This window comes from Centropristis striata, chromosome 16 (assembly GCF_030273125.1).
Source record: "Centropristis striata isolate RG_2023a ecotype Rhode Island chromosome 16, C.striata_1.0, whole genome shotgun sequence".
NCBI lineage: Eukaryota > Metazoa > Chordata > Actinopteri > Perciformes > Serranidae > Centropristis > Centropristis striata.
The window spans coordinates 31,304,531-31,448,709 of NC_081532.1; the positions used below are offsets into that span (position 1 = coordinate 31,304,531).

The window sequence follows — 144,179 nt, forward strand, 5'->3', positions numbered from 1 at the left end:
TTAATATTGTTGTATTTCAAATTTAAGCTCCCACTGACCAACTGCAGGAAAGTAGAATTGTCTGTCCTGTAGGATATTAACCACAGGAAAGCTTAGAAAATAGACATTAGCTGAGCATGATGGACTAAGATTGAATTGGTGGGTTATAATGTTAAGATTAGAGGGTAAAACTAATAACTAATATAGAACTATGGAACAGGGTGTGGACTTTGAGAACTGATGTAATAAATCAAAGGTCTTTAGGGTTGTCCAACAACAAATGTGTGTGTGTGTGCAGTGGGAGGGAGAGAGGAGAAGCAGAAAGCACCCAGAGGACGCTGTGAGGGGTGGATCGGCCCCCGCCGGGCCCGGGCCTCAGGACGGATGGATGGAGGGATTGTGTTGACAAGGGGGAAAGACGAAGAGGAGGAGGAGGAAGAGAGGCAGCCACACATTCAGCAGGGAGGCTGAGAGCAGTGGCCAGAAACTCATCAAAGCGGTGGAAACACCTCCAACAGCCCAGCAACAGCAGGAGCCATGTCTATGAGTGTGTGTGTGTGTGTGTGTGTGTGTGTGTGTGTGTGAGGTGGATGTGTATGTTTTAGGGAGCCAGCAGTGTGTGAGTGTGTGTGTGTGAGAGAGAGCTTGGAGAAGTCGAGGATGTTTTTGGGTGATGGATGGGAGCATTGAAGGAGGCTTCGTTCAACCATTGTTCATTAGTAAAGTACACAACTGTCCTGCCTAATTGCTCAGCCATAATGTCAGACTGCGATGACTGATTACAACCAGCACTGACCCATTCCTTCCATCAGTGCTGAGCAAAACTTCACCTCATCATCCCACTGTGTGCATTCTTCAACAGCCTAGTCTGCGTCTTTCTGCTTAATATTTTGAAACACTATCTTATTCACATATAATGGGGCGGATTAGCTGAACAATCGTTCACTTTGTGATAAAAGCATGAAATTTGGTAGATGTGTTGGTGAATATGTTTCAAACAAATCTGGATATTGGGCCACCTCAAAAGCGCCCCCTAGTGGCCGTGGCAGGCATTTGTTATACGAATAAATCAATGATGAATAAAAACTGCCCTTTTAATAATACCAACTGGTGATGAATTGTATATTGTTGGAAAGCCTGATTAGTCACCTTTACAACGAGGTACAGCTTGTAAGGATCGTGCATTCATGGAATGAGCAACGGGGCTAAACGTGTGGGTAGCACCCCCCAAAAATGTGCATCCCCTGTGTATATGAATTATTAGATCTTTAAAGTGACCCTTGTGCCATTAGTCCTGTTTTGCTTTTATCATGCTGAATGATATTCTGTGTTATCCTTTTTGTTGCTGATAATGAATCAAGAAAAATGCACATCAAGGCTACTTGTATTGAAATTTAGTTTTGTGTTTTGAAATCCAAGACATCTACACTTTTTAGATGACCGTGGATCCAACCAGTGCTTGAACTGAGCCAGTACTCAGTGGTACAGAGAATTTCAAAACAAGCAAAAAAGTGGGTACCATTTCTGTATTGGCTGAAGCCTAGAAGACCTTGTATTCACACAGTTCTGTTAAATGTTCTTACAAGACTGTTCTACGTCAATTTCTCCTCATCAATAACTAGGGTAAGGAAACCATGTGGCTCGGTCATTCATTGAGCCTTAACTTATGGAATTCACTTCAAAGCCATTTCATGGCCCAAAACAACAAGTTCTCCCACATAAACAGCAGCGAGGTTGTGCTTCAATACCACAAATTACAGGAAGTAGGTACGTATCACAGCTCGCGTTTCACAGCACATATGTACATATCGCGGCTCGTGGTACAACGCTGCATTCTCAAAATAGCACACACGTCCTGTCTGTGGTTGTAAAAAGGGCTGTTGTTTCTGTGCGTTTATGTTGTAAAACCACTGACCTAGGTTAAGGGCAAAAGACGACCTGGTAATGCGTTATAACAGACAGTTTAAACAGTAAATTAATGTATGTTAATGCCAGAAATTAAGTAGTTACAAGGGTCATGTGACTACCACAAGTTACGTAAAAAAACGTATATTACGTAAAAAAAACGCACTTCACGTAGCTTAGGTTAAAAATGGTTTACTTTTGTTTTTGTTGCGATCCCACTCTCCTGGGTGAAAGTCTGCCAGTTGTTCGATCCATCCACCACCCCAACCTCCAACCAAAGTTCGATTTTCCGTCAATCGCTACTAGGTCAGCAAGATGGCGGTGGACACACTGCAGCGGTCAGTGAAATACATCAATATCGCTCGTTTTTCGCTACATGAAAACACGACCTATATTGACATTTTTGTCGAGAGAACAGGCTGCCCAAGCGTCTCTGAAAGTACACAGTGCCTTACTGCTCAAAACAAAAGCGACAATAAAAATGACATTCAAATTGCGTTCTGACATGAACACACTGTATATAAATAATGGACGTAGTCACTGTGACGTCACCCATTGGTTTGTGGCCCGTTGGAAGCCTTGAGTTCAGCGTTACACTTGTCGCCATCTTGCGTCGCCATCTTGTTTCCGATACGCGGAGCAGACCATAATTGGAATGTGGCGGAGCGCGAGGGATCTGATCACTGACTACAGCCTCTCTACACCGGCAACCCGACTGAGAGAAGCCGCTGCTAATTCATGTTAGCATTAATTGGAGCATTAACTGGGATGTTAGTTTTAGCTAGCAAAAAAACAAAAAAAAAGTATGTTACTGACCTCAGAAAACTGAGCAGCGACTCCTTGAAGTGCCTGTTAGTCCAACCAAACGCTGAACAAGACATTTTTACTGAACAAAACGTTCAAATAAACTGTCATTAAGTGAAAATACAGTGTGAAATGGTCAAAGTTATCAGACCAAATCGGTAAACGTCCTCTTATCTATCTATATAACGTTATATATAACTTTATTGACACGTTGCCGTGGATACGCATTGCTCTGCTTCTCTCCTGGTGACGGCTCGCCTTGTCAGTGACCTGTAGCCACGCCCCAAATCATACGATTCTTTATCTTCTATTTTCTTCTAAATGGGGCCATTATTAGAACTACTGACATCAAATTGTCTTGAAGATGATTTTTAACAAGCGATTGAGACCATAATGTTGTCCTGAAAATTTTCTGAGGTAATAAATCAAGTGAGAAGTTTTCAAATTTTGCACTGAAATGAATGGGCAGATTTTTTTTGCAGCCAAACTTAGCACCCCCTGCTGGAATTTTCGGTGAATTGCAGGCTTAATGCACTTCCTGGTTGGCCTCCATGCTCAGACACGGATATTGCCGCCTGCATGAACATGAATAACATCTTCAACAAATTTTGATTTTAACTTAACTGAACCTGTTCTTATTTATTAACTTGTACTTGTAAATGTAACTAGCTCTCATAATTTCTAATTCCTTATTACCACCACTTTCTACTGACTGTAAAGTCATGTTGTACTTTTTGCATGTGTGTGTGTGTGTACTGTATATGTGTGTATGTTGATATTCATGCCTTGCCTTCACTCCTTTCTAACTATGATAAAGTAGGCCTGGTCCTGTCATGGACGCTGCCCTACTCCCACTGCCCAGGCATCTGCCTCCTCTGCCTCTGCCATCAGGACTGGATCAGGTTCAGATCGCCTGGGCTTTAGGGGGTTGGAGGGGGGATCCACTGAGTGGGCTCGGTAGTGGCTTGAAACCAGTCCTGGGGCCGCTTTGGCTAGAGGAGAGGGAGGTTGGGAGGCCGCCATGCCCACATGGGTTATGATGGAGGAGGTCGAGCACGGAGGAGGAGGAGGTGGATGAAGGCAAGGAGTTAAGACATCAGGTGAAGTTGGGGATGGAGGGGGGTGGAGGGGTGAGGGGGTTGAGTCATGTTGGCGGCCACATGCTGCTGTCAGTCTGTTTCCACACCCACACACTCACAGGAAAATCATATCCACGTCCCATTCTGGCTTGGGGGCAGTGGAGTGTCATCTGGGAGGATGTGTGAGTGTGTGTGTTGGGGGGTGTAAATATCAGATCCCACAGAGGAAAGGCAGAGATCTCCCCTGTTAAATCCACCCGTCTGATCTCATCTGTCAATCATTGGATCTTCACAAGTGATGTGTTGGTGGCAAGGAGGTGGAGCAGGTTGCTATGGATGTGTTAGTCATGAGGGTGATGAAGCTCATATTGTTACGTCCAGCACACAGGATGACTTTTTCTGCTCAAAACTTAGTTTCATGCTCTCTGTTTTCCTGTGGATCGTCCTTGAAGGTTGATCCTGTATTCCTTTGTTAAACCCTTTAACATAAATACAATCAGGGTATATAAATCTTTGTATTTTCTTGAAATGAAAGTGGAATAAGCAACATGCTACTGTGGGCCTGGAGAGGACCTGAGCCAAACCCACACCTTCTATTTATGCTCCATTACTATATGATAATAATGAAGCATAGCCTGTAAGCAAGTTCAGGCAGTCGACTATAGTCTGCAGCTACACTCACATAAGATACTCTTTGTGGTTTACTTCAGCAAACATTGCTCTCTCTTTGGCTGCAAGCTTGCTAACACACAGCCAAAATTGTCACTTTCCACTGCAGAGCACAGACTGTATATAAAGATGTCTGACATGACCGCACGTCAAAAGTGAAGCCAAAACATATTGATCGCCCCCTGGTGACAGGCTGCAGTATTGGTGATAAACCCCGCCAAACAAAAACTCAGAGTAGAGGTTAAATACTTTTTTCCTAAAGAAAGTAGTTTTTATCACACTATTGTTTGTCCAAGAGTTCATTTATATGATCAGTTTGGTTTTAATTATGTATTTGGTTCTCTAAAACGAGGATGTAAGGTCATGATTGACAGCTGTAATTGACTCATGATTGGCCGGGAACTTGATTTTGTTGTACAGTGGGAGGAAGTGAAGACATGTTGTCCATTCTTTATACCTCTACCACCTCCACTCCAGCATCCATCTGTGGGCTCTGACTCCACCGTCCTGTAGGAGGGAAGTTATTATCACTAAAGTTTGGTGTGTAGGGTCTAAAGTCATTATTCCCCACATGGAAAAAACAAGTTAGGCAACGAGGGGAGTGAGGAGTTTTGAGGTCAGAGCCTAGATGCTAAATATTCTGCACTGACATAATAATCTATCCTGGTGAGCTGGTTTATAAATCATCAGTTCTTATAAGTGGTTGAATTTCTAGAATAAACCAAACCTAAATTTTGGGACCTGTCACAGATGGGTTGGTCATCAAGTTTTCTGAGTAAGCCCTTTAGTCATTTAGTGACAGTTATTGTTTTTTTATTCTATGTTTAGTGACACTGATGTCACTTTAGTATCTAAAACATCAAGTAATTCCTTTGGACAACAGACATCAGTTCAGAGTTTCTCATCTTGTCATCGTTGTTTAGCTGAACATAAAGTTAAGATTCATGCTTGTTTTTTATTTTTATTTTTATTAATCAGTTGTCTCCTTAATTAGCTCCTTTATGTACTGACCTTAACATGCACATGCAACCTAATATACACAGATATATACTATAAATGGACAGAGGCAGTGTAGTGTATTATATGAGATTTAATGTCATCACAAGCATAAATTACAGGGAAGATAACAGGTGTGTTGAAGTATAATCTCTCTGAGCCTGAGGAAGAACGACGTGTCCTTCTTCTCAAATCCAGTTTGAACTCTAAAGTTTCCTAGATGGACAACATTAAGCAGCAAACCACTGTAAATAAATGAAAACAGCCCATAATACATCTTGTATGTGTGGGCCCAGCACCTGCAGACAACCCAGCCTTTATAGCAGTTTGTACAGCTATGCAGACCTGCTGACAGACCTACTGTCTACTGAAGCTGTATGCACTGAGCTCCATTGTTTCACATTGTATTGCTGTTGAACGTCTGCCTGCCTGTGCTTTGCAGCTGATTAATGCAGATAGAACTTGGCTGAGTTCATGGCTGCTACCTCTGTCAGAGTAATGACACTACATCCAGACACACATACACGCACACACACACACACACACACGCACACACACGCACCTCTGAGGAGTGTCCCGTAATGCATCACTGTGAACATTAAGTGATGATGGAACACAAGCAAACAGGGATTTGTGACACAGACACACACACACGGAGCTCCAGTGTGAGTGTTGTAGGGAGGAGAGAGGGAGGGGGTGATGGTGGGGGAGTTCAGAGGGGTGGGGGTGGGGAGGGCAGTTCTCTTCATTTCTAGGTGATTCACGTCTGAAGTGGGCTTGCAAAATTGCTTTATGGAAAGTGGCGAGCGGCTCGGCGGGAACATTAGGCGGGAAGCAGCAGGGAGGCCGCCGTTTCATTAGGGAGCTCTACTCCGCCTTTATTACCCGGATTTGGAGTTTTATGGTTATCATTATTTGCGATAGAATTATTATTCACATATACCTGCTAGTCAGCTGTTTGGGTTTGGGACACTGGGACACAGCGTCTGTATGACTGAATCCATGAGTGGTTTCTGAGGTGATCTGTACAAGGTTAGCCATTTTTCCTCCTGTGTGCCTGTGTGTGTGTGTGTGTGAGCTCAGTCTGAAGTCGTGCTGTCAGCGTGTCCATCAGCCCCGGTGGATAATGTCTCAGAGGTGTCCATGGTGAGGTGGGAGCGGCTGGCGTTGGTGAGGCAGCGCTGGGTGATCTCTGACTGAAGCCTCGTCTGAGTCTCCACAAGAAACTCATCCTGTTGATCATCAACACAAATAAAACCATCAAAACCATGCCAGATAACTGAGACATTAGCCATTAATTTGGTATCCCTCAGATTTCAAATGTCCTTTTCTTTGTTCGTTTTTTTATTACAAATGATTCTCCGAACTCTCTGTGAGCACTCTATGCTGCTGTAGGACAACATCAGCATGGAAGTCACACTCAGTGAGAAAGCAAAAATTGTATGTAACACTTCATCCACTTCATCCAAGATGATGTGGCAGTAGCTTCTACTATGACTCACTAAATGGGATGAATTAAAAATGAATTGTTGTTATTTACCTAGTGTGACTCTTTATGTGAATGTGTGAATCAGATGATATTCTTGAAAATCGGGAACTTCTTGCCAATTTATTTTCATAACAATATTTACAGCTGTATTTCTGTCAGTTATGATAATATTGGACTCACAAACGTCAACTGCAGAGATCTGGGAACACAGCTACATTGCTACAATGTAGCCGATTATCCTGGATACCGACTTAAAAAGGATCCCAACGAGCTCTATGTGGTGTAGTGTATAGATGTGAATTGTGTTGTTTGGAAAATGATGTGTTATACCAGTACCCTGAATTAAGATACTGGAGGATTGTGTCTAAAAACGAAATAATTCCAACTTCATGGGCGACCGTGTATTTCTTGTGCTACTGTGGAGTTTTCATCTGATGGTGCCACGAGAGAAAAGACCATAGAATCACTAAAAGATTATTAGAATTCATCCTCTGGGGAGCATGAATGTCAGACAGATCCTCGGACAGGGAAAAACTCTCCCCTGTGAGTTTAAGAGACTGATGACCTCAGACGTCATTAATCTGCAGCTCTCCTTTAACTCCTACCTTTGCGACTGAAATTACTCCACTACAAGTAAAAGTCCTGCATTAAAAACTTACTCAAGTAAAAGTAAAAAGTATCAGCATCAAAATATATTTAAAGTATCAAAAGTAAAAGTACTAGTTACACAGAATGGACCTACTCAGATTGTCAAATATATTATTAGATTATTATTATTGATGCAATCATGTAAGCAACATTTAATTTAATCAACATAGGGCTCATTTAACTACTTATTATACTGTTATGAGGTTTTATTTAAAAAAAACAACAAGTCAAATTACTATAAATTTAAATTTTATGTTAAATCTCAGCCTTAAAAAGTAGCTAAAGCTGCCAGCTAAGTGTAGTGGAGTAAAAAGTACAATATTTACCTCTAAATGTAGTGGAGTAGAAGTATAAAGTTACATAAAATGGAAATACTCAAGTAAAGTACAAATACCTCAAAGTTGTACTTAAGTACAGTACTTGACTAAATGTAGTTAGTTACATTCCACCACTGGTCATATGCATTCATTATCATATGTTATCATACCTATAATTTGAGAATGATTCATTTAATAAAATACGGTCAACATCCATCACATATTATTGAACCAAAAAAATAGTCAGTTAGTGATTTGCTATGTTTGGAAAAAGGTTGACAGAATGTGTCTCATGGCACCTTACATGTGTATTCCCAGTTATTCACTCACAAGACATAAAGGACCTCCAAATTGCAAATAACAGAAGGTCGCTGCACAAATTTGACAAACTAAATGTGGTTGGGAGGACAAGAAGAAGAAGTGGAGAAGTGACGGAAAGAAAAATCCGAAAGGGTGGAGAATAAAAGGACAGAGCAGAGGACAGGCAGTGTGACTCCTGGCTTGCTGCTGGTCGCCAGAATCACTGATGCACTTTCCCGCCTCATAAATTATCGCTATGATGACGGGTGTGATGCTGTCAGGAAAGCCCAGCATCCCAAAAAACCAACAGCAGCAGCAGCAGGTCTGGAAGGCAGCTCAAGCCAGCCTCTCTTACTCCTGTCATCACTCTCTGCTTTGTCTTTTCATACACATGGAAATAGATTATGACGCCAAGAGCAGCGATTTTGAAAAGAATCATTTATGGTAGTCAAAAACGCTGGCGTAGCAGAGGGAAAGAAGCCTGAGTGGACCTGAGGTGTGATAAACAAGTGCCACCACCAGTGAAACACCTGTCAATCAAGCAAACACCCTGAAACATATTCCTCTTTAAATATTTTCTATATAATAATATTTATTATCATATTTTCTACAATTAGAAGGGATTAAGAATTGGTACATCATCATCCTATGCCAGAGCCAGAAAAATGGCAACCAATAGACCTCTCATCAGAACATATAGCGTCAAACACTAAGTCCTTAAATACACAGAAAACTTTTGTCACAGGAAGAGTTGTAATCTGTTTCGAACATGTGGTGTTCTGCCCTGGGCTGCCAAAACTAAAAAGCTGCTAATAAAAGTCTTCATTTGTATATATATACATTACAGTATTATTTTATACATGTACAGATACATTTTTTATACTGGCCTGTCCCTGAGAAATGAATTGTTGTAATATGGAGACAGCATTTTAATGGTAAAATTTTTAAAAAGTCCTGTGAGAAAGTGGTCTTTTTTTGTCAGTTTGTTGTCTTCGCAATCACAGTGTTCTTATTGGTGGTGAGTTTTTTTGCAACTAGCTAGTTTGTATACAAATCCTTGGTCTAAATAGTGTGAACTGTGTATGGAATCAATGTAGCTGTTAAGTTCAAAACTTCAAACTGCATATTCCTTTCAATATTGAAGAAAACAATACTACTATAGATTCAATTTCAACTTGAAATTATGTTGGTGGGACAAATATGTCACTTATTATTTAAAACTGGAGGTGCTTCCTGGCTCCAGATGTGCAAGATAGCAGCTACCATATCTAATATATTAAAGCTTCATTTTTGTACATTGGGATGAAGTGGATTCCTGTCATCCATCTTTATATACAGTGTATGAACTACAGGTGTGAATCAGCAGAGGCCCCACAATATGATTTTATCCCAATACTTGTGTCACGATACGATTTATTTCAAAGTGAGCCCACTACGTTCTCCGGAAATAAGACAAAAACGGCGAAAATACTGATGGCCCGTTGGGGCCAAGGGATGACATCGTTGCAATACCTGCTGGGAATTAACCAAGCCATCAATCCACCAGAGATAAAAACAAAAACAAAACCCTACATAACAAAACAAAGACATGGAGTTAAAAGAAAAAAAAGCTAAAATACTGCATATACACAGAAGTAAAAGCTAATCTGAGCTGCATTTGATTATCAAGGAAACAACTAATGATCCCAATAAATAAACTTTGATTCCAGATCTCAGTGGCTCACACATTTTTGGTTTGTGTACACTGAAATAAAACAATGTCTATAAAAAAATCATCCTGTGACCCCTCCAATTTATTCTGCGACCTCTTTGGGGGTCCCGACCCCCATGTTGGAAAACACTACCTTTCTATCATTCTATAAATAAATAATAATAATTTACAATTTCTTGCCAGTCATGAAACCACTCCAACCGCCTTTAAAATGAACCTTTTCCTTAGCATAAAAAACAAACTCTCAACTTTCAAGCGACAGTGTGCTCTTTTCTTTTCTCCTCTCTCCTCTCTTTCTGTTCACCTCCTCCCCCTCCTCCTCCTCCTCCTCCCCTCTCTCCCTCCCTCCTCCCCTCAGTGGTGGCGGTCTGCAGCAGAGCAGTTAATAAAGAGATTGATTATCGGCCTGTCAGGAAGTGACAGTTGGACAGGGCTGCTCTGCGTGAATGACAGAGGGCACGCTCACCACGCAGCAGCCCGCCTGACACACACACACACTCTCACACACCCAGATACCTTTGCCAACACCGGGGGTAGGTGAGGTGGTGGAGGAGGAGGAGGAGGAGGAGGTGGAGGAGGTGGAGGAGGAGGATGTGGAGGACTGGATGGGTGAGAGGCAAGCATGTGGAGAACAGCAACGCAACCTTCTGCTGGGGAAGTTGGGAGATTGGTCTGTGTGTGTGTGTGTGTTTGTGTGTGTGTGTTGGTGGTGGGAGGTCAAAGTTCACAGACACTACCTTCTGGAGAGAGAGGAAGAGGGATGCCAATGATGCCATACACAGGAGCCAAAGGGGTCAAAAGAGACACACACACACACACACACACACACACACGCTGCTGCATATCTGTTATTGACTGTACAATAACACACGGGGTATGTAATATTATATTCACATACACACGTACACTGCTTAATGCCAGTGGTTGACCAAAACACTTCAAAAACACAAATTAAAATTGTTGGAATGTATGTTAGATTTCAGTCTCTGTACAACAAAATACCAATACAAACGTTGAATTTGCTGATCATGTGACCTGCTGGGGATCAAAAGGATGTTTTCCTTCACACAATCATTATTTTAAAAAGTGTCTGTAGAACAAATGATCTTATTTCGGAGCATCACTAATACCCAGTGGTGGAGGAAGTATTCAGATCCCTTACTAAAGTACTAATACCACACTGTGAAATTACTCCACTACAAGTAAAAGGTACAGAAGCCTTAAATGCAGAATTAGCAGGACGAAAAACAGCTTCTTTCCCTGGGCTGTCAGAACTCTTAACACCCACACAGGATAAATTAATTAAAATGCGCAATAAAACGGACATGTGCAATGCAATTGATATGTGCAAGACATACTATCTACCTCATCTATAAATTTGTAGCATTTTCAGTCGTCATTTATTTATTTTTATACTATTTATTACATCACATGTCCTTGTTCTTGTTTCTGTCCTTGTTTAGCTTGGTATTTTTAAATGTTTTACTCATGTTGTTTGTGTTATCATTGTCTTAACTATGCACCGTATGCAGTGGCACTTTCAATTTTGTTGTATAGTTGCCTATATAATGACAATAAAGGCTATTTGATTTTATTTCATTTGAAAGTCCTGCACTCAAAACTTACTGAAGTAAAAGAAGAAAAGTATCAGCTAGAAATATATGTAAGTATCAAAAGTAAAAGTACTCTTTAAGCAGAATAACTCAACTCAGATTGTAATATTTATTCATTATCCTTAATAGCTTATCCGCACTCGGGTTGTTGGGGTCTGGAGCCGATCCCAGCTGACACTGGGCGAGAGGCGGGGTCCACCCTGGACAGGTCTACAGACTATCACAGGGCTGACACAGTCACACTCTCATTCACACCTACGGGCAATTTAGAGTCACCAATTAAACCTAACTGCATGTTTTTGGACTGTGGGAGGAAGCCGGAGTACACAATGAACAGTTAATGATTAAATAAAATGTAATACCTTTTTACTCTTCGTTTGGTATCTTCTTTAAGAGGGAGCTGGGCCTTGGACTCATGGCCTCAGTACTTCTAAAATCCTGCCTGTGGGCCTGAAAGTAGTCCCGACGGAAACTGTTCACAGTCAATTCAGTGGATTATCCCAAATCACAGGAACACTGTTTCTGGAAACTGATTTTACTTTTGAATCATTTTTAAGTTTTTAAAAACATATTTAATCCTGCAAGGACCACAAATGAAACCCCAGTAAATCCTATTACACTGTATATGGGGGAGCACCAATAGTCATTATCAATGTATTGTACCATCCGGTGAACCTGGTCTCACAGGAATCCGTGAAATAGCCACGGATTCGCTTAACTCAAAATCCGTGGAATAGCCACGGAATAACTCAAATTTCCGTGAAACTGACACGGATTTCGCAACAATGCAAGTTAATATTTTTTCCTATTGGTTTGTTCCAAGTCACGTGACTTTTAAGATCCCGGCGGTCAGAACAAAAAACATGGCGGACAGTTCTCTCATTTTTAGTGAAAAAAATCAATATTTTGACTTAGTTTCTGCATAAAAATGGATTTTGATCACATTTCTAGCGAGAAATATATGTTTTATTTTCTAAATATTCACTTAGTGAATGTACATAATCACTTTGTATCTCGGAATAGCCACGGGATATATAATATATAAAAAAATATATATATATATAAAATATTGATTTTTTCACAAAAAATGAGAGAACTGTCCGCCATGTTTTTTGTTCTGACTGCCGGGATCTTAAAAGTCACGTGACTTGGAACAAACCAATAGGAAAAAATATTAACTTGCATTGTAGCGAAATCCGTGTCAGTTTCACGGAAATTTGAGTGATTCCGTGGCTATTCCATGGATTTTGAATTAAGCAAATCCGTGGCTATTTCATGGATTCCTGTGAGACCATGTTGGATCCAGTTGGGTCCATCAAACTGTGGGAGAACATGCAAACTCAACACAGAAGAGCCACAGGCCGGAGTCGAACCAGCGACCCTCTTGCTGTGAGGCAAGAGTGCTAAACACCACCATGTAGCCCAGATTGTAATATATATTCCAAATATAATACTGTATTAATGAGCTTAAAGATTTAGTCCTGTGTAAGAGCAATGGGCTTGAAGCACAGAGACACGGACTAACGCAGGCTCATAAACTTTTATGTCTGTGACCCTTTAAGATAATGACCCCTCACACAGATTACTGACTGTAGTTTGGTTGGGAAACAGTTAACTACAACTTTTTTTTTTCTACAGGATTTGTTGGCAATATTAATTATTCTTATATTCATTTTGTCAATTTGAGTGTTCCCTTATCAGCAAATTGTTTTTTTGTGAAGAGAGAGAAAAACAACAACAATCCTACAATATTTTAAGAACTGGGTTAAGTGAATCTGCTGAGATCGTGAGATATGATTGAAAACTGTGGAACAGCTGCTGTGGACGTCGGAGTGAGACGCTTTCAGCTGCTGTTTCTAAGGTCAATAAACTTTGAGCCTCAGCATGTGATCACTGACAAAATAATCAAGGGAAGCGAGTAAGTAGAGAGCTAAGATTCTCTTTTTCTACTACTTTTCCCAAAGGAACGACTGATGTAATAAATATTCATTGAAGTAAAAAAGTGTGGACATATCTGGTCAGTGGGACCAGAATTAAACAGAACATACTGTATATGTGTTTATTCTGTCTAGTATCTCTTGTTATACATTTTTTTTAAATGTTCTTAATATTGACTTGCTTGCTCTTTCAGTGTCACTGCCTTTTTGATGCATTTCCCCCCTTGTCCCCAGCTGTGCTTCATGCCATAAAAAACCCCATCAGTTTTTGCATGAAGCAGCATCTTTGACACTTTCTAGTCATTGTGTATGTGCAGAACGTTCCACTTTCCCATTTTCTTAAATATTTGACTTGCTATCAATAATACTTCAGCGTCTGATTCCTTCTCGTACATTCTGATGTGTAAAATCGCTGTACATCTCACGGGAATGTCATGCTGTAATATGTTACTGCAAAGGATAGAGGTGCCAGACTTTCTGCAAAGCAAAACTAATTTACTGATTTCACAAACACACACACTCCGTCCCCTAATCCACACTACATTTTTTTGCACTTGATCAGCAAGTGGAACAATCAATACCTCTAGACTGAGTAAGTGGACTGCTGAGCCTTGTATCAAGATGCCCCCCTCCCCATCTTTCACACCCAGAGAGAAGGAATAAGAGTGGGGGAGGAGGAGGAGGGAAGGAGGAGGAGACGCAGATGGACAAGTGCTTTTACGGCTGAGTCTTCCTCTGGCTCGGTGCCACGGCCACAGACTCTCTTTGTTTGCCCGGCTACTAAACTAATAGAGATAAAGGCAGGTTCCTGCTGGCCCTGAATTAGAAAATCATTAAGGAATATAAACACACATGGGAGAGCGTGCACACACACACACACACACACACACACATACACACACACACACAGACTTTTCCACATTTACATGCACACATGTAAATATTTCAATTGCTGCTTCTGCAATATCAGTACAGAATACAACCCCTCTCTCTCTCTCTCTCTCTCTCTCTCACACACACACACACACACACACACACACACACACACACACACACACACACACACACAACTTCCACCACCCAACTTGTTTCCCGTGTCAGGTTGAACCCACACAATTACTTCTTTCTTCACATTGTCCTTTTTTTGCCATGTCAAAATTATACTGTGTGTGTCGTGGGCTCCTTTTGACTCATTGGTGTGTGTGTGTGTGTGTGTGTGTGTGTTTTCCATTATTATGGTACAATGAGGTACACTTAAGGTTAGGGTTAAAAAGATGAGATTTATTGTTTCCGAAACTGGCATTAAAGCTCTTATCTATGATTTTCTACAAATATCAATTTGAGGTATATTCACTTATATTTACATGGTCGCCCATAAAGTTGGAATAAAATATTTTTTTACCTCTTTCCATGAAATGATTGTCACAATGTGATAGTGTATATCTTCTCTAAACATTACTAATCAATCACTTCCGAACATATCACAATGAAAATGAATTAACAGAGGATCGTGTCATGAAAATAAAATTATTCCAACTTTATGGGCGGCCGTGTTTGTTATAAAAACATAGAGATAGATAGAATATATATAGAATAATTCTTTAAAAAAAATATGTAACATCACAAACAATAAATAAATGGCTGTTTGTCACTGATTTAAAGCAGCACTGAGAGACTCCAAGGATCTGCTGCTTCTAGTTTAGAGGTCACCAGTAAAATCTGTGTTTTAAAGGATAAATCTGGAAACACTTTCCAGGCCCAATGGTTTCTACTGCAGCCATACAGCTGTAAAAGAGGTCTGCTGAGTCCCTCTCAATCTTTAAGAAAAGACTAAAGACCCAGCACTTTATTGACACCTTCAAACATACACTCAAAAAAATGATTCAAGCCCTTCTTAGATGTGACACATTAATGTATTGTTTGTCTAATGAAAATATATCAATTAAAATCAAATCAAAAGTAGTTTAAGAAGTGTAACCTAAAATGTATTAATTGACTCCCCTGTCCTTCCCTTCAACCCAAAAAGAATGAGTTTCAGTTTTCCAATTCTATGTTTTTAGGTTGAACGAACACAATTTCTTTATTTTAGCTCTCCTCGACATAAATGAGTTGAGGTAACAATACATACATGTTTTTAATTTGAGTTCGACCAAATGTAAAAAAGTGAGCTACATTAACTCAAATACATTATATTGCATCGATGCACTTGTTTTGAGTTTGGGCTACATATATTTGTTGGATGGAAATTCTGCCCACAATTTAATTGAGTTAATCCAATGAGTTATTTTTTTGAGTGTAATCTACACAAATACAAACAAAAAAAAGCACTATTTGCACTGTCCGTATACACTTGTGTCCCAGTGGACTCAGACTTAGCCCATGGCACTTACTCGTGTGTTGGCTTTTGACTTCATCTTTGCTTGTGTTGCATTAACTCTCGAATGAACGTCGCTTTGGATAAAAGTGTCTGCTAAATTATATTATAGAATTGTAGAATTGTAGGTCATAAATAAATAGTTTCTTTAAGATTAAGATTAAGATTTCCTTTATTAGTCTGACAACGGGGAAATTTCAAGAGTCACAGCAACAAAGTGGATAGCAAAATAACTAATAAATAGTAAACAGTAGTATAAAGTAGAAATATAAGAGAGGTATTAGCAAATACACAAGTTAAAAATATAATAAAGTATAAACAATTTACAATATAAACAAGTAGAAATATATAAAGTTTTAACAATTAAAACAAAAATAAAAACTTCAGGAACATTATATACAATGTAGATAGAGTAGCAGTTGGATATGGACCATGCATATGGAATATTGCTCATATACATTAAATTATAGAAATATTGTTCAGTGTGCAGTGTCTGGTTTGTGTGGTCTACTGGGAGCAATGCCCTAAAGGTTTTTAAGCAGCCTTTCATCAAGAATAATAATTATTATTTTTCTGTTTGGTTTTTGGAGGACTTTTTAATGGTAGTGAATATTATTATAATTATAATTATTAATATTATCACTGGAGTATCATTACTGATGTCATATTTTAGGAGGTTTTTTTTATGTCTCACAATGCATGTACATTTTAAATGTGCAAAGTAACTAAAACTGACAAAGAAATCTAGTGAAGTACAAAGTGCAATATTTTTCTCTGAAATGAAGGGAAACATAAAAGCAGCACAAACTGGAAAGTGTAAAGTACAAGTACATGAAAACTGTGTTGAAGCACAATACTTGAATAAATGTAAAATCATTCCACAGATATTTTTTTATTATATTATATGATATTCAGCCACAATTCATAGTGAACAAGGACTTGTTCACTATGAAATAAGAATAAGAAAAGAAAAGTAAAAGAGAAAAGACAATTCAAGGAAAAGAACAGTGAGGACTGATCAAGACAGACAACAAGATGGCAGCAGAAGACAACTAAAATCCTAATGTTCACGTGTATGAATATTAATAATAAGCTAGTGCATGTCAGGAATGCCAGGCCTTGTTTTCTGCAGCTGTGGTCAATATTGAACTCTAATTACAACAACAACACATCTGGGACGTTCTGATTTGGAAAATTCTGCCCCTTTCCACCTCGACTGATGTTCCAACGTGAGATCAGCCGTTTCCTCCCTCTCTCTCTCTCTCTCTCTCTCTCTCTCTCTCTCTCTCTCTCTCTCTCTCTCGACATTAGTTAAGATGGCTGCACAGTGGCTGCCAGGAACGAGCATTTAAAGCTCTCCGAGGTGCAGGCAGCTTATTCTAGCTCATTTGTTACCTCTGCATTCCCAAAGACAACTCCACAAACAGAGCCACTCACCAATTATTATTATTATTAGCAGGGAGGAAAAGAAACAATGCCTCCAGTTTTTTAACCTGACTCAGGACTGACCGGGACACTCTGAGGGGTCAACGGGGGTCAGACCAAAGCTCCTACATGAGGAGTGAATGTGTTTTCAATAGGCTAAATGTTGAATGGAGTCTTCGAAAATCAGCGTAGAGATAAAGCGGTAGAGAGGGAAATAGATGAGTCTTTGTCAAATGTGAACATGTTCAGGCTCAGAGGCGGAGCATTTTAACATTTATACACACACACACATACACAAACACACATCTACACACACGCGGGTAAGCTTAACAATACCTGTGCCTAAACCAGAGCTCACCGAGCATTAAAATGTGTTCATAAAAAATAAAAAAAAGGAGAAGAAAACAGCATATGGAAGCCCCAGCCGAGGCATTCTTATTTCTATCTGTGAAAATTCATTACGGATTCTCACAATGAGTGTGTGTGAGAATTCACCGTTTGTTCTTGTCTCGGGCTAAACAAAGGCACATGTGCTCATTTTCAGAGCGGGATGCGCCGCGGCCTGATTTCAAAGGCACAAGTTGAAAGACGACAGACAGCTATTTACAATATTTATACATTTAGGATGCTGATACTATGCATATTACATGTCTGTCTTCCGCTATGTATGTGTGTGTGCATGCGTGTGTGTATGTGTGTGTGAGAAAACAACAGTGGGGAAGGGAACGGCTGATGAAAAAAGGTTACTTTGGAAATTCTCTGATAATTGGTGCCTTAAAAGGAGCTCATTTTTAACTATGTCACCACGACTGCTCGATGACAATTAATCTGTTTGCGGCTGCTTCCTTGGCATCTGTGCCAATTACTTTATATGCTAATATATGTAAATGACATCTCAGATGCCAGTTTCAAGTGTTATGCGAGTGGCGTATTGTGTCTTTTTTTAAAGTCATATTGTTGAGGCTGATCAACAATGCGAGTGCTTTAAATTTGGAGGTGTGTAAGTTATTGATTTTCCTCCCTAGCTCAGTGTTTCCTCATAAACATTGCAAGCAACACATTTACTGACTCACATATGATACATTTTCAATGGATTTTCCCCTGAATTTGTCAGGGAGGAAAAGTCTTTAAATAAAATATTAATTTACACAAAAGATAATTGCAAAGCTTGTACGTATTAAATAAAAGAACTTTGTTTGGTCAGGTTTTATGTCTGCATGGTCTGAGAAACTCATCGTTTTTAAATCTTATTCTAGACAAAAAGGTGATTTTACTTTTTTTTTTGTTCTTGTGAAATATTGAAAAAAAACACTCTGATTTTGTTTAGGTTGAGATCTGGTCACTTACTTTAATAAGAAGAGAACAACTTGGGTTAGTCTGAGCAACCAAGGATTTATTTGTATTAAAGAATAATATAATCATTAATTTATTTACCTTTGAGATCACACTGCTTGATGGTCCTATTTTAACCCCCATATTTATCATTTAAAAGCAGTATGCAAGCATGCAACACGTTTTACCACAATATATTTCTTTTTATTCATGATTGTTAATGATTATAACATAATAGAGCTTGGTATCACTACCTGAACCATGTGCTATAAAGCATTTATTCAACATTCAAATTATTCACAGCAAAGTTTCAAACTTTATAAGCGTGTTCAGTATACGAAGACATTTGTATATGATCATAATTACTAATTATTCATACTAGACTATATTATGTTCTGCAGCATTTTGTTTATGCAGTAGATAAATATGCTTCATAGGGAAATGGAAGTTCTGCCAAATACATTAATAGTCATAAACAGCGACGTGTAATAAAGCATTTAGAGAGTTTACATACTGCATATTAATGCTAAATAGGGGAGGTTAAAATAAAGTGAGGGTTTATTTGCCTAACAGTGCAACATACAGACGCAAAATCCTATTTGATTAAATTAAACAAAATATTTATTTATATGTTTGGGCTGCAGGATTCCTTAATGCTTAAGTTTGTCTGTTACCTTTGATCTTTCAGTGGAAGTCTGTTATTAGGATATGAAAATAATACATTTTCTGAACAGATAAGAACAGAATAAGATTTTTGTGCTTCTTCTTTTCATCACCACTGTGATACAATTTGCATACCACTTATTTAAATCACATTTCAGTTAAAAATAAACACAGAAATCATACATTGGGTGGAGGTTTGGGTGGTAAGAGAAATTATTTGAATTTACAGTAAATATATTTGTTTTCCTACTGAAAACCAAGAAAGAAAACAATACATTATTAACAAGTCGTATGTCTAATGTCTAAATATATTAAATAAAAATATCTTAATGATTCACACATTTAAAAACTAAAGGTTTAAAAGCCAGGTAACAGGCGTCTGATGTCTGGTGACATGACAGACAGATTTCAGCCAGTATCAAAAAGTATTAAGCTGAAATATATTTCCCCCCCAACAAATCTCAATTAGACCCAGGGGTTAGGTGTTCAGCTCCCTGTGTGATGTTGTTAAATGCTTTCAGTTATGGCCTCCTCCCTGTACATAACAGCAGTAAGTCAATCAGCTTCGTTTCTACATCAGGAAACACGAGCAGCTCTGCAAAGTTCAACAAACTGAGGATTCACTTTATTGCTTTATTACCCATTATTCAGTGCAAGTGGAATAACGCTGAGTAAGTGTTAATGAATGCACTTTGAACATATTCAGAGCCCTTTTCTCTTTCTATAGGTGGCGGTAATTACCAATTTCCTCCATCGACAGACACACAGAGCCGCTTTAAGATGCTTTTCTATTGTTCCTGCTCTTCCACGTCTCTGTTCGCTGACTCTCTGTCTTTAAAGCCTTCCATCACTCCAACTGAAGATGTCACTGTTGTATACCAAATATCTGCTCCTGAAGTTGTTTCTGTGTGTGTGTGTGTGTGTGTGTGTGTCAGATGAGAGAATGCGTTTTCATGTTCATCAGTAAGAAACAAAGCTATGTTGTATTTAAGGCATTTGACTGTGAAGTTTTGACAATGCAGGGGGTACAACAGACAAAGAAGGAAATCTATTAGAATGAATCCAGCTGGGTAATCTTTAAATAAGAGATAAACACATGAATGTAAACTCGATAGAACTAAATTACATATCTGGATTTGATTGTTGAGCAAATAAAAATAAATTGGGTTAAAAGTGCAATTTTGACTAATGAAAACTGTCACTTCTCTTGTTATTTCCTTGTTATTTTTGCACCTTGTTTAGCCTGAAAATCCCCAAAAAAAGGACTTTTATTTCGCAAGTGCAGTACACACACATTTAACATGGCCTATGAAAATGCAAAAATAATTATTGTAGTATTATTCCAGTGCTGAAGTATTCATTACAACAATCATGAAAATGACTCCTGGTGTTTAAGAGTGGGAGGTGGTGCCACGTTCTGTTTCAACATACACACGCTTTGTTATCCGGCTTTACTACATTCTTCTACTATACATGTCGGGGTGTTTTATGGTAATTACATCATCGACTTATTTGGGGAGTTACGATTAGATAATTATATTGTGATGATTCAAAGAAAATGTAAAATAAAAGTCACAGGAATGAAATCAAGAGGCTGCACAAAAAAAACAAACACCAAAATTGATGCGTGAATAAAACCTATGACTCTGTATGCATAAACACACACACACACACACACACACACACACACACACACAGTAAATTACTTTTAGTCTTGTCAGTGCATTTTTTGTAGATTTTATATGTTTTGTGAGGTAGCAGATTCAACAGGCTTTTTATGAGCACGAGAGACAGATTTTGTGCTTTGTCTTTGGTTAAATTGTTCTGTTTTCATGCAGTTTGCTTGATGGCTTTCTACATAAACTTGACTTTATCTGTGGATGTTCAGAAAATAGGTTAAACCAGTCCAGCATTTAAATTTAGCCACAGCAACTTGGCTGGTAGCTGGAATGTTGATGTCGAGCTTTTGCAAAGGGAATATTGAGAAATTGAGAAACCAGGACAATATTATTGATAACTATTATTTTTAAATGAAAATCATTGTATTAATTTAACAGAGAAGTGTTCCTCGGTGACACAAGCTCGCCACTGACCAGTGTGCAGAATTGAAAAAATGATATTAATGTTTAAATCACAGAGTGACTATAATTGTTTTCATGTCATATGACACAAAATACCGAGTTATTATTTTCATCAATGAACCAGAGAATAAACCGCTCTGGGCAGTGAATTGAAATCCATTTAAAATGCTTTGATTTGGCTGCTGGGGAAAATATTTTTCCCACTAGTGCACTTTATTCTCCTGTTGGTTTGATAAAAAGCCACACTGACCAGCTGTTTTAGGAAATTAAAGTGTTAGTGTTGATCAAAAATGAAACTACATATTTGTGAGCTGTTTCTTTTTTAAGATGTACGTCTCCAGTGGCAAGCAGTGGGTTGGAGCCGAGAGCCACAGACAGGATGTCAGAAGAGAGATTTGCTGACAATATCAGAAATTTAAAAACAACAACAACAGTCTTATCCTTTTAAATAAATTGTTGTGTTTCCATATGAATATAGTGCATGAGAGGATAATATCAAAACTAATCCTTGACACATGTCCCTTCTACATTATGGAGAAATCATGCTAAATATGCTTCTTTGATCTCAGTTTATATTGTAATTAAGATGTCAAAATCATATTAAATCTAAATACAAGCCATACACACAGTGATCCTGAAGCTTTTGGGCCTTCTTAGGATCTGCCTTTAAATGCCTTTAAGAATGCAAAAGAACCGGTGGAAAACTTTTTCGAAACCTAACACACATAACTATATCAGCACAGTCAGACCCACACAGAAACAACAACAACAAGCAAAGTAAAAAAAAAGAGGAGCCATACCTGTTATTTTCCCCGCACACACACCCTATCTAGATAAAAAAAACAAAAACAAAAAAAAAGCACCTACAGCAGTGAGTCAGTGTGCTCTGCTGCACTCAGGTGTTAGACATATTAAAGGACAAGTCCAAGACCTGCAGCACTACACTGGGAACAGTGGTGGAATGTAACTAATTACATTTACTCAAGTACTTTTTGTTCACTTTTTTATTTCCATTTTATGTAACTTTATACTTCTACTCCACTACATTTTTGAGGCAAATATCGTACTTTTTACTCCACTATATTTAGCTTTAGTGACTTTTCAGGTTGAGATTTAAGAGAAAAAATATGATACATTTAAAGGGATTATACATTTTTTTTATTTTTATTTTAGTTCAAATGAGCCATAAGATGCTGCTTACATAAATGCATCAATAGAAATAATCTCATAATATATTTAGTATATATATATCAATGTGAGAGGGGCCATGTTGCATAACAAGTACTTTTACTTTTGATACTTTTATTCCATTTTGCTGCTGGTACTTTTGTACTTTTACTAAAGTAAGTTTTGAATGCAGGACATTTACTTGTAGTGGAGTTATTTCACAGTGTGGTACTAGTACTTTTACTTAAGTAAGGGATGTGAATACTTCTTCCACCACTGACTTGGACCATTCCCATCCTGATTCAGTTTTATTTCGATGTGTGAGTTTGGACACAGGTCTGGTTCTCAGAAATCAAATGGAGACATGAACAGTTGGAGGCAGTAGCTGACTTTTCTCGGGTGGTAATCCAGCCTTGGTCCTGTGGTTGTAATTTGGCCTAATAGGTGGATAAAAGCTAAACTCAATGACTTAGTGATTCTGTTTCAATGTGGATTTCACAATCATGCATCTCCTCCATTGTCATTGTTTAGCGCTACATGGGAATGTATATCTGCTATAACTATTACCTTTCAAATGTCTTATTTTTTAACTTGCATAGTTGAGTTTCTTTGCAACAACAGACAAGTGCTCCATCACTTCCTGACCTTAAACTGCCCCACCTACCAGCTCTCTCTTTCTCTCACTCCTCTCTCCATCCTACCCTGTATTTATCAGGCTGTGTGACTTTCTAATCCCTCTCTTTAGCAGCGGTGTGTGAAAGCTAACACTCCTCCGTGTGATTATGGAGGGCCCTGGGCTGCTGGTTATCTGGAGAGACCACCGCAGAGACCCCCGGCCATGCTCTCCCAAGCCAGCTCCACTCTAATTCTACCTAATTGATCTTCACACTTTAATAACTTTTCCTCCCTAAATCAACACAGGTAGAAGTCTGTTGCATTGTTGTGGCTGCAGGAGATTACACTTCATCCTGATGTTGACAAATACCAAATTATTATAATAACCACACATCATTTAGATTTTTTTCTCATGCGAGTGCGAGTGGTGCATCAACTTTAATCCAGTCTGTAATATTTAAAGAAATTGTTGAATATATTTGCCAGGGTAATGTCCATATATTCATAGTCCCCTGATGATGAAGCCGACTGATGTGGTGATCCAGTCAAAGGCCGTTTAGATGGAGACGATGTGGACAGAAAACGATGAAGTGGCGTTGTTTTCTAACTTTTTATTCCACGTTTAGATGAGCGTGGTTAGGGGAAATCTGCGTACATATGGTGACGCAAAAGTCTGAAATTCAATGTAGTATGCACCAAGGTTATAATAGTTTTGGATTTTTCATTTCGTTGTGAATTTTTGTTTTCAAATTCAGTTAGTTTTAGTTAGTTTTTAGAGTGAGTTTTCTAGTTTTAGTTTAGTTTTTATTTTTTGGAAATGCTTAGTTTTAGTTTAGTTTTTATTAGTTTTAGTGTTAGTTTTAGTTTTTTTGTAATGGGTATGTGCCTTAATTTCCTTTGGTTTATCCATCTTAGCCCCAATAAAGTTATTAACTTAACAGTTCGGGGTGTTTTCTATTTTGGTTGGAGTGTAGACATCCCAGTCTCAGTAAACATATTTACCATGTGTTCCTGCATGTTGAAATAGAAACACTGAATTATGTATGAAAAAAGTTGACAAAGACGAAAACTAAGGACATTTTCATGATCATTTTAGTTAGTTTTGTAACCATACAATACAGTTTCAGTTAGTTATCGTTTTTGAAAAAACTCTTGTTTTTATTTTTATTTCAGTTAATGAAAATGTTTTTTCAATTTTAGTTTTCGTTATTTTGTTAGTTTTCGTTAACTATAATAACCTTGGTATGCACGCCAGGTGGCACTGTGAAGCACTGCCACACGACACCACCAAGAGCTCACGCATGCATAGACACTTCTCTTCTCTCCTACTTCTCCGAGTAGTGCGATATAGAAATAGAAAAAATTGCCCTAGGTAATTAATGCCTTCTCTGTTCTGTTATATTATCTGTGATAATTCTGCTTAACTGCTGAATAGTTATCAGAGCTGCTAGGGCAACTTGAATGTCTGACTGATAGAAATAGTCCGACATGTTTGTTGTTGTTTGCCTGGACTGAACATGGATGTTACATAAAGCAACGAGAGCCAGCGTGAGCTGATCAGAGGCACTTTTGCGTTCTTAACCCTTTAGACAGAGACACAATGGTGGAGCGTTTTTAAGATTTCCACTCAGGAGGATGGTTTCATTTTATGCGTTTTTAAGCCCCAAAAATGCTGTCGCCACCTAAACGGACGGCACATCTGATAGAATATTTTGTTGTTTTCACCCGAAAGGATTTGTGTACACAGGCCCAAAAAAGTTTTAGAGGCAGTTTGATTACATATGACAGTGCACAGGGCAATGCAAACTGAGGCAAAGATGTGTCCAATTTGAAAATGTTTCAACATGATTGTAATATTTGCACTTTTCGAGAGGTTTCATAAATGTATTGTTACATGGAAGAGAGGAGACAGACGAGAGTCTCGAGTGAAATGACACAAAGAACTGGAGTTCCTAAACACAGACAGACAAACTCTCAAACACTTTCTAGTGTTACTGTGTAACTGGCTACTGTGTGTACAGTTTGCACATAGGCTGTTGAAAACACACAAATGATGAGAGGTGAATTTGCTTCACTATCTGTCTGAACTTATCTAGAGATAGTAACAATGATCAACATTATACATGCTAAACATCAGCATTTAGCTTTAAGTACCACTGTGCAGCCACACAGAAAGTAATTACGTATTTACTTTCATTACTTCCATTAAAAACAATTGAACTTGAATTGAATTGAAGACTAAATATAGTGCAACTGTAATTTGCTGTTCTTTTATACTTTTTAGAGTTTTTTTTCCCCTTCACCATCACTCCCGAAGCAGTTTCGCCTCCTCTTCAGCTTTTTCAGCGTTCCTCAATGCCACCTCTCTGAGGCATTTAATGACTTTGGGTGAGTCGACAGCAGCCGTGGCGCTACCTGTGATTGGGTCTTTACACAGGTGAATATGCAATCCAGGGCTCAGTAAAAAGCCTCCATGTCTGTGACATTTCCCAAATGGACTCCCTGAGGGCGAACCCTACCGACTGCTTCGCCATTAGTTTGGTCTCTCTGTTGTCTATAAGAGGCTGAATTACAGACTGTTTAAGAAGTCAGACTTCTCACACAAAACAGAGCACCACCCCCCAAGTCTTGTTAACTGTGGCATTTAGTTTCACGCTCAAATATCTGACGAACGTAGAAGGTGGAAATTAAAGGTTGACTTTTCAAATGTATGTTTTCTATTGTTTGGACGGAGACAGACGAGATGACAAGTGAAGAATCTGTATCATCAGCTGATGGCAGCTGCTGTTCATCAGCACACAGCAATTATCTGATGAAGTCATTAGTAAATATATGCAAATACTTTCCATATGTGTACATGCGGCTTATATGAGTTTATATAGTACATAAGGGTGTGCATGTATACAAATGTATTTAACCCTCCTGTTATGTTGCGATCAAATCGACCTTTTTCAAAGTTTTAAAATCCCTCCCAAAAAATAGTTAAATGTATTCTATTCCATAAAAAGAAAAAAAAGAAAAATGTAAAATAACATTATCAAAAACTCAATGTCATGTAAAACTACTGTATTTTATATGTAGGTCTTTCCAATATACAGTACAGGCCAAAAGTTTGGATACGCCTTCTCATTCAATGCGTTTCCTTTATTTTCATGACTATTGACATTGTAAATTCATCAAAACTATGAATGAACACATGTGGAATTATGTACTTAACAAAAAAGTGTGAAATAACTGAAAACATGTCTTATATTCTAGTAAGCAAAGGGTGGTTACTTTGAGGAATCTAAAATACAAGACATGTTTTCAGTTATTTCACACTTTTTTGTTAAGTACATAATTCCATATGTGTTCATTCATAGTTTTGATGCCTTCAGTGAGAATCTACAATGTAAATAGTCGTGAAAATAAAGAAAACGCATTGAATGAGAAGGTGTGTGTCCAAACTTTTGGCCTGTACTGTATATATATATATATATATATATATATATATAAAGTTTTAAAGTTTTAACATGTATTGATCTGATCTGAATACTGATCTGTGAGAGGTAATGAACACCATTGCAAAAATTGATTGAAATGGTAATGGAGTTATTAATGAAATATAAACAATGTTTACTGGAATTTTTCAGTTTCTGACACTTTTGGATAATTAAACATGCCCCTTGTCAAATTGACCATTGAACAATATTGCTGGGAAACAAACCTAACAGGAGGGTTAAAGGGAAAGCAGCCCGTGTGAAGGGAGCGTTCCTGCAGCTTCTGCGTGAGCTGAGCGCCATATGTACGGAAATGTTTCAGGTGACAGCAGTCACCCCGACATGTTCTCAGAGGTTACAGTGTTTGTGTGTGTGGATGGAATATAGGTCACCTACACCTTAGTCATGCCAGGTCACCTGTCAGAGAGCATCTTAATCACCGTTAATAACCACCAAGCCATCTGTCGTGATCTGTTCTCTCGCTAACTGGTAGAACGAGCCTTAAAATAGTGGTGTGTGTGTGATACATTTCATGTGTAATGTACATTTGAGAAGGGGAGCACAAGCTTAATCTGCATCTGGAGACTCTCCCTGCTTCCTGACTGTGTTCTCTGCAGCTCCGCCAGAGCAGCCAACCAGTGTTCACAAGGAAATATGCAGTGGTGGAATGTAACTAAGTACATTTACTCAAGTACTGTACTTAAGTACAATTTTGTGGTACCTGTACTTTCCTTGAGTATTTCCATATTTCTAACTTTATACTTCTACTTCACTACATTTTAGAGGCAAATATTGTACTTTTTACTCCACTACACTGTAAAAAATGTTTGTAGAAATTACAGTAAAACACAGTCAAATTGCATCAGAAATAGGTCGTAAAATTAAACATTGTACATCACCGTAGTAGATACTTTTAATTACTGTCAATCAAAGAATAGTATAAAACTTTAAATTCTACCGCCATAAACTGTAGAAAACACACAGTTTTGCTATAAAAATATAAAATTTTCATGTAAGGTTAATGGAGAAATACCATAATGAAACAATTATCCTAAAAATAATGGGATTATTCTGTATAAATTACAGTTTTTGCTGATATTTACATTTACATACGCTCAATTTATTTTTTACGGTGATGTTCTGGCAACCACAGCTGCCGGAATTTTACCGTTAATTAAACAGATTTTTTTTTACAGTGTACATTTAGCTGCCAGCTTTAGTTACTTTTCAGGTCGAGATTTAACATAAAAAAACATGATCAATTTAAAGTGAATATGCACGTTTTATAAATAAATCCACATAAAAATATGTTAAATAGTTAAATTAGCCCTAACAGGACAACAGTAAAAAGCTGCTTACATAAATGCATCAATACAAATAATCTAATAATATATTTAGAAGATATAAAACAATCTGAGTGGGTTCATTCTGCATAACGAGTACTTTTACTTTTAATACTTATGTACTTTTACTTAAGTAAGTTTAGAATGCAGGACTTTTACTTGTAGTGGAGTAAATTCACAGTGTGGCATTAGTACTTTTACTCAAGTAAGGGATCTGAATACTTCTGACACCACTGGAAATATGAAAAATGAATATGTTCTATTTTACAATGACCAAAACTATGGGGTGAAACCTATGGTCCTGTGTAGTTGGATGCTGTCTGATCTCTGACTTCTTCCCAGTGGATGCTGTGGGTTTTAAATGGTGTTCACTAACAGCTCATGTCTGTTTTTTCTATTCATTTAGGTGACGTGTCCAGTGTCTTTTTACTGATGTGGAGTTTCTCAGAACTGTTGCATGTGATGTCATCCACCACTCCAGTTGAAAGCTTTGGAATAACTTTGATGGTACATTTAAATTAATGTTAGGATAATGTTAACTTAGCTGTAATCCTGTTTACAATACCAACCTTGTTTGATAGCTGTCAAAAATATTCACGTTAATTAGATATTTCTAGCTCCTCAGTGGGTTCCCAACTACCAGAAATATCATTGTCAGTATTTCTAGATCTGTATTATTGTACAATTCATATGGAAATGGCATTGCATTTATATATTGCATTATCATGTTGTGTTGTTGAACAGCAATCAGCTTGAGATGGACAGAGACTGACAACCAGCAATTGCAGAGGGAAGTTTCTTTGTTTGTTTGTTCTTTTTCTTTCTTTTTTACTTCTTTAGACCATGTACTCACAACTGAGCATCTAATAAAGCAGCTATAGCATTTAATGAACAGCAGCCTTTCCTAAGCTTTATAAAAAGTGAAATACGTTAAAATGTCTCCTCCATATTAATCATATTTAAATGTATAGTACAAACAACAGTAATGCATGCAGCAGATAAAGAAATAATGACATACTACTCTGCACTTTTCCTTCAGGGCATGTGCATTGTGTATGCAGCAGCATTCATACAGTTGTCATGTATATTTTGTTCATTTCTATTCCCATATTGGTCATTTAAGTCTTCATAGGTGTTTTCAAAGGATTGGTAATTCACATGTGAGAAGAGATGGATTAGATAAACTGTAAATGACTTGCATGCAGCGAATTTCTTGGATATAGACTGGAGTTCATGTAATGGTTTAGCAAGGGGTTACACTAACTGCATATTGTACATGATCAAGCATGTTTGCACCAAGTTTTAAAGCTCTGAGTGCAGCATGTCCTGTCCCAGAGCACTAACACCCATTTCAGCCACTCGCTAATGTGGTAGATTATTATTGGTTGATTTGCTGAAGCAGTCTCAAACTGAAAAATCCATTTAACCTGGTCACATGGAGGGGAAATACATACATGCAGTGGTGGAAAAAGTATTCAGATCCTTTACTTAATTAAAGTACTAACACCACACTGTGAAATTACTCCACTACAAGTAGAAGTCCTGCATTCAAATCTCACTAAAGTAAAAGTACAAAAGTATCAAAATGTACTTAAAGTATCAAAAGTAAAAGTACTTGTTATGCACAATGACCAAACTCAGTCTGTTTAATACATTCTAAATATATTATTATATGATTGCATTATTGGTGTAGATGCATTTATGTAAGCAGTGTTTGAATTTTGACAGGGCTCATTTTAACTACCTAATATACTGTTATGAGGTTTAATTTAAAAACACATTTCTAATCACTTAAAATTCATTTTAAACTAGTAACTTAAGCTGTCAGCTAAATGTAGTGATGTAAAAAGTACAATATTTGCCTCAGAATGTAGTGGAGTAGAAGAATAAAGTCACATAAAATGTAAATACTCAAGAAAAGTGCAAGTACCTCACAATTGTACTTAAGTACAGTACTTGAGTAAATGTACTTAGTGACATTCCACCAATGAAAACATGAATGTGTGTGATATCAATCTCAAGTCACAACACTAAGTGTGCGCATCACCTTTCATTCAGCCCAATGTACATTAGGCCTCTCAGGGTACAGTGCGTATTGTCTTTGTATTTACATGAAAAATCCAAATGACGGCAAAGGAATAAAAACTTTAAAAAAAATCAATCTTATGTTTGGAGCATGCTTTGTTGCAATATGAAGAATGCATGGTTTGTAAAAAGAAAAGAATAAAAGCCATAGCATCAGTACCGACATGCTGCTTCTGCCCTCACACCCATCATGACAACCACACCATCACCACTGTCTTAACTTCAGTCATCACTGCCATCACATAATTAGTGCGCACCATACACTGTGCCAGCTCATCCACTACACTCATTCAAGCTTTCAAACTGCTATGCACAAACACCGACTTGGTTACATTCTATTAACTTTCTATTTTGTACTTCAAATCGACTCTATTTTCCATTGGACCTAGGCCACCCTACACATCCATTTTTATGAGCCGCAAGATCAAAATATTTCCCATCTCTGTATCTAAGCCATACTAATTCTCAAAACAGGACAAGCATCTGTAGGAAGATCAACTAGAATTTATTTTTGCATTCATTAGTAGACTGTTTAAAGACAGCATGTTTTGCAGGACACTGAGGACATAACTCATTGATCCCTGATGGGGTGAACTAGGGGACAACTGCAGTGAAGCCTAAACTACAGACCTTGACTTTGGCTAGCCTCCTGTCAGTGTTTTAATAAGATGCCGAGCGACACAGTACGTAACAGGGGATGCCAGGACACTGGTGCCGTGTGCCAGCATTGCCCGGAACCACAGAGGAGTGTTTGGGGAGTGTTTCTCTGACCTCTCCAATAGAGCGAAGGGGGGACTGGCATCTGCCTTAATAAGGTTGCCCACTCTTCATTCACCATGTCACCCCCCAACTCCCCAAGCTGTGGAATGGGCACCAGCACTGGAGGAGAGGTGGCAGAGGTAACAGCTGGCTGCAGCCATGGCGGCATGGCCGTGGCATGACCACAGCTTTATTAGTGGCGTCCAGGACACCAGCTGATCCTCTCCCAGGGTCCCTGTCACACTGATGTCTTCATCACTAAGCTGAGCAGACAGGCCGAGCCTGCCAGCTAGTGGAGGTGACAACAAATCCAATTACCTCCCCTCCATGGTGCCCGGACCAGACTTGGGGGGGCCAATGGCACAGTGGAGGATGTTGCTAGGACAGAGGATAAGGGACATGCAAGACAGGACGCCAGGACAAGAGGTGGTATTCTGTCACCAGACTGATGGAAGGGCTTTCATTTTTGATAAACCTGGGTTTTTTTCACATTACATTCAAGACAAAAAAAATTGACTTGCTACATTAAAGCCTTTCAGCTACAGTCCCAACTTGTGGTGGAACACCATGTCCCTGACAGCAAAACGCTAGAGACTCTCACACAGAGCTAACGTGCACATAAATAGGGTAAATAACATAAAAGAAATCTTATACTGCGTGGCCCACGCTGTGTGATACCGGCACACATGGAACCCCTTTGCTTTGGTTCTGGACATGTCTTGGACATGTCTTTGATCAACCCCAATACATGTTTCACACTTGACAGCCCTGTTCCATACACATGCATGGATTATTACTAGGCTTTTTTAATGCAGTATAGTCGCTATCAAAGATCTTCTACTTTGGTCATACGCAAACCTGAATTAGTGACATAAAGCAGATACCTGAAAGAACAATAAGAAACGCAGGAGATAAACACTCCCAATTCGTCACAACTGACCTTGTGTATAGGAAGCACTGACCCTGATTTACGGTATGTTACAATCATAGGCTGAATGCTTTTGCCCCCTGGCTGCGTGCACACCCATCTCTGTTTGTACATAAGAAACGTGTCTATACGCAATACACTGATGATATAATGTAGCACACAAACTACACATGCTGTGGTAAAAGTTAGCAAGCTACCAAAATAAGCTTATCAACACAACATGATATTTAGCCAGGCAGAAAGCCCATTAATCTCTATACATCTCTCTTGTGTCACCCTCCTCAAGGCCACCTCTACCATCACCCACCGCCACTCGGTCTGTGGTATGACTCATTGATTGATTGACAGCAGATGGGCCCAAGGAGGAGGGGGCCTTGCCTTGTTGACCATTGGCCAATCAGTCAACCAAAAAAAGAGGTTGTTCAGCCACAAAGACCTGTCCGGCCATGGCGTACCAGACCAGAGGGGTCCTTGGGGTTCTTCGTAGGTTGGCCGCAGTCGGCAAGACGACCCCACTGCCAGCTTGGAGGAAGGCAGGGTCCGCTTGGGCCCTACTCCTGAGATAGTCCATTTCAAGCACGGCATGGCGCAGTATGGCACAACACGTCAGGCTAAAACTGGTAATGGAAACGCAAATCAGTGCAGCATGGTTAAACTCAGTGCCAACAGAAAATCCCTAGATTATCAAATAAATACGAAAAATAGAGTTTACATCGTGTCATACAGTTGCGTACCAATAGAACTGTTTTATATTTGGTAACTACTAATTTACTTTGATTTTGTTTTGTTTTAACAACTAGACTAGCAATGCCCCTCACACACAAAAAGAACACAAACAGCACACACCATCATGTTACAAAGCTGTATTGCACAGGAGCTACTGCGTTGATTTTGTTCATCGCACAGACTTGAAAGCTAAATTCTAGATTATTATACAGGACTCCGGCATCAAACAAATGCATTGAATATCACTGCTAAGACACTGTTAAATAAAAGCATTTCTGGCTTTAAGGATGTATTAGGTGAGGCTCGCTGGCCCAAAGCATAAAAATGTGCTTTGACCGTGGCCTCGAACGTGCCCAAACTTGTTTCCCCCCATTTAGGTCCTTCTTTTATTTCCATACCAAGCAGGGGGGATGTGGAGATTGACAAAACACAAACCCAATGAGCTGATACAGCCCTAGTGTTCAAATCCTGCTTTTAAACAGTAACTTAATTAAATCTCCATAAACAAATTGGTTCCTACTAATGGTCTGGGACAAAACATGTTAAGTGCTGATCATCACAGGCCGGTATTGATCTGCAACGGCCACAGTTGTCTCCTGTGTGGATTAAGGTGAAGGAGAGGGGAAACTTGGCAGTGAGGATGTAGGGAGGGCCTTGAATGGAGAGAAAAGTAAAAGGGAGGCAATTCGCCAAAGCAGAACTCCTCAGCCGTTCTGTTTTCCCTCACTCTGTCAGTCTCCTCTTTCCTCCAGAACCCTGCGCTGTGTTGAAGGAGCCTCACCTTATCATCCACAGAGCTTTAGTGTCGGGAGTTTCGCCTTCAATCGGTGACTTTGGTGCCCAACCGGAAAAGATCATTCACCACTTCCTCTCCTGACATCCCTCCATACAGGGATGGGATGATCGATCTATGAGTGCAAAAAAAAGGGGGTACTGGGGAGGGTGTGCATATGCAGAGAGTTGGAGGGGTTCGCACTTTTGAAGGTGGTTGAAGTCTTGCCAGGATATTTCATATTCATAGTTGAATATTCAGTGCGCATGGTGGACAGGGGCAATTTCTGCAGTCAGCCCGCCATTCAAAAGTGAAAGGGATGTGGCTTGTGGATGAAGGGAGCGAGAGAGATAGACACGCATGGGGCTTCATGGTAGTCAGATGAGAGGCTGCCAGCTGCTGATGGGTGACTGTTTGAGCGTGGCGCCTCAGGACATGCCCGTTGAAAGGCGATGCGATCCGATACCCCCACTTATGCGGGAGCTTATATACATATGCCCCCTTATGCAGAGAAGGCCCATATCAATTGCAGAACTTCCAGTGTTTTGGTCATTATGCCAAGTTGTTTGAGCGATCTTCTCGCATGTCTGAATGGGGAATGTGGATTTACTGGGCTATGACCACTGAGAAAAGCCTCTTCTGCATAAAACCACCTTGCGTCTCCTAAAAAATGTTGTATCACAGTGTGCGGAGTGTCGCCAAAGCTGCGAAGTGAGTAAAGTTTTGATAAACCAACTTGGTGTAGGCCTGTGTCAGCAGGGCTCACTCTATGGATGAGAGATATAATAAACAATATTAATATGCAAACAGACTGACTCTTCTTAATGGTATCTTACCACACGGATACTTTGGTCAGGTTTAAAGATATGTGTCTAGGTCATTTCTGGTTCAACACACAATCAAATTCACAATGTGGAATTCTGTACTATAGGGAGTGTTACTTCGACTGAAAATAGTTTCAATGAAAACTGTTCACAACTAGATCTGTGGATTATAATCACTGGGCATTGTTTCTGGAAAACGATGTTCTTATTTGTCAATGCTGTGAGTGCCACAGCTAGATGTAACCAACACTCATTTTTCCCCTTTCTAAGTAGATATACATATATAGAGTATATATGTATTTATAGAGTATGCGGTGTGAACCGACCCTTTAATTAAGCCGGGAGTGTCAGTGGTAAACCAGTCTTTCAGTTTATACCCATCAGAGGTAATTAACACCTTGGATTTAGAGGTGTGCACTAAAGGCATGAAGGTGGTTGGACACATTAACATGAACAATTGTACAATATAAATTATTCTAAAAACACAGAGCAACAATGAATACTATCTATTTGAAGAGTATACTATTCATATTATATATTATGCAATTCAAATTGTTGTTTTTAAATTCCTGTGAGCAGGGTTAACCACATTAGCTTGATATACTGTTTGAGATTAATACCAATCTTGTTGTGTCTACCTCAAAAAGAAGGCTAATCAGTATATTTCCCAAAATGTTTAACTGTAAACCTTACTGTATGACCGAAACCTACACAACTGTATTTTGATTCTATTCAAATCAAGATTCTACGTCGGCGTATTAGGGCCAAGTATGAAAAAATAAATAAATACAGACCGGGGGATATTTTGAGAAAAGGTTGCAAATTTATGAGATTAAAGTGGCAATTCTGCAAGAAAAAAAGTAGCAGATTTATGAGAAAAAAAGTCAGAAAATTGTGTTTTGTATGGGAAAATGGGAGACATCTCACTGGTAGAAAAGATTGAAATGTGGTACCTTGAGAAACAAAACAGTAGCCTATTATTCCAACTTTTTTCTCATAAATTTTCTACTTTTTTCTCGTAGATTTGCCACTTTTAATCTCTTAAATCTTTTACTTTTTTCTCGTAGATTTACAACTTTAATCTCATAATGTTGCGACTTTTTTCTTCTCGAAATATTACCCGCCTTCCCCGGGTCTGTATTTATTTATTTTTTTCATAATTGGCCCTAATATGCCGTTGTAAAATTCAGATCAAGTACATTACAGGAAAATCCAGAATTTGTCATTTGCAGCTTTAGGTTCATAATTGAACTTGCAATAGTGGATCAGAGCAGAATATACAGTGTATTGTTAATATATTGTTTTTTTATACCGGTGTGCAGAAATGTTTTTGTGACTTAGAAGCTACTTAAGGAGAAAATTGAGGGACAATCATGTTTCAAGAGGTTTCCAATCAACACTTGTTAACACTATGTGGTAAGTGTGGATATGCAAAAGTTCTGTTACAGTTTTGCTGTAACAATGATAACACTTGAGTGTAGTGTTTCCTTGTTCCCACCTACCCTCCTGACTGTCAGTTTCCCATCACCTCCACTTACTGAGAAAAAAAACATACCTTCTTCCCGTGATAGCGCGGGTCACACCTCTTGGTTTGGGAGAGTGGGAGTGATTAAAAATGACAAGGAGACATGTCGAGTGTTATTCATCAAAGAGCTCCACCTCGCTCCATATCAGAACCAGCCAGGTCCACAGGGGGAACCGGGCGGGAAGTGAATCTGCTCCCCTCCGGCCCCAATCCAGACCCTGAAATGCTGATCACCCCCCTTCTCCTTCCCCTGACTACACGTCCAAGTGATTACACTACACACCCCCAACCCCTTAGTCACACACAAACACACACACAGGCACACACACACACACGCTCAGAGGGGCTAATTAAGGCTTTAATATGCAAATGAGAGCCGCAGTAAATTACACAGCTGGCAAATATGCCTGTTTTTGCCTGAAAATACATCAGGAGTGCAGCGAGGAGTGTGTTGCTGCTGTTGTTGTTGTGTTTGCAGAGAGACAGGGGATTGCCCCCCACCCCAGCCCCCCACCAACTCCCCCTAAGCAACCCAAAGCCCCCACCCCCCCAAACCCCCCCCACCCCCCATCTGCTGGAGTGACTCATCCAGCTTTGTCCCTTTCAGTGGTATCAGGAGGAAAAGTCAACTCTCTGCTCAGGGATGCACCGATCTGAATTTTTCAATCGTGATACCGATACGGATACCTGGGCTTTGGATATCGGCCAATCTGATACCAGCGTTTAAATAATAAGCTGTATGGCTCACTGTGTGGAATTGACTGGGATCATTCTGTAATAGCCCTTTTCAGACAGCATTTTTTCGCAAAAGTGCAACAAAAGTGCTGAAATGAGCTCTGCCGTAATTTCACCTTGAGACATTCATATTGATTGTGCAATGGTGTAATATTGCCGTCCATTCATACTGCAAACCGGCATCGCAGAACGAAGTGGAAGGAGACAGTAGTGCCGTGTAACAGAGCAGCGACAGTACGTAAACAATACAGTAAGTGACGGCAGTGGCGAGTGCATTGAAAACTCTCTGGACTCAAGTGAGAGGATCACTTATTCCACCAATTACGCCTCTCCGATGTTCAGACTGAAGTTAAAACGTCACAGAGGCGTAAATAACGCGGCTTGAAATGGCAATTTAAAAGGGGCTATTGCTTTCCTAACTTGGTAAAAACAAAATGTTCGAAAATGGTTTCCATAAATGTATTCTTTCTTGCGACACTATAGTCACGTGATTACTGGTTAGGTGGATGAATCACATGGCAATAAAGAATAAAATAAAAAATACAAATTACTGAAAAATATGAGTTTCTTTTCATAAACAAGCATCCTGGTTATTTTGGATAATCCATAGACCTCCCTGTCAACAGTCCCAAAGTGACTGTGTCTTTAGTATATATATAAGTAATCAGTATTTGGGGAAATGTTCCTCATATACATTTTTTTGGAATTGGTTTTATAATCTCTAGAGGCCACAATGGATAGAAAAATCTGGCAAATCCGGATAGCAATAGCCTCCAGGCATGTGAGAGGACACATAAAGCCAGTATTTATGCTAGTTATGGATGAGACTAGTAATAGTCTCTTATCTCTCTTATATCAAATAATTTAGCCTTGAATTGGCCAAAGTCTGACGTCACAAGCTAGATTTCCCGAAAGCCTGAAAACAGAGCCAAGTTGAGGTGCAGAACTCTAGTTTTCTCTCTAGATTATTATGGAACTGTTCAGTGATGCTCAGTGATGCCAAAAATAAACTGACTACCCCACATGTATATTTAGTCCCTTTAAACTATACGTACCAGCCATGATTACACTCCTGTCAGTGATGAGAAGGCTTTAGAACAGCATTTAATTTTATGTTGGGAAATACAATTTACACACAACGAACATTCATTCATTATCCTTAACCGCTTATCCGCACTCTGGTCGCGGGGGGTTGGACCCGATCCCAGCTGACATTGGGCGAGAGGCGGGGTACACCCTGGACAGGTCGCCAGACCCAGACTAATGATTAAACAAAATGTAATACCTTTTTACTCTTCATTTGGTATCTTCTTTAAGAGGGAGCTGGGCCTTGGACTCATGGCCTCAGTACTTCTAAAATCCTGCCTGTAGGCCTGAAATAGTCCTGACGGAAACTGTTCAGTCAATTCAGTGGATTATCCCAAATCACAGGAACACTGTTTCTGGAAACTGATGTTACTTTTGAATCATTTTAATGTTTTTAAAAACATATCTAATCCTGCAAGGACCACAAATGAAACCCCAGTAAATCCTATTACACTGTATATGGGGGAGCACCAATAGTCATTATCAATGTATTGTACCATCCAGTTGGGGCCTTTTCCATGACTTAACTGGCTAGCTTTGACTCTGGACGACAGAAGTTAACACTAGGATGCACAGAGCTCAGTTTGTATTTGTAGGTGTTTTTTAATCACCATAAGAGCAATACGTAAATTCAGTGAAAACTCTTTACTTTGTGAGATCATGCTGTATGATGATCGCATGGTTTAATAGTTGTTTTAAACACTCTTTCTTTTCTGCTCTCTGAACTCCATGAGCTGTACTGTGTGGTGTGGTTCCAGTAGGTGATTGACTGATCTGGGAGCAGTGTGAACCCTGGTCCCCCCTGCTCGGAGCCATTCCCCGCTGCCCTCTGAGGCGTTGCTGGGAGGTTTGTTCTGCCTGGTTGCTGTTGTCTGCCTACGTACTCTGTTCCCCAGAGCACCAGTGTCATCATGATGCAACTGAAACCTGAGTGCCGACTACATGCATGGTCAGGCCGTCCCGTCACCTAACCACCCTACTGGGACTGACCGTGACAGGAAGGGTGCCCGAAAACATACCCAGAGACCTCTTTGTTTCACGCTGTTCCTAAAATAAGACTCCACACTCCTTCAAATGGTGCCCTCTGTGCAGCACATTTCCCACAGCAATCTCTCCACAGACCCATTCAAACACATGTATCTGTTCTCAGATGTCACTCCCATAACTCACACACTCACAGAAATGTGATCTAAGGCCAGTAAACTAACTGAGGCATGAACTAGGTTGTTGGATGAAATAAAGAATAGCCACAACAGATCTCAGTGATATCTACAGATATTAGACATTTACGGACTGATTTCCCAAACCAGTTGACAGAATAAAATGTTGGCGTTGTCTGTTTCTGCAGATACTTTGAATCGTGACGTCTAATCACATACCAATGCTTTGTCAGGACCCCTTGGCATCTGTGTTGAGGCTCTGTTCATGTTTTCAACAGGTAGTTAACATTGTGAATTTCACACAAACTACTTGGTTAGGTTTAGGAAAAGATTATGGACTGGTTGAGTCAAAATAACTATGTTTGTTACATAACTCAAGTTTTATTTCATACGGGATATGAACAGGGAACAAACAGCGGCCCATTGGAGGGAAATCCAGTGTACGACCCACCCGTCCACCCACAACCTCCATTGATACGATTTTATCCCGATACTTCATGATCATGATATGAAATGATTGCGATTTTAAACATTTTGCGATATGGTGAGCATTGCTTGAGAATTGTTTTGTCAAATAAGACAAAATTCTCAGTCTATTCATCTCATTTCAGTTTTTTTTATTTCTCCACAATGAGAGTCAAACCCACAGACTGACCAACAAAGTCAAAGTCAAAGTGGGAAATTCAGTCAAACTGAACTGAACTGATATCAAACATGTATGGACAACAACCACTGCAGTATTTTCTCACATTTTTCCCCAACCTCCTCAACCAACCATCCTTTGCAGCGTCGACAACTTCCTGACACGATAACCAGACACAAATGGTGCCTATAGATTCCTCAGATCTTAGAGTTTCATATGATACCAATATCTCCAGTATAGTCCTAAAGTAAGCCCGCTACGGCGAAATATTGAAAGCCCGCCAGCCATCAGAACGCTAAATATTGATACTTGGCAGCCATGAATCAATATTATATTGCCACGCAAAATATTGCGACATACGCTGTATCGATTTTTCTCCCACTTCTACCTGCTACCTATGTGCAGCGTGACACTCACCATACTCAACAATTGACTTTTGGGGCACTCGCTCTGAGCATCTAATATTGACAATTTTAAATCAGAGTTATTTGAAAGCCCAGTGTGTCTCATGAAGATGCTAAAAGGTGCCAAATACATTTCATATCAACATATCTGTACTTTGCAGAAAAGTACAATGGACTGGATTCCCATGGCAATGATTCATTATAACTCTATCCATCCATCCATCCATCCATTTTCCTCCGCTTATCCGGGGCCGGGTCGCGGGGGCAGCAGGCTAAGCAGGGCATTCCAGACGTCCCTCTCCCATCCACAATGTCCAGCTCCTCCTGGGGGACCCCGAGGCGTTCCCAGGCCAGGAGAGAGATGTAATCCCTCCACCATGTTCTAGGTCTTCCCCGGGGCCTCCTACCAGTTGGACGTGCCCTGGACCGTGGAATAATAACTCTATGTTACATCAAATTAGCACAAGTTGGCTGATTGTAACGAAGCTGGCGCAGAGTTGGTTTCTAGGGCTCCAGGTACACTGTGCATGATAGGCACTTTAAGGCAACAGGAACATGGGGATCAATCTGGATTGGGCATATTCTTCATATAAATGAGACCAGGCATTTTAAAGATGACAAATTAATGTGTTTACGGGTGACATGAGATGAGTTTGATACGTTGTTTCTAAGTGTTCGAAGGCATCAAAATCAAGCACTTTTGGAATTTGGAATAAAAAATATAAAAATTGTCATATACACAGTATGTAAGGCTTTATTTAACAACAAGTTGTCCTTTTGGCTTCCTCTCAAAGAACCACAACTGCTCCTGTCGCCCCCCTCCACTGGACCACAGAAACAAACTACTGAACCTCCTTCCTGTTGCCTCTCCTTCCTGCACACACACACACACACACACACACACACACACACACACACACGCTCCATGCTGCTGTAATTATCACTCAGTGAGACAACCTCTAACAGCTACACCTCGCTGACATGCGACATTCAGGAGAGGACACTCTCAGCGTTATCACTGAACTCCTCTGCTGGGGAACAGCTGACAGGACGCTCACGTTGGCTAAATCCAAAGCCAAATATTTAAGCATCAAACAGGTAAACAGGCTGCCGAGGCTCCCTCCTCCGACCTGCGATTAAGAGAGCGTTGGGCAGGGGAAGTTTAGTGCATTAGCCGGGTTGACAGAGTCCCCTGATAAGGATGTATAAACAGCTCCACCTTTCAATGGCTACAGAGAGAACTTGCCCCACAGAAAAGACTGCTTTCCACCAGGGCCAGGGTGCATGAATATTTTAGATGGGTAAATAATTAATAATTAACAGCAAACAGGCCAGTGATCAAATGGAGCAGCGTGGCAACAGACATGAAAAATCAGACTCTTGTAAACAAAGACAAGAGGACCCAGATTTCCTCCCCTCTTGCCACCTTCTTTTCTCGCCTTTTAAATATGCGCATCTTCAATTGCCCCCCGCATCGTCGTAAAACCACACACATACAAAAGGCACATGTATGAACACACAAACTCCATATCAGCGACTCTGTCAAACACACACAAAGTGCTGCCATAACCTCTCCGTCACTCACTCACATTCATACCCACACTTATTTTCCTTCAGAAGAATGAAATTTTCACGTATTCCTTGGCGACCCAGGGAATGTGACTGAGCGAGAACACTTGATCTGGCCACCCGCTGTTTTCTGATGGAAAGATTTGCTTTTTAATACAATCGTCACTCCTCCCACCTGGATATGCCACGCCAAGACAAATCCCAGCTGTGTGACTCCAAAACCTGACAGAGCTTAAAAATTCCCTTATTACCATTCCCTTAAAATATCCAGGCACACTAACTCCCAACAATGGTGGAAATGCTAATCACGTCTCTCGGCGGCTTAGAGGAGCATGAAAACACAGCCGCCAATATGGAGGCTTTGGTGCATGTGCAAGACTGAGGAAGAAGAAGGAGACGAAGAAGAAGTCCCAGCTTTAATGACACACATTCACAGAAGCGTCATGGCTCTTAAAAGCTGCTTCTCCAAAATCTGGCGCATCTTGCCGCTTGACTTTAGCCAGAGGAGACATTTCATAAAAATCAGACTTAATCGTGTAAACAACACGCAGACAAACAGAAAACCACTGCAAACAAAAATAAAACAACTTTGGAAGCTGTGCACGGATCGCCTTCAGAGTTAATTTTAAAGTAAGCATTCCGTTCCTTAGAGATTTTAATTAATGCTTTAATATGCAAATAAGTTAGCAGAGATAAAATCATGACAAACAGATGGCAAGTGTGGGTAATTATTTTGTGAATCCAGCAGGGGCATGTATTAAAGTTATGGCATCGTTTTCCTCAGGCCTCTGCAGCCATGGATGGTAGAGGGGGAAAAAAACAAGTATCACTGATGAACTGAGACACAAATGACTTACTGGTGTCTCCAAATGACAAATGTGACCACAGTGAGTCTGAATATATCACAAAAGGCGAGACGTTAGGGATAAATAACCCTCAGTCACCAGTGCCCATTCATTTGGAATTAGGAAGGGGAATTTAAATGAGAGTACAAATAGCCATTTTAAGGACAGTTCACCTCAAAATCAAAAATAAAATTTTTCCTCTTAACTGTGGTTTATCAATCTAGATTGCGTTGGTATAAGAAGCCCAGTTTTAGAGATACTGAAATAAAATAAAGAAAGAATACAGATCCTACACTCTCAATTACAAAGTGTAGTGTATTGTATTTACAAAAAGTTTGAGCATAAAATATACTGCCTTTGTACAGTTTTTAACTGAATGTAGAACTTTGTCACAAAGGATGAGAAAATTATTCCGTTCTGTTTTATTTATAACATAAACAGTGTCTGATTATTATAAAGGGATTATCTTGATTAACCGGGTTATGATTTCTGGATAGAGACACTGCAGTTTTAATTTTTGAAATTTATTTTTGCCACTATGAGCACCACAAACGGAAGAGCGATGATTAGCACTAAAAGTAAGAGAAAATTAAAAGGTACACTCTCACACACTGGGGAACATTCTGTTATCAGTCTGTTAAATGCTTCAAATGTCGGGACTTCATGGTGCATTCACGTGCACCACAGAAAATAACCCGTTTTGAATGATATGTGCCGACTGACTGACTGACTGACTGACTGCTACAACTGCTGGCAGGTACAGTCGGTATTTACAAGCCCATTCAGTGGTCGCTGGCTGCAAAAGATTACGTTTTATTAAAAAGCTGCAGTCAGATAGATAGATAGATGGATGGTAGACGGACGGACGGACGGACAGACATACAGACAGATACTTTATTCATCCCGAGGGAAATTCCAGTTTAATGCCTAATTTTTAAAACATCAAAGGGCACTGCCTGTACTGTTTACACCAGGTAGGCTGGACGTCATTGAACAGTCGAGTAGCAGCAAAAATCACAATTAACAACACGTAATGGGGCTTTTTATGCCTTAAATAACCCAGTGGACCTAAGAATCACAAAACAAGGTCTAATTTGTACAATAAATGTTCCAGAGTTTTCTGTTTATCACATGCAACAGATGGAGTTGTCATGGATGTCACAGATGTACAAATGTACATTTTGAGCCCTTCAAGGACTTCCCTTACATGCTGTTTTGAAAGTTGATATTAGAAGTTCATCCTTGAGTTTGAAAACAGCGTCTATGACGAGGTAGAACTGCAGGGTGGGCACAAGCAAGACACTAAACCCCTAGCTACTACCAAAGGACAGGACGTAAGCGTGTGTGTGTGTGTGTGTGTGTGTGGGAATGAGAGAAAAGCACTTTGTCCGTTATGGTAAAAAAGTGCTATAAAGTGCAGTCCATTTTGAATAATAATACAAATATTTTTATTCTTATTTTCTATAATTTATGTGCACTCATTTCATTTCAGCTCAGTAGGAGAGAGTCTTTCTAGGACTGTACCGAAGCTTCAAAAGCTGACATTCATATTCTAAATCAACAGTGGAATGCTGCACAAATGCTTTTTTTGTTGTTTTTCTGCACATCTATTCATTCTGTTAACGTAATTGGGTGTCCGTGGTCCGATATTCACTTACGTTACTGCTAATGCAAATAAACATTTCCTACTGCTGCAGCTCCACATTAAAAGCATTTTACTGTCGAAACAGGTGCTGACTTTTATTGTGAATGGGTCACAGGACATGCAATGTGTTTTTCAGTCAGTTTGACACTGACCGCGATCCTTCATAAAATAATTGCACAAACAGTCATTTTTTACTTGCACTGTAACTACAATGATAGCTGCACCTACCTGCTCCTGTGGGGATATGTGGTCCAAATCTAGACTAGACAGAGATTGGTTGATCCTCAGGGCCAGACACAAGGCCATCAGGCCTCCAACCTTCACCCCATTCTGACGGAGGTCCAGACGTTGAATCTGACGACTCTCTGCAAGGAACTCTGCCAACGCCACAGCACCTTCACCAGAGAAAGGTGAAGAGAGTGTAACTGGGGATTTCCACCAGACGCGTTACAGCAGCAGCATGTCTCCACAGCGTTTTTGCTGCGTCTGTCATTTCACACCGGGCGCGTTACAGCAGCAGCACGTCAGTTTAGCGAGCCGGCCGTATACACGCGAGATAACGAGATCACGCGATAATCCTGACCATACGGGAGACCGCAAGATACCGTGACAAACTTTAAACTCCATTTATACAGTCTATGGATAAACTGTGTGTATAAAGTAAACAACAACAACAAAAACCAACTTACTTTGCTTCTCTGAGGTGAAAGATATGTTGATCTGACCATCTATCCTTATAAAAACAATATGTTATGTCATAAATGATTGTATGATGTTCCACTTCAACAATCAGTCTTGTGTCGTCCGTGCCACCGATCCTCTGAGACCCTTTGATTGATTGATTGCCGATCTGGTGCCCGCCCCCGGTCATAACATAATGTTGATGTGAAGTAGTTTTAGGCTGCATGAACTGCGTATTGTGTTTTATTTTGAAAGGGGCGGAAGAGTTTTACGCTGATTCTGAGTCGGACTTCCTGTCTGGTGCGATCTGCTCTGTTGAGATTCACGCGATTTGGCAGCGTCTTGCGGAGAAATAGAAGTCCTACCTAATGCTCGCGTAGAGACGCTGACGCGACGCTGCAGTAACGTTACGCTACGCGCCCGGTGGAAATGCTCTCATTGATTAGAGTGTTACCTATTTGCAACGTCATACGCGACGCTGACGTGACGCTGCAGTAACGCGCCCGGTGGAAATCAGGCTTAAGAGAAAGCCATCTGAGTAGCTTATCTTGGTAGATGCTTGTCTCTTGTTTCTATAGGCTAGGTAGCCTAAATATGCCACTTTGCAAGACCGCAGTTTTAGACAAAGTATGACTCTGTCTAATCTCTTTCACTGTGCTTTAGGTTCACTGATACAGAATATATATGGTTTGGCTTCAGACATTCAAGCATGTATTTAGCATCAAGAGTAGCTCTACTTCTAGAAATGTTTCTCGAATCAAAGACATGTCTCTCTAATGTAGTTTAGCTAAGAATGAGATCATTATGGGTCATAAAGTTTAGATGATTGATCATCATAGGATATAGTATTTGTGGGTTTCTTTTGTTTCCTGCTGACAAACCTTTACTTTTAAAACTATCTTCAGCACGTTGAGGCTTGCACTTAATCTATATGTAACTCAGTAGACAAAATGGTTTTGTTTGAAATCATAAATTGGTTAGTCAAACTACAGAAAACTTGGAAGTTCTATGGTTGAGAAAAAGTGGTGCCAAATGAAACAGCTATAGATAGCAACAACAACAAAAAAATCAATGGATATATCGTTAATATAGCGTATACATAAATGGGTATAACATTTTAAGGTTAGCCCTTTGTTGAGGTGGTTAAAATGTATTCTGTGAATAGCCCTGTCTGCAGTCTGTTTACTGCCTGGAGCGTCTGGTTCTCCAAACTGGGAACACACAGACCATCATGTACTGCAGCTAATACATTGCCTGTGGGTAATTAGCTCATACAACCTCACTTCGGAAAATCTGACCTATCCCTTTAAATTAAAGTCCTTTTACAAGTCAATAAAAGGATATTTATGTGTCTTCTACAGTTGTAAATTAAAATACAATCAAAAAACACGGTGCTGCATGTTAGAGACTTACGGCATACATATTGTCGTACCTTCACATGTGATGTCGGCTTGTGCCAGGCCGAGCTGCAGCACTGAGCTGTTCATCATTAGCGGCTCCCTGATAACCTGGATCCCCTCATTTCCCAGGAGGTTCTCACCCAAATCCAGGACCTGCAGGACCTTCAGCACGGGCTGAAAAACAGAATTCATCTCAGGTTTAATCTCGGACTTAACACTGTTCGAACTGGATCCAGGGACTTGGTAGTAACAAACACTGAAGAGCTTTAATGACTGTTTTTAAAAGCAAAATATGTCACTCTAAGTGACTCTACCCAACAACGAAGCTTTGCTTTAGACTCTGTGCAGTGTGCTACTTTCAGCATGGAAGGGCTGAGAAGTTTTAATCATCATTATTATTATGCGGTGATTATTATTCCTTTTCAAAATGTTTCTTCTCATGTTAAATGCTCAGAACTTCTGTTTCCATTCTCCAGAGCCACATTAGCATTGAAGGTTGATTAGCTGGCGCATAAAGCTGGGGGTGTCTGGGGCACAAGAGGCCCATGTTGCCCAACAGCTTGAAGAGGAACGCGCCACCCACTCCTCGGTTGCCCCCTCGCCTCGCCACCCTTGTTAAACTCCTCTGGTCACTGCTCTGAAGAGAGAGGGAGCGCGGGGGTGGAAAGGAAGCCAGGAAGGCAACAGACAGAGCCGGAGAGCGTCTTCTACTGAGTTAATTTGCACCACGATGACAACAAACACACTTGAGAGGGTCCCCCCCTTTTTCCTCGCTGTGTCGCGGCACACAGAGGCACTGCCACATCCAACGCGTGGCGAGAAACTTCTCCAGTGAAGAGGGGAGGAGGAGAGGGAGGAAGAGCATCTCGAATGGATATGCACGAGGGATAATACCAGACAATTAAAGAGGCGACTGCGTGGTTGAGAGTGTGTGAGAGTCGAGCATGGTTGAAGCCTGTCAAACGTAAACCACAGGAGGGTTGGAGTGAGAAGTTTGAGGGGGGTAAGAGTGTGAAACCACCAAAAACACAGTATGCTTTCACACATGACATGCTGGCTTTAAACAGAAAAACAGCGGAACACACAAAGTAGAAAAAAAACAAGAGACATGCATGGCATATTCACCTCCGAATTTTTTTGTTTGCTTTTAAAAAACAAAGAGTACATTTAGACATCATTAGCCAAATGCTAGAACTGGAAGTCAAGTACATTTTGGCCCACATTTGCTCCTCTTGTCTAGTCCTTCAAAAGACAAGCCAACAAGCCAAGAGGACAGAGAAGAAAAGCACATACACCAACCAGAAAGGTTAATAACAGCTCTCCTCGTCATCATATTCGACACGACCAGCTACGGGTCTAATTATCATCATTATGGCCTGCAAGGACATCTACTTATCCCTGTGACTGGCAGGCCACATGAGCACCCCTCCTTAACACACATCTATTATTTAATCAAACTGTTCCTTCTTTTGGTAGCACTGGAGGAGACAGGGGAAGTGTATGTGAGTGTGTGTGGCAGGCCTTTAATTTCTAGCCTTTTGACTTCCCAATCGCCACTCACATGACAGGAAGGTACAGTTTATGCTGCCAATCAGGCGAAAGGAATGCATGTTATTAGGAGTGTACAGTGAAACGTGTGGAGGAGGGACTTTTTCACAGCGGAAATTCTCTGGATGAGGCCAACGCTCTTCATTTTCTCAACAGCAGATAAAGGAAAGCAGGTATCAGTTGGACAGTTAAACTCAGTTAATCAAAGTTAATAGGGCTGCTCTGATGACTTCATGGGCAAAGATAGAATTAAGTGGATATTTTACCAAGTTATAGTATTTTCAGCATGAAATTCATGTCTTCCTTCCTTGCAATGGTGGAAAAAGTATTCAGATCCTTTACATCAGTAAAAGTACTAATACCACACTGTGACATTACTCCACTACAAGTAAAAGTCCTGTGTATGAAACTTACTGAGGTAAAAGTATAAAAATATCAGCATCAAAAGTAAAATCATATTGCTCATTATGCAGAGGGCACTCATACTGTTTTATATGTTCTAAATGTATTATTAGATTATTGTTTTTGAGGCATTTATGTTAGCAGCATTTTACTGCTGTCAATGTAGGGCTCATTTTAACTATTTAATATACTTTTATGTGGTTTAATTTATAAACATGCGAAATCACTTTAAATGTATCATGTTTTTTATGTTAAATCTCAACCTAAAAAGTATCTAAAGCTGTCAGCTAAATGTAGTGAAGTAAAAAGTATAATACATGCCCTTAAAATGTAGTGAAGTAGAAGTATAAAGTTACAAGTGTAAAAATACTCAAGTAAAGTACAAACACCTCAAAATTGTACTTAAGTACAGTACCTGAATAAAAGTACTTTTAAAGTACTTTTTGAAGTAGTTACATTCCACCACTGCTTCCTTGATTGTGTTTTTGTCCTGAGCTGCGGTGAAGGTACAGTAACACAAAGAGGGAATTCCATACCAAAAAAGTAACTCTGTTAATAACCAGTTGACTTGCATGGCTTAGACTGTCGACGCCTTATGTTAGCTTCAGAAAAACTTTGAATGAAATTACCATGAAATGAAGTCTTTGTCCCACACCACGTACATTAGAATAGCAGTAGGAACAACACTTTAACCATTTACCAGTTCAAAACAAAAGTTATGTAACAAATTATTTGTCCTTAGAATAACAAGTAACAAGAGGTTTTATTGTACCTGTGGCAGCTTCTCTGTAGAGGTGTGAATCAGCAGAGGCCCCACGATACGATTTCATCCCGATACTTGTCACGATTTGATATTATTGCGATTTTAAGCATTTTGCGATATGGTGCGTATTGCGATACAATATAATGCGATTTTACCTGCATTTTGTGTCCACAAAATTTAATTCAATCAAGAATTGTTTTGTCAAATAAGAGAAAATTCCTCATTCTATTCATCTCACTTCAGTCTATTTATTTTGCCACAATGAGAGATAAAACCCACAGACTGACCAACAAAGTATTCGGTCAAACAGCAAACAACTGCAGCATTTTATCAAACTTTCCTCGACTTTAAGATTCACTGCTCTGAATGAATTTGAATGAAACATTAAAAAAAAGCCTTTGCAGCGTTATTTCAACAACTTCCCAACACGATATCCTGACACACATGGTGCCTATAGATTCCTTTGATCTTCTAGTTTCATATGATACCAGTATCTCCAGTATATTCCTTAAAGAGAGCCCACTACGGAACGCTACTTGGCGGCCATGAATCAAAATAATTAATAAATAATAATTGCCAAAATATTGCGATACTACGCTGTATCAATTTTTCCCCCCACCTCTACTTCTGTGTCTGCTATAGGATGTTCTGTATCTGATGTGCGCTTCAGCTTTGCAGAAATCAAACAGGGACTGCACTTTGATTTGTCAGCACAGTCTGCTTGTGTTTTCTTCTGCACGTTTCTGATCCTAATTGAAAAAAATGTCTGTTCTTTTCCAATCGGAATATATGTATATGTAAACGTTGCCTGTATGCATTAACTGATTTTGCTCTAAACTAAAAGCTGGTGCTCTGTTCCTCACCAGAGCCTTGGCCAGATGGACCATGCCATTTGCAGTGATTTGGTTGTTCCTCAGCAGTAAGACCCTCACACCTGCCGTCTGCCACCTCAGACCATCACACAGCTCCTCCAAACCTTCATAATAATAAAAAGAAAGAAGAGAAAACAAACAAACATTAAATTATGGTAATTAGCTAAATGTGTCAAACTCAACTGCTTTCTATTTGTGAGCTAAATGGCACTGACAGATGTTTAGTGGGAGTGAGCTCTACTAAGTATGTTGCTATTATTTTTTTTCACATACAGTATCTATATCAATTAGATAATATTTAAGCTGGACTGTGCCAGTTTGCACAGTGACAGTGTGAGGACCCCTCCTGCTGTATTTACCTATCCTGTTGCTTTGCTGTTTTCTCTTGTAAGCTGCTGGCAAGCAAGATTAGGTGGGTCAGTCTTTCATTAGCGAAAAAATTAAACAAGGACTGCCAAAGTGTTACTAATAACCAATAAGATTTTGTGTTAACATTGTAAACAACTTCTGCGAAACATTTGCTCTGCCTCTCGTTCACACGATGTAAATTATGAAATAATGAAAATGCATTCTGCAGCAAAACAATTTTGCCTCAAGTTTAAAGGAAAACTGAAATATTCTGGGAACTACATTTATTTGCTTTCTTTCACGGAGTGAGATGTGAAAATTATCAAGAAATAGTTCTAGAATATAACTTCTTCTCAAACCACAACATGGCATTAACTTAACCCAAACACATTTCACCAATATTTCTGTAAAAATGTTGACTTAATCCTTTAAAACAATCAAATAGGGCTTTACTCTAAATTAGTTGATTGCACTATACACATTTGAGTCAATATCACTATAAAGTGCCTTTGGTGTCCTCATCAGAATCGCTCAGTTATTATGAAAATGTAACAAAATAATGAAACATTTACATATCAGTACAATGATAAGTCTCCTAAAATGTCTTTCCTTCATTTTATACTGTTTTTTCATTGAATGTATGTGATTTTGGCATGCCCCACACACTGCTTCACTTATTACAGTGTGTGTAATAAGTGGTTAAATGATTCTGATAAAAAAAAAATACATGTTTTTATTGTCCACAACAAGTTATTTGATAAAACCACCCATTTTGATCATGTATATTCTATTTTCATCATCATATCAAACATTTTCCATGTGTCCCTGAAATTGCAGCCCTGCCGTTGCCCTAGCCACCCTGTCATTATGAGGTAACTGCCCCTTTAAGAAACCCTCTGACGCTCTAAGTGACATTTTTCCCGCCAATTTGTCTTTCTTCAATAGAGGCTGAAACAGTGGCTAGTTGCAGAGTGTTTTTGCTTATATTTCCTCATTTTCATGATATTGTGTGTGTAGTTGAATGCTGTCAAGCTCAACATAATGTGTGTGTGTGTGTGTGTGTGTGTGTGTGTGTCTATGTGACATATTAGAAAAGTTGTTATTCTGAACGTAAAACAAAAAAAACCCAATGTGAACAGAAAATTTGCAGCTTAAATGAATAGTTGGCCATGATAAGAAGAATGATATAAATTCCATATCTGTGCATTAAGTACAGAGCTAGAGACAGGACATGGTTAGCTTAGCTTAGCTTCAAGACTGGAAACAGGGTGAAACAGCGACCTAACCTGGCTCTGTGCAAGGTAAAAAAAAAAAAAAAGAAGAAGCTTACAACACCTCAGAGCCAGGCGGTAATAACCTCCGGGGCTGTAAAGTGAAGCCAATGCAGAAGTGCCAAAAACTACAATTCTCAGACTGGCTACTTAAGGCTGGCTCGGCTCACCCCTGCTTTTAATCTTTTTTAGATAAACCAGGATTTAAAAGGAGTCAGACACTGCCAAAATGGCAATGACCAGAGCCAAGGGACCCATCCACTTCATTTAGGCTATTTGGAAACCTTTGGGTGATGTCAAGGAGAGTATGTCCATATTTTATACAGTCAGTGCTATAAACAGTCAGTTTTGCCCTGTGCAACTTTGAATAAATACATGCAGTATTGTTTTTGCTCTTTAAAAAAGAACATCCTACCAGCATCTGCTACACAATTGCTGCTGAGCTCCAGTGTCTGTAAGGTGGTGTTGTAGCGTAGCATGTCTCCTAGCTGCAGGGCGTCCTGGTAGCTGTTCAGCAGGTTGTTGGTGAGGTGGAGCTCTTGCAAAGCCTTGTTTGTCTTCAGTGCACCAGCTACAAGCAGCAACACAATAAAAGATCAGACACAGGATCGCAGAATTTTCATTACAACCTTAAATGAATTAGTCCTAAAAGTTTTGAATTTGAATTTGTTGGAAAATTCAAAAATGTTAGCATGTAGCATTACTTTGTTGCTTCCTTTCAGAAAATTCATATTCAGTGAAGATTCAGGAATCTAACTGTGCCCACCTTAACCATTGGGTTGATTGTGAAATTTTACTGTTAACATGGCCACAATTGTGAGATAAGACACAGGTTGACAGATACGAAAATCTATCAAATGTAATTTTCTTTCCCTCAGAATAAGAGACTAGTGGCTTGCTTAACTAAGTGAGTATCCTGAGTTGTAAGCTTCTCCCACTGATTTAATTAAGATACAACAGGCAGTGGTTATTGGTGGGAAGCCAGTTGGGGACCAAGTCCTTGTCAGAGGGATAATGTGAGGGTCCCTACACACAACTGTTGAAGTTCTGGCTATAAATATTTGTAAATACATGGCCAAAATTAACAAATCTATTTCATCAACTAATCATCTAGTGATATTCTCAATAGCTTTAAATGATTCCTTGACCCAGAAAATGTATATTTTGACACCAAGATTGACCTTCTAAGTGGCTTGGAAGATATATTGGTTCTCATAGATTTTATATGGCTGCCATCTCCAATCCACAATCTTGATGAAGTGGTTCCCATCAAAAATGGAAACTTATGGTGATGGAGAGCATGTGGGAAATATTTGGTGCTTTTGTGTGGCATGTCCCCTTTATTTTGCTAAGCCGCCTGACTACTAGAAGGTAAAATATTCAAGGCATACGGCTGTCTGTAACCTCAGAACAACTCAGGAGTCAGCAGTAAGTGTACGGGAATTTTCTCTTCTAACTTTGGATAGCAACCCAGCTCCACACCTCCAGATTAGGACGTATAGATTTAAAAAAATTGATATTAGATATGATACGTTGTACAAGTGCTAAACACGGGGCCTGCAGGTTGTAGCTGTGATAGACTGATTAATGGCGAGTGAACTTGAGCATGAAAACGAGAGCACAGCGGGACTCATCGCCTCCTGCAATTACTGCGGTAAAGATCAAGTGGCACTCCTTCACCATTCTAACACGAATAAGCCATTGTTGGAGCCAGAGTTGTGACTCCTCAGCACAGGGGATCTTACAAAACACCTGTCAACTTTCTTCAAAATGTCAGTGTATGTATACACTACTGTAAGGATATGTTTCCTAAGGTACTTCATCAAATCTTTGATGGTGTTTTGTAGAGATATCTTGCATTTATGTGTGTGTCGCGGGCATTCCCTGTATATTTGTGTACTGTACCGCGGCACACATGTGTCCGTGCTGCCTGGGTCCTCACTGCCCTTGCATCCAGATCGATGCTGCAGATTTGATCAAGCCTGTAGGGCTGCATGTGGAATGCCAACATTGTCATCAGGCACAGTGGGAACCAAATGTTGGAATCGGTGGGATTGATCCGGTTGAGTCCACCACGAGCACCCAATCCCGCAATCAGAGGCCCCTCCGATCGAAGGCAATGATCCTCAGCCGGGACCACCCGCCGGGAGGGAAGAAGGAGGCAGCGGTGGGCTCAGTTAAAGCAGAGAGGACGGGGCAGGAGGAGAGATGAGCATGGGAGGGAGGAGGAGGGTTGTGAGACCCTAAAAAGATCCAGGAAATGGCTGAAAATGTTGGAGGAACAAGTTGCTGCCAGGAAGAGTAGGCAGCACACAGCGTCCATTTGGTTCCTTCTCTTCTCCCAGCTGAGAGGAGATGAGAGGCTGAGTTCACTGATTTCTTTTTTTTGTCCTTACGAAACGTCAGAAACAGGGATTCTTGATTCTTGCAATGAGAGAAATAATCAAATACTCTAAATTAAAAATAAAATCTATGTTTTTTTCTGCATTATAATGATTATTAAATGTGATTTCAGTTCATCTCTGTGTAACTCAGCACATGAAGCCTAACATGTGACTGTACATATTTGTGGTGTCCATCAGCACAGCCAGTACAGCACTCAAGCCCCCTCTGAGTGTTGTGCTCACCCGTGGTGAGTGTATTTATACGTGTGTATACACATCCAGTAATTGTGTATGTGTGTGTTGGTGGGAGTGGGGGGGCGGGCGGGGGTGGTACCCTTCCAATATCCCATTCACCCTTTCACCACAGATACTGTTCAGAGATAGAACAGCAACCCATCAATGAAGGTCAGAGAGGACAGAACCCGCCAAAGTCACTGCACTTTGTTTTTGTTTACTTCAAATTACACTTTTAATAATTTGTGGTTAACAAATAAAATAGTGTGTGCATTGCATGTGTGTGAAGAGTTCAAATGTACTATGACAAAAAAAAGAATATGTGCTGGTCAGTTTATATTTTTGTTCCAAGACTATACAAAGTGTAGTGTGTGTGTGTGTGTGTGTGTGTGTGTGTGTGTGTGTGTGTGTGTGTCCGTCCTGGCTGCCAGAACCTTAATCGATGTGTGCAGCGGTGTGTAAAGTGACAGGTAAGGGATTAGGCCTGTAATCTGGGTCCAGACCTGCAGAGAGGGTCACAGGTCAAAATCTGGTCCTGCTGGCCTCAGGACACACCCACCCACACACACACACACACACACACACACACACACACATGCATGCAGTGCTCCAGTCCACACTTGCAAAAATATAACAATAACAACACCACAAAGGAGTGGGTTTTTAGAAGCTAAACCTCAGAAACCTCATTCATTCAGTGGGGGAAAATTGCTTGTGTGTGTGTGTGTGTGTGTGTGTGTGTGTGCACACGTCATACCCAGTGTGTATAGCGGCATGCCACTGAGCTGGGCATTGTGAAGGTGCAGCACTGTGAGCCGGCTGGTCAGCAGAGCTTTAGATAGAGACTGGGCCGGGTAGTCAACCAAGGGCACGTTACACACGTCCAGTCTGGACAGACGCACACTCTGAAACACACACACACACATGGAGAAGATATAGAATGCGTAGGGCTGCACCATTATCTAATTGCAAAAAAATTTGACTGATATTGCAGTCGTGGTATGATTCACAATATTGGGAATAATGAGCATCATTATTATTTTCTTTATAAAATATAATAAAATGATCATGGTGTGTTTTTGCCGTGTTTCCATCCACAAATTTGCGCATTTTGAAGATTTACATGAGAAGAGCTTGATGGAAACACCAAAATTTGGAAAAAGGTGAAAATGCACATAAAAGCTTTTAGTCTCGTTTGAGGTGCTTTTTGTCTTTTTCGAAAAATAATGAATGCACTAAACGGGAGATGGAATCGATTTTTCCGAATAAGTTCTGACATAGCGAACATTTAACTTAACTGCCAGTCAAGACGAGCTTACATGAAAGAACAATTATAAGTTGCCCAATTGAACCTAATTCCTGAAGACATATTTTCTCTTGTGGGTGGCAACAGTTGTTTGATTAGCAACCTCTTTTTCTTCATTATTTTTAATCTTTTGCTCAATCTCTTCTTCTACTACTGTTTACTGACGGATTAGCCTACAGAAATACATTACACTGCCATCTTCTGACCAAAGTATGTTTATGCAGCTTTGTTTATTCGCTCTAAACCTAAAGCTCTAAAGTTGATGGAAACATCCTTAATTCTCATTTTATTTAATGCAACATTTCAAAATTTTGCCTAAAAAATTGGATTCAATTTAAATGGAAACGAGACCTGAGTGTGCTGCCCTCTATAGATGCATTTTTTCCTTGGTAATTTACATTTACAAGGTCAAACAGCACATCATGCTGCAACCCCAAAGTATTTTCCAGATTGAACAAAGAGGATGTCAGTTCTCTTTACAAGCATCATATTACAATGCCAAACTAGTGGAAGTGAAAACTGTTTAAAAGTAAGTTTACTTTAAGAACTCCACAGCGGTTGGTGCGGAGAAAATCCGTCACATTTTTTGACAAAATAGTCTTAACTCAAAGTCATGCTCAGAGTCCTTACATTGTGTTCTCCCACCCTGTCCCGCTTTGATCACACAGACACGGAAGTCAGACAGTGGTAACATTTGGGCCGATTGTTTTTCACCCCACAGCTAATCAGTTATGCCTGCTAATGCTGCCTGTGATACTGCGGTAATGCTGCTCGTGTGTGTTTTGATGTGTTTATGCTCATGTTCGCAGTGGGAAAACTTCTTACCCCGTTTGCTCTGCCCTGCATCTTCAAACCATGTAATGTGCAACAAACTCACTTTCCAGGATGTACATTATCCCCCAGAGAAAGCCTACAAGAAAAGATTACTATTCCACTGCGTCAGCCAACCTGCTTTATCAAATGAGCGAGGGCCCTCCAACACAATGTTCCCATACTGCTGTTGTCAGAAATGTCAAGATGGGTTGTAGATTCATAGTACAAAATCATATCCAGCAAGGACGATGCTCCCTGGAAGAGAAAAAATAGTGAAGAAGAAAAAATGAAGAAAGCAAGGCCCCAAATTTGACAGGAATGTTATGAAGTTCTTTTGGAAGGAAAAAAATAGCCTCTAATCTGATACAGGGGAAGGCCTGAATATGAAACTGTATTGGAAGAGCGAAGATGAGGAAAATAAGTTTTGCTCATAAAACTCACATTTTCTTCCAGTTGGGCTGCCTGCAGATTGATGAAATCAAAGTGCAGCGATTTCAGAACGACTTCCAGAGCTTCACAGGAGCGGTGGTCTAATCGCTCACCTTGATAGAGGCAAGCAATCAAACGGAAGATAATTGGGAGGCTGTTTGCTAACAGGCAAAATTGCACGGCTCTAAATGCGCTTTATCCTTTTTTCTGAAATGAGCATTTCAGCAAAAATCACGACAAAACAACTTCCTTTATGGGCAAAGTTTATCCGTGTACGTGTGTATGTTTTCTTTTAATAAAGTTCTGAGACTTAATGAGAAACAGAGAAGGAGAAATAATGACAGCTCCAGAGGAACACGGAGCAGTTTTGATTCTTGATTGGACTTCCAAGATGAAAATGCCTGAGTGTCCATTGATTACTGACTGCCTGCATTTTAATCAATAAAATCACATTCAGAGACTGAACTTCTATAATCTCAAAATGTAGTCTCGTTACTAACTTCGTCTCTTAATATGTCTCATGCTGTTAAGGAAATTATTATATATATGGAATGAAATTTTGAGAATATGGATCCTGAGAATATATATATATAGAAACTTGAGAATATATACTAATATGGATTTCAATCCATATTCTCAAACTTTCATTCCATATGTATATAAATTTCCTTAACGGCATTCCATATTATATATACGTATATAATAAATATATATAGCTGGACAGTTTTCAGGTTAGCTCCTGAATAATGTTGCTGTTACTGTGTGCACACATTTGAAAAAAAAAATCAACAATTGAGTACAGAATGGTTACCGTAAAATATGACAAATGTTGCATGATTTAATATGTGTATTTTTCAAAAATATAAGACAAAAATGTTATTTAACTGGTCTTCTTTGCTATACTGTAAACACACCAACACATGAGGCAAATGTGTAGCATTAAACCCCAACAAAAAAATAAATAAATATTTATTTATTGATATGCAGAGAACTTTGGGCACAGAAATATCCTTTTGGATAAAGTTCTGATGTTTTGTACTTTTACTCACCGCTGCCACAATGTGAACAACTTTCATCTGTACAAATATGAAATGAACCTTTTCCTTTTTAAGCAATCTTGTTTCTCCTGATTCTCTTTCACATTGTTTATATTTTTTGTTATCTTAATATTTTATATATCTAATCCAACCAGTTATTCTATTGTTTCTAAGTTGTTAATGTGTCTTTATTGTGATTATTGGGGATCGCTGTTACCATTTTGTAATCTGATTACTGTGATGTGTCTTTCCTCATTCCCCATATCTTATTAAAGTAATCCTATATTCGCTGTTAACGCATTTAACAGTTAAGATGTTGTAATCTGATTACTCTTGCTCCCAGCTCTGATCTGGAGTCACACTCAAAATCAAACTGTGACCGATCAAACAAATCCATGTGACTCTCCCTCTCTCTCTCTCTCTCTCTCTCTCTCTCTCTCTCTCTCTCTCTCTCTCTCTCTCTCTCTCTGCTGGGTTAATTCTTATCTCCCCGGCCAAGAAGGGGGAAATGATAATTACTATCATAATTATTTCCAAAATGATTTTTTCCCTGTGTTTTAACAATAATCACTTAACTGAGCGATGGAAGAGGGAGTGTGGGGTGGAAGGGTAGAGCCATCTGAAATCCCATTTTTCTAATCCGCCCTGCGTCAGGAAGATAATAAGGCAGCGACACCCGCAGTCAGATGTCATCAGTGCGTGACGACAGTGACGCCCATCATGGCATCGCACACAACTTTACACCACGGCTGTATGCAGATGTGTCTGCTGCTGCTGTACTTCTATACTAGTGATAACTGGCGGAGTTCTGAGACCTTCAAAGAGGACGTTCTATTCACTTGGAAAGGAAACTACTCTGGATCTGAGCTGGGATTAGGGTTAGTTTAGTTTACGTTACAGATTGGTACTAAAATTAGGTTTAGTTTGTAGTATTTGGGTTTAGTGATACAATTTAACCCTTGTGTTGTCTTAGGGGTCAAAAATGACCCGCCACTATGTTTAACAGCAGAAGAAAAAAACCCTTAATGATCTTTTTTTCAACTTGAAATTCGACTTTTCCCTAGAATGACCCCAACATGAGAAAAAGTCAAACATTGCCTTTGTTCATATTTCCATGAAAGCTGTTCACCAACAGGGTACAAGTCTTGTCTTAGGGGTCATTTTTGACCAGGCAGCTATAAAATAATTTTCATACCAGAAAAACCATGCATGCATGCACGCACGTACACATGCATGCGTGCTAAAAAATATATGTTTACTCCTGTGTAGTACCTTTAGCAATAAAAATACTTACAAAACAAACCCTTACTTTAGTAAAAGAGTAAACCAATTATGATGCATTGTAATAAAAACAAGTGGATTCCACTGATCAAATCCAGTTTTTCTGGACTGTAAGAGGGGAAATCTAAATATTCATAAAGTTTATGATGAATGACAGGTTGTTTCTTCATGCAAGATAGATTCAAGTTTTAAAATGTAATCAAGCTGCTTTATTTTAGGGGTTAAGTGAAGGTGGGTCATTTTTAACCCTTAGGACAAGTGGTGTATACAGAAAATTAAGACAACACAAGGGTTAAACCAGGATTAGGTTAACCCCAATGTGAAGATATAATCAATTGTAGTTTAGGATAGTGTTGATTAAAGTTTGTATTTGAACTAGAATAAGGTTTAGTTTAATGTAAGGGCTGCAATTAAATTTATTTTTAAATAGGTATTTCAGAGAAAAAGGTACAGGTTTTACACTTGGAATTAGGGTTACAATGTAAAGACTACAATCAGATTTAGTTTGGGTTCAAGGTTAGTATTTGAAATGGTATCAGATTTGAGTATAGGGTGATGATTATCTGTAGTTAAAGAGAAGATTAGGCATTGATTCAGGTTACAGTTAGTGCTCGGGTTAAGATTAATACAGGATTATTGTAAATAAGGATAAGGTTTACGATCTGGGTTAGAAAACTAGTTTGGAGGATTTTGTTGGTGTAAATTTTGTGACTAGTGATCTGCCTAATTCTGTGTTGTTTCATATATTATCGTAAAATCCATAATCGTTAGAAAATTCCCTTAAATTTGAAACAGCAGCAGGAATAAGTAGAATGATCCCAAACCATAGAGTCCCAGCAGTTATTCCACTCTGTTTTTATGGAAGATTTTCAATGGAATTTCTGCTTTTTGATAAATACATAAAAATAACACATACACACTCATTTCAACAAATCAACACACTTTGTCTTGAAGACTGAATTAAAGACACTGTGTGTGTGTGTGTGTGTGTGTGTGTGTGTGTGTGTGTGTGTGTGTGTGTGTGTGTGTGTGAAATATATTGAGATAATGTATCAAACATGTACATTTATATACAAAAAATTCAGTCACTTTTATCATTTTCAAGTATCAAGTATTTTTTTGTTCAGTGCACAATTGTCTCATATATTGTTGGTCTGTCATTCCATATTTTTATAATTACACTTTTGATTGAATATGTAAAAAGATTACAAAATCATTCAGTGTATCATGAATGTCGCATAAAGTCCTCAATCATATTTAATAATGACGGAGTGAGGCGTTCAGCTTACCTTTGAGATCCAGACATTTCACACTGCCACCTACACACACACCCTGCTGAGAGAGAGACAGAAAGAGGGGTAGAAGCAGGAGGTGTGAGGGAGAGGCGCGAACACACACACACACACACACACACACACACACAGATATTTGGCAACAGCATTGCACCATCCACCCTCCCCAGTCTCTTTCCGCACGGCCTCTCCATCCATGCCACACTGTACCGGTTTGATCAGGGAGGCTTATTGGACGCCAGAGCATGAATTATGAATTTCACACAGTTTACCGCCGCCGTTGATGGTGACACGGCGTCCTAATTAACCAGTGTATAATAATTAGAAACAGCTGGTCATCAGTTGATGTGTTCATTTGCCAGAGCCAGTGTTCCACATACATCTAATTTGACTGCATCAATCACCGGAGGTGGCAGATTTGTGCGGATGGTGGAAAACACAGATTTTTTTTTAAACTGACAAGCAAAACAGGGAAAGAGATCAGGGATTTTTTTTTAAAAAAGCCTCCTTTTATAGATGAGCCTGTGGCGTGGAATCTTTGTGAGAAGGGTCGTGCTCTTGGGCCTTTAAAAATATCAGTTTTACCTCTGAGCTGATAGAGGTTCCTCTACATCAGCCGAGATGGAGAAAAGGTTACTTGTTGATATTATTCTGCCCAATCATTTATTAGGACAGGTTGGGGTCAGCTGAGACAAAACTGTAACCAGTCCGGATCTGTTGCTTGATAATCAAGTGTTATTTCAAAGAAGTGGCCCACAGGAACAGAGACAGTGCTTAGAGATACGTGGATGACCTGGAAGGCATGGTAACTGTCAAATGTGAGCAAATTAGATACTATTTAAAATATCACTTAGTAGAAGCATCAATTACAGGCCACACACAACCACCAGGGGGCCCCAAAAGTGAGCAAATTAAAAATGATGAAGTCTCCTCTGTTCATCTGTGTTTTTCACAGCAAGGAAATTATAGTAAATATAATGTTTAAATATCTTTATTGAGTTTATTTATCTTTTTATTTGAATTTAAATGTAGTAAATTACACATTGCAACACACATTTAAAGAAGTGATATCTTTCTTCTGTAGGGTAAACATATGTTTACTATGAAAAATATATTTAAAAAAAACAGAATGCAATGATTTGCAGGTCCATTGTGACCTACTGTACACTCACTTACAGAGACAATGCATCTAAAACAGCTTCAGTTTCTGTATTAATATAAATTAGAGATTTTTGTGTTTTCTCTGTTTCTGTACATCTCTGCGCACCACTAAGGATTATGAAATATGTTAATCAAAATCTATCTGATGACCGTTGTGAGGTTGTTTGCTTCTGTTGCCAGGCAGCTGTCAATCAAATCTGATCAAACAACAAACATAAATATGGGTCGTAATAAGCTGCTGTACAAACGGCCCATGGGGTGGATCTTCTGGGGGGGAGGACAGTCTCTGAGGGGGTCATGGAGTCAGGATGAAGCAGATTAGCTGAGTTTATGATAGTTTCACTCTTAGTGATTCATAGGGGAGTCTCCAAATCCATAATTTGATTTGATTATTCAATTCAATTTTCGATTTAAACATTTTGATTTTCAGCACTAAAGTTCAGTGCCATGTTGATTTGAATATTTTCTGCCACATCTGTGGTGGAGTAATGTAGTACAAACTGTTTATATATTAGGGATGGGAATAATGAATCGATGATTGATTAATGGTTGTTAAGAATTTGGTCGATCACATGGAATTTTTAATCGATCTGTGTATTTTTTAAGTTTAATTTGATCTATTTTATTGTATCAGTACTCACTGAACGGAAACACGCTGACCATTCAGTTCTGCGGTTTATACAATTATAAAACACACAGAAATACAAGAGTATTAATTTGAGCAAAACTAGCTTACTGTATCAAACCTTGCTAGCATGAATTACTAAGTTTAAACACAACGCTTATTTAAACACAAAACACACTTAAATATGAAGATTACTGTGAAAACTAACCTCATGGCTCTTCGGGGGCTAAAACATAAGACATTGAACTCCTTGAAGTTATCTTTACAGTAAAATCTCACTTAGTTAGTTTTACGATCGACAGGAAGTCTCTTTTTGTCCTTTCAAAATAAAAGCGTCTTTTGCATAGTACTGTATATATACTTTTATTTTGTCCATGTAAGAATGTTTAATACATACTCTAGTTTGTATAAAAACATATCGATAAATCAATTAATTGATCATTAACATTATAAATGCTTGAGTTGACAGGTTTCCTCCAAACATTTTTGATAACGGTTTTGGTTATTATCAAGAAAACCATGTAAAATGTCTAGATATCAGCTCTTAAATTAAACTCTCATGAGCTATTTTTGTTGTACCAGGCATTAAAATGAAGCAGAAATTGAAGAAAAGGTGTGGGCTTTTAATTTTTTCCATGACTTTATATATATATAATAGAATTTTTGTTTCTTCAACAAAAAGCTAGTGGGGTGTGGGGTGCCCATTTCTGCTCTGGGCCCCCAAAAGTCTGGTTTCAGCCCTGTCACCACCTTCCTGCCAGTCAAACCCTCTCCAGCTCTCTGACTGCCTTCCCTGCGACTGACTTATCTTGGCTGGCTCACTGAATTGCTGCCTTCTTATTTGCGAGCAGCGCCTTGTTTCCTCTCTCTTTGCTAAATATGATTCATTGTTCAAAGGGACACGGGGAGTACAAAAGGACTTGGAAGGCTTTCCTCGCTCGGCTCTCGTGCTGCAGAGAGGAGAGCAAGGCGGGAGACAAAAAGACGGCGGCCATAATGTGCTCCTGTTGAAAGAATTAGACAGATCAATGGGACATAAATTGCACTGTTTATGTATACAAGAGGCTGGTGTGTAATTGGTAGAGGTGGTTGAATTTCCCCCCGTAATCATCTTAACTGAAACACACACACAGGCACGCACAAATGTCTCTACATGCACATATACACACTTACACAGAGTGACAATGTGTATATGTGTGTTTATATAAATAGAGCAGGCTTTCTGTCACTGTGAGCTCAGACTGGAGATGAAATTTCACCTCATTGATTATATGTTTTTATTAAATGAATTTGATCCCCAAAATACAACAAACTGTATGTACATATGCTGTTTGAGATCGCCATCATATATTATTATTCTTTAATTATTTAGCTGTTTATTTGAGTCTTCCAAAAAATACGTCGTAAATATGCCATTTTAGAAAAACAAACAAATCATGTAGAACCATTTTGTAACTGACATAAATATGGTCCATTGTTTCTTCTTCTATGTAATTATTGAGTCAATTAAAAAACATACTTTATGAACTTCAGTCTTGAACCATCGGAAGCTGATATGAGAGATATGCATATTGTTTTTTTCTGCTCTCTGCCTTTGCATAAGAAATTATTATACTTTTCTAAACCTTACCTCTGCCCTTCACCTACATGGCAAATATTCAAAGATATTTTATTATATTCTGTGTTGGCTCCAGATCACCCAAAATGACCTCTTAAACCTGATTGGTGGATCATCGTCTTTTCCCCCGTTGGACCATAAAATGCACCCGAGTACATTACTGCCTGTGAGTATTACAGTAACATTGACCAGGTTTACATCATACTATATCTACTCCATTGGGCATAGTTATTGTACAACTGTACTGTCAGTGCACAACTTTGCTTCGAGGCAACAAATTCACATTTGGGATAAATACAGTATAAAAATAAAGTGTCTCTAACCATCAGTTATGCTTCTTTAGATATTCATGCAGATGCTTTTATTTTTTCTGCAGACAGAAAGCTGTTCAATAGGCACATGTATCTCAGTTTTTGGCTGTGTGCCACATTTTGACTGTGCTTCTCACTCCAAAATGCAACATTACATCTACTTTGGCTGCTTATTTGATTCATCATAAACACGTCATCAGATATTACTGTTTTTACTCGACTGATTTATGCACTACTAAATGGGACACCGTTTCCTCAGGAAAACTATTTTAATTGTAACGCTTTAATGGTTTCCCCATCATGTCTGAGAGAACATGTCAGTGGTGAGTGTTGCTGGGCACACGAGGCAATTTTTTTTCATTTCTCTTCTCCGTAAAACCTCGGTGGGCGGAGCATTTCACAAACGGCCTCAAGCTGGTTTTGGGCGCGAGGACAAGAAAAGTTTCAAAATCTGCAGCCGGCCGGGGTGAAGGCTGGCTTTGGGTGTCCAGCTTGCTTCATTCACGAGTTTCCCTGACTTTGTATGCATTGCTGTCACCTTTGAATTTTTCTTTTGTCTGTTGCATAGCAAAAAAATAATAAAAACAAAACAAAAAAGTGTCACTGTGTGCTGGCGTCCGCTTTGTTTGTGGCACCGAGCCAATGCACGACGCTCGGCAAGAATGTGCAAGCAACTGGCTGGCTACCCATATCACACTCCCAAATGCACACACACACATACACACACACACGTGGAGACAGAGAAAGAGAGAGAAACACACACACAGCATTTCCTCCTCACAAGAAATACAGTGGTGGCTGTTTTTCATCTTAATGAATTTCTGAACTTGTTCGTTCCCTCTCCGCTCGCCGCTGCCTCGTGGTGAAAGACGGAAACCGAAGGCGCCGGCTGCCAAATCAATTGATGTGTCAGGAGGGAGAGAGGACAAAATGGAGTGATAAAAAGAAAAGTGTTCCCTCCCTGACACACTCTCTCTCTCTCTCACACACACAGGCAGCAGGAAAAGACAGAGAGAGGAGGGGAACGGTTTCCAAACTTGACTTCCACAGAAGTCATCTCTGGTGCATTCACGATATTCTTCATTCAACTGTCCAGAGCTGCTCTGCCTTTTTCAGGTGGCTTTGTATTAAAAAGTGTTTGAGTGCACCATTTATCTCCTTTAACTGACAAAAATATAAATAATTATATTGTATGTATTTTAACGTGTATTTTCAGAGCTTTTAAGGGGTTAAAAACCACCCCCACATTTTCCTTTCAGCATCTTTTCCCGCAATAAAGGATAAATTATTTAAAATAACACGACCTTTTATCTCACACCCTTTGAAGGCAGCAAATTAAAAATGTAAATTGGGAGCTAATTAATATGCAAATGTATTCGTTCGCTGTTAACAATTAGCAATTAAAGCTGCAGTGTCTAGAAAGAGCACAGACAAAATTAGTAACTTCATTTATCATTTAAAAAAAGAGAGATCTAAAAACGTACATAAAATTCTAATTGACTTTCACAGTATTTCCCACTGTCACTGCCTTTGTTCGTCCGCACTGCTTTTGAAATATATGATAGTGCGCCTTTAGCGACTTAATTAATGCCACTTTGTGTAAAATATACTGTCCCCTTAAATGGTTGATGTCAAAAATAATGTACACATTCAAGGCTGAGTGGCGAATGCTTGGTTGGGAGGGTGTGTGTGTGTGTGTGTGTGTGTGTGAACCTCACGGCGTGCAGCTTCAGCAGCGTGTTATACATTTTACTTCAAATCTAAAATTTTATTTAAGATTTTGTTTCTCACTATGTGTTTTAGCAGCATTCATATTGGAGGGAAGGAGAGAGAAAAACACAGGGAACCTATTTTTATTTTAAGTATAACAGTATTTTTTAAAGAGCATTAGTAAAATAAGGAGTCAATTTAATAACAAGCCAGTCACCACAATAAATAAATTGACACTTTTTTATAACACTTCTTTTCAGCCTTTTTACCTGCAGTCTGATGGAGAGGGTTCCTGCATCAACAGGGTCTGTTGATCTGATGTGATTAATATTTATTTTGGTCTTTAAGATAAAGAAATTAAAATAACACTGAAAACAGAAATATAAATACTTACACAATAACAAGATAATGAATTAATGTTTTTAACAAAAAAGGTGTAGACTGAGTGAGGTGTGAGCTTATTACACATAATACAATATGCAGACATGAATACACACTGAGCTCATGTCTGCTGCACATTTTTGGGAATTTGGGACTTATGAGGGATTTAACATTATATACATTATCAAATATAATGTATTCATCGGTACATAAAGGGCATATGAATTTATCATATAATCCAAAACACATTTTATGTTAATCATTGTGGAGCACCATTTCACATGGGAATAATTAAAGACATAGACATGCAGTTTTGATTTAGCAGTTTTTTACATGTCATAAGACATTTCGCTTTACATTTTATTTAATGAAATATAAAAACATTCTGTAAGAAATTACATAGACCTTTTTGGTGGCAGTTTAAACTACATCTTATGGGTCTGGGGTTACGTTGGGAGCATTTGGATTTTATGGCCTGGACTGTGTGGATTTGATGTTCTACCGTTCCCTAAAGGTAATAAAAGGTGGATTAATCTGAAAATAGTTTGTTCTTCAAGTTTGTGAAAAAGGATCTTTGACTCTTGTCCTAAATGCTGCTCATTTGCAGTGTTAACTTTTAAAAAAGCATTCTACTAGATATTCAGTGCACTTAAACATTTAAAGGGATACATTTTTTCCAAGGTCACATAATGCCGTATTTCCAACATGTGCTGAAGTTCGACTCGACTCTCTGGTACCTGTCATCAGGAACCGATCGAAACATTGACTGCACCATCAACTGTCCACCTTCTAGTATCAGCCAAGTTCTAATGGAACCTCAGTATGTAAATTCAGGAGGCTGAATTTCAAGTTCTTATTAAAATACTGGATTATATTATGTTTTATTTTATTCTCAAACGGCGCAGCACTTAGCAGTGGCGGTTCTAGACCAGTTTTACTGTGGGGGCCAAGCAGGGGCCAGTGTTTAATCAGAGGGGCACATTAAAAAACAGCAAAGATTATATTTAAGCATTCAAACCCTTTATTTTAGCTTATTTAAAAATCTCATTTAAGTATATTTAGAGATACAAATACATTGATTGAAACAATGAGACTTAGCAACAATAATAACTTTTTTTGTGCGACAATGACATTTCTCATTTTTGTGCACAATTACTTTTTTTATTTTGAAAGTGCAGTATAGTGAGAATTATCTTTTTTATACATATACATACACAAGATTTTATTGCACAATTAAACTATTATACAATGTACACATGCTGGGTTCCTTTTGTGTACAATTAGATTTTGTTTGAACAAAAAATAGGTAACATTTTTTCCGTCGTTCATCGTTATAAATTGATAATTTTATTATTAATTTGACACAGGGGCCACAGCAGGAGCCAAGGGCTTCTTCACAGGGGCAGTGGCCCCTGTAGGCCCCTGTGTAGAACCGCCACTGCCACTTAGTCTAAATGCAAAAGAACCATGACATGTCATGACCAGCAACACACTCATTGTGAACTGCTGCACATCAGTTGAAGAAGAAGTTTACCTACTTCACTGAATTTGTGTTTATAACTGGGGAAAGAGTCTTATCATCACCTGAAAGAACGAGTGCATCACTCTACCATAACTTTTCACCTTCCCCAGTTTCATTTCAGTTGGCTGTTCATTCACTCAGTCAGTCTGTGGTGGCTTTGACTGACTTGGCTGGTTCTGCGTCTCTGAATCCACAGTCTCGCACCTCCAACATATCCTGATTGGCCACTTGACGTGGGAAATCAGCAGAGCTCATCTTTATAATGTAGGGGGGGGTTCATATCAGAACAATACTTAGGCTAATAAATGTCAAAATGATCCGTTGCTATAGGATGTGATTTTGTTTTTTCAATTTCAAACGACATTTATTTTCATTTAATACTTTACCCAAATCAGTATTTTACCAGTGCTTTTATTTTAAGACATTTGATAAGCAAGTATTTCTCATTTATAACAACATACTTTTGATGAATTTTAGACAAATACAACAAAAACTAAGTGTATGGCTAAATTTCACGCAAAAAAATACTGTTTTTTTCTCCTAATTTGGGTGAGCTGACCCTTTAAACCTCAATCCCTCCATATTCTACTAATGCAGTTATTTGGGGATTTAAGTAAGTAAAGTGGGCCAATCCACAGCAACAACAAATAGTTGAAATTGTTTCCATATGCATGAGCATGTAAAGATTCTTTATTGTTGGCTTTTTTTGTAAACATTTGATCATTTTGGTGGCAGAGCATCTCCCCTGTGTGAACCCTCAGTGAGTCCAGGCCTGTAATATTATCCTACTTACAAAAGCACTCATATTACTTGTGCGACCACCCAACCGTGCAAATTCAATTCAGCCTAATAGTGCACCACCAATAGTGCATCACACATGCTATTCAGTTTAACTGCAACTGCTACGAATTCAATTAGAGGCAGAGAATGTAAAATAGACTCTTTTACACGTAGACGAGGTTTTATCTTTTTTCAGTTATGCATGCTGTTTCCCGAGCGGCATTAAAGCAAAACTGTGTAAAACTACAATGGAAAGGCTGTGGAGTCAGTGTGTTTTAAATAAAGCATGTTGTGGCTGCCAGTGTGTGTGGAGGCCGTCTGAATGACAGACTGGAGTGTGTTAGCGGCGGGTCCCGTGGTGATCCTCTTCCCGACCCATACTCCCTGCCTCTCTTTTTTCCGTGTGATCACCATGGCTGCCGCTGTATGCCATTTCAAATGCGCCACTAACCGCCACGTTATCACTGTCTCGGCCTGTAATGAGAGGAACGACATATGTCCGGTCCCCCTGCTGTTTCCTGATAAGCGCTCGCATTCAGATGCATGCAGGAATACTCCTCTACCTCCTCCTCCTCCTCCTCCTCCGCTCTGTGCTTTTATTTTGCATGCAAAACCTGCTAACAACCACCGAGGAAAAAGTGTGCCACTTACTTAGTGACATTTACCTCACTGCCGACTCTTCCACACAGGGAGGGGGGTGCAATAACAATCAGCATGCATTTAATTTAAAAGAAAAAATTGTTCCCTTCAGAATTACGCAGGCAGAGAAAGCTATAGCTTTCTATGTGTGTATCTGTGTGTGTGTGTGTGTGTGTGTGTGTGTGTGTGAGGAGTTGTGTCGGCAGACTTCCACAGTGCAACATTAATGCTAATCAAAAGAGCTGAGAAAGCAGCGGTGGTCTGTAAAAACAGATTTTCTCTTGTCTTTTCATTTCTGGAGGGATCCCCCCGAGGGATTTATCCCGAGAAAATAACATTTCTAGGAATTGAATCTGACCCTATGAATTTAATAGAGGCACGTTGTCATGTAAGGCCGTTTTTTTCTTAGCCTAGCTGTGGGATAAATAATGAAAGTTAAGTTGCGGTAATTGATTTCTCTTCAGTCCACTCAACTGAATAATCTGCAAGGGAAACAACCACTAAGCTATTCATTAGAAGATTTGCCAACATGCAACTAATTCTGAGCTTATTCTCCAAACATCATGGAAAGAATACAAACTCATAGTTGGAGCTTACTTGATTTACAATCCCTTTGTGTTTGGGATGTTGGAAAATACTTCACTTTAACCCTAGAAACAACAGTTTTTTTCTCTGTAAACTAAAATAAATCCATCAGTAAATCACCATTAGCCCACAGGGGAAGAAGGAATATGGAGCCGATCGAGTATTTAACTCCACTCAAACTGATGCATGTAATCTAAACGCTGAAAGGATTTTGTGAAGGGTGACAGTATGTGATATGAGAAGTAATATGCGTGTAAAAATTACTTCTGATCAAAATAATTGATGTTTGATTTAAAGAAAAAGGTATATTTCTGCTTCACTTAAAAATAAGTCTGTTTTTATAGGATGGATGGATAAACAGAGTACGTAAGGTTACTGTCTACTGGCAGTCAGAACAGGGCCATAAAGACAGACAACCGTTTACCCTTCAGTCTGAGCAATTTATGAAGTAACAATGAAAATATTATCCATGCCTTTAGACTGTCAGAGGAAGCCAGAAAAACCATGATAACATGGGGATAACTCCACACAGAGAAAACCATTTTACTTTATTCATTCTGTTAATTTAACAATTTTAATTTGATCTGGGGTACCTTCAAACCAACCTGGTTTCACAAAATTATGTGAAATGAGCACTTTAATCACATGCTGGTGGCAGTTTCCCACAAACAGTTGACCTTCCCACAGGAGAACAAAGTTTGTGTAAAGGACTTTTTATGTAACTTAAGTTTTTTACGTAAATTACTTCGCTGGCGGTTTGTGAATCATGTTTTTGTATGTAACTGACTTTTTTATGTAACATCCGTGGGTTCACTTCCATAAATATGAATTTACTTATTAACCCATTGAAGCCTGGAAAGCGGATACGTCGTTTTGTAGTATTTGTATAAGCTCTTAAATACTTTTTGAATTTCATTTCTATCTGCTACAGAGGCTGAAAAATCTATTATTTAGTAGAAGCGTTGAAACTTCAGGTTTTAGGGGCTTATTTTAAAATCGCCCAGAGGTTTTACAGGCATTTTTAGGCTTCAATGGGTTAAAGGCCTTTTACGTCTTTTAAAACGTCTTACCAGGAAGTTTTTGACTTGGATAACCAACTTGTATTTATTGTGTGGACAGAGTTTTGTACATTTTGGGCTGTGGGAAGTGTAGGCGGCGTAATAATAATATTCAGTCACTGTTATAAATTCTGTTTTCACATCCATTCATTATGATGTATCTGTGAAAGCACTTGGGTACATTTCTGTTTTCCATTTTTATTCATTTGAACTTAAATACTAACATATTGATTGAACAGTCAAAATGCCCCTCTCTCCCTGGGGAAACTTTGAAAAGAAATCCTAAAAAAAACCCAGCCGTTTACCACCTCAGTTAATCCTGTCACCCCCAGCAAACACTGCTATGACTTTTTTTATGTATGTGTTATTTGTTCTTCCTTGATACTGTCTATATAATGTGTCCTTGGGTCCCTTGAAAGGCACTATAAAATTCAAGTTATTATTGTTATTAGTATTATTGAACCAATAGAGCAACCTTACAGTACCACCTGTATTAGCTCCTAATGTGTTTCACAGTTATTTCTCAATTTGAATATAAATAACTCCAGTTAAGCGCTTCCCTCGTGCCAAAACAGTCATGTCGAGACAGAGCGTGATCATCTCAATTACCTTTCTAATCACAGAGTGAACCAAACAGAAACACAGAGTGGAGAGATGCAGACTTTTGCACAGGGAAATCAGAGAGTTTAAGCATGGCGGCCTTAGACCCCGCTGGCTCCATCCTATTATTGTTTACCACTCCTATGAAGATGTCACCAACAGCAATACTGTTTTATCCACTTACAACATTTCAAAGGAGTGCAAAGGGGCCCAAGGGTGCAATAAAAAAAAGCTTTAAATAGTCTTCAACGCTGGTCCTCGGGGGAATCACCCCTCGCCTGAAAAGACCTCATTTAATAAAATTGCTCTTTAGGCATTCGTCTTTTCGTTTTGCATCGTCTTATTATGGATTCATTTGCATGCAGCCCTTTTGGTCTAAATATTGCCCCTCTTAGCTAATGCTTAACCATACATATTTTACTCTTTCAGGAGGACCACCTACATTCGTTTCCAATGCATCTGGGTTCATTAGCACCTCGGAGATAATACAGTAGCTGTATGCTTAATATAAGCACTGCTAAGTCTCTAATTTTCCACAAATAATTCCCCTTGATCTCCAGCAAAATTTATGCAAGGGGGGTAGAGAGCAGCATGCTTTAACATGGCTGGTGCAAGTTAAGTAAGTATGTACATAAAATGAATTATAAATGGCAGACTGTGTGTTTCAAGTGAGGCTACGAGAATAAGTGAGTTTATTTTATTGGAAAGGGAGAGAGAGAATGTGTGTGTGTGTGTGTGTGTGTGTGTGTGTGTGTGTGTGTGTGTGTGTGCGTGCATGTGTGTGTGTGTGTGTGTGTGCGTGCATGCATGCGTGCGTGTGAAAGATATTTTCCTTGTGCTTTAGAGTGTGACTGGGATATAGATATATGGGATATATCTGTAAATACAGGTATATTTTCTACACATTTCATTTATTATATTTCAAGAAAGAATAGGGAATAAAGACAATCAGAAGGCTTTTTTTAAAATGTATGTATAGGACACAATGTTCCACATGTGTATCTATCTCTCTCCTGCTACTTATTCAACAGTTTGAAACAGATGAAGCCACTTTCTCCACTCAATGTCCTGTATCAAACAATTTGGGTTAAATACACGTACCCTTGCACCCCAATAGCCACGGCAGTGGTCACAGTGTTTTTTATTTAATGCAGTAAACAAAGCCTCACATCCATCTGTTCCACTGATCAACAGGTGGTGTTCATGCACCAAGACAGGCATCAGTGCGCCAATAAAGGCAGGATAGAAGAAGACTGTTAGCTCGGGCTAGGCACTGAGAACCAAAAATCCAAAATTCTGATTCCAAAGGAATATAAGAGCCCGTTTACACTTTACACTAACAATGTGTCTTGGGTGATAAGATCACTAGTGGTCAGCGCTCAATACAAGTGTAAGCAGGGTCCAAGATGCACTGTGATCGGATCACTCAAACCACTTGCTGAGGTTGTCTAGGTCGCATTTGACCACATTTATTTTGTTGTGTAAACAAGTTGTTGTTGTTGTGGTTGTTGTTGTTGTTGTTGTTGTTGTTATCTAATGTAATAAATGTGGGCAGGGCAATTTGACCTTCTAGCAGAAGTGGCATAGGTAGAAACAAAATCTGAACACTAGTGATCAGCTGGACACCCTTGGAGACACATGATACACACAGGTGTAAACAGCTATGTGTCTCATCTGTCCACTTGGGATCCAATCACCCAAGACTTATTTTATAACCAAGCGTGAACAGGGTCATGAAGAAATCTGAATTTCAGTTTTCACCTTTAATCTTAAAAATAATCAATGATGCCTGACCCTGATTTAAAAAAATACATTTTCATCAGATAACTCTGGGATAAAATCTGAAATGTTCAGTATAATCTGATGACTAAAAAAAGATTAAGATGTCGAAAATTTTTGTTGACTAATAGAGTACAAAGGTAGTTATGGTTTTCATTGACAAATATAAGACTAAAATGCCCAGACTGGACTAAAAGTGTTGAGTTTTGTGGTATGACTAATACAGCAGTTTTAGTCTTTAAGGTCTTGTGGTCTGTGCAAGCTTCTAGTGTCCACGTGATTTAGTTTTTTTCTATCAAAATAAGCACTTTGATGTGACACAGTAGAACATACACAATGATAAATGATTATCAGGTAAACTGCAACTCTAATATATATGTTAAATCCTTCATCATCTCTCCCTAAATATCGTCTTAGACCAAGTGTTACACACCATTCTGCATGTACCGTTTACAGCTGTGAATTATTTTGCATTCACACTAACTTGATCCTGCAGTTAACCTGCTCTTACCCTCTTGTTTGGAGTGGAGATGCTGTTAGTGCTCTGCAGCAATAAGCCTGATTGAGGCTGAGGGAACCAAATGATTCACATAATCCAAGGGGTTTTACTACAGTGTGCATGCCTACAGTACATGTGCTGGATTTCTGTGAGTCTGTAAGCGTGTACTGTTACCTGAAGGTGCCTTCGCTTTAATAAAAGCTTGAGTTTGGAGCCGGATATGCTCTGACAGCATATGAGGCTCGACTTGCACCAGGTTATAGTGGTGTTATTGATCCTTTCTGGAGTGCTGGAAGATCACTACATGGTGCAGTCATTTTATCTGCAGAGTTCCTGATGTTGCATACAAGAATAAGGTTAGTTTTTTAAGGCTAATTTTTTTACTTTGCAAGTATAATCTCCGCTGGAGTGTAACCTATAGCATGGGGGCCTGTCACTAATTAAAACTTTTTTTCTAACAGGTAATGATAAGGGGTCCAGGTTCATGGCAAACATCCTATTCAGTAGAATCAATTGGTGGAAACCAAATTAGAATATAGGGCATTCAATAAACAAAATAAAAATCATAACATAAAAAAAACCTATGGTGATATTTGCAGATCCAGCCATTGGTTCTACCAGTTAAATGATAACATTTTACTGACAAAGTTAATAGCTGAGAGTCAGTCAGATGATCAACAGGTTGTAAAAAAATTCCCCAGGTTTCACAAGTTCATCTTTGAGCCGATACATCAAACTGTATCCACTAACCAACATGGTCTCACAGAAATCCGTGAAATAGCCACGGATTCACTTAACTCAAAATCCGTGGAATAGCCACGGAATCACTCAAATTTCCGTGAAACTGACACGGATTTCGCTACAATGCAAGTTAATGACAGTCATATCCCGTGGCTATTCCAACATACAAAGTGATTATGTACATTCACTGAGGGAATATTTAGAAAATAAAACATATATTTCTCGCTAGAAATGTGATCAAAATCCATTTGTATGCAGAAACTAAGTCAAAATATAGATTTTTTCACTAAAAATGAGAGAACTGTCCGCCATGTTTTTTGTTCTGACCGCTGGAACCTTGAAAGTCACGTGACTTGGAACAAACCAATAGGAAAAAATATCCATGGAATAGCCACGGGATGTGACTGTCATTAAATTGCATTGTAGCGAAATCCGTGTCAGTTTCAAGGAAATTTGAGGGATTCCGTGGCTATTCCACAGATTTTGAGTTAAGCGAATCCGTGGCTATTTCACTTCATGATTCCTGTGAGACCAGGTTCCCACTAACAGTGATTATTAGCAACATTCAGATGCATATAAAGTGGTTAGATAGATAATTTACTACATACATTTTTCCGACCTTTTTTGCCTGTGACCACCTAATCGGAATCTCCCAGAAACTCTGTGTCAGAGGGTGCATGTCTATAAGTTTTACAAGGTTCAGTTGAAGCGTGATCATATTATTTAACTTTAATTATGAGAGGACGACTGTCGAGGAAAAGTCCTAAAAATAAACACAAATTAAAACAAATAAACATTTAGTGTTATTAGAATATCTACAGCCTCATAACAACTGTACAACTCTATCTGCTGAGGAAAATCATGTAATATAATTGAAAGCTCCGAGGCAGCTACTGAGTTGACCTTGTTGTGATATTGTTTTTGTCAACTGCTGTTTTCAAGGTTAGGAATTAACTTTCATGTTGCCACTGAATTTGCACTTTCTAGTTCAAGCCATGGTTCGAAGACACTGGATGTCTTTGGGAGCTGGACAAGAAACTCAAACATGTTTTTTTTTTGTAGCCAGAAACAAGACGTGCTTTGTAGTCAGAGGACCTTGAGATGAGTCTGAAAGGCGGGATGAGCTGTGGCCAATGAGAGAAGGAGACTGGGGTGGGGAGGAGGAGGGCAGTGGACACACACACACACACACACACACACACACACATAAACACACACACGCAATGGCTTTCACTGTGTATCAAAATCATCAGCGTCAGTTGCAGGTTTTTACCAGAATCAGTCTTAATTTGGTGAACGAAAACTAGAACTAAATATGTTCATCAACAACCTAGATCAGGGGTCAGCAACCTCTTCCATTAAAAGAGCTGTTTTTGGCCAGAAAAGAAAAAGAAAAATCCATCTGGAGCCGCATCATTATCTTTATAATGAAAGCAATTTGCCAATTGAAAGGCAGAAAACAAATCAGTCTGTTTTCAGTGAGACTTTTCTCTTTTTCTGGTGTGAAACCTATAGTAATAGCTAGGTTTGGTAACATGTTTATGATAGGGCTAAGATGTGACCAGATGTGTGTAGACTATGATATAGGTCTATAGTAGGGATGGGAATAATTAATTGATGATTGTTAAGAATTTGGTCTATCACGTGTAATTCAATCTGTCTGTTTGTTAAATTTTAATTGTATCTCTGACTGCGTCAGAGATCAGTGTCACTGAACCGAAACACGGCCCAGCGTTCAGTTCTGTGACCGCACATCAATCAGCCAATGAGCTGAGAATTAAGTTGGATAAAGCTACAGTTTGCAAATTGAAAGTCGCAATAACAATCATAAAACACATAGAAATACAAGAATATTAATTTCAGCAAAAGCTTACTGTATCAAACCTTGCTAGCATGAATTAATAGGTTGAATTTTATCCAAAACTTATTTAAACACAAAACACATTTAAATATGAAGATTACTGTGAAACCTCATGCCTCTTCGTGGGATCGACAGGAAGTCTCTTTTTGTCCTTTCAAAATAAAAGCATCAGTAACCAAAACAGTCTTTTGCATAGTACTGTATATATATATCTTTTATTTTGCCCATGTTATTATTAATTATCATTATCATTAATCGATTAAATGATCGTTAACGTTATAGATGCTCGAGTTGGCAGGTTTCTTCCAAACGCCCATCTCTAGTCTATAGGCTACGTATGAAATGAGAATTAAAATGTAATCAAAATGTATTTATTTCCACATGAGCTTTTTTTTTTTGTCAAAGCAACAGGGAGCCACTGGAGAGCAGCCAAAGAGCCACATGTGGATCTGGAGTCACAGGTTGCCTACCACTGACCTAGATGGTGATGAGACGGCACTGATATGATTAAAAAACTAACTGAAGAAAATCTTTCTAAACATTATAAACTGGATTTTCAATGCAGCAGTTTGTCATTGTGCTGTGCACACCATATCAGGACGACACTGGCAGCACACAGTCAGGAGGGCTCACATATATTCCTTACATTGATACCATCAGACCACTAGACCAAACACTTCATCCTTCTACCTGTGTTTTTCATCAGATAACTCTGGGATAAAATCTGAAATGTTCAATATAATCTGATGACTAAAAAAAGATTAAGATGTCGAAATTTTTTGTTGACTAATAGACTACAAAGGTAGTTATGGTTTTCATTGACAAATATAAGACTAAAATGCCCAGACTGGACTAAAAGTGTTGAGTTTTGTGGTATGATTAATACAGCAGTTTTAGTCTTTAAGGTCTTGTGGTCTGTGCAAGCTTCTAGTGTCCACGTGATTTGTTTTTTTTTAAATTGCTGCCATTATTGTACTTCCTCTGGGTTTGCCACAATTTTGGGAAAATACAGTAACTTAGTGTGCTGCAGAATGAGCAGTGATGGCCACTGAAAACAGCACCACCCACAGAAGCTCAACCTTCAACAGTAAATCTGACAAAAAATCTTGCCTCATGCTGTTTGATTGACATGTACAAAGACTAACGGTGATGTGTGAAGATGTGTACCTGGAGCTGTTGCAGGATGTGCGCTCTGGGTTGGACCTGGTGTCGACTGCAGCTCTGCTGGTACGCCACCATTACCTCCGTCAAGGTGAGGCAGCTGTCAACTAAAATAGAAGAATACACTCATTCACTGCTTTAATGTCTCTGCATCCCAGTGAGCCACCAGCAACCATTTAAAAATGCTTAAGGGGCTAAGAAATGCCATACGGTAAACTGTGCTGTGCTCTGACTGTGTGTGTGTGTGTGTGTGTGTGTGTATCACAAGGAAGATGGCAGTCAGTGAGAAGTGAGAAGGACATGAATGTCTGTCTGAACAATAAATCAACCAATCAGGCATCTCAGTTTATCAACCACAGCCTTATGGGAGAGGAAATTCCAGATGTGAGAGGCTACAGAGGATTTTATGATGGAATCACTTAAACATTTTGATCCTTGTGTATCCTTCAAAAGCTGCATTGAATTTCAAACGCTTTTAGTTTAACACATTTTAGGTATGATAAATATGATAAATATGAAGATACAGTCTTTCCAAATTAATTAATAATTAATATTTTTGGCTGTGACTCAGTGTCAGACAGATTAGTTATTGAAATGTTACCTAAAAGGATCAGGATAAACAGCAGATCACAGTATTTTAGATTTATTTATGCAAGGTCATTTAGGAGGTGCTTAGCTTAGCTTAGCTTAGCATAGTTTAACATACAGATTCAAAGTATAGGGAAGCACCAAGCTGGCTCACCTCTTTCCAAAATGTCTTCACCTTTCGAAGAGGGACCGTGTTTACAATACCACTCAATACCATTCTCAGGTCCAATATGGATACGGCAACTTTAAGAATCTGCCGATACCAATATTCTGATATCATCTTTTTCCCGACTAAGCTGTTGAGAAAGGTTTTTTTCTGAATCCACTTTTCTGGCCATCAACAACTACTAACCTAAAAGAAAAAATATATTGCCCAGAACTATACCTCAATATAACACTAACTTTTCATGTGACACATGCTTATGAGGAGCTGTATAGGCCATAATGCATTCTTCCCTCTTACATACACAATAATTACCTCTCACATTCAGAATTTTAACTCTCGCCTTCACAAAAATATCTCTTTTTCTGAACCAAAGCCTGGATAGAACCAAATGAGAAACATAACCATGTTTATGCCCTGTGTGGAAAAAACTCCACACATGACAATCTTGAATAGTATGTGTAATGTAATTTTGAAATGTATGTTACATTTTTGTTAACATGATATGAATCTAAATTTAAATAGCTACATATCTAGCAAAGACAGTCAGTGTTGTGAATGAGTAATTACAGTGAGTGTTCACTGTGAGAAAATTCCCTAAAAGCAGTGGTGGGATGTAACTAAGTACATTTACTCATGTACTGTACTTCAGTACAATTTTGAGGTACTTGCACTTTACTTGAGTATTTCCACATTTGTAGCTTTATACTTCTACTTCACTACATTTTAAGGGCAAATATTGTACTTTTTACTCCACTACATTTAGCTGACTGCTTTAGTTACTTTTCAGGTCAAGATTTAACATTAAATACAAGATCAATTTAAAGTGATAATACATGTTTATAAATCAAACCACATAAAAGCATATTAAATAGTTAAAATGAGCCCTATACATTGACAGCAGTAACATGCTGCTTACATACATAAATGCATCAATAATAATAATCTAATAATATATTTAGAATAATAAAACAATCTGAGTGGGTTCATTGTGCACAACGAGTACTTTTACTTTTGATACTTTAAGTACATTTTGATGCTGATACCTTTGTACTTTTACTTCAGTAAGTTTTGAATGCAGGACTTTTACTTGTAGTGGAGTCATTTCACAGTGTGATGTTAGTACTTTTACTTAAGTAAAGGATCTGAATACTTCTTCCACCCCTGCCCAAAAGTATACTGAGTTTTAGGAGGTTGGAATAAAAAAAGTTGTTTGTATTTTATAGGAAAATGCAGGTATTCTTTGAATACTTATGTGAAAAAAAACATTTAATGCAAATGGCCAAAGGTCACCAAAATGACATCATAACATCATGATATCAAATCAGACTAACAGTCAACCTGACACAGAGTTAAACAGGAGCTTACCCTTTCTGTCAGTGTCTCTGTGCTCAGCAACGCCAGATACGATTTGTTCATCAGGCGGGAAAGACACATGCTTTTGTCCTTTACTTCTTTTCTTCAGGTTCTTGTTGGATTTTTCTTCTCCATCATCACTCTGCTCATCATTGTCACTACAGTGGGTCATTCCTCTGCTCAGGACTCCACCATAGAGCTTCCAGTTGGAAATTAAAAGCAAAAAGTCAGTAAACACCGGACGTGTCAACAACCATGGTATCTCTTGCAGGAGACTCAACAAAAGTCACTGTAGTAATGCTTATTTAAAGGGGCAGCAGAGGTGTGTGCAACAGTTGATGCACACACAGTTTTACCATCTGCCCTTTGGATGTGAAGTGCTGCTCTCTCCACTCTGTGATCACATTGGACAGATAAGACACTAAAGAATCAATATCTTATTCATGAGTTGCGCAACAGGTTGCAAGTGAAACCCAATATGTTTGTATCAAATTACACAGTCAAAACAGGTACGGCTTAGCTCATTTACCTACCTATCCAAATTCAGCATTTTCATCAACAATTAAAAGGACATGTGCAGGTATGATTATGGAAAGTATATCTTTAACCAGGGTTGTCCTCGGTTCAAAATTAAGCAGGTCATATACAGAAGCATGACGGCCCAAAGTGGCTTAAGTGCTATTTTTGAGGTATGATAAGATAAGATAGGAGAAGATAAAAAAGTTGTTGCTTTATTAGTCCACAACAGAGACATTTTCAGTATTACAGCAGCAAAAGTGTATGGCAAAAATAGAAAAAAGCATCAATAAAATAACAATAAGTAGTAAACAAGCAATATTAACAAGAAATATAAAAGTATTAACAATATAAACAAGAAGAAATTTAAAAATTACGAACAAGATATACAATATAGACAGACATGTTGTTTAAAATCGGTCCTATACTTAACCTGGCTGCACTTATTGCACTTATTATTATTTTCATATTAACAATAGTTCAAATAACTGTGCAAAATTTGAAATGGGTCACATGGTGATTAACTCACAGATAATGATAAACCAAGTGTGCAGATTGTTTAAAATGACATTTGACTGTCAGTCTATATTCAACTATATCCAGGTCAACTTTCAAACTGACATTTTAATCGGTAGAGGTTCTTCATTCAAACAAAAAGTGTTCAAAAAAAGCACAATTATTTGAACAAAAAAATAATTCTGTGTGGTTGTTGTTGCCCGAATCAAACAAGGGATTCATTAAAAACTACAATAATAATTTCCATCTACTTTTTCTATAATAGAATGAGGCTATTAAGAGGTAAACATTAGTTTCAGACTGACTGTTGACATCTGGGAGACAAGAAAAGTGCATTTGAAGATATACCCTGAAGCCTGATAGTGGTAAAAAAAATTGTTCCCCTAAGTTTTACATTGGGAACATTATGTGTCAGAATCAGAGTGCTGAGGTCACAGATGGAGCTATAGCTGCATCCTGAGTGTTTCCCTAATTAGTTTGCCTACACTATTTTTCTCCTTTCTCTATCAGCTGTTGACACACTGGAGAAAAGAACCTGAGGCTACAATCACATTTATCAAAAACTCTTGAAGCATGAAGGACGTAAAGTAATAAAACAGATGTAAAATATTTCAAAATCTACACAAGTGGACTCTTGTGTTCAAGAGCATTTTGCAGGAAGATCCACACCCAGTTTTGCATGTTTATCATAAGACATTTGCAAAATACAAATTTAGTCATATACTTTATGGTGAAGTGCAGCCGTGGAAGAAGTGTTTAGATCCCTTACTTCAGTAAAAGTACTAATACCACACTGTGGAATTACTCCACTACAAGTAAAAGTCCTGCATTCAAAATTTACTGAAGTAAAGTACAAAAGTATCAGCATCAAAATGTACTTAAAGTATCAAAAGTAAAAGTACTTGTTTTGCAGAATGGACCCACTGTGACTGTTTGATATATATTCCAATGATATTATTAGATTATTTGTATTGATGTAAACATAATTTTAATTTACTCAATGTAGAGCTCATTTTAACTACCTAATATACCGTTATGAGGTTTAATAAAAAACAACAACAACATAGTATCACTTTAAATGTATCGTGATTTTCATGTCAAAAGTAATTCAAGCTGGCAGCTGTAGTGGAGTAAAAAGTACAATATTTACCTTGAAAAGTACTCATTATGCAGAATGCCCCTGCTCAAGGTTGTTTTATATGTTCTAAATATATTATTGCATTATGTGAATTTGTGCATTTATGTAAGCAGTGTTTTCATTTTGCAAAGACAGGGCTCATTTTAACTACCTAATATATTGTTATGAGGTATCATTTAGAAACAAATGTCTGATCACTTTAAATTTATCATGTTTTTCATGTTAAATCTTGACCCAAAAAGTAACTAGTCACTAAAGCTGATTAAAAAGTACAATATTTGCCTAAAAATGTAGTGGATTAGAAGTATAAAGTTACATAAAATGGAAAAACTCAAGTACAGTACAGGTACCTCAAAATTTTATTTAAGTACAGTATTTGAGTAAATGTACTTTCCACCACCTGGGAAGTGTAAAAAAAAAAATCATACCTATACAGTTAACCCAAACATCACATATTGCCATCAATATAGTCATGGGAAAAAAATTTGACCACCCTTTTTCTTCAATTTCTTGTTCATTTTCTTGCTTGGTACAACTAAAGGTACATTTGTTTGGACAAATAAATGGGAAACAAAAAAATAGCTCATAAGAGTCTAATTTAAGAGCTGATATCTAGCATTTTCCATGGTCTTATTGATAATAACAAAAATCATCAACAAGAAAACCATGGAAAATGGCTAGATATAAGTGCTTAAATTAATCTCTTATGAGCTATTTTATTGTTATCCATATACTTGTCCAAACAAATGTACCTAGTTGTTGTAGTAGTTGTACCAGACATTAAAATGAACAAGAAATTGAAGAAAACAAGGGTGGTCTAATCATTTTCCCATGACTGTATGTTCAATAGTTCAAGCACACACACTTACGTAGATTCTCTGTCGTAGGCTACGCAGCGTACTCGGCCAATAGAATAGCAAAGTATCGTGACGTCACTTCCTGACTGGTAGTTTTGCGGGAAGTTTGGTCCCTCATACGGCTTTACGGATAATAAACAACTACGTCAAGGTGTGTATTCATCCTATAACTTGATAAAGTGTGTAAGTGGCTGTTTAACTGAAAACGTCGCAAAGCTGTTGTTATTTAACGTCACGTAGGAGCTATATAACGTGATATATAACGTTAGACGCTAACGTGACAGCGCGGTTAGCATGAAGAGTTAGCTAACGTTAACCGACATGTATACAAACGTAACGTTAACATGACTCTGTTAGCTCGACCCACTCCATTCAAATGTGTGAGCCTGTTATGTTTACAAACAAAAGCTTCAGTTAACGATACTAATACAATAACACGACTTCATGTAGCACAGAAGATTAACTCCTCATGTGTTACTTAGCTTTTGATAAGTTAAGCTGCAGTTACTAGTTCACAACGTAACTCAGATGAGAGCTCGTTGGTCCACTAACAGTTAAAGTAAGATAACGTGTAGCTCCACGTCACTACACTTTGAAAAATTAGCGTTAACTCACAAGATGAATAGCCTACAAATCGTGGATTAATCTGCGCATGTGATGCTAGGTGACTGTGCGTTTCAGATGCCTCCTAAAGCCAAGGCGGCAGGGAAAGGCAGAGCTCCGGCTAAGAGGAAGCTGGCAGAGGAGTTCCCACCCGGTGAGGTCCTGACAGACACTGGGAAGAAGGCATGGAAGCTGGGGGCTCCAATCGGAAAAGGGGGCTTTGGTCTCATATATTTGGGTAAGAGTAGATGGATGATGTCCATAGATGATTTTGACTACAGACTTTCTCTCAGACTTAACTTACTGCCAAAACTTAGATCATTCACAAACAAGCGTACTTTTTATCTATTTAAATTCTGCTTTGTTCTGTGCACATGATAATCTGCAACATCTTTATTTTATATTTGACCGAGAAGTAAATTTTTTTCTTTTTCTTCTGATTTCCAGCTGATGAGAATTCTGCAAAACCTGTGGGTGCTGACGCACCATATGTCATCAAAGTGGTAAGTCTCTAAACAACCTAAGAAAATGTGAACTAGAAGTTTATTTTGTACATGTTCTCTATGTCATAAGTGCACTTCCTTGAAGAGCAACATACTACCTCCTAGATACAACCACAGCCCACATCCTTGCGTGCAACTCAGTTGTTTTTTACAGAAGTATACTGAAACTGAAACCCAGTTTACATAAATATATCTCGAATCATAGTGTGGACATACAGTGTAGCCCGACAAGAGGTCAAATTGCAATTTGGCAAGATACAGTACATCATTTGATAGAAATTAGTTAAGACTAGTCTAACGCGGAGGACTTCCTCTGACAAATTTGCAGGAGATAGGGCAGTCTGGTTGTCTTATCAACTAGAAAGCTAAAAGCTATATATGTATATATAGCTCAAAGCTATATATATATATATATATATATATATATATATGTATATGTTACTAAATACATTTTTTTAAAAGATATTGAGACATGATTGTAAGCAAGCATTCTGATCCAGTTGTAATGTGTTTGGTCATTTTGAAGTTAAAATACAGAAGTTTTATATTTCAGACATCTTTGCTCAACAGCATTCACTGGCTGTGTTTCAGTGATTTGAACAAATGTAGTTAAACAGGTTCAAACAGCCAACACCTACCTATAAAAATCATTATGCAGCTGCCGCACCTTAGAAATATAATATCCACAGCCTGCATCATATAATCATCAATATAATCTTCAATATTATAGGAATCGTGTTCCATCAGTATATATAAAGAAAGAAGAACTTCCACTTGCAAAAATAAGTACATGCAGAGGTTTATTTCTGAGCTGAGGATGACACTGGCACTGTGAAGGCTAATATTTCTGTTCAAACACATGACTGATGTGCTTAAAAGCGGTAAGGGTAGTTGCTGTGTTGCTTACACAGTTATTGAGAAACAAACTAATATTCAAACAGGATTGTGATTCTGACAACAGTAAACTCAGTTTGTGTTGAGATATGCAATTTGATTTTATGAGAACATTCCTCTGAAAGAGGGAGGAGACAGAGAGAAACTCAGCCAGAGTTGAGGTTCTCTGTCTTTCAGGAACCGAAAACCGACAGTTTCCCTCATATCAGGGTTAACATATTCACTGTCATGTCAGGGAAAAACCACTTTCTGTAATACATCTCTCGAATGTTTTGGTAATGTTTGGGTGAAAAGATGTTTTGAAAATGACATGAGCACAAATTCAGCTAGCATAGTCAGCCAACTGGTAGCACCACAGTAGGCTCCTCCAGCTGTTTAAGATACAATCAAGTCCAGCACGCAATATTAGCTTGCTGCCTTGAGACACTGTGTCACCCATTAAAGACAATAGAAAAGTATGACACAATCATTTTTTGATGAGGAGGAGGCCAGACAGTCTTATTGTACAGTTAGCAGTGATGGGTGTAGCTATCCCCTATTATGAACCTGAGACACTTTACCATGAAGTGTGCATAATTAAAAAAAGAAGAATTTAAACTGGGTTTAATGTGGCAACACAAGGCTACCGCTAAACTGCCTGTCCGTCGAGTAAGTCCTCTATACTGTCAAGCACAACTGCTAAATAATGCTCCATTGATTAGAACATACGTCGTTGAAACCAGAATATTCAATCTGTAACTTCGTTTAAATCACTTCTTAAAACCCACTTTATTAGACTTGCTTTTGTGTAATGCTTTCTATTTTACTAATCCTTTTTACTTCTTCACTTTTTCACCTTTTTTCTCCTTTTACCTTTTTATTTTCTGTGGATCTGAGAATGTCTTGTGATGTTCCTTTTCTGTCTTTTATTGTTTGTCTTTTAAAGTAAGAATTGTTTTGAGCCTTATGGCATCATTCTTGTTGTGATTAACTGCTTTCTGTTGAAGCACTTTGTAAGTTTTTAAAAGGTGCTTTATAAATAAAGTTATTTTTATTATTACTATTATTATCGGATTGAAGCGGTTTACGCATGTATTTGGTCATTGTGAAAAATGCCACTAATCAAATTTCAGAACTGCTTCATATTCATGTTACATGTTGCTTGTCTTTGTTGTCTTGCTTGCATATTTTTTGTTGCTGCATGCATTTTAATAGGCAGTTACTATCTATCATTTCCATCATTGATGAATCTGCCCAGTGAATCATTCTGTAACCAACAAACCAACAGTCCAACGTCTAATGATATTGAGTTTATTATCATAAAAGACAAGAAAGATCAGGAAATATGCACATTTAAATTCCTTGTATGTATGTGGCCATTGATAACAATGGAGCAAATCAAAAGCCAGGTTTGCTCTATGTTGTCTCTATGTTACTTGTTGCTCACATATTATTTGTATGAACTTTCATGGGGCTGTAACTAACTATTATTTACACCAGTGGACAGTCAAACACTGGACTTTTAGAATTGTAATTCATCTTTTTATCTTCAAATGGTAAAGGTTCTTTGTTTTTGCACTGTTTTTTCGGTTTAAACAGCTGCTCTGTTCTTGCTATTTTGTCCAAAGGAGCCCAGTGACAACGGGCCGCTGTTCTCTGAGCTCAAGTTCTACATGAGAGCTGCTAAACCTGACCTGAGTAAGCCAGATTATCACACGCACACACTCGAACCCACATGCACACACACACACAGACACCTAGAAGTATGACACTAAGCTCAACTAAAGTTAGCCTTGTGATCATAACACAACATAGTCTTTCACCACTAGGGCAAACAAATAAAAGAAAGCCAACTTTCTTAATTAAAAAAGACAATCTTGTAGCCGAGGCACGGAGGGGCCCTGCAGAGGAAGGGAAGCTTTTGGTGGCAGCGCTGTTGGCCCCCAGGCCACAGCTCTGCATTTTATATAATAACAATCCAAATGTCAATCTCCCATGACAATTAACTGTTATATTACTAAGGAACCAAAGGCTCATATTTTATTCATGCTGGAATCTCACGTTGTTGGTAAATATTTGTCCCAGCAGCAGATTAGCTTGCGGCCACGCTGCACCCCCCCCCCCCCACCCCACCCCCACCCCTATGGAATTATACTCTTATTACTTTGAGCATCGCAGTTATCACCCACTTACACACGCCCCAGTTAGCAGTGTGATCACAGGAAATTGTAGGAACCAAACTGTCTTTGATTTACATTGGGTGCATTCCAAGGATTTATGCATACTTTTAGCATATTTTGGCCAGAATAAAGGTACTTGAAACATTTCTGATATATATCCTCTTGTCCTGCAGTTCAGAGCTGGATGAAGTCTCACAAGCTGAAACATCTGGGTGTTCCCAGGTACTGGGGCTCTGGTCTGCATGAAAGAGGAGAGAGAAGGTAAGTCTTAGACCAGGACTGTTCACAGGGGTGAAAGAGAATAATTTGTTTTGTTTTCGTTTCACCTCACAGCATCTTTTAGTCTTACAAAAGACAAAAACAATGCCTGATCAAGGGCCTTTTTGGGGGCAAATAAACGTTACCACTATTTTCATATCAGATTTTCTTTGAATAGTCAAGTTTAAAATTCCCGCAGTGTCAAAGAAAAGATCCAATTCCAAACTGTACAGACAAACAGCTGTAACAACTTTTGGATAAACATAAAAACGAATATATTTGACATCTTTTCCGAATGCAGTGAATTCTGCAATGTCCTCATATGTGACACTTCAGATGTACTAAAGAAGTGTTCTTTGTACCTTCCAGGTATAGGTTCATGGTGATTGATAGGCTCGGCACAGACCTGCAGAAGAAGTTTGAAGAATGTGGAAAGAGGTTCCCCAGAAAACTGGTCCTGCAGCTTGGTCTTCGACTGGTTGGTGATTTCATGATCAAATGGTTTCATTTTGCTTTAATGTTTTCCACATTAAATAACAATGTGGAGTAAACAACATCTTGTGTGTTAATACAACCCCGATTCCAAATAAGTTAGGATGCTTTGTTAAATGTGAATGAAAACAGAATGCATCAAAATCAGAATGACTGTTTTACAAAAGGAAAAAGTTCCACAGTTTGAGCATTTGATATTTTTTCTTCGTACTGTATTCAGTTGAATGTAGGTCGCAAAGGATTAGAAAATCATTGCATTCTCTGTTCATTTCTTTTTTGGAATCAGGGCTGTAATTATGGCTTTTCTAGCTCTAACGTCATTAATACGGAGAACCCAAAAGACGGATATATTCCTTTAGTTATTGACATTTACACATCCCCAGCTGTGCCCAGTATTAATGGTGGTTTGGAAGTGATCCTCTCCTGTGGTCTCTACTAGCTTGTGATCTGACTTCAGGACACTAAGGGTTTTTCTGATCATGCTACAGTCTGATTATATCTGGATAATGGCATCCAATCTGTGGCCTCCGCTTTTACACATCAGATTAATGAAGGTTTTTGTTATCTCAGTTATGCCCATAATATATTCCCCTCTCTGTATATATTTTAGACCAGTAGGACAGGTTTTTTTGTTGGTCCCTTTCAGTATACATCTTCACAACAGTTTTAAGAAAACTAATTGAAGAGTGCCTATTCAAAAAAAAGAAAGAAAAAAAACTTTTGGTTGCTATGTTGTTAAATGTGTTGTTTTTTTTACCACTTGGATGTGATGCTTTATCAAGAAGATGCTCCAAAAAGTTAAGCTAAATTTAAGTGAGGGATATCTGAATGAAAATGGTTTCTATGGGTACCCATTAGTTTCCCACTTATAGACATGCCCTTTATGATGATCATGCTATTTGAGGTAAAAGCCATGCATGAAGTACACGTGTTAATAATTGTGCGTATTGGGATACTTAAAGAGTGTTTGAATTGGGTATCTGTCAACATGACTGACGGCCTTCAGATTTTTGTCATTGTTAAAAAAAAATCCATTAATGACAAAAAAAATATTTGGTCAACACAGCTCCAGAAGGGCTTAAACCTTTTTTTTTTTTAACTTAATAGAAATGTAAATGTTCTGGTATTTGCCTAAATATAATAAGTGCTGGTTCAGTTACCCACATTGGTCACATGACTGCAATCATGCATCTGCTGAAGTGATGCTGCTGTCACGTGGAGGCAGGTAACCTTTCAACATGTTGTAAAAGTGTCCACACTGTATAGATGTCATTCACACCTCCAGACGTGCTCTGCATTCTGTTTACAAAGCTACAAAAAAATTAACACAATTTCTCTCACTCTTTTTTTTAACTCTAATATTGGTGTGATCACTATCACTGTAATTTCTCCTTGTTTAGCTGGACACTCTGGAGTACGTCCATGAACATGAGTATGTGCATGCTGACATCAAGGCTTCCAACCTCATGCTGAGCCACAGTGATCCCAACCAGGTCAGTTGAAGTTAAAGCATCCTATGACTGAAATGATGCACATTCTTTTGGGAAGATATATGCTTTACAGCGCTGCATTTTTTTAATGTTCAGAAATCAAGTTGCTACTCTGACCCCAGCACTGCTCCTTGAAAACAGGGAGGTGATTGTGTTTTTTGATCATAACACTCTTGTGCTGCTTCATTAGATTCAATTAAGGCCTGGAGAGGAGGGAGTGTTTGTGTGTGTGTGTGTGTTTGTGTGTGTGTGTGTGTGTGTGTGTGTGTGTGTGTGTGTGTGTGTGTGTGTGTGTGTGTGTGTGTGTGTGTGTGTGTGTGTGTGTGTGTGTGTGTGTGTGTGTGTGTGTGTGTGTGTGTATGTGTGCGTTTGTGTGTGTGTGTGGATGTTCCAAACAGGGAGATTAGATGGCAGCAGCTAAGAGCTTTTTCTAGCAAACAAGGCAGGGGCAAATATTTAGATTGAAGATTAATAATGTATCATTGGTGGTGTTATTAAAGAGCTATTTATAAATGACAATTTAAAAATCGGCCCCTGAGGATTTTATTATTAGGTAAGGTAGGTTTTTCTTTCTTGTATGTTTTCCCCTGGAGGTACTGATATGTAAGTTTGGTCTTCTTTCTATATGTTTCTTTATTAAAACCAATAACCAACTGTGGTATACAGGCACACCGAATACTAAAAATGGCCCTTTTGTAGGTGGAATATCAAATGAAATTTCAAAGGGGCAGAATATTCTGCTGTCCGTGATTTCAGTCAGATGATCAAACTCACTCTTTGTAATGTTTCCAGTGATTAGCCTTTAATGTTTTTTTTATATAATACTGTAATGTGTTATATGTAATCTTGCTCTTGGCCAGTGTGTGTGTGTCTGAATCATTGTCTTTTTGTAGGTTTATTTAGTAGATTATGGGCTGGCATATAGGTACGCACCAGACAATGTCCCAAAAGAGTACAAGGAAGACCCCAAGAGATGTCACGACGGTACCATTGAGTTCACAAGCATCGACGCCCACAAAGGCGCAAGTAGGTACAAATTCACTACTAGTAGTTCTATAATCCAAATACAGCTTTTAAAACCAAACCGCCATCCTGATTGTTATCTTTTCTATGATTTAGTTTTCTTTTCCTTTCTTTGCTTTTCCTATGTATCAGGAACCTGTACATATAAGAGAAATTATGTTTTGTTTTTTAAGAAGGGAAAATATCCTATGTTGTATGTAACCTGTTGGCCTCAATAAAGATAAAATTAAAAAACAAAAAAAACAAACAAACCGCCAGTTCTTTAATTCTGTGGGGAAAAGTTTTATTGTTTTGCCTATGGTCAGACTAACTATTGCACAGTTCAACACAATAATAAAAAAAATACATATGGGATATTTTTTTTTATGGAAAGCCTCTGACAGTTTGTTTTAGTTATTGAGGCTAGAATAAAAGGCTACTACATAGAAACTGATTGCACACAGCAGACGTGTGTCTCCTCATATTTAGGTCATCTACAAGTTATTCAAACTGGCTTCGAACTGCGTTATTGGAAGACAATTTTTATTATTATTCTAATTATTATTTTCATTCAACATTTTGGGAAACGCTGATTCACGTCTTTCTTTGTAATGTAGTTTTCACATTTCTGTTTCTGTCAAATTCAGAAGCTACAGTGGAAAGAAAACAACTAAGTGCAAAATGTTGAACTATATATAATATAAAGGATTTCATCCATGATAGAAGGACGTTATACTTACATTATAAGTATCCATTTCCATGTTTAATGCTTGTGTTACTATGCCAGTACTGCTGACAGCGTTTGCTTCTGCTGATGTGGTTGTTTGGCTCCAGCTGCATGTAGGCGGAGCGACCTGGAGATCCTGTGCTACTGCATGGTTCAGTGGCTGTGTGGACGTCTGCCCTGGGAAGACAAGCTGCAGGACCCCGTTTACGTCAGAGACTCCAAAATCAGGTTGGAGAAGCACACCTGCATTCCCTGCACACATCATCTCTGACAGAATTCTTTCAGTAAATGCATGACATTGTCTGCTGCATCTAGGCTTGCAAAAGTTTGGAATTTGAAAAAATGTTTTATTATACAAAGCAATTTAAGGTTTTCCCTTTCAAGTAGAGTGGAACTGAGAATTTCCAAACTTTTTTGCAAAAACATGCTGCTTGTTTTCCCTTACAGGAGCCAAGACGACATCTCTGAATTTATGAACAAGTGTTTCTCCTCTCAAGACAAGCCAGGTAAGAAAGACACACACACACACACACACACACACACACACACACACACACACAAACACACTTGTAGCATTATTTTGGCCATTAATTATTAGTGGATGTGTATTTGTTGTTTCCATCTATCTGATTACTCGTTGGACAACAGGTTAAAACCAGTCTCTCAACAGGTTAAAACCAGTCTCTCAGCAGCATGGGCAATAATCGAAAAGGGGATTAAGACCAAAGAACCATACTAGCGGTCTCACTAATGCTAAATTGAAAATTTATCAAAATGAGCTCTCAATTTCAATCATCAATTGATATCATTAGTCTGACAAAGAAATAAGATTCACAAAATGTCCAGAATGTAAATATTTTATTAAAGATGGGCTGATCCCCCCCCCCCCCCCCAAAAAAAAATCTGCTATAAAAAACATGTAACGTATAAATATTAAAGCATGTATTAAAGATGCGTATTATGACTTAAAAATTGCCTTCCAATGATGTTCAGTATCTCTGGTTGTTGTAGGCGATTAGCTAACAATGTTGGAAATCAATGAGCAGAACTGCTTTATGACAATATATTTTGGATATATTTTGCGATAACAATTAAAAGCTTCTTGCATCATCATCAAGGATTCTAATCATATCGCCCATTCTTAGCTTTGAGTCAATTACATTTTTCATTTATATTCCTTCACATGTAATTCCTCTCATTACGGTACAAGTCTAATAACACATGCTGCAGTAAACATTTTTAGTTCAGCCTGCAAGTGGCGACTTTGACGTTTGTTGTCTCACTGTGGTAAGTAGCTGTTTTAATGTTGGCACTTTGACCTGCAGGCTGTGTGTTGGTTCAGGCAGAGGAGATGAACACGAAGCGTCACACCTCGTTTTTTTTCTGCTCCACTGAGCACAACCAAAGTGTTGTTTACAACTCCATCTGTGAGTGTGTTTGTGACTTTACGTCAAATCTGAAGAAAGTCACACCAAACAGAATTAGTCTGGATGCGGCAACCAGAGTAGAACATAATGATGACGACAGTGTGTTGGAAATGAGAGAGAAGTCACAAGCCTCACTAGAGCTAACTCAACATGTCACAAAACAAAATGGTTATATGCAGTGTACAAACAAAATAACGGGAAGGTAAATGCACAACACTTGATATACTGTAGCAGAAAGAAGCTGTAATCCTGTTAATCCTTCCTACATTTTCTGAGGCAAAAAGCTAGTCGACATGTTTCAGTTTATGATGAGCTGGTGCGTGAAGTTGTTGCTCTGTTGTGTTGCAGATGAGATCCAGAAGTTCATGGAGGAGGTTAAATCTTTGGGGTACCAAGATAAACCACCATACGAGAAGTTACGCTCCGTCCTGCAGGCCGGACTGAAAGCTCTACAGGCTAAAGATGATGGCAAGCTGAAGTTCCCTCCTGCCAGTGAAGCCGTCTTACCTCCTGCCAAGGTCAGCACACACACATGCACGGTTTACTAAATGCAGCATTGACACTTGTCAAAACTGTGTACAGTAAGACACCAAAACCTTGCATTGTCCTCAAAAAATGTATAGCAGACTGTCCAAACTAAAGACTGACAACAGAACTGAAATCCTGTATATAAGAGACTGTTGGAGTGGACTGTCCCTGGAGAGTCTTATCTCCATCCCAGGAGAGATAACTCACTCAGCGGAGAGTGAGCAAGAGCCAGGCAGAGAGAAAGCACAGGCGGATGCAATGCAGAGTCGTTTGTGCAGTCTGCACGATAGACAATGGACCTGTTAGCTTTAAGGCTAAGCTAAGTCAGGATGTTTTCATGCAGCCAGGTCTGCAATATCACCATATGTTGGTGGTTCATATTCTACTGTCTCATGTTGTCCAGCTTTTTTTACAAGGGAGCATAGGTTGAGAGAAAAGTTTCTCTATGCAGGCAGCTCCTAGCCTCGCCTGGATCCTAGCTTGCCTGCCTTGCTTCAGCTTCCTCCTCTGGCTTTCCTCTGCTGGCTGCAATTCTTACTCTATACTAGGGGTGTGCCATATCGTATCGTTCACGATAATATCGGTATATTTTTTTTATGGTTAAAAAAAATGCATATCATGATATTGGCAACGTTCCTACTTCTTGATGTAGTGGTTAAAGTTGTTTTAAATCACAAAAAGCTACTTACTCCCTGTCGCTAAACACATGCAGCTTTCAAAATAAGAGCACAGCGTGTTAAGAGAATCCACCACAGAATTTACAAGAAGACTGTCAAAATAAGATGCCTTAAATAAAACAATATTTTTATTATTTGCTCATACTCAAGAGTCAAGAGTAAATTTTTCTGTATTTGGCAACTGTTGAGATTTGCACTTCAAACTACATTTTAGATTTTTAATTATTTATACAGACTACAAAAAAAAATCATATTTTCTATCATTTTAAGTATTTCCTAATATCGTCAAGAATATCGTTATCGCAAAAATAGTCTGCAATATCATGATATTCTTTTAGGGCCATATCGCCCAGCCCTACTCTATACCAACCGTTAATACATGAAGCACTAACCATAGACACTTCACTTGTTCATGGACTCGCAGTTAAGTGCTGCTGCTGTTGACTAGTGGGGAAACATTGAAACAGATATTTGGCATTACTATTATAGGGGTAACACTGGTAAACAGAAGAGGGCCCTGTGAAGCTCTTACTGTGCAAATATAACTTCCACCAATCTCTGCTAGACAGTCTCACCAATTATTCCTGTTTTTCTAATAAGATTGTGATTTGCAGAGTGAAATGCAGCTGTACAAACACGAGAATGGACACAGTCTTTGAGTCTGTATTCATGCAATCATTGACACCTATAACAAGAGCCTTTTCAGTACTGTGAACCAAGACTATGATTCAAGAGGCCATAAAAACAACCATTAATAACAGCTATTTGTTACACATGTACAGTATGTGTATTCAAATGGCTCTACATTTATTTTATTTACGACACAATCAGAGTTGTTTCCTGCTGTCCGTCTTCCTATTTCTCTCTTCATCTCCAGTCTCTCTCTCTCTCCCTCTTGCTCTTTCACTCTGTGCATATGGAAGATGCCACCGGGGACATGGAGTTGCCAGCCGAAAGGTTACTGGGCCCGGCACTGGTTATTGTATGTAATTATCCCGCCAATCTGTTCACCTCAGCGTGCGCCGTGTGGTGATCATGAGGTAGCAATTGTCAAAATGGAGGCAAAAATGGAAAGGGGGGCAGGGTGTGAGTGATAGTTCAGGCTGAGAGTGTAGCATCATTATAGAGGCCCATTAAGGAGGAGGACAGAGGGAGGAGTCAATTGCCTTCATTAAGTGTGTGACGCTCTCAGAGGCCACCATTTCTGTCTCTCCTCAGCAGAACTCACAGACAGAGATAATAAAGTCATTGTTTATGGGAAACTCTGCACCGTATTAGCAGTCATTATTAGAAACCTTCATCTTTGTTGTTCCCAGTTTTTATACAAGCTTTACAACCAAAAGAAAGTGTTTCTGTTTGATGCTCCGCACAGTGGAACATAAAATCTGACGTTTTAATGGATTAGTATCTACAGTTGTTCAGACAAAACACAAACAAAAGGCTGGAGGCTCAAAGAAGTCGAGTCGCCTCATCGCCAAGTCACTGCCTTGCCTCAGTGTTTCTCTTCATTCTTCTTACTATTCAATGATGCTGCAGGCCTTGAGGGGCTTTGACAAACTCAAAGAAAATGTCTTTATTTAAAGACCTTTAAAGGGACTGTGTTGTTCTTTGCATTTGTGTTCCTCCCTTTTGTCAGTTTTGTCTTATTTCAATTGACTTGAGTACTCCTTAATGTCCAATAAGCCGTTTCCGAATCAGCTATGGTGATAAAATTGAAAACAAGAAGTGAGGTTGTTGTGTCAATCTCTTTGAAGTTGGCTGTAAAGACCCTCCAGAGGCTTCTTGTAAAGGAGGTCTAACAAAACTACAAGTCAAAACAGAATATTAACAGATTTGTGAAACGGGTCAAACAAACCAAGAACGGGTCTCAAACTACTGGAAACAAAGGTCTGATGGGCCGGCAAAAATCAATGAAAGAAAGGGGGGCGCTTAAACAAGCTAACAAAGGCCTGGCAGATCCAAATGAATCCCCTCTATCCCAATACCATAACCTATTGAAAATAAAGAAACAGAAATAAAATACTCAAACTGAGCCACCAGTCCGATCAGAACTAAAACAAACCAAACCAAAGGCCCTGAACACCATCTGCATGCTGCTGCTGCTGCTGGTGGCAAGGTAGCCTGGGTATACCCAGACTGCCTTGCGCGCTCGATTTAATTTCGAACTGCCAAGGGGTCTGGAAACCAGAGAGCTTTCTTAGCCCTGTTTTAGGGATCCAATCACAGAGCGGGGAGGGACGGCAAGACGATGACGCGTACTACCCGGCAGACGGAAGCTTGTAGTTTTCTTACGGATCCAACATGCCTGCAGCAGACGCGAAACTCTCTTTAGCTGCAGATGGTGTTTTAAATAGTTTAGAGCGAAAGTTGAAAGGCGAAAGGTCTCTCGCCGGCTCCGCTGTCCCCTGGCTCGTAGCGAGATCACCGGCGTTACGGTACCGGGGCTAATAGCGGTAGCGCTACGCTACCGTTACGGTGTTAGCGGTAGCTATTAGCCCCGCTATTGTAACGCCGGTGATCTCGCTACGAGCCGGGGGACAGCGGAGCCGCCGAGAGACCTGCAGCAGCTTGATTATTGCCCATAAAATCAGTGGATGTGTGTGTCTGAATGACATGAGGGGGAATAAAGCGTAAAAATAAATAATCTTGCAGAAAGCGAGAACTGGAGAAGCAAAGCAGCAAGCAACACTCTCTCACAGACACACACACAACAAACATCAATTTCTGTCGCTCTACTACGTCATCTGGTATAACTGATCTGATTGGCTAAGAGCTACCTACAGACACTTTTGATAGACATTCTAAGCGCCCAATAAACGGCTCTGGAGGATCGTAAACCACACCTCCTCTACGGAGAAATGAAAGGTTGGTTCCCAGACCACATCTCATTTGAGATTAGTCTGGTGTTAACCAGGCTAGTGGCAAGGTGGAAGTGAGAGAGAGGAAAGGATGCTGCCTCCTCTTTGTAGCCTTCCCTCAATCAGACTGAGTCACACCTGAGGGAAAGCATTAGACACAAATGCACGACCGACTCAGTATGACAACAAGTTCAAAGAGGTGGACCGTGTAACGTCTGTATCTGAATGAAGCTGGTGAAACAAAAATCACGACTCTCAGCTGACTAACAAATTTAAAGTAACTTTAACGTATGTATGTCCATGTTCACCCAACTTCTCTTTATTTTCTTTTGTTTATTTTCTTCCAGAAGACCACCAAGAGAAAGAAACCGGCAGAGGAAGCAGAAGAGAGTGAGACTGATGGAGAACCCATCAAGAAAAAGAGTGCCCCAAGGAAAAAAGGTAGGTACTTTTTTTTTTTTTAACCTGATCTGATATATCTAGGGTCATTTAGTTAATTTTACTATTTATTTATTTATTTGTAAATTTATTTAGGCCTTTTCCTCTGCAGAAGCCATTGTTCTCTGCTGAGTTTGTGATACTTTATCCACAATTGAGGTACTTCATATGGCAGTCAAATCATGATCAGTCAAGCAGGTGTGACTTCATGACTGTAAAAAGACAAAACTTTGACCTCTGTTTTACAACTGCATCTGTATTGATCAGGACATCTTTAAGAACTTTAAATCAGAAAAATAGTGTGGCATCACACCGACCTTTCTGCCACAACTTTTATGCTCAGTATATGCCCTTTACTTTTGTCGTATCATAAAAATAATCTCTAGAATCTGCACCCTAATGTGCAATTTAACAATGTTTCTGGTTCTGCTGAACCCTTTTAATCAGCACCCAGTCACCCAGCCTTAGGAGGCCTGGGAGGCTAGGCCAGGGCACAGGAAGTGCTGGGGGACGGCAAACAGGAGCTACGTTAATTTCTGCCAATTTTCGGGGATTGGCTAACTACAGCTGCTGTACATTAATCTTTGAGTTTCCACGACGCTTCCAGCTAAACCAGCCTCACCTCCAACACAGTAAAAAACAAAATTTTATTATAACCATTCTATAATCATTTAAGGAGCCAGGGGAATAGCTTAATATTTGACACAGGGCAACAGAAAGCAGGAGAGTGGGACACAGAGAGAAACCACTGCTTACTGCTAAGCTAAAGTAGCTAATAGCGTGTAAACAGCTGTGAGATAAGGGAGAAAGTCGCTCAAAGAAAGAAACCTATGAGTGCTTGAGCAGAACTTGTGCAGGATTGAATTATATGAAAACCGAACAATCACCAACCCTTAATGTCTACTGTACTCCAAGTTCACTGGAGTGAGGATTGGAATCTGAGACAACAGACGACTTCTACCAACTGAGCAACTGTGGCAGCTCTTATCATGAAAGCTCAAAAACAAGAGGGCATAAGGAGATTAAACTGTAGTGGAGACAGGGAGAACATGCAGAGTTGCATGAAATACGTTTAGACTGGCAGAATTCAAAGACATAAACAACATCTAACATCTAATAATTGTTTTTAAAGACGAAAGTAGGTATCTGCTTATGTTGCTTTAATGCTTAAACATGATGAATTTCCCCTGCAGGAGAGAATGGAGTGAAGAAAAGTCCCCAAAAATCTCCTAGAAAAAAGAAGGTACCCGCCACTCGAAAACCACGTGATCCCAAATCCAGATTGGTGGAAACAGGCACCCAGACAACACCTGGACTTGCCAAGAGTGCCAGAAGCAGAACCAAGAAAAGCGCCGACTAAAGCACCCACCTCTGTCTACACTCCTCTCCCCCCCTCCCGTCTCTCCCCCTCTTCTTAAGTCACCTTTTCAGTTTTATATGGTTTCTATCTGTTACGCACTGCTAGATGTTTATGTTTGATTGTATTGATGATGTGTGGATGAAGCCAGAGTCATTGTAATAAAGAGGAAATTAAATTGTCCATCTTCTGGTTTTAATTAAAGGTTTCAGGGTCGATGACCAGAGTGTGATGGAAAGAAAACTAATTTTATCAAGTTTTTACTCCCTTTTATTCACAGTGTTACCATGATATGGGTTTTTGAGATAAAGTCAGTTTTTATAGATAGTATACAATCATTTAATGAATACAGAAGCCTAATGGCTGTTGGATTAAGAACTTTCAGGGACCCACTCAACAAGCTTGGTTTTGGAGGTTTCTGGCAACAGTGAGTCCTCAACTCACTGCACATTTGGTTCTCTTGATGAGGCCGCAGTCATTAACCCATTGACGCCTGAAACGCCTGTAAAACCTCTGGGCAATTTTAAAATAAGCCCCTAAAACCTGAAGTTTTTCTGGAAATTGAACAGAAGTGTGAACGCTTCTACTAAATAATCGATTTTTCAGCCTCTGTAGCAGATAGAAATGAAATTCAAAAAGTATTTTAGAGCTTATACAAATACTACAAAACGACGTATCCACTTTCCAGGCTTCAATGGGTTAACTGCATGTGGTTTATATGAGTAATCCTCTGTGTGTGCCTAACAGAACAACTCTGCCTCCTTTTAAAAAGCTGTATTAAATGACCTGATGGATCCATTAGGGGCACAAACACTCAACTCTGGCAACAACTGGAAAGATTGCAGGACCATGTCTAACAAAGCCATGCCCCAGTACTGAGTTGCTGTTTTTTTATGGACCTATCTAGACTTTAGGCCTTAGTGTCATTTGGAGTAGTTGTTGCCATGTCTTTGGATACTCCAGTGAAGAGAAGGGCACCGTGAACTATCTGCTAATGGTTTAATTATATGTTAAGGACTGTTACCAGACATGTGAGGGTAGATGGCTTTAATTACATTAATATTCAGTTTTTATGATTGTCTTTTTTTGTCTGGTTGAACTATCCTGGTTTGAACTACAGTTCATGGTACCACCACTTTCTGACAGTTTACCCTCTGTAAAGGGTCATTTACTGCTGCTTTGTAGATCAGTTACTGAAATTAATATTTTTTTGGGTTGCCATGTTATGAAAAATCCTTCTGACTGGTGTTTTGTTTCTTATTGGTAATAAGACAATTATAAATGTTTGCTATCTATAACTTAATACTTGTGGGTTTAAGATTTTCTAATAAACCACCACATCTCACATATACATGCTGACTATTTGTTTTTTTTATTAGCCATTAAGTAAGTAAGTAAGTCTCCAAGTATGGCAGCTGGCTTATCTGAATGAAGCCACGTGCAGTGTAGGCAAATCAACCTTATTTCAAAGATTTTTGTGGTTTTCTTCAGTGAGAAAAGCCAGTTGTGATGCGTTCAGCTGAAAGTACATGAAGCAAATTTTATTCTACAGTACTTAGGGCAATGTGAAAGGAAATGTCACATGATTTCCTCAAGTCTTTTATGGTGTAGATGCACCACTGCAGAGCTCAGCGGTGCTAATGCTTATGTTTAAGAGCAGACAGGATGCTGGCATGGTCAAATCTGAATCACTGGCCTGCATTTGCTAAAAAAAAAAAAACGCAGCTTTTATTGTCCTGTCCATCTATGTCCTGCTGCTGAAATGTCACATATTTGAGCATCCAACTGTGACAGACATTCTTCAAATTATTGTAAAAACCTATGTCAAATCATCAGAGTTGTATTTCTATCAGAATGAGTGTACTGGAGAAAATTTCACACATGAGAAGCTGCTGACAAGCTGTCCATTTCCCCCCCATCCACTCTTGTCCTCAAGCCCCTGGACCATTCCTGATGGGACCCCCACCCACCTCCCTCATTAACTCCTAACGCGCCACCCCCTCCTCCACCCCATGGAGGAAGACATCTCTACTAATGTCAGTGTTGTGAGGGCCCTCGGGGGCCCCTGTGGCGACTGGTGGCTTGCCATCGATTGTTCCAGCTTCTTCAGGAGTAAAGAGCCCCCCTGCCTGGCTTTCCTCTCCACCTCGCAACCCCCCCTCACAGACACTGACCTTGGGGGCGCCACAGCCACGGTCCCACAGTAGGGGACAGTAGTACATAATGATAGCAAATGGATGTAGGTGGGTAGGGGGGGGCGTGCCAGTTTGGGGGGCAGGGGGATGAAAAGGGACAGCACTTAAACACAACACTACCATCTTTTCTACTTGCAGAGAGAGGTGCACAATTTCACCCTGGCCATCCTTTTTTCATGGATGTGTTATCCACTGGCCAGCCTGGCAGGCAGCTGTTGCCCATGTTTTTTTGTGTGTTTGTGTGTGTGTTTGTGTGGTCGGCCTCTGATCGGCGAGCTGGCGGAGCATGAAAACCTCGCAGCAGTGGCCTAACCACCACTCTCATGATACGGATGCCAGCCCTCCCCGGGACCACGCGCCAATAACTCGATAACAGTTTCCCCGGCCGCTGGGTTTCCTGTGTTTGTGACAATTGTCAGCGTTTTAGTTGGGTGGGGCAGGAGCCGATCCAAGGTGTTAAAACTCGAGTGCAAGTTATAGCTAAGGCAGGTTTTGTCCAGAAGTTCAGACTCGGGGAAGTAGACATGGAATGTTTTCCACTCCAGTCTTGAGTACACAATGTTTAAAATCATGAATTTGACAGACCAACACTAGCGTCTGTCAAGATGCATCTGGTTGCCATTGACATACTTTTGACATTTTGTACTGGCATATATTGGGCACATATCTAACAGGACAACTTGAGACATGCAAAGTCAAACAACAAACAAAATAAAAATAATAGAAATAAAAAAATAAAATAAAATGAATATGACTTTTTCTTTTTCATAGACACCAAATACTTGATACAGCCTTGTAGCACCCTATAATGTAATAATTTCCTGATAATGTAATAACCCCTAAAATGTAATAAAATTTGCACTTAACTCGATCGACAATGTAATAAAACCCAATAATGTAATAACTTCACCAATAATGTAATAAAATATCCTGACCGATAGAGTTCCAGCTCAGATAAGCTTCTGAGCAGCACTAGAGAACCCAGGTAACTCTTCCCTAAATGTACCTCTTCACAGATTTCCAACAAATCACTACCTCATGAAAACAACCACAAAACAACAAAACCCACTTCCTGAAAATGTAATAAATTCCCAATAATGTAATAAGGTATTACATTTAATAAGGTATTACATTATCATTAAAATGTTATTATAATGTCAGGATATTTTATTACATTATTGGTGAAGTTATTACATTATTGGGTTTTATTACATTTTCGATCGAGTTAAGTGCAAATTTTATTTTGCAATTTTATTACATTATTAGGAAATTATTATATTATAGTAGCCTGGCTAACGCCAGACTACATCACAAATGAGATATAGTCTGGAGACCACCTATTCTTTTTGCCGTAGAGGAGGCGTGGTTTACGATCGTCCAGTGCCGTTAATTGGGTGCTACGAATGTCTATCATAAGCGTCTGTACGTAGCTCTTAGCCAATCGTATCAATTATACCAGATGATGTATGTAGCTTAGCCATTAGCTTAGCCACCAATGGGGCTAGTTGGTAGATTAGGCTTTTGCCAAAACCTGTTGGAAGCAAGGCTAAAACATCCTTTTTGGTGGTAATAATTGTAAAGCCAAACATTGTTCTTTTTTTAAAATAAACTTTGGCTCTAAACTATCTAGAACACTGTCTACAGCTAGATCCAAAGAGAGCTTCCCGTCTGCTGCAGCCATGTTGGATCCGTAAGCAAACTCCAAGCTTCCATCTGTCGAATAGCATGTATCATCGTCTTGCCGTCCCTCCCCGCTCTGTGATTGGATACCAAAAGCAGGGCTAAGAGTCGGCCATAGACTGACTCTTAAAACATCCTTTTTGGTGGTAATAAAGGAGTGTAAAGCTTTTTTCTTATAGTCTTTGGGCACATAAGACTACTTTTTCAAACTAAAATATGGAGTTTATGGCAAAAAAAGTAGTCCATGCAGTTAATGCAATGACAATAAAGCATCTTAATAACTAATTTACAAAATGGTGCATTGAAGTAGACTTGAAACCAGCAATTTGACCATGATGTTGTTTAAGGGAAAATGTTTTATGAGGTAATAAATAATAAAGTGAGAAGTAAGGTTATTTTCTCACTTCTTTAACCTCGGATGGATGAGTCGCCCCCTACTGGCATTAAAAAGAATGCAGGTTTAAGGCTCTATTACAGATGCTTCACCTTTAAGACCCAGGGCTTTGTCCACTTCTTTTATATAAGCTATGGCAGTACAGGACAAACTCTAGTTTTAGTCTTCAAGTCTTTATCAGTAAAAGTGATTTAACCAGGCTTAGTGCATTAATAATACAGCAGTTTACTTAGCATTTCTTATTTGGTTATTAGACTGCACATATTCTAGACAGCACGATAATAATTCCATAATAATGTCTTGATTGCATTCCAATAGTTTCACTTATTTTGTGAATGTTTTCCATAGTTTGATAAGTTTTTGCATTATTTTTTAAAAGTACAAGTGTGGCTGATGGATCATCCATAAAGTTATTTGTGGGCAAAACAATGTGTCAGTTATACTGGAAGTCAAAATCATTCAACCTGGAAGTGAAGTTCTGGAAACAGTGTGGAACTTTGGGTTTTAAACTGTTTAGGAACACTGGCCGTTTAAGACAGTGGAGGCGTTCGAAGGAGATGTAGATCTACAAAAACTTTGACAATGCTGCAGTGTGTGGAGGTTGTATCTGCTGTCATGTGAGTTCTGATGCAGCCTGAACATCTGCTGGGGTGTGTACTGCCTCGCAACTCAGCAGAAGCCAAACTGTTATTCCCTTCTTCTTTTGTTTGTTTTTTGTTTGTCTGTGCACGGGGTATGTGGGTGTACAGAGAATCTTATGTGTCCACAAGTTGTCATTCCTGTACCTACTGTCGTTCCTGTTGAGGGTTTAGGTCACAATACCATAAAAACAAGAGAGAATGTCACCTGAAATATATATATGCATATTCACTGCCTGAGTTGAGAGCTTGTCAGGTGACTCTTTGCAAAAGAATTCAAGTCACAAGAACAAAGTGTTTTGATGGTGCCTCGCCTCCATAACACATTGTTTTTATGGTTGTAGCCAAATGTTGGTCACCTGCTTTGGTTATTATGCTGAAATTTCAAAAAATGTGGTAGTGTTCTTTTAAATGATTCACTTCAAGCCACTATGTTTTGGTCTCTCAGATAAAACAAACACGCCCCATTGATTTTTAAAGCTGGACTAATCTTTAACCCATTGAAGCCTGGAAAGCGGATACGTTGTTTTGTAGTATTTGTATAAGCTCTCAAATACTTTTTGAATTTCATTTCTATCTGCTACAGAGGCTGAAAAATCTATTATTGAAATTATTAAGGACTTATTATTATTAAGACACTTCTGTTGAATTTCCAGAAAAACTTCAGGTTGTAGGGTTTTTTTAAAAATCACCCAGAGGTTTTACAGGCGTTTTAAGGCGTCAATGGGTTAATACATGGACCGATGTCTAATGTGAAAGATGTCGCGAGCAACAAATAATTTTCACCAACAATGTAATTCCTGTCAGTTCTATGTAACTTTTGGCCTCTTCTAGCTCATTGTATTCCAGCACACAAACTCCGCTCTAATCAAGATGTATTCAGATCCTTTACTTAAGTAAAAGTACTAATACCACACAGTGAAATTACTCCACTACAAGTAAAAGTCCTGCATTCAAACCTTACTGAAGTAAAAGTACAGAAGTTTCAGCATCAAAATTTACTTAAAGTATCAAAAGTAAAAGTAGCCTACTGGTTATGCAGAATGGACCCACTCAGATTGTTGTATATATTTAAAATATATTATTAGATTATTATTAATATTATTGATCCTTTTATGTAAGCAGTTGTGTAAAGATAGGGCTCATTTTTAATTACATAATATAATGTTATGAGGTTTAATTAAATGTCTAATCACTTTAAATTTGTCATGTTTTTTATGTTAGACCTCGACCTGAAAAGTAACTAAAGCTGTCAGCTAAATGTAGTGGAGCAAAAAGTACAATATATGCCTCAAAGTACAGTGGAGTTGAAGTATAAAGTTACATAAAATTGAAATACTCAAGTAAAGTACACATACCTCTAAACTGCACTTAAGTACAGTACTTGAGTAAATGTACTAAGTTACATTCCACCACTGGTTTTCAGCTGGCTTTTGCAACAACAGCAACAACAACAACAACAAAATCTGATTCATGCACTTTGCGCTACCTGGTCGACAATATAGTGGAGCATTTAGCAGCAAAACAGACCGATCTTTCTCCCTGGAGTTGGAGGAGACCAAATCAGAGTGAATATTGGATGACTCAAATAAATACCGTCTCCTTTCTCACAGTGAATAATAAAGAAAAAAAGCTTTCCATAAAAATTGTAGATAGAAATATAGCTAGACAGCTATCTTTGAGTATTAAAAAAAACAAATATTTTAGAGTAGTATGAAGCATGGTTGGACTCAGTCCTGCTTTAAAAGGAGTCACAGGAGAATGGCTGCGATGAGTTTGTTAGTATGTGTTGGCTCTGTGCACTGTAAAAAAGGTTTGTAGAAATAACAGTAATACACTGTCAAATACATCAGAAACAGGGCATAAAATGAAAAATTGTATATCACCGTATTAGACACTTTTAATTACCGTAAATCAAAGAATGGCACAAAACTTTTACTTTTTTCTGTCATAAACTGGAAGAAACACACAGTTTTGCTGTAAAATATAACATTTTCATGCAAAATGTATGGAGAAATACCATGATGTGTGAATGAATGACACAATTACCCTAAAAATAACAGGATTGAAGATTAAATTACAGTTTTTGCTGATATTTACATTTAAATTTAGAATAGAAAATCCACTCACTGTAATTTTTACGGTGACGTTCTGGCAACCACAGCTGCCGGTATTTTTCCGTAAATTAAACAGATTATTTTTTACAGTGTGAGAAGCAGCAGTGGCCACATCCTCATCATCTTCCTGTGAGAGTCATGCTAGTCTGGGCATGAAGGCTCCGCTCCACTGACCGCCACTGACTTCTAAAGATCCAATCGTGAGACACCATCAGATTTATCAGCTATAGAGGAACTAGCCATTCAACCAAAGCTACACTAGTTGCACAACCTACGCTTTCATTGTACAGGGAAAGCCATGGACAAATAGCTGAAGGACAGTGTGGAACCAGCTGCGCATCATTTGTTGAGTGAAAACAGGAACATGTTTAAGTTGTGTTGGACATCACTTTGCTTTGCTCCAAGCTGGAAATTCCACTCAGAGGTTGAGAGAGAAAAGGAGGTCTCGCTCAATAACGGCCATTTCTTGAAGCAATTCAAGTTCATGTCAATATGACCCTGAAAATAGACGGAAGGAACTGCCAAAAAATGCCATGTTGATGAGACACCACAGTCAGGACGAACTGCTCGAGGCTGCAGCATCACTGCTGCTTGGTAAGATAAAGGCTGATGTGCATGTTTTGCCATACTTGTGCATTTCTGTAAAGATCAGGCTCAGTGCGAGGTAGTTGCTGTTTGTATGCTGTTTTGATGGAGCATTGGCCATGTCGGAGTAAACTGGAAAGGTTCAGGTTCTCCTGAAAGAAATGTTTTTGAAAGTAATTTAATGTACACTGCTAATATCACTGGCTAAATTCAGTGAAAGTTTTAGACAGAAAACGGAGAACTTCCCCACACCAAGATGAACAGCCTGTTGAAGGCCAATATAGTCCCTCTTCTCCTGCAGATTTGAGAGAATATTCCCCGTAACAAACTGGATCCGGACCAAGTGAGATAATATATTTTAACTGGACTCCTGAACACCTTGACCTTTTTATCTTTTAAACGAGAACTCATTGACACTTCAGATAATAATGGCATAAACAGCCCTCAACGCAAAGCCCAGAAGCAGCATAGTCGCTGCAGATAAACTGGACCAAGTGCCAACGGTGGTGTGACCATCCCAGGGAGAGGGGGAAGGCTGGCCTGGCTTGGGTCACCAGATAACCTGCATCCTGGTTCCAGGAACAGTTTCCAGTTCCAGGAAAGTGGAGTAAATGAAATAGGACTTGGGCTGGCACAGCAAGGGCAGATCCATGACTTGTGTGCCCACATCTTCCAGAGACTTGGCTCTATCGTGGAATCTCGGATCAAGGTAGCACACTGGACGGGTGTACGGTGCTAAACCGCCCATCACTACTACTACTACTACTACTACTACTACTACTACTACTACTACTACTACTACTACTACTACTACTACTACGACCCTCAGCATGGATTGTGGTTGGGTCTGGACTGTTGCTGAACCTGCTAAAGAAAACTTCTGCTGTCATTCTATTTTTACTGCTGCTATGACTTTTACCATTAGTCCTATAAGAAGTAGAAGAAAAAGATTACTTTATTAATCCCACAATGGGGAAATTCAACCTCTGCATTTGACCCATCCTTTTTTACACACAAGTGAACACACCATGCAAGGAGCAGTGGGCAGCACATTACTGCGCCCGGGGAGCTGTGCAGGGTTAGGTGCCTTGCTCAAGGGCACTTCAGTCCTAGACCTGTCAGTACCGGGATTCAAACCTGCGACTCTCCAGTTGCATGCCCGATTCCTAACCTCTAGGCCACAGACTACTATTACTTTTACTACCACTGTCATTTGACTTTATCTACCAGCACCACCTCTCCCTTTATTAGTCACAGACTTGACTGTAGCGTCAGTGCCATTACTGTTGTCATTGTTCAACTTATTCTTCTCTGTCTCTCTCAACCCTCCCCTCTGTCCTCCCTCCCTTTCTCCTCTTACACTCTATCAGCTCTATTCTACTCTGTTGATCAGTCCTGTACAACGACATCTATTGCATGTCTGTCCGTCCTAAGAGATGGATCCTCCTCTGTTGCTTTCCCTGAGGTTTCTTTTTCCCCTGTTGAAAGGGTTTCTTGAGGAGTTTTTCCCTGGCCGATGTGAGGGTAAAAGGACAGAAGGTGCCATGTACTACAGTCTGTGAAGCCCTTTGAGGCAAATCTGCAATTTGTAATTTTTGCCCATATAGATCAAATTGAATTGAATGGTGACAGAGCTCAGGACTCTGGTAAGACAAGCGGAAAAGGCTCATTGTGTGCATTGGTGATGTGTGTTGCCCAAACCTAGTTTCCATAGTGTTTTTTTTTTTTTTTTCTTCAGATGCCAGCCAGATAATCTGCACAGAAAATTAACCAGTGTTTTTAAACTAAAATCATATAATCAATCAATAATTCATAGTGTCTGATTTTAGTTGAGGGAAGGAATGAAAAGCCAAATTGTTCAAAAAAACTAAACTGATATACTGTAAACTTTTCAGTAAATCGTGCTTACATGCATTTACTAGGATATAACATTTTTGACAATTTAAAGAAACAGCATATGTATTTTGCTGGCATTTTGGTGCCTGTTATGATACAGAGAATAAGTCATGAAAAAGTAAAAAGAAGTAATTTTCCTTTTCATCGTTTTTTAATCTAAATCATATAGACTTCTTTGTCTTGCAGTTGTGAATAATGTGCTGTGGCCTCCTGTGTCTTCCCTCTACATTCCCTGGCTCCTCAATTGTCACAGCTTAGACAGTAAATCTGCATTTCACCCTCCACCCTCACCTAAAAAAAGTAAAACAGAAAATCTGTCTTTTACCCAGACTTCCACCCAACAAAGTAGAATGAAAACTCAGTTGCAATCATCCACACCTACCTCCTCCTGAAACTCCTGGATGAAAAGATGCAATGGAAATTTCACTCTGTTTGTGCTGTAATTTAGCCCTCCCTCCCCTCTCTGTCAAAAAATAGACCCCGTCTCCCAAAAGACAAAAACACACAAAAATATGCACACTGATTCCAGGTGTGGGGGGAGTATGTGGGTGAAGTTACGGTACATTTGCCATTCTAGTTGTGTGTAAATATTAGAAAGCAGCAGGTTCCTGGCGTGAGGAGAAGCCAGCCAAAGCGGCGGCACTAAGACAGGCGTCCTTATCGGTATTGTGTTCAGACTCCGGTGTGCTCCTGCTGTTTGTAATCTGCAGCCGCCGCTGTGAGCAAAACTGGACAGGCATTTATTGTCCCAGCAGGAGGACGCTTGACAAGAGAATGTTAAACACTCTGCTACCTGCAATTTTCAAAAGGCGATAGCAGACATGATAAAATGTACACACACATTTAATTTCATGTTTTCTTTTTTTTAGAGGAGAGAGAAGCAGCAAAGAAATGGGAACTTGGGAGAAAATAGAGTGAAAGAGTTTCTTTCAAGTCTCACTGTTGTTGAGTCTCCTTGTTGTAAATACATGTCTGTAAGAGGCTGTATGTGTTCATTGAAGAAGAACTGGATGCATGTCAAGAACTCTTCCAAGAAAAAACAAGAGTGCCAGAGTAGGTTGACTGCAGGCCAAATTGGAGCTTTAATTTGAATTAGTGGTGGTGGTGGTGGTGTTGGCTGGGCACAGCGGTCATCAAAAGGACATGTTCATCAGCACTCAATCCCAAACACACACATACTGAAATATGAATACTACTGTAGCCTGTTCAAAACATGATTTAAAAGGAAACATTAAAAACAAAGTAGGGCAATGAGCTGGCCAAAAGCACTAATTAAAATAACATAAATACATATTAACATCCATAAACCCGCCAACATCTCCTGTGATTGTACAATTTTCAGAACACCTGGCACGTCTGGGAGACTGCACAACTCAATACACTGTTGACCACCTTAAAACAATTAAAACCAAATGCAAAATAGCAAAGTTTAATAACATGCTTGAGGCTTTATGCATGTTAATCCACTAGTGTCTAAATCAAACCAACTAATATTGACATTTTACTCAGCAAGAGTATTCATACATGCATATTTTAAGAAAATATGTGTCTATTTACCTATTTCTTTATACAATTGATTCACGGCACAGTTCACCATGCAAGTCTCCAGGATTGTCCGAACGAGAACAGAAAGAAAGACCAGGATCATAAACAACAAAGATAATGGTCATAGTCACCGTAACTAACCACTGATTTGTGGAATTCAGGTTTAAGCCTCAAGTTTGAACAGGCCTGCTGTAAATAGTTTGCTAGATTACACATTAAGTATTTTGTTTTACTTTGCTTTTTTATGAATAAATGCTTTTTGTAATATACATGCTGTCCATTTAATGTTGTACATGAATGAGTAATGCCAACCTCTTCTATGAGAAAACACTACAAATTAATTCAACCATTACTATATATCAATATGGTAATGTGGTTATAATTAATGAGTAGATTAGTAATCCGAGCTCAATATGATAATGATAATTATTAATAATTCTGATAGCCATCTAAATGCACTTTTGAACCGCGTGAACCACTCTCAGGTTTGAGGTATATGTAAACTCCAATAATGTTTGGGGCCGGACTTTTGCTTCGCCTGCTGCTAGACACCCATTACTGCTATCATTACAATACAATTACTTGATTATGCCTATAACTACATATACTCCTGCTGTTATTTTTAATCTGTTACATTCACTGCTACTATTACTATTATCATTAGTCTCATTCCTTCTATTATTACTGCAACTACTACTGTTACAATCATTGTAATTTGATTATATTTACCAGAACGACAACTACTAGGCTATCATTAGTCACAGACTTAATTATAGGGTTAGTGCCCCCCTCACATTTCATCTAATGTAATTTTACTATACTGATCTGATCTGTACAAACAAGGAATGAGGAATCAAAATTAATCTGATTAATTTAGAGCTGCAAGTTCTCACTTAACATGTCAGTTCATTTCTCAACTTTGGGATGATTTTAATCACTCTAATGAAGGTTGGATGACTGAAGCTAACATAGTGTAAATTGAGAAGCAGTGGCATTAAGCCCAGGTCACACCACCCCTTAGAACAGCAGCATATCAGAGCAAAATCATTTCATTTAAATTATATTGCCACTTTCAGAACTACTGGGTATACTGGTCAACATAGAGTTGCTGATCATCACTAAAGGGTATTTATAGTACTTACCTGTGAGGGAACAGAGCAATCCAAATATAAGTAGCTGTCATTTTAGCTGCATTATACCATCTATTGTTCTATAATACTCAAAGTATAAACTGTTCTACAACGCAGGTGTTGCAGAATCCAGTCCTGAGACAGGAATTGATGCTAGAAAGACATCACTTGAACAAACTCTATTCATTTATTGGACTATTGAATTAGCCGTGTTCTGGTTAGATTCCATAAGTGTTAATGAAGGGACTTTAGTCTGTGCTGCAGCTATAGAGGTGGTTGGTTACAGTGTTCTTGTCAGACATTGTAAAAGGGGACCAGTCGACCACATTCCCATAACATTTTTAAATTTAAATTTTTTAAGGTTGCTGGAAGTTAAGCGTGAAGACAGAATCAGAAGTTTACTGAGCCAAACATATGCTGTGTATGCATATATTAGCATCAGATGGTCCAGTGTCAACAGCCTTCACATGGCTCTAATAAGATCACCTTGATTGTGATGAGACTGTCTAGGCCAGGAGTTCTTAAAGTTTTGATAGCTGAAAGCCAGTTTACGAACCCAAAATTGGACTGAGGGCCACTGAAGGAAAAAGAAAAGTAAAAAACAGAAAAAAATTCCATTTGTAATCATTTAATGACTGAATGCTGTGCAGTGTAGCCTCTTTTAAGTTGTTTCAAGCTTACTAGTGCGCTCCTTGCCTGTGAATTTGTTGTAAATTTAATGATTAGTATCATAATGGTGTTTTATGTTGAAGTCCTTGATCATTGCATTAACCTGCTACACTGTAAAAAATGTTTGTAGAAATTACAGTAAAACACTGTCAAATTGCATCAGAAATAGGCCGTAAAATTAAAAATGTAATATCACCGTAGCAGATGCTTGTAATTACCGTAAATCAAGGAATAATGCAAAACTTTTAGACTGTAGAAAACACACAGTTTTTTCATGTAAAATAAATGGAGAAATACCATAATGTCACAGGGACACAATCACCCTAAAAATAAAGGCACTACTCAGTCTAAATTACAGTTTTTGCTGATTTTTACATTTAAATTTACAGTAGAAAACCCCCTGTATTTTTTACGGTGAAATTCTGGTAACCACAGCTGCCGGTATTTTGTCGTAAATTAAACAGATTTTTTTTACAGTGTAACAGATCAGGCACATGACTTTATCCGACCCATGGGGTATGACAAAGTAAGCGTTTGTCCACTTATCTTGAAATCGCCTTTTCTTCTCGCCGTCAAAATGTTTTTTTCTCTCCAACTCCATCTTCACAGCTGCGGTCATGGTCTCTTCCCCAAGGCAAAGTGCACTTTGAGAACTTTGAGGCAAATACTCTGACACTTAACTTCAACTAATGTAACTTCCTCATGATGATGGTTAAACTTCAGCCTTGCCCTGTTAGTCACCTGTCACTCTAACAAAACTTTACGATACCTGCACAAAAGCATGGACCTGTTCTTCACAGTCGTCCGATCGTGGACTGCTATGTGTTGATGTATTGAGCAGAAATGTAAAATCAGACTGGCAGCAGAGACATGGCTCTCTGATTTGGCTGTGTGAGCGATGGCTCTTAAATTGGGTCACAGCGACTAATGGATGCCATGCTGGGAGTGCCATTAAGAGGGAATAAACCTATGTGGACGTATTTATTAAGTAATTTGTACCTAGGGCCATGGAACATCTATTAGAAGCTAATCAGCTTGTTGACTGAACTGTCCAACTGCTAAGTTAATATCATACTGTCTGATTTATTTAAATGATACAATCACATAAAAGGTCTTGTGTGACTTAGTTTAAACCATTTATTAGAGGTCTTCTCATATGGGACCTGAGAAACAACCCTGGACCCGTATAGTTGGGTCTGGGTCAGGTCCTGTTCTTTTATCATGAGTCCCAGCTCAGTTTCACATCATAACACTAGGATCAACTGCAAGCAAACTGCATCGTGCTTCTATGGCCACAAGTTGAGTGCCCCTGTTCAGGAGGTGAAGGGTCCAAGAGCAGAGATCAGACTTGGAAGCACAGATGATGGCAAATTAAACACTAATGTCAGCAGATGGGGCAGCAAGCAATCATTATTATAGTACAAAAGGACAAACAGTCAAGTCTTTATTATGCTAGATGCAACAAAACTATGACATCAAGTGGACTTTTAAGCTACAACAATGAATGGAACAGCCATGCTGTTTCAAAACCCAGAAAACCTGGATGTGCTTTGCCATTTCATTAAGTAGGATTTAATATCTGAGTCATGGCCAGGCAAGGGAGAAGGGTACCAATGTTACATTAGGCAAGATACGTTTTGACAACTTGTAAATTATCGTTAACTTGTAAATAGCAATCAGCAGTGAAATTCACATTTCAAAGTTTTACATGCGGGTCCCCGCTTTAAAATGTTAGACGGGTCCGGTTTGAGGTAGCACATTCCTGGGTCTTTTGGGTTCAGGCACTTTGTATCACGTCAAGCAGCACACGTCTCCTAAAGCTCTCCAGATAAACCTCAGCTTTACTTAAATCATACTTAAATCTGATGTAAAGTACATTTACATTACATTCACATAAACACTAAAATGACCCCGTTAGCTATCGTATTGCCGCACAAATCATAGCTGCCTATTAATTTGTGCATGCCTGATTCTTTAACCCTTGTGCACCCTTAGGTACATTTTTTGCACATTTCCATTTTAAATACTCAATAACTTTACCTGTGTTAATGCTATTGGGACCAAATTTTGCAAGGATATCAGTTTTCCATCAACTTTTAAAATTTCAACCTTGGATCAATTGATAGGGCAATATTTCACTGTGTCAAAAAAATAGTTCCTCTGAGTACCTTAAGGACATTTTTTGCACCATTGACTCCCATTCAAACATACATTTTTGATCCTAGTCTAATTTGAGCATAAAGTTATGTTTTACAAATGAATACCCTTTCAATCTAAGCTTTTGGCTTGAAAATATAGATATTTTTAATTATCGTTAAAGATTTAATGCATTGAAAGTGAAAAAAAATATTCATATATAATATTTTTATGGCACTTTTTAAGAGGTGTACATTTTTTGCACCGAAGGTAATACGTGGGGTATTTTCTGAAGGGGTGCACAAGGGTTAAATATGTCAGACTATGGGTCATTGATGATTTTACAGTTAAAGAGAAAATATTTGTTTAAGTTAATGTCTTTTGAAAGTCAAGGCGAGTTGGTGCACAGAAGCTAATTCAGGGGGCTGATTTCTGTGTTGACATTATGATTCCTTCATTGTTTATTTGAACAGCTTTAGGAGGCTTGGGCTGATTGAACTCTTTTTGATGGAGTAACATTACCCAAATCTTACCTTTTTCCCTTTAATCTTTCTTCACGTTCTTTATATTCTCTGCCTCTTCCCTTCACCGGTCTGTACATCACACAAAGCCTTCTGACACTTCAGACTGACAGACAATATGTGTGTCATGAAGGAGGGGCGGTCCGTCCTGGGGGAGCCCGGTTCTTCCCCTGGATGTCTGGAAGGGAGCGACAGGGTCCGGCTGGTAGACTGGCCGCAGGCGGTGCTCTCTCTGACCAGGGCTGGGCTGCGGTAGCTGCAAGGTGGATGGCTTCTGATGGGGTGGAGGAGCTTGTCAGTGGTCCGTGGGGAAGTCGTGCTCATTTAGTGAACACTGAGGGCTGGTGGGGAGCCCCAGGCAATGTCCCACACTGGGGCCACAGAACAATGTTGTGGTGAAACATCAGAGTTGCGGTCAGCTGGAGAACAGATCCTGCATGACTTCCCTTTCCTCCTCAGGTTGAGACACTCTCTTATCGAGCTCTTGAATTGTTGTTTTTTTGTCAATATATACATATTTTCAATAGGAATAATGAATCTAGAAGTTGATTGATTCTATTTCATTAATTTGTTCCGTGATGGAGTAGTTGCTGACTAGAGAAATGTGTAAAGTTCTTTGACCAATCACATTTGGTACTGAAACTGAAATATGACTTAATAGTAGTGGTGTGAATCTCTGAAGCCCCACGGTACGATTTTATCCCGATACTTGAGTAATGATATGATATTATTGTGATTTTAAGCATATTGCGATATGTATGGATTTGGATTTAACTGTTTAACTGCATTTTGTGTCCACAAAATTAAATTAAATCAATAATTATTTTGTCAAATAAGTGAAAATTCTCAGTCTATTCATCTCACTTCAGTCTTTTTATTTCTCCACAATGAGAGTCAAACCCACAGACTGACAAACAAAGTATTCAGTCAAACTGAACTGAACTGATATCAAACATGTATGGACAACAACAACTGCAGCATTTTATCAAACTTTCAGAAACTTTAAGCTTCACTTCTCAGATTTTAAAAAAATGAAACATTAAAAAAAAGCATTTGTAGTGTTATTTCGACAACTTCCCAGCACGTATACCAGTATATTTAGGATAGTCCTGAAAGTGAACGCTACGGCCTCCTTGGTGGCCATGAATCAATATTATATTGCTATATATGCAAAAAACCTTTTATATTTAAAAACAGTGTATGTATAAAGCTTACTGTGACAAGTGAAGTAACTAACGTAAGAATAAAAAGCCCTAATGTGATCACTGGAGGCTAAGGTAACGTTCCTGTATACTGGACAGGAAGTAAACTGACATACAGGAAGTAAACTGGATATAGCACATCACACTACATATACTGTCAAAATAAAAGCAGATCTTTAATCTGTAGTGTGACACTGTTCCTAGTGATCCCTGTGTCAGGATACCTCAGTCTTTCTGAAGTGTCTTTTGAATCTCTAGGAATTACTGGGCTGCCATAGAAATGAAACACTGATCTGAGATCTCTCTGAGTAGAAAGTGAGAACTTCCAGAGTCCAGAATCATGAGAATTACAGTGTCTGTTTCCAGTTTGAATTGAGAAAGTGGAAAGCCAGGCGACCGAGACATTGAGTGTTTAATACATTCCTTGGGGAATGTATTAAACATTTTCTTTTTAAGGAAACAGATCTCATAACTGATCTTAGTTATGTTTGATTTATATTGCTTTCAAACCAATATTCTACTTATGAGTGCATAACAAAGCATTAAACTGTGTTATCGTAAGAATACATCAGAATGAATTTCATGTGTGGTCTGCCTTATTTCCTAAATCACATATTTCACATTTGCATGAGGCTATGAGATAAACAACAGCTACCAGAGAGGAAAGTTTCAAATCTATGCATGAAACTATTACTGCAGCTCATCGTGCTCGCTCTCTGCCCTCGATGCCAGCGCCCGCTTCATCCCACTTTCCATTTAAACTGGTAGCTACACACTCTGATGCCACTGATAGGCGGTAATTAAATGAGCGAGGCTGGTTCTTTGCCCTGTAAACCAGCTCTCCTGGGCCCGATACTACATGGAAATTCAGCTCTGAGGATCCACTTTCAGATGTCTGCCTGGAAAACATGCCTGCCCACAGCCCTCCCTGTGTGTGTGTGTGTGTGTGTGTGTGTGTGTGTATGCGCAATTGTACATAGAAGTGCAGGATTTGGGAATACACTTAATGAATCTTTTAACCTCAATGTTTTCTGGCGAAATGTATGCATATCATGATCTGTGTTTGAGACGTGGGTCTGATAATCATAATTTATTTATCTGGAAAAAAAACAACAAAAACATCTGGGCATTCATTGGGGGAAAACACTGAGAATGTCTTGTGGCTTTAAGATAATTTCAGGACACATACTTATATAAAATATGTATAGCCTTATTAGTTGTCTGTCATAATTAATTGACACGTTGATCATAATTAATATGATTTGCATTGAAATTTACATTTTACATGAAGTGAAGATCAATAACATTTAATGTTTATGTGGTAAGCACAGAGCTGAAGGCAGGCGGAACAGCCAGCAAGTGGTTTTATCCAAAGTAAAAAAGAAAAAGCCTTCCGACAACTAAAGCTGTCTTATTAAAGATATTTTATGTCTTGTTTGTTGGAGTTTAACTAAGTACATTTACTCAAGTACTGTACTTAAGTTCAATTTTAAGGTACTTGTACTTTACTTGAGTATTTCCATTAAATGTAACTTTATACTTCTTCTACATTTAGCTGACAGCTTTAGTTACTTTTCAGGTCGACATTTAACATAAAACATGATACAAGTTAGTTAATGTGAAGTTAAAGCCACATCTACAAAATCAAAACGCTGCTTACATAAATGCGTCAATACAAATAATTTAATAATATATTTTGAATATATATATATAAAACAGTCTGAGTTGGTCCATTCTGCATAATGAGTACTTTTACTTTTGATACTTTAAGTACATTTTGATGCTGATACTTTTGTACTTTTACTTCAGTTAGGTTTGAATGCAGGACTTTTACTAGTAGTAGTGGTCAGACCAGTAGTTGAGTCATTTCACAGTGCCCAGATTAGTACTTTTACTTAAGTATGGGATCTGAATACTTCTTCCACCACTGCAGAAATATAAAAATGACTCTCAAAGTCTCTCATCAAGCCTCAACTTTAAACTCAAACCTTGGGTCAAGTCACTTTTTAAGCATCTCTTTTTATTTATAAATGTATTTTCACCTTTCGATGTTGAAAGGTGAGGAGCAACACACTGACAGTGGACAGACCGCTGGAGTGTATACTGCTGCTCCGGCTGCCGCTCCAGATAACATTCATTCAGCAAACTATCCAGTTAATGCAGGCAAAATAATACATCTGCTACATATTTGAAAAAAATCTCTTTTATGTCTTGTGTACTTATTTATACAAAAAAAAGTTCTTAAACTGTCCGGAAACAAAATAATAAAACGTGAGGTCGGAGATCTGCTGCTATTCTAAAAAGGATCTCTATGAGCTGTACATCTTCACCAGTGTCAGAAAAGCACAGCCACTTAACAGCTGACTGTCTGTCGGAAGATTTAAATAATGAATGATGCTATCCAGGCTGCGCGTAATATTACCCACAGTTTTGGAGAGGTGTGAGTGTGTGTCTGTGCCATCGAGTTAGTCTGATTGATAATATCTTGCTGAAAAAAGTGGAGCGTGCTTCTGTCTGCACAATCCACACATGCCATGTTTTTGTATTTTTCAGCAGTTATTTAGCTTTTACATCCCTACACATTTTGCCTTCACTGCCCAGCAGCAGCTTGGGCCATATTTGATTTGCCTGCTGGCTGGGTCGCAAGTCATATATTAACCACAGACAGCATAAAATATGAACATAGTCTCTGTGACAACACACTTTATCTTGGCAGTGCCTGACTCCTTCTAACTCAGAGCTAATCCAAAAAATGGGCAAAGTGGAGCCTGTCTAACTTAGCCACGAGCCTAAATATAATTTAAAAGGGTGATAAATAAAAACATAGCCCCCCTCCCTATGAAGGGGGAAATTAGTCAGTGAGACCAGAAATGGTTGTTTTCTTTGTAACAGGCAGTCATTTTTGCTGTAAAATTGGGCAATTTGGCACAACATTGGTGTAAATGAGGACTGACTTTCTTTTGGAGCCAGCCTCATGTGGAATTGCAGTTTTTAGCAGTTTAGCATTGGCTTAATTTTTCAGCTCTGGAATTTGTGTAACAGAATTATTGGTGATTCCACTTGCCATGGTTTAATCAACCAATACCAAAAGTCATTGGGCATCTGCTCTGTAGATACCCTTGTACATGACTTAGCGCCATGTCAGTGTATGAGGAGCGTGCCCGTGGTAGGTTGGGTCGCACCCAGTCATAAGCATATTTTGATTGTTTAATTTACATACAATGTTGATGTGATGATGCATAAATGCTCCTGTGGAATGTAGTAAAACTATTTACGCTGTCTGAAATGCTAATCTGATGCAATGTACTCAAAGTGCTTAGGTCATGCTAGTTAGCTTAGCGGGCTTTAACAGTCAGAGTCTAGACGTGCTATTACTGTATAGCGCCATAAGGTGGTGGTGGCTCCTTTTTGTTTGGGTGTGCTGACCCGCCTTGTTGTTCGCCATGCCTCCTGCTCCGCAGACATCCCCAAGAAGAAAACTCTCAGTAACGAGCTGGTGTTGACTGTGCTGTCTACTTCTTACTGCTCATGTATGATAAGTGAAAGTAGCGCCCTGGAGACCTGGCTTTGTATGGTCGATGTTTAATACTGTAGAATAAAGCTGCCATGTGGAAATCCACTCATCTCTGTCTGTCCACTCTCTGAGCTAACTTGCTAACCGGAGCCTCTGCTAACTGCTAATGCTGCTAGCCTTTCTGCCTACACCAGCTTACGTTACAGTGCTAGGTCGTTAATTTGCTCCGCTCAGGGAACATAGGACCCTTTTTGGGAAAAGCAGGGAAAAAGGGTCCTATATTCCCCAGTCTCATACAAAGAGGAGAACATAGGACCTGGGGAACATAGGACCCGGGGAACATAGACACGCTTCCGTGGAAAGCATGTTGACGCCAATTAAAAATGACACAGTAGGATAACAAAGATTCTATAATACGGTATCTCTCGACTGTGAAAAATGTTACATGAGGTGTCTGCTCTCATTTAGCTCTCAAAGTGCACAGAATTGATGCATTTTACTTATAAACATACAAAATTTTCTCACGGGGGTCATGTTCCCAGAACCCCCCTAGATGGTTCGATGAGCTCAATGAGCTGGAAGGGACTGGATCACATAGAGCTGAGGGCAACTACAGAGTAAGTGATGTTATTTGATCCATTGTTAAGGTGGAGATATAAAGTGCAGCTCTAAGATCATTTCAGGAGATGCACTTTACAAAAGATCATAATCAGGTGAAGAGACTGAATCTGCCTCACTTCACCAGCTGTTCCTACTCCTCTCACTGCAAACTACATGTCTTTATCTATCGCCTTCAAACACTCCCTCTGCCCATTGTGATGGCTGGATAGATGAAGGAGGGAGGAGGGGGACGCCAGCCCCTCCAGGCTCAGGTTTCCCTCTGCCTCCTTTTTTTCTGCCACAACCCTGCAACCTCGTCTCACCCAATGCCCTTTCTCACCCTCCCCTTGCCCCTTCGGTGCCCTCTCTCACCATTATGTCCTCATGCTCACTCCTCATCCTCCTCGACCTGCCCTCCAGATTGGCTTTGCGAAGGAATGGCAGCATAGATAGACAGATAGAGAGAGAGAGAGGAAGTGACTGGCCCCCTTCCATCTGTCGCGACTCCAGGATCAAATAATAGGATTCTGTCTGAGAATAGAAGATAATTGCAGTCTGTATTCTGCTCCCTAAGTGTATGATATTAACCCCACGCTCCCCGCTAGCCCTGCAGTAAGAGGCAGATGGTTCTGTGTTTTGATATCCGAGCCAGGGAGAGGGAGGTCAGAGGTCAAGTTGAAGTTCAAATCTAAAGGAGTGCTGTTTCTCTCCCTCCTTTAACCCCCGATTCCTGAGTCCCATCCCCTTCTCCTTCTTCTCCCACGCTGGTGAGAATATGGATGTCATTCAAAAAAGGACATTCCCTAAGACCTCTGCTGCAGCTGAACCCTCACAGCCTGATGGAGGCGAGGGGCAGGCAGAGTTAGCCCAGCGCTAACCCACTTACATACACGGTGAGCGGCATGCAAAGGTGTCGGGGGTCCGGGGCAAAGGTGGGCGTGAGGCCCAGAGAGTGGAGTCTGGATTAGGCAATAGATTCAATCGCTGGGCTGCATAGTGTGGCAGAGGTCACAAGCAGCTGGGAAGAGTTAGGGAAAGGTCCATTGAAATAGATATCCATGATTTAGAATTCCTGTTTGACTGTCTGAGAGTGCAGGACGAGGGCATGTTGATGTACTGAAGTAGTCCAGGACAGAGTGAAAGTCACAGGGAGAGGCAGTGAGGACAGAAGGACAGGATTCACTTTGACTGTGTGGATTTGGTTTGAAAGTTGTTGTTTTTCATTAAAACCTGGTCCAAAAAAGTAGGACAATCAAATAATTGTTCTGATTAGTTGGCAGACTTTTGGATAAGCTTTATGATAAAAGCAAAATTTGAAAAGTACATTAATGGAGGAAACTAGCTCAGCTGATTGGCCGTGTTCCCAGACAGATCTCAGGTGGCTGTTGCTCAGATGGTGGAGCAGTCGCACACTGATCAGAAGGTCGGTGGTTCGGTCCCTGACCATGTCCCAGTCTACATGTTGGGCAACATACTGAACTTTAAATGGTTCCTGTTGCTGCATTCATCAGAGAATGAATGGGTATTTACTGATGGTGACAGTGCACAGTGTCAGTCGTGTTAAAGCACTTTGCGTGGTCGATACGACTACATAAGCACTATACAAGGGCAGTCCATTTATCGTTCGAGAGCCCTGCAGAAAAAAAATGAGTTAGTTGAGACCAACCTAGTCTCAAGCCCTGATTTTGGAGTGACTAACAGCGATTTCACAACCCAAAGTTTAGTCTGTTTCAGTCTAACTCTAGTTCGTTTGGTCGCTTGTGAACGCTCCAATCGTACTCTGGTGTAGACCAAAACAACCGGTCCAAGGCCACTTGCGAGAGGTGATCTCAGTCTGTTTCCAAATGAACCCCTGTGCGGTTTTTTTTGCATTGTGAACATTATCTGACCCAATTACAGGAAATTGTGGAACATTGGACTTGAAGTGAAGTGATGTTTGCTTGAGATCTGGGCCGAAGAACACATACAGGAGATCCTGAATAAAGTCCACAGAAACAATGACATTTATAAAATAATTTCACCTACGCCCCTCTGCAAATATATATATTTTAAATTTGGTATCTTGTAAAAAAATTATTTCATACAAATCTCTGATTTTACTTTACCCAGACCTTAAACATTGTAATTTGGCACAGGACATAGAAAAAATTGCCAAACCTGCTCTGTGCTTTGTGATATTTTGTAAATTTCCCCATAATTACAACTAACTTCATTAAACAAATGCAATATTAATGTGCTCATGAACATGAACAATGGAATTATCCATTGTTTAGTCAAAAGTATTGGTAAAAGGATTTTGTCCAGATGTTGAAATGATTGTTGTCATTTCACTTCTTTTTTTTTTCTTTTTTATTACAATTTCGCAGGGTAGGTATTTTCTGTGCACATAATGAAACAATTATCAGTTAATGTTAATCTTTGAACACGTATCTTCTGTAAAAAGGCTGCAGAGGATCTGGACCAAAATCAATATATTAACGAATGATATAAGCTTATATAAATCTGTCATTATTACTGACTTGTTCTATAAACCATTAGTAAAGCTATTCAGCTTAACTTAAAAAAAAAACTGGGGTAAAAACAAAATAATCTTACACTGGAGTCAGATTGACATAACATCATTAAATTTACAAACAATAACATATTTTCTTAGTGTTCATGAAAACAGTTGAACCTAAATAAGGCCTTAGTTCAACAAGTCCTCTGCTATGGAGTCATTCCAAATCCCAGGAGATCATATGCACATTTTTATAGTCATAAAAGGCACTTATTAAATGATGTAGGCTGTGGACTGTTTAATACACAAATTAAAACTGACATTTTACAAGAGAAATTATGGTGTGTGTAATTGTTTTACAACACCCGAAGACCCCTGAAGTCAGTGTCTTGGGAAATATAGAAGAGCTGTGTGTGTGTGTGTGTGTGTGTGTGTGTAGGTAGGTCGGTAGGAAATTTTACTGAATCTTACTAAGTGTTTCACTATGTGGTAAGAGAGGAATGTAGAGTAAAATGAGCTACAAGTGCGTATTCATCTCTGGATTATCACTCATCAGTCCGTTTAACAAGTGCTCCCCTTTAGTCTCTGGCTCTGGCTCTCAGAGGACAGGAAGCAGCAGGCCTCTCTCCAGCTAACCTGCACTCCTCAGCTGCTCCAGACAGCAGATAAGAAGGAAGATGGATTGGAATAATGGCTCATGCAAATACACGGCCATCTCATCAGCCAAAAACACAGCATGGGGCCACAACAGAGGAGAGTGAGCCTTCCTCACTAATTAGAGTCAAACTACTAGTCCAAATTTGGTTTTAGTGCTTGGTTTGGTCACTAGAAAGATTTGTATCCACATTGTGCCAGATTAAACGTGAGGTCGTGTCATGAATGTCATGTTTTTTTTTACTCAATCTTTTAACATAAAAACCTAAAAATCATTGAGGGGGTGGACTATCTGTCTAACACATAACAAATTCAGCATCATGCCTTTTTACAGCACCATCAGTACAGTCTTTTGCTCCTTTAGGTAGAAATGGCTGTGAAATGTGTTTCATTTTTACCAATCTCTTATACTTTGCTGTTCTTTCTATCTGTATTGGTTGCACATATGTTTACCATTATACTCTGTTGATACATGTGGTAGTATAGTTTGTCCAAAAATAATGAAAAAACACCATATTATGGGATGTCCAAAAATGACCCCCTCTATTAATTCTATAGTATGTCGATTTTTGTCAGAAATGGTCAAATTTTAACATGCCTAAAAATGCTTCAAATGGGTCAGTTATAGTTTGTTGATACATATTATAGCATAATGTGGCCAGAAATGACAGAAAAACACCATATTATGGGATGCAATGTTCAAAAACTGAAAAAAGTAATATTATAGTATGTCGATTTTTGTCAAGAAATGTCAAATTTTAATATCCCTAAAAATGCTTAAAATGGGTGAATTATAGTCTGTTGATACATTTGTTGATTTGTTGATACATATTAAATCATAATGTGGCCCGAGGAGACAGAAAAACACCATACTATGTAATGTCCAAAAACTGAAAAAAATTGTTGATTTTTGTCAAAAAATTGTCAAATTTAGGACACCTCCTCCATCTTATTCAACTCCATCAGAGGACTTAAAATGCTGTCTGCATAACATCAGTTTTAGGCTTTAATTTTGAAAGAGCAACAGAGGGGAACAGCATCTGGAATATATCAATCACCGTGCATTAGTGCAGCTTTGATATGTTGTCACCATGTGCACAGATGTGAAACAAACTACAGTTAGTACATCTGAGTAAAGTTTTGACTTCAAAAGCCGATCATTGTACCAGTGTCTATTTTAGGATGAATGCAACATTTCGAGCTTGGACACTTCCACTGGACTCAACGCCAACACTTTGCCAACGCAGCGCCGCAGTGGAACAGCTTTCCTAGATATCAAAGGCAGCATTCCCTCGTGGCTGATGGTTGCAGTGAAGTTTCGAGACATTGAAAGCACAAATGCCATGAAAAGAGTCTGTGTTGTCTTCCTGAAAACTTGTCCTCCTCCTCACTTCCTCTCCCTCTTCTTCTCTCCAAGCCAGAGCATAATAAACACCATTTAGATGATTCTTCGCTGTTTGCTCTTGGTTCCCATTCTGTCTTGAAATAGAACCAGAAAAGAGGGGTGGGGGTTAGGAGGGGCACACACACACACACACACAAAGAAAAAAAAAAAAGATTAACATAATCAGGAACCACAGTAGTTAACAACATGGTCTCACAGAAATCCGTGAAATAGCCACGGATTTCGCTTAACTCAAAATCCGTGGAATAGCCACGGAATCGCTCAAATTTCCGTGAAACTGACACGGATTTCGCTACAATGCAAGTTAATGACAGTCATATCCCGTGGCTATTCCAACTACAAAGTGATTATGTACATTCACTGAGTGAAGATTTAGAAAATAAAACATATATTTCTCGCTAGAAATGTGATCAAAATCCATTTTTATGCAGAAACTAAGTCGAAATATTGATTTTTCACTAAAAAGGAGAGAACTTTCCGCCATGTTTTTTGTTCTGACCGCTGGGACCTTGAAAGTCACGTGACTTGGAACAAACCAATAGCCACGGGATATGACTGTCATTAACTTGCATTGTAGTGAAATCCGTGTCAGTTTCACGGAAATTTGAGCGATTCCGTGGCTATTTCACGGATTTCTGAGTAGTTAAACACCTAATGTTAAAGTGTCCTGCTGGCCAGGGTTTACATTTATGATAACTGTCTAATACTTCTATATTCATATCTAATCCGTCACTCATTTTTGGTACAGATTTATCTGAGTACCGATTTATCTGACACCATATGGTAGTAACAGGTAGTTAATTGTACAGTGTGCTTGATGGGAACTTGACAGGAGCAATAAATTAGGGCTGTCAAAGTTTGCACGATAATAACGCGTTAACGCAAATTCCTTTTTAACGCGTGATTAATGCATGCATGTTCTGTAAGTATGACCCTCGGCCCAACCCGTAGTTTTTGTAATCAGTAAGTGATGCAGCCGAAACATTGTGGATGTTGGATGGATTTTTGCTCCGTGAGCAAAAATCAATAAAAAACATCTTTTGAATGGCAAGTTCAGCTTCAACAATCCAAAGTTACCTGTAGTTATCATGTGTTTGATGTGAACGAGTTAGGATGGAGACGTCCAGTCTCAGATACCACTCAGAGAGACTCCTCCCCCTCGCCCCTTGTATTACACTCCCCATGCTACATGCACACTTTATTTATTGTTTGTTTTCATTTATTTTTTGTATCACTCTGTTTTGATCCCAATTTGTAGAAGAGAATGTTTCTGTGAGACAGTATCACTTTACATTCATCCGTTGTTTCTTGTTGGGCCTCAGTCTGTCATGTTGTGCTTTCAGCATATTTTTCAAGCCTGCAGTACCTTTTAGGTTATCATGGACAGTATTTGTTGCAATAATAATAAACATGCATGTGCATAAAGCAAGCATATGTATCCACTGCTGTGTTGATAAGTGTATTAAAAACTTGAAAAATATCCCGTTAATGTACATTTAAAACTGAAATGTGCAATTCATTTGTGATGAAATAGTTTAATTGATTGACAGCCTTACTATAAATACAAAGCACGAGGGACAGCCTGTGGCAGATTGGTGTATGACATCATCATGACACCACGGGACAACAGTGAAGAACACTACATCAGCAAAACAACAAGGACCCTGGATAAGAGGATGAACGAAGACAGCGCAGACAACATCAGCATCAGAGGTCAAAGGTCATCGCCAGATGTGAATGACCTCCTCTCCTTGATCTTTCTCGTCACAGAGCATCTTGGAACAGAGACAGCATGTACAACCACCTGTCATCACACAACCTCAAGTCTTTTTTATATTCTTTATTTTTTGTGTAAATTCTATTTCCAAGGTCATTGCAGACACTGTAAATGTATGAAGCTTACTATAATGCATTTAATTGTTTGTGTTTCTTTTTCTTTCAACTTAACTGCAATTTTCTCACTGAGGGAATCACTATAATGCATCCTTGACGTTATTATATCATAAAACACTATATACATTAACCACTGAGAGGTTGTTTGTAAGAAGTGATGGTTAAAACAGGATTCAGTTCCCTTCTGTTCCATGTTTCCCAGCAGTGCCAGTAACTAATCCAGTCAGGGTAAGAGTTGTACGGCTTGTCTAAGACTCCAAACAGCACTCAGGACTTTAGTCACTCGATCTAGATCTTTGACAATACAAATTCATATGTCAAAGTTCACAAACATATACATTTAATGGGATCTGCTTGTCCTAATACATCCAAATATGCTGTAGCTTGATCTACAACAGTGTACCCCAGCACTCTCCTTATACCTCGATACACCTGGATGCAGAATAAAAAGCAGCAGCGCTCATCATTCAGACTGGAGCAGTGATTTAATGTTGTCTCCGACGAGAAAATAAGAAAGGAAGGTGCAGGTTAATCTCCCTCTCTCACACACACAAAACAGAAAACATACAAACACACCAGCTCCACACCCCTCCAGTCATATCAGCAATCTAAAATTTCACTTACATTCCAATTGAATACAACCTATCATCACAGGCTGCCTTTATCTGCTGTGATATATACTCACAGGCTGAGAGAGGGAGGACCACGGTGAACCTATTTGTGTTTATGGCTTTGCAGGGAAAGAGATAAATGACCTCCCCTTTTTATTTGGTTTTAATGAAGTAGGGACCGAGGGACTCCCCAGCACCCCCCCTCCCCCCTGTCGTCCTCCTCCACCATCATCCCCCTGCTAGCCTCCTCCTCTTATTTCTTGTTTGTGACCTAGATGCAGGACAGTTGACAAAGGACACAGGTTGGAAGAGAAACTCACCCCTCTGAAGGTGTGAAGTGTGAAGTGGAGTGGACGAGGCGCCAGGCGGAAACTTGTTAACCTGTACGGTCTCGCAAGCTAAGAGGAGGTCCCCTGGGTGGAGGGTTGGGGAGGTCGGAGGAGGGGGCTGGACTGGGACGAAAACATTATATTTGGCCACCACATGTTTGCTGAACCAAATGGCTGCGCTGGCTTGCCGTTAATTGGACGCTTGGGCTCCCAATTAAGGCCACGGCTCAAAAGGCGACTGGGGAGAAAAACAAGGCAAACACACACACTCTCCCCTCCTACCCCTCCATGCTTTCTATGGGACTTCATTATGAGCATGGTGAAGGGCCTCCGATGGGAGAAGGGACATGGACTCACAAACATACAGCACACACTAACACTCAGGCATAAACGCGTCCTTAGCGAGGGCGTTAACACCACACACACCAACAAATGTTTTCTTGTACACACAGTTTGGTCGCAGCAGACGGTGGCTTGGTGGTCTGCAGCAAGAGGTCTGAACACACACACACACACACACACACACACACACACACACAGACTCTGAACTCCTGATGAATGAGGGACATTCTTGAATTCAGTGGATATACACAGAAACAGCCCAGAAATGAGACTCCTCACTGACAAGTCCTTTTTCTGTGTCTGCATCACCGCTTTAGGGCAGCAGGTTCAAAGTCTATTCAATCCAATGGGAAGAGTGAACATGAGTAAATACTATGACAGCTTCTTCTGCCCCACAGTCACCAAAGGAAACAGTCTAACAAACGTAACTTCTAAACATTATGACTTTATAGATGGCACCTTCAGATGGACAAATGTCCCAATAACACACTCTAATCTGTGAACACAGATAGCATTAGCACTGGCCAAACTGTGTCAAAATAAACTTGACGTCAGCTAATGTTTATGAAAGACGTAGCTTACTAATTTTCCTGAATATGGCTGTTAAGTTTGGCAATTGAGTGCCTTAGATACTAAGTAACTCTATTTTCTTCAGGATGTGTGCTGACTCTATGTGTATATGGAACACACACACACACACACACACACACACACAGACAGTGCATGTCACCGGGATCATCCAGGTTTTCATCTTTGATTTTTCTGCTGTCATCTGCTGAGTCTGGGATGATGACCTTTGACCTCTTCCCACTGAAGGCTGTGAGGGCTTTTGGTCTGGTGTTCACTGAGAGCTGGTGCTTGTGTCATAAGGGTGTATCAGCAGACATCTTAATGTGTTGAGATCTTATGGTTTACATTATGAATCCTTGTTGCTTGAAGACACAGAAGAAAGTCACTACGATGCTTCTGGTAATAGACAGATAGATAGTAACTTCATCCATCCATATGGAGAAATTCAGATCTATAACCTCCTCCGTTATCCGTCAGAACCAACTGGTGGGTGTGTTTGACTTCTTACTGTGGATGTTCAGCCTCAAAACTTATTGCAGTTCATCAAGATCCAACCTACAACCTTCTGTCTTCTAGTCAGTCTTCTGTCTGTCTGAGCTATTTCCCCTGACACATGGTTGTATTCGACTTCTTTACTGAGGTGTTAGACTTTAAAACTTCAGTTTCCATCATGAGGTTTGAACCAACAACCAACAACAAATCAGTATCCAACCTACAACCTTCTGTCTTCTAGTCAGACTATCTGAGGTGACACAGTTCAATACTTCAATGGTCATAACAGCGTGAAACGTTCAAAAATATATAAAAAACAAACTATATTTTAGTATGTCCATAACAAAACAAAAGTCATACTATAGTATGTCAAAAAATGTCCAAATATGGTCATTCTGTCGTTTGTCCAAAAATTATCAAACATAATTTATAATAGCTTGTTGATCATAGTAATAGTACAATACATCCCCAAACATTATAAAAACAACAATTTTAGATTCTGTTCTAAAATTTTTGAAAAAAACCTCATACTATAGTTTGTCCAATTTTTTCATGAAAAACTCATACAATTGTTCAATGCCCTGTTACTCTCAAAATGGTCTCAATATAGTTTTTCAGATTTTCCAAAAATAACAGAAAAATACCATATTTTGAAATGTCCTAAATTTGAAAAAAAAGTCACACTTTTTCCGTGAAAAAAGTCATAAAATGTATAAATGCCTCGATGAGAGCATTACCTATTAAATACTTGTTTGCACCCCCTACAACACTATGGTGTTTTATTTAATGTGTGTATGTGTTATTTATTTTCATCAAGTTATTTTTTCACTCCCACAATGTAGCGAGAGCGTGGTGAAAGAGCGAGAGAGAGAGAGAGAGAGAGAGAGAGAGAGAGAGAGAGAGAGAGAGAGAGAGAGAGAGAGAGAGAGAGAGAGAGAGATAGGGGAAATGTTAATATTTAAAAAGGTCGAGTGTCTCCAGGAGCGTTACATGTCTTAGAGGGATGTTCCTCAGGGACAGCACAGCCATCACTCTGCTGCTTTTTTGTTTTGACCGTATGGAAATTAACAAAAGACTCTGATGGGTAAACAGCAACAGCATCTTGTCATGCAACAGTTTCATGGGTGAGTGTGTATGTTCCCATGTTAACTTTTAATGGTGGGTAATGAATTTGGTGTTAAAGCTCTTAGTGACTTTGTATCAGTGTTTGACTGACTGGCTGTGTGTGTGTGTGTGTGTGTGTGTGTGTGTTAGAGGGTTAACTGGAGGAGTCTGGTTATTACAAAGAACATGCCAGCAGTCATCTGAGACCTACCAATAACCTCCAAACCAACAGTTCATTACACACACACACACACACACACACACACACACACACACAAACACACACAGTCCACTGACCACCACAGCGCGTTAAGACCATTTTATTCATATTGTTCAATATCACAAATCAACAAATTGAGAGGCATTTCAATCAGCATAAGACACAATGTGATGTATTTTTAGTGTTTAATTATATGCATATTTATTATAATCAGTTTTTATTTTATGAAACACACACACACGCCATCATTACTGCTAGAAAAAATAGGCACTCAGAATTTGCATATGACCAATATGTGCAAAAACAAAAACCAAGCCAACAGTTTATCCAGAAGATCAGAGCACCTGAAATGTCACTAATAATCCCTCACTGCAGGGAAACTGTGTCGATAGTGTAATCTACTACCCTCCATGCTGAAGCAGGAATTAGGTCTGTAATGATTTCACTATCCAACTTTTTATTTGTTAAATACCTTTGAGTAAACTGTGCATCTGACTCTTGCCCACCTGACACTATTTACAATGGTGTTGTTAGTGTGGCTCCGTCTAGTTTTACTTGAAACGCACACTTCAATTATGGAGCGTGAGGATGTAGTTGACGCGTGTCTTTAGTCGAAAAAATCCCACAGTTTCTTTCTTATGGTTTATTGAAAACCTTTCGTTTGAGCATTACAAACAATAAACTGCAGCAATCCAAATATAATAATAATTATGAGCACGGTCAAAAACTAGTGTGCTCTCCTCGTCTCCATAATCCTAATTAAAACAAAGTAAGCAATTATGACGTTACACACATCTCAGCCAATAAGAAGAGTGCAATTCCTACGAACCAATAGGCATTCTTACAACTTCGATAAAGAACTATAAACTTATGAAATACAAATCTGAATTATTTATCAGCTTCTCTACAATGTACAAAATGGCTCTAACAGGTGTTGTGCTACCTCTTGAACTGTATACAAATGAAAATGGGCAGCAGTCAGTGAATAAGATGAATTCTTGTTAATAGCATGTCATGGTTACATAACACTCTTGATTCCACTTTGTCACCCATCTCTCTCTCTCGGTCTGCCAACTGTAAAACACCAAATGCCAGAGTAAAAAGCCCCAACTAAAAGCAGTAAATGTTGTGTGGCCCAACGCTGAATCTGTGATGAAAAACACATCCTCACATCTGTGTGTCACCTTATATCACTCGCTCCGCAACTACCAGGGGACAACGTGTCATAAATCCCATTTATTACACATTCAGCAGTAACCCTGGACCATGTGTTGTGAAACCTGGCCTCGCACCATGATTCCCAGTCCCCAATTAAAAGCACATTATGGAGCTGGTCCCTGGGTCCTGGTCAGACAGTCTGGCTGCAGGCCTGTCTTTATGGAGGCGTGTTTGCCAGCGGAGGAGAGACACAAAGTGTCATGGTAGCTGACTCTGTCTGTCAGGCTGGGGACTCACTGGAAGACTTCCACAATCCTGACCAATTCTTTCAAAATGACTAGTGTAGTTTTATGTATTTTATTTCTCATTTATGAGATACAAAAATACACACTGATGCTGATTTCACCACTTTTTAATTAACAGTTTCACCTCTGGCTGTCTGATTGCTGCATATTGGAAAGTATAATGCTGCTGACGGCCACAGATAAAAGTGGAAGGTAAGTGTAGTTGTGGAATAATGGGTAACACTTTAAAATAACAACTAAGTGATGTTTATAGATGGTTTATAGACCAATTATTAACCATTTTACAAAGTGCTATACATATTTAATCTTTAAATGTTTTCAACCAATTTCTTAAAAGTATATGAATCATTTCAAAAGCATTAACACACTTAATGTGGTGGTAAAAATGTTATAATGAGTGCAATAAACTATTAATTATAATTTAATTGTTTGTTAATGGTAAAGTAACTATAAACTTACATTAATATACCATCTTTTTGCCATTTATAAATGATTTAGTGAGTTAAACATTCATAAAAATATGTATTTAGCATTTTAAATGGCCTATATATGGTTTATAAATGATGATTAAACATTAATAAACTATCTGTTTACCATTTATAAATGATGGTTATTGTATAGTGTTACCGAATAATGTTTACCACATTTGATTTTAGTGCTGGAAATAGTATGCATTTGAGACAGAAAAAAATTGACAGATATATCAGTTGGACGATTATATTAGCCAATATTGGCTAATCATAGACACATCTGTATCTATCGGTATCTGCATATATGTTGCCCAATTTTCACTGGTATGAACTTTTAGAAACGGTGTCATGTTCTTACCTCTACAATCTGAAGATGGCTAAAAAGCAACAGCGAACAAGCAGTGAAGTGTGGCACTATTTCTGAAGAGATGGTGATGTAGTTGACAATGTTAACACCGTATGTACAATATAAAATACTGTAAAATATTCTTATATTATATAAGAAAAAGCCTTCTGAGTACATTTGCAGTTATATCAGTGCAAAATCCATATGGACAAGTTCCATTTTCTTTTCAGCTGGTCAGAAATTATCGATATACATTTAAAATATTATTCATGCCAAAAAAATTCAACTTTTGTCTTGTTTTAACCATTAAACAATTTGTTATTTGCAATGTATTTTCATCCTTGAGCATTAATTGGTTACATCTCTGAAAGGAAATATAGCTAGTCAACATAGAGTTGCCCGCAATAATATCTGAATCATGATCACAATCACAAAAAAAAAAAGAATTATACAAAATTTCGGCCATTGTCCAAAATCACTAACAGACAGCTGTCTTCAGGAACATCAAAAAGCCTGTCCCTGCCCAGTGCAGGTGTCCACTGGAAATAGTTTCTGTTGTTGTGTGAGCTTCTTGCAGCACATTTGTGTATTTAGTGTATTTTTTAATCACTATTTGCATTGCATTGGGCACTTAGGGCCACCATATTTATCCAGCAGTGTTTGACATGTGAATTTAGCAAAACAATATAAATGGCCAAACATTTTGCCACCAAGATCACTCAGGTCGTCATGGGTTACGTATATCTTATAAACTTACCAAAAACTGCAGGTCTGCTTAAGTTCTTAGTACTTACTGTACGTTTTACTCTTATTTCTTATATAACTTTTATTATATTTAGGCTTCTGTTGTAGCTGTTTCTATATGTTTTCCTCTCTCTTTGATTTAAAGGTTTTGTTTTGATGATCTTTAAATGTCCTCTTGTTTTTCTGCCCTGTGTCCTGATGCTTTTCATGCCTTTTCATGCACTTTGAATTGTCTTGTTGCTGAAATGTGCTATATACATAATCGTTTCTTGCCTTGCCATGACACACAACCTCACTACTTTACTTCAGCTGATTGGGTGTGGTTGCGTCATGTTCAAGAATGCTTATTGTGCATATTCATGTTGGTGCTTGCAGGTAACGGGCTGCCCCCCCACCCCCCCATCATCACTGCTTTTGTGATGCAACCCTGCTTTTTCCTTTCAACACCACTCTTGCTGATGCAATCTTGTTGGCGGCAGAACATGTTGCTGTTATTACTGCTCTGCTTAATTACATCCTGTGTGTGTCCATGCGCGGGGGGCACTGTGTACATGTTCGACTGTGCACTTGAATTGTTGCTCTTAATGGAATCGTGTGTGCACGTTCTGAGCCTGCTATGCACACATTGTTCATTTTGTGTGTGTATGTGTGACTGTGCTGCACATTTGTGTGTCCGAGGTGTCCTTGGAGATCAATCCTCTGCATCTTGTCTTTAATGAAGGCCCAAAGAGGGAGGGAGGGAGAGAGGGAGGCGTGAGGGGGGCTCCCAGCACCACTGTCCTGGCCCCCGGAGTCCAGACGAGCGTTCTCATTGGCTCTGAGTAGTGAGCTTCTGCTGCTGGCTGGCGTAGGGCTGGCTGGGCCTCGCCACCTCCTGTGGCCACTTTACAATCACTAAACTGACAAGGGTGCGCTGGGCTGCGGCCAGGCATCAGGGAGATCAGTGTGCAGCAACCACCACAACACACACACTAACTGCCTTGATGACACCACGGCCATTAGTTAGCATGGCAACAGGCTCCTCATCAAGGAGAGGGAGGTGGAAGAACACACACACACACACACACACGGACAAGCCTGAGCTCAGCGGAAATTTGGACCTATTTATATGAACACAACTGCTCTTGACCAAAGATATGGACACAAAAAAAGATGATAATGCTAGATGAGAAGTTGGGAGTAATTTAGTTCTTGTGGGAAAGATAAATGTCTGGACCAAATACACTCACTGGCCACTTTATTAGGCAGCAAGGTGTACCTAATAAAATGAACTACTCAAAATGGTTCAGAGATGGTCTTCTGCATACCTTGATTGTAGTAAGGGGTTATTTGTGTTAGCAGCTGCGTTCTCATTGAAGTCCAAGCTAATTTTCAAGTGAAATTCTGAAATGTTGCATTACAGAAAATGAAAATTAGGGATGTTTCCATCAACTGGTTTAGATCGAATAAAAAAAGCTGCATAAACGTACTTTCATCAGAAGATGGCAGTGTAATGTATTGCTGTAGGTAAGAAGTAGAGAAAAAAAACAACAACAAAAAATATGTTGCTTGTGGGACAACTTTTGCCACCCATGAGAGAAAATATGACTTCAGGAATAAGATTCAATTGGGCAACTTATACTTGTTCTTTCATGTCAGCTCGTTTTGACCGGCAGAGCGGAAACAGCTGATCAGTCATGAGATAAATGTTCTCTACGTAATAACTTATTCGGAAAAAGCACTTCCAACGCCCGTTTAGCGCATTAACTATTTTCTGTAAAAGACAAAAACCACTGCAAGTGAGAATAAAAACTTTTAGGCACATTTGAGAAAGTTTTATCGAATTTTGGTGTTTCCATCAAGCTTATGTCACGCAAAGCTTCGAAATGTGCATCAAAATTTGTTGATGGAAACACGACTAATGTTTCCTTTCTATCATCTGGAACCAGTCTGGTCATTCTCCTCTGACCTCTGGCATCAACAAGGCATTTTGATTTACTGGATATTTTCTCTTTTTTGGACCATTCTCTGTAAACCCTAGATGATTGTTGGATCAGCAGTTTGTGAAATACTCGGACCAGCCCGCCTTGCTACAACAACCATGGCATGTTCAAAGTCACTTAAATCACCATTATTCCCCATTCTGATGCTCGCTTTGAACTTCAGCAGGTTGTCCTCACCATGTCTACATGCCTAAATGCTGCTGTTGTTGCCATGTGATTAGCTGATTAGATATTTGTGTTATCGAGCAGTTGAAAAGCTGTACCTAATAAAGTGACCAGTGAGTGTTTACTGGGAATTCATCATAGTTGTTGAGTTGCTTCACTCTAGAGTACTGACCAAAGTGTTGGACAGACAGACTAACATAGGTTAAGATTAAGATTAAGAATTCTTTATTGTCATACCAACAACACATGCATGCACATGATGAGGCACGAAATTAAGTACTGAGGCCCAGTCAAGCCAAACATACAATTAAAAAGAAACACAATATAACATAGGCTGCATACAGGCTACAAATTCAGAGGTTTTGATTTGGAAATGTGTTATACAAAGTGAGTTAAAGTTGAAATAGTAAGAAAACTCACAGAAGGGTCATAAACTCTCATTTTACAGTCACTAAATATAATTCTGAGAAATATTTGAGATCAGAAAAAGGCAATGCAGTCAACATCCTGTTTTGACAGTTTGACCACACTCGGAGACAGAGAAATTGGTCTTAGTTACCAACTGCAGCTTTAACACATTATTGAATGTAAAGTTGATACTTTTTATAATTGTATAAGGAATCTCATAGCAAATGGTTGCTTCTTTACACAGGCAGGGGCATGGGAAGGGACTGCAGAGTTTCATTATTACACATATCATTTGACATTGTTCATGATTGGTGCAGCTTTTACAGCAAGGGATACCTTACACACACTGAAATATGCAACATGCAGCTAAATGGCACACATTTTACCAGTTTTTTGACTGAACCAGACACACAGACATCATCTCTTCCACCCTCAGATTTACTGAGGCAGCTCATCTTATATCAGATATGTGAATCCCCCGTAACAGTAGAAAGTACAAAAATATGAAGCCTTTCCCTCTGACATGTATGGGGGGAGTTTTTTTTTCCTTATGGTATTTTCAATCACAATATGTGGCATGACTCTGCTCACTTAACGCCTCCATTTCATGTTGACAAAGGCCTTCCTGTCTCTTTCTCTCTCTCTCCAGACATATCAGCAAAAGTGGAACAAGAGAGAGGGAGCGATGGCGGCATCAAAGCAGGCCTGTCAGCTCATAGGTACGGGCCTCATCAGGAGACAGATAGTCTTCCTTCCTTTCTTCCATCCTTTCTTTTGTTTTTCAAACAGACATCTTGAGCCGATGGCAGGGTGTTGTCTAATTAATGAATGTGTGTGTGTGCGCGTGTGTGTGTGTGTGGAGTTGACCTAAAAAAGTTATCGTCACTCATCGTTGAATGTCACTCCCATCACATTTTAATATGAAGGTTGTCAGGCTCTCTCCTCTTCATATCTTTGCCATGGTAATTCTTAACAAAGATAATGATATGTTGTAGTTGACCCTGCAGCTCTGCAGAAAGATACTCTTTAACTGGCCCAGAGCAGGGAAACAAACGCTGTGATATCTGTGTTACACTCAGCGTAGGAGCTTGTCTGTGCTGTCACATCATCTGGCTGTTTTTCATACAGTCATGTTGAATCAGTTTAGCATTTTAGATTGCAGCTGTTGACTCTCCTTATACACGTAGAAGAATAATTTTCTAATACAGGTGTAAAGAGATCTTAATCATAAGCAATCAAAGTAATGCTACTGACCAACAAAATACTACGGAAATGTACAAAAAATGTGTGGTGGGCCCACAGAATATATCACACAAGTGTCTGCTCTCAGTTACAGTCAAAATACCTGGGAACCCGATATGGCAACCAATCGGCAACCTCCGAGTCTTAGGGAACCGGGGGCGCTGACTGCGGCTGCAGAAGCATTTGGGTCCATCCATTTCAATACAAAATGACAAAACTTCTTACTTGATTTATTACCTCAGAATTGTTCTTTTCAAGACAACACTATGGTCTCAATTGCTAGTAAAACAATCAAGACAATATGATGTTAAAAGTGTGAATAATGGGGCGTTCCCTGTGGCACACCTGGTAGAGCGCATACCACGGAGGCCAAGTCCTCGTAAGCGAGCGGCCCGGGTTCGAATCCGCCTCGGAGCCCTTTCCCCGGATGTCTCCCCCTTTCACTCTGAATATCTCTACTGTCAATAAAGCTAAAAAATGCCCAAAAAATATCTTTAAAAATGTAAATAATGGCCCCATTTAGAAGAAAATAAAGGATAAAGAATCGTATGATTTTGGGCGTGGCTACCTTTGATTGACAGGTGGCTAACAAGGCGAGCCATCATCAGGAGAGAAGAGAAGCAATGCCTATCCACAACACTGTGTCAATAAAGTTATAAAAAAATTAATAAAAAAGAAGGACGTTTACTGGTTTGAGCAGTGTGTCCTGTTCATTTCTGGTTCTAGAGAATTCATGATCAATAAAGCAGCTACGTTTTTAGGACTGGTTGTCTACAGTATATTTATTTTTTAAGAGCAACAGCCAGCAAACTCCAACTTTTGACCAACCACTGGTGTAGCTTCATTGGCCAAATATTAGATTTTTCTAAAGTTCGCCCTAATGATGTCATAGCGATATCAGAACACGGGCCTTTAAATTGCACATGTATTTATGAGGTAGGAAAGGCATAGCCTGGCTAACACCAGACTAATCTCAAATGAGATCTAGTCAGGCAACCAGCCATTCATTTCTCCGTAGAGGAGGTGTGGTTTACGATCCTCCGGAGCCGTTTATTGGGCGCTCAGAATGTCTATCAAAAGCGTCTGTAGGTAGCTCTTAGCCAATCAGATCAGTTATACCAGATGACGTAGTAGAGCAACAGAGATGGATGTTTGTTGTGTGTGTGTCTGTGAGAGTGTTGCTTGCTGCTTTGCTCCTCCAGTTCTTGCTTTCTGCAAGATTATTTATTTTCACGCTTTATTCCCCCTCATGTCATTCAGCCACACACATCCACTGATTTTATGGGCAAAAAACAAGCTGCTTACGGTAGCGGGGCTATTAGCCGCTAGCAGCGCTAATAGCCCCGCTACCGTAACGCCTGTGATCTCGCTACGAGCCGGGGGACAGCGGAGCCGCCGAGAGACCTTTCGCCTTTCAACTTTCGCTCTAAACTATTTAAAACAACATCTACAGCTAAAGAGAGTTTCGCGTCTGCAGCAGCCATGTTGGATCCGTAAGAAAACTACAAGCTTCCAAGTGCCGAGTAGTACGCGTCATCGTCTTGCCGTCCCTCCCCGCTCTGTGATTGGATCCCTAAAACAGGGCTGAGAAACCTCTCTGGTTGCCAGACTGCCTGGAGGTTCGAAATGAAATTCGAGTGCGCAAGGCAGTCTGGGTATACCCAGGCTAGGAAAGGCCTAAGTATCAAGGGACAAGCATGGTGGACAGAGGATGACCACACACACTCAGTCCCTAAAATCAGGATATCTCAGCCTCTGTGGTTTGTTTTTGATCATGTTTGTTCTTGTGTCTCCTGTACCCCTTTAACAGACGAGTTTCTAATCACATTCCTATGCACTTGTTATAGGTAGTGTGTCTCTCTGCCCAGTCCATTATTGATGGGAGCCATGTGTGGATAGTCTGAACAGGACCAGCAGGGAGGAGATGACAGCTCTGGTACATGGCAGGGGCTTATAGAGAAAATATATTCCACACAAATATGTTTGAAAGAAAATCAGAGAGGAGGCTGATGACTGCACTGGCTCAAAGAGTACAGAGAGAAAATGTAATATATCAAATTGCTCTCAACATGAAATATTGACAAGATGTACTGCATCAGCTCCAGCCGTACAGCTCCTAACTCTATAAATGAGGTAAATATTGCAGGCCCTTGCTGTGGTGTGATGTAATAAAGTCTGGTTTACTTGCTGTGTGGAGTGTGGACACTTCATGGTTTACATTGTGTGGATCTTATTGAGCCAGAGTCAAAAGCTCATAATGCTCTGTTTTTATTTGAGCTTTACAACTCTACTAAAATCGATTTCAGGGTCAGAGTTAGGAAAACAGCTTACAGTGGTGTTTCACTCAGGGAGCTGTGTCTTTGTTTTGAAAAGCTATGGTAAGGCAGTTAGAGGATAATATTTGCAGTTACAACTTCTCAAAATGTAAGTTGCTTTACAAATGATGCAGAGGTAAGAAAAGCAGGGAGAATATGTCAACAAAAAACCCAAAAACCTAACGATTAGACTGGTAAGACCATCCTATCACATGAACTCAACATTTCCATTGGCTCTATGTGATAGTCTGGCCTTTCCCCAAATGATTTCAGTAGGATGGAGCTGGGTTTGGAGCCTTGATGGACAAACTCCTTTAGCCAATCAGCACTCCAAAACATATGATGCCATCACATCATGCTGTACAGTAGAGACGTGATAAACGCCATGGATAAATGTAAGCATTGTAGAATTACACAATCTGAATCATGTGAAAACATCTCTGCCTCTGACAAACTCTCTGAGTCAATATTTCTGTTCATTTTAATGGTTATAATTACATCTTCTTTAATACAGTTATGGCTGCTTTTATTTTAAAGTTAAGTTGTAAACTACGGCACAGTGCCTGATTGGCCAGGTACATGTCAATGGTGGAATGTAACTAAGTACATTTACTCAAGTACTGTACTTAAGTACAGTTTTCAGATAATTGTACTTTACTTGAGTATTTCCATTTTATGTAACTTTATACTTTTTACTCCACTACATTTAGCTGACAGCTTTAGTTACTTTTCAGGTCGAGATTTAACATAAAAAACATGATCTAAATGATTTAACATTGAAAAAAAGAAATAAATCTCATAACAGTATATTAAGTCGTTCAAATTAACCCTATCTTTACAAACTTAAAACGCTGCTTACATAAATGCATCAATTATAATAATCCAATAATATATTTGGAAAATATAGAAACTACGCTAAGCGCTAAGCAACATGGATGTCATCCCTGAAGTACATAGTAATGCAACATAAGAAGTGAATCAAGATAAATCTCCGCTTAGCATGCTAATCGTGAATAACAGAGTTTGCACATTACATGCAGACCACTACAACGTCTGCAACTCAATAAAACACTTACTTTTCATAAGGTACGCACACCATCCAGCACATACACATAGAATGTTGATATTCACTGGAAACTATTTGAATATTACTGGAAAATCAAACCTTGTAGCACGATTGTAAACTCAAAGGCAACCGATCAGAAACAGTGCAATGCCGCAACACGTCCTACGTAAATAGCCACATACGAAATCTCAGGTCACTGTGACTAATGGTCAGCGATATATGCCCTAGACCAGACCTGGGCATTGAGCGGCCCGCGGGCCACATCCGGCCCGTTGGCTGTCCTGGTCCGGCCCGCGTGAGATTACCCAGAAATTAGAAATCAATATAACCGCAGTGCTTTTATTTTGAAAAATAGCAAACATTAGCATTAGCACTAGCGCTAACATGCACTTTTACGATAGTTAAGACAACAAATATAGCCACTAATATATATGACATAAGAAAATAAACTTTAACAAACCTTGTGTCCTGTCAGCCAGCCACTATAGAAGCCTTTTGATACTTTATATCAACTTTATATGAATAACTACGCACTCGTTATTATTTACCGTTCGTTTTTTCATTTAACCGTTCTACCGGTTATTTCCTGTCACTTCTTTTTCAAAATTAAAGCACCTGTTTCACGCTGGACGGCACCTTTTCAAAATAAAAGCATCACAACATTGTAAAACACCTTGAAAATGTACAAACATGAAAACCAAGCTATATAATACAAAAACACAAATAGGAAGCTTGCTAAATGTCATTTACAGTTATGGAAAAGTGATATAGTGATTGGAGTATTTACTACTTTTTACTGCTATATTTGATTTATTACCACATTAACAGTCTTATCATAACATGTATTCTTATCAGTAGCAGCTCAAAACCAGATAATTTACTGTATTTTATAAAGCGATTACATTAATATTGAGCAGAATTTAGTTCAGAGTTTTGGTCCGGCCCCCGCAACCTTCGCGGTATTGGTCATGTGGCCCCTTGGGAAAATTAATTGCCCACCCCTGCCCTAGACACACATCAACACACACGCTTCTTGCTTTTATAGATAGATTTTAAAGTCATCCTTTTTAGTGTTAGGCCTTTAGTACAATGCTGTTCTATTTTAGCTTGATTTTCAGTCTGTTTTTCTGTCTTAATTCCTTTGATACAAACTGCCTCTGTCTGTCTGAGTTCCTGTCTGTCTGTCTGTCTGTCTGAGTTCCTGTCTTTCTCTGTGTTGGAGGTCCGTGGATGAAAATGTTGGAGGGACGACTGATTTCCCTGAAGAATAACTGCTTCTTCCAGGCCGAGTTGCTGCCATCTGTACCTCAGATCCCTGAAGCTTTATCTCTTCTCCTCTCACTTCTTTCCATCCAATGACACTAAATATAACCACCAACTGTGTCACATTTTAACATCACAAATACAACAATTTTGCATTTGTCGCTTTGATGAAGCCATTCACATTCAAAAAACGTCACCGTGTAAGCTGAGTCAGTTCTCTCAGGGGAACCAATGGCAGTACTTTACAGTAAGTTAATTTGTTCTTAATTTAATGCTGAATCTAATGATAGCATAGATCTATAGGTAGCCAGTTTATAATTACTATGTTGAAAGAAACACATGTATCACTTAACATATAGATTATTAATCTCTCCATAGGGTATTCACCAAGTATTTAATTATTCATTTTAATTTTATCTAATAATGGTGCAGAGAACAAGGAAACAATACTCACTACTACGTTCACTTATTTAACTGATAGTGTAACTTGCCTACACTATCCATACTCATTAGCATTCTACTGTGGTGTATCTGCTGCTGAGTTAATGAATAACTTAACTGAGTGATAGCGCTGTAGTATATACACCTCAATCAGTGGAGTAGTTCTACTCAGCTGAAGCATGTTGCCGTGTGCTTATATATGCTCGCTAGTTATTAACCAATAGAGAGGGATTAATAATATCAATTCCATTAATCATCGTCAATAAATAGGGGTGTCAAATTGAAGAATAAGTGACTGAAAGCTACCAGTCAATTTACTGTCTTATCAGATATTTCTATATAGTAGGAAACTATAATATTAGACAGACAAATACAAAGAAGTTAAACACATAATCCAGGCTAAAAACAACGCAGGCACAGACATCCAGGTGAAGGATCTGAAATAATGTCTTAAGAAGAGTTTCAGAAACTTCACTGTGTAGTATCATCAGTCACAGATGTATTCTATTAAAAAGTAGACAATTTCAGTCCTATTTTTTCAGCCTTGGCAGGTGAAATGGACTTGCCAGCAAATAAAAAATAAATACAAAAACATAATTTACAGCTGTAATAAGGCTTACTTTCATATCTATATTATTATTATTTCGTTTCTAAGATAACCAAACGGTCAGGATAAACATAATTTACGGCAAAACACTGCAAAAGTGAATCCTAAAGATAGGAGTTTTAGATGAAGTAAGTTATTCTCACACTTTTACATTACTTTATTTCTGAGTTGAACTATGTTCTTTTTATTCTACTCCATCTATGTACTATGTTTATATCTGATGTGTTGGGAAGGAAACAACAGTTTTGAATGGTTTCACCTGATTGAAAGATTTGGACCCATGTGGTGGAAATCAACTAAATACCTTATACTTTACTTAGTATTTTAATTTTATGCCACTTTCTTCTTTTATTCCAATGCTGTACTGGTATAGATTAGCTGATATAGTGTTTTGTTTTTTTGTGCTATTTTTCTGAAAAACTATATTACCACATGTATCAACAGAGTATGATTGGGCCATTTCTTGCATTTTTAGGGATTTTAAAATTTGACCTTTTTTGACAAAAATCAACATACTATAATATGACTTTCTTTTTGAGGGGTCATTTTTGGACATCCTATAATATTGTGTTTTCCTGTCATTTCCGGCCATATTATGCTCTAATATGTTTTAGCATTTTTAGGCATTTTAAAATGTAAAAGTTTTTAACAAAACTGACTTTTTATTGAGGGGGTCATTTCTGGGCATCCCATAATATGGCGGGTTTTTCCCCGCAATTTTTGGACAAACTATACTACCACGTGTATCAACAGACTATAATTGATCCACTTCTAGCATTTTTAGGCATTTTAAAATTTCCCATTTTTTGACAAAAATCAGCATAGGATGTATAGTATACTTTTTTCAGTTTTTGGACATCACAGAATGTTGAATTTTCAATATTTGCACCACTTCTTGACTTTCCCCAGCACCTGCTGAGACAAAATTCTGTAAACGGACGATTTCAGCTCTGCCAACAAACATGTACTTATGTCAAAGGTCTATGTTTTAAAGTTATCCCTTATAAAGGATGGGAGTGCTGACACACACACACACACACACACACACACACAAGAAGCACTAGACCGCCCCTGAGTGCCCTCCTGCCCCCTGTAGAGGGCAGAACTCTGCCAAAACACCTTAGGCTCCATGTCTGTATCAGAGGAGAGCAAACAGTGAGGGAAAGAGAGAAGGAGGGAGGGAGCGGAGAGGCTGCAGCAACAAAAGTGGCATTTCCAGAGTGCATCAACAGATAACCCCTCCTATCCCCAACCTCACTCACCCTCTTTGCATCACCCCCTCCCCTCCCTCCCCAGCCCCAGGCCTCATAAAATTGGACTTATGGCTGTGTTGCCAGCATAAATAAGTCCCTTTGATAGTTAGTGGAAGAAGTTATGACCCTCCTGGGTATGGCGAGGGACAGTGGCAGGGCGGCGTCTGGTGGTGGCTCGCCCGGCGCCCCGTGGCTCTGATCCTCGCGCCGATTCAGGGCACGCTCTCTTCATTACCGGCGGCCACCGGGGACTTGTTTTTTCTGCAAGATTAATGAGTGCCGCGGAAATTCTCCAGCGCAACTCGATAATTAAGTCTTTGTTTATCAAAAAACAAGTTATATTAGGAGCAGGAAATTCGCAGTAATTATTCATAATCCTAACAATTCAAGTGTAGCTACCTCATTTGCCTGTGTAATTCTGCTTTTTAATTTCTTGCATATATTTGCATATTAATTTTGCCCATCGGCTGCTGCTGGGGCTCTGACAGTTTTTTTTTTTTTTACTTCTTTTTTCCTCCCCTCTCCTCGCTCGGTGTGATGTTTTTCGCGGGGGTGAGGCTCAGTTGGGTGGCATTTCGGGCTGGGTGTAATGATAAATTATGAATTTTTCTAATTTGATGCATAATGAAGTAACCCCTTCCCATCCGCTTCCTCTCTGTCTCACTGATCCTCCCTCTCCGGCCTCATCACACACCCCCCTCACCACCACCACCTTCAGCCATGTGGTCATTAGGGACAGAGAAGCCACGTTTCATTGGTGTCAAAGGCTGTCTGGTGGGCGAGGGCGAGGAGATCAGGGGCCACCGGCCAACATGGCATCCTGACTCTCTGTGCCCTGGCACACCGCCTACATCCACTCCTGTCTCCTTTTCCTACTCTCTCCTCTTTCCTCCCTATCCTTTTCATCCTTCTCTCCTCTCTTCATATCTGTTTTTGCACGAACCCATTTTCCCCTCTCTTCTCTCCTTCCTTCACCTTTTCATCCCTCTCTCCTCAGATGTCCTCTCCTCTTCCCTCTTGTCCTTTTGTTGTTATCTTTTTTCTCCCCTTCTTTTTGATTTCCACTTCTCCTGTTTTCTCTCCAGTTTCCTCCTATCCTCTCCCTGTTTCTCATCCCTCCTGTCTTTTTTTTCTCCCCTTCTTTTTGATTTCCTCCTCTCCTCTTTTCTCTCCAGTTTCCTCCTATCCTCTCCCTGTTTCTCATCCCTCCTGTCTTACCATGTTTCCTTTTCTCATCTCATTACTCCTATCTTGTTTCCTTCTTCCCAACCCTCAACTATTTCCTCCTCTATCTCTCCTTTATTCATATTCATTTGCTACTCTTCTTTTCTGTTCTCCTATTCTTGATTCTCATTCTCTTCTCCCCTTTCCTCTCCTTATTTCTCATCCCATTTCTTTACCTCTTCTATCTCCTATTTTCTCATCCCTCTCTCCTCAGATGTCCTCTCCTCTTCCCTCTTGTCCTTTTGTTGTTATCTTTTTTCTCCCCTTCTTTTTGATTTCCTCTTCTCCTCTTTTCTCTCCAGTTTCCTCCTATCCTCTCCCTGTTTCTCATCCCTCCTGTCTTACCATGTTTCCTTGTCTCATCTCATTACTCCTATCTTGTTTCCTTCTTCCCAACCCTCAACTATTTCCTCCTCTATCTCTCCTTTATTCATATTCATTTGCTACTCTTCTTTTCTGTTCTCCTATTCTTGATTCTCTTTCTCTTCTCCCCTTTCCTCTCCTTATTTCTCATCCCATTTCTTTACCTCTTCTATCTCCTATTTTCTCTCCTCCTCTTTTAATCTTTGTCTCCTCAGAGCTAGTCCCCCAACGTTCGTATTGTGTTCTTTCCTTTCTTCACTCCTTTTTCTCATCTTCCCTCCTGTTTCCTCTCCTCTTCTAATTCCCGTTGCTTCTGTTTCCTGCTCTCCTCTACTTTCCTCTCTACTGTTTCCTTTTCTCTTCTCTTTACTTCTGCTCTTCCTCCTCTCATCTCCTATTTACTCCACTCCTCTTCATCTATCAGCTGTCCTCTCCTCTTTTCTGATATATGTCCTTTCTCTTCTCCTCTCCTCCACATCTTCCTGCTCATCAAAATGTTCTCCTTTCTCCGGTTCTCTTTCTTTCTCCCTTCTTCTCTGTCAGTAGCCTCCAGAGAGGTTCATTTGACTGCTTGTGCCAAGTGGTTGTGTATATCCTCATGCATGCATGTGTGTGTG

At 39.2% G+C, this 144,179-nt stretch overlaps 2 protein-coding genes across 4 annotated transcripts; one reads left to right on the forward strand and one right to left on the reverse strand.

Moving 5' to 3' along the window:
- Positions 1 to 6,182: 6,182 nt before the first annotated feature.
- si:dkey-288a3.2 (protein phosphatase 1 regulatory subunit 37) lies at positions 6,183 to 82,115 on the reverse strand. The gene is made up of 12 exons (XM_059353928.1): positions 81,871 to 82,115; positions 78,844 to 79,030; positions 76,731 to 76,831; positions 59,691 to 59,736; positions 56,096 to 56,196; positions 55,790 to 55,909; positions 54,293 to 54,440; positions 51,333 to 51,488; positions 49,290 to 49,402; positions 45,746 to 45,887; positions 43,861 to 44,027; positions 6,183 to 6,664 (listed from the first exon to the last, which is right to left on the reverse strand). The coding sequence occupies exons 2-12, from the start codon at positions 79,001 to 79,003 to the stop codon at positions 6,512 to 6,514; spliced, it is 1,407 nt and encodes a 468-aa protein (XP_059209911.1). The 5' UTR covers positions 79,004 to 79,030; positions 81,871 to 82,115; the 3' UTR covers positions 6,183 to 6,511.
- On the forward strand, positions 82,012 to 98,622 carry vrk1 (VRK serine/threonine kinase 1). Of its 3 annotated transcripts, none has more exons than XM_059353929.1 (12): positions 82,012 to 82,699; positions 82,909 to 82,964; positions 85,466 to 85,535; positions 86,191 to 86,278; positions 86,645 to 86,753; positions 88,168 to 88,260; positions 89,151 to 89,283; positions 90,094 to 90,214; positions 90,434 to 90,492; positions 91,762 to 91,931; positions 95,824 to 95,917; positions 97,108 to 98,622. In XM_059353929.1, the coding sequence occupies exons 1-12, from the start codon at positions 82,516 to 82,518 to the stop codon at positions 97,272 to 97,274; spliced, it is 1,344 nt and encodes a 447-aa protein (XP_059209912.1). In that variant the 5' UTR covers positions 82,012 to 82,515; the 3' UTR covers positions 97,275 to 98,622. The 3 variants fall into 3 exon arrangements, with proteins under 3 accessions (XP_059209912.1, XP_059209913.1, XP_059209915.1); XM_059353930.1 differs by having other exon boundaries at positions 95,827 to 95,917; XM_059353932.1 differs by lacking the exon at positions 97,108 to 98,622 and adding an exon at positions 96,027 to 96,405 and having other exon boundaries at positions 82,218 to 82,699.
- Positions 98,623 to 144,179: the final 45,557 nt, after the last annotated feature.

Excerpts from the sequence above, each read along its gene's own strand:
- si:dkey-288a3.2 (XM_059353928.1), bottom strand. The coding sequence starts at position 79,003 with ATGACCCACTGTAGTGACAATGATGAGCAGAGTGATGATGGAGAAGAA. Across the intron at positions 76,832-78,843 it reads CAGAGACACTGACAGAAAGG|TTGACAGCTGCCTCACCTTG; the intron begins GTAAGCTCCTGT and ends CTTCTATTTTAG. Across the intron at positions 56,197-59,690 it reads GAAATGTCTGGATCTCAAAG|GTGAGCGATTAGACCACCGC; the intron begins GTAAGCTGAACG and ends GCCTCTATCAAG.
- vrk1 (XM_059353929.1), top strand. The coding sequence starts at position 82,516 with ATGCTAGGTGACTGTGCGTTTCAGATGCCTCCTAAAGCCAAGGCGGCA. Across the intron at positions 82,700-82,908 it reads CTTTGGTCTCATATATTTGG|CTGATGAGAATTCTGCAAAA; the intron begins GTAAGAGTAGAT and ends TCTGATTTCCAG. Across the intron at positions 90,215-90,433 it reads GTCAGAGACTCCAAAATCAG|GAGCCAAGACGACATCTCTG; the intron begins GTTGGAGAAGCA and ends TTTCCCTTACAG.